At 38.5% G+C, this 144179-nt stretch overlaps 3 protein-coding genes across 3 annotated transcripts; 1 reads left to right on the top strand and 2 right to left on the bottom strand.

The window, feature by feature from the left end:
* Positions 1 to 80892: 80892 nt before the first annotated feature.
* Positions 80893 to 85040, bottom strand: atox1 (antioxidant 1 copper chaperone). The gene is made up of 4 exons (XM_058056196.2): positions 84887 to 85040; positions 84425 to 84500; positions 82684 to 82819; positions 80893 to 81349 (listed from the first exon to the last, which is right to left on the bottom strand). The coding sequence occupies exons 1-3, from the start codon at positions 84890 to 84892 to the stop codon at positions 82695 to 82697; spliced, it is 207 nt and encodes a 68-aa protein (XP_057912179.2). The 5' UTR covers positions 84893 to 85040; the 3' UTR covers positions 80893 to 81349; positions 82684 to 82694.
* Positions 85041 to 85258: 218 nt separating this feature from the next.
* On the top strand, positions 85259 to 123008 carry slc36a1 (solute carrier family 36 member 1). The gene is made up of 12 exons (XM_058056164.2): positions 85259 to 85827; positions 87828 to 87928; positions 90256 to 90370; positions 90445 to 90535; positions 92303 to 92391; positions 92473 to 92562; positions 92663 to 92747; positions 94018 to 94245; positions 99670 to 99768; positions 99902 to 100068; positions 101899 to 102068; positions 122298 to 123008. The coding sequence occupies exons 2-12, from the start codon at positions 87895 to 87897 to the stop codon at positions 122570 to 122572; spliced, it is 1443 nt and encodes a 480-aa protein (XP_057912147.2). The 5' UTR covers positions 85259 to 85827; positions 87828 to 87894; the 3' UTR covers positions 122573 to 123008.
* A 10977-nt stretch (positions 123009 to 133985) lies between these two features.
* Positions 133986 to 141450, bottom strand: mtnr1al (melatonin receptor type 1A like). The gene is made up of 2 exons (XM_058064613.2): positions 140867 to 141450; positions 133986 to 134987 (listed from the first exon to the last, which is right to left on the bottom strand). The coding sequence occupies exons 1-2, from the start codon at positions 141144 to 141146 to the stop codon at positions 134218 to 134220; spliced, it is 1050 nt and encodes a 349-aa protein (XP_057920596.2). The 5' UTR covers positions 141147 to 141450; the 3' UTR covers positions 133986 to 134217.
* Between the last annotated feature and the right edge of the window lie 2729 nt (positions 141451 to 144179).

Genomic DNA, 144179 nt, shown 5'->3' with positions numbered 1-144179 from the left:
CCTAATGGCTCTCACTGTGGTTTGCTGGAGTCCCAAAGCTTTAGAAATGGCTTTATTTATAACCTTCTCATCAGTAATAGATCTCAATTAATCTCATTTAAGTTGTGTTTTAAGTTGAATAATAAAAAAAAAAACTACATTATGTTTTCATTTGTGCTGCCTTTGATTAATATCGTCATTTGTTTAATGATCTGAAACATTTAAGTGTGACAAACATGAGGAATCGGGGAGCAGGCAAACACTTTTTCACACCAATATTTTCAAAATCTGCTCCTTTTTTTTCTTTTCTTTCTTAATTTTTTTATCCTTGCTCTTTTCCTTGCGGAGACGCATTTTTTTTTTTACTTTAAAAAATGTGGTTATAATTGGAGTCAATGGGACCAAATTGGTCCCAAGGGTGAGGAGTGTCTTTAGTCTAAAGTCTAAAAAGACTAAAGACTAAAGTCTATATTCTATAAACCTTTTTTAAGAGTCATAAAAGCCAAATGTGAACCCATGAGGGAAGCGGCTTGCCTCAATGTGCCGTGTCTTCAAGGCTTTAGTACACTTCAGTAAGTACACTGCACACCCTGTGTACCATATGTATATCCCACTTACGTAATGCACTCAAAAGACTAAGTGTAAGTACATAAGTGTGCATGTATGCATTACAAAGCGTACATGTGACTATGCACTCAAAAGACTCCGAGTACACAAGATGTGCACTCATGCACTCAAAACACTAAATATAAGTACATGAGTATGCATGCATGCATCAAAAAGCGTACATGTAACTATGCACTCAAAAGACCAAGTACACAAGATGTGCACTCATGCACTCAAAAGACTAATTGTAAGTACATGAGCCTGTATGTATACAAATCAAAGTGTACATGGAACTGTGCACTCAAAAGACCGAGTACACAAGATGTGCACTCATGCACTCAAAAGACTAAATATAAGTACATGAGTATGCATGCATGCATGCATCAAAAGGCGTACATGTAACTATGCACTCAAAAGGCCGAGTACACAAGATGTGCACTCATGCACTCAAAAGACTAAATATAAGTACATGAGTATGCATACATGCATCAAAAAGCGTACATGTAACTATGCACTCAAAAGACCCCGAGTACACAAGGTGTGCACTCATGCATTCAAAAGACTAAGTGTAAGTACATGAGTGTGCATGTTTGCATTAAAAAGCGTACATGTGACTATGCACTTCAAAGACCGAGTACACAAGATGTGCACTCATGCACTCAAAAGACTAAGTGTAACTATGCACTCAAAAGACCGAGTACACAAGATGTGCACTCATGCACTCAAAAGACTAAATATAAGTACATGAGTATGCATGCATGCATTCATCAAAAGGCGTACATGTAACTATGCACTCAAAAGGCCGAGTACACAAGATGTGCACTCATGCACTCAAAAGACTAAATATAAGTACATGAGTATGCATACATGCATCAAAAAGCGTACATGTAACTATGCACTCAAAAGACCCCGAGTACACAAGGTGTGCACTCATGCACTCAAAAGACTAAGTGTAAGTACATGAGTGTGCATGTTTGCATTAAAAAGCGTACATGTGACTATGCACTTCAAAGACCGAGTACACAAGATGTGCACTCATGCACTCAAAAGACTAAGTGTAACTATGCACTCAAAAGACCGAGTACACAAGATGTGCACTCATGCACTCAAAAGACTAAATATAAGTACATGAGTATGCATGCATGCATGCATCAAAAGGCATACATGTAACTATGCACTCAAAAGGCCGAGTACACAAGATGTGCACTCATGCACTCAAAAGACTAAATATAAGTACATGAGTATGCATACATGCATCAAAAAGCGTACATGTAACTATGCACTCAAAAGACCCCGAGTACACAAGGTGTGCACTCATGCACTCAAAAGACTAAGTGTAAGTACATGAGTGTGCATGTTTGCATTAAAAAGCGTACATGTGACTATGCACTTCAAAGACCGAGTACACAAGATGTGCACTCATGCACTCAAAAGACTAAGTGTAACTATGCACTCAAAAGACCGAGTACACAAGATGTGCACTCATGCACTCAAAAGACTAAATATAAGTACATGAGTATGCATGCGTGCATCAAAAAGCGTACATGTAACTATGCACTCAAAAGACCGAGTACACAAGATGTGCACTCGTGCACTCAAAAGACTAATTGTAAGTACATGAGTATGCATGCGTGCATCAAAAAGCGTACATGTAACTATGCACTCAAAAGACCGAGTACACAAGATGTGCACTCGTGCACTCAAAAGACTAATTGTAAGTACATGAGTGTGCATGTATTCATCAAAAAGCATACATGTAACTACGCACTCAAAAGACAAAGTGTAAGTACATGAGTATGCATGCATGCATCAAAAAGCGTACATGTAACTATGCACTCAAAAGACCGAGTACACAAGATGTGCACACATAAGACTAAGTAAGTATGCAGGTACAACATCCGGGTAGTGATAGTGTCCTGCAAATATTGTCACGATGCAAACAACAGCACCCCCCCCCTGCCCATATGCCCCCCCCCCACCCCCAACCAAACCAGAATTCCAAGTTCACGTGTGATGACACGGTCTCGTGAGAGAAGCTGTCAACGCCTTCAAAGTAGAAATGTTGTTGTTTTTTTCCCTTGCAGCCGCAGGGGGCACACTTGTCAAATACTGACACAGGCCTTGGGCGCTGGGTTCAAAGGTCACTGGGCTTCCAGTGGAATGACGGGCAGCTCCAATATCTGAGATGGTGACACTTGGCGTGCAGATATTGTTTATTGTTTATTGTTCCAGCATTCCATGTAAGCCTTTTAATATCATTTTAATATTATCAGGTACATATATCTGCGGTTTTATTTTTATTTTTTTTTTCATTTTTAATCCACTTTTAAAGCCAAAGTGTTAGCCTCTTAGCTCTTCAAATAATATCACATAAGTTTCACATAAGTTTTATCGTTTTTTTTTTTTTTTCCCCTTAATGCGACCTTACTGCAAGCGTGAAGTTTGAGAAAAAGCCGCAATCATCTGGCACGAGAAGAGTCAAACACTTTAAGATCCCGCTTGAAGAGCAACAAGTCGATGTATTTTGTTCCGCTTTCAGACGAGCGTCTCAGTGTCCCTAACGAGCCTTTAAATCCTCCTATGTAAATGATCACGCCGCGCCTCTGGCATCCCGCCGTGCCCGCCGAGCGACGGACCGAGCCGACATGGAAGGCGGATGCACACAACAAAAACGCGTGCATGCGGATATAGCTTTTATATTTATCACGTTCAACGTCGGATATGACAAGTGGCCTTTCATCGAAACCACGCTAACGTGAATACGCCTTTTTGTTGTGTATGCGCTAAAACGTCACCCTCGAAGTGTTATGACGGTGACGCTTGTTAGCAGATTGGTGATTGGTTAGCAGATTTGCTCCCGGGTGAAACTGAGAACTTGGACCAGTCCAGTAGATTCATCATAGTGGATTCTATTTAATTCATTCAATCCCAGCCATCCGTCAAAGTACGGAATCAAACATTTCTGAGGCAGGCAGATATAAACGACATCCCCCCAAAAGAAAGGTTAGACCCCTGCCTTTCATTAGAAAAAAACTGCTTGTTCCTACCTTTTTTTGTTCTTTAGTAATCAGCGGTTAAACATAGGTAAGTTTCAGGAAAATCAGGTACCAGCTAGAAAAGGGAAAAATAATAATAATAATAATTACAATAACAAATTTTATGCTTTTGTGACAAAACAAGACTATCCCAGCTGTTTTCGGGCGAGAGGCGGGGTACACCCTGGACTGGTGGCCCAGCCAATCACAGGGCACATATAGACAAACAACCATTCACACTCACATTCATACCTATGGACAATTTGGAGTTGCTAATTAACCTAGCATGTTTTTGGAATGTGGGAGGAAACCGGAGTACCCGGAGAAAACCCACGCATGCACAGGGAGAACATGCAAACTCCACACAGAGATGGCCGAGGGTGGGATTGAACTCGGGTCTCCTAGCTGTGAGGCCTGCGTGCTAACCACTCGACCGACGTGCAGCCCACTATGAACATTTCATGGTAAAAATAATAATAATAATAATAATAACAAACCTAGCATGTTTTTGGAATGTGGGAGGAAACCGGAGTACCCGGAGAAAACCCGCACATGCAAACTCCACACAGAGATGGCCGAGGGTGGAATTGAACTCGGGTTTCCTAGCTGTGAGCCCTGCGTGCTAACCACTCATCCACCGTGCAGACGATAAAATGAAATTAAAAGCACTAAATGAATACAGAACCACCATCCACCAGTAGGAGCCTGGACTTGTTTTTTCTAGGTTCTTGACTTTGAGATCTTGTTCAGAGGGACCGGTGTCTCCAGAGATGTGGACTTTGTATCAGTCCATCAGCGTGAAGATGCAGCAGAACCGAAAGGTAAAGCCCTCAACTGCATTCCTACCTCCATCTTCCCCGTAGAGATAGAACAAGGATGCTTCGGGATCACTCCGAAAGGAACTGGACAAAGTGTCCACGGGGGGAGATACGGTTTCTGTGCTGCCCCGGCAGAAGAAGACGCATGGATGGTTTACTAAAACATGCATGGATGAAAAGAAGCAAGACTACTTAGCGTGACCTGATTGCAAAACTCAATCAAGTCAAAGGTGAAGCTTCACTCCTTTCAAACCCCGACGTGATGTCAAACTGACGGAATCACAGGGATTTTGACTCTTCAGATCTCCGAAGAACTCCAATGTCCTGGAGGTGAAATATGCATCGTTGTGCTCGTTTGTAAAAGTCTCGGCTTCAAAGCCGAATCTGCTTGAACTCGCATGTTCTCCTCGGGGCAGCAGGAAACTGAAACACAACAGGCGTTGTGTTTTTCTGGTTGAGGGAAAACTTTCTTCTTTGGTTTTTTTTTTTTGGAGTCTCAGATCAGGAAGACAACACACATCATTTTTTTACGTTTACTGCAAAACCAAGTGGAGCTTCTGACCTTCAGAGTCGATTTTAGGCTCCTTTTGGGTGACATGGTCCTGAGGTGAACATACAGTAGAGTTCCTCCAGGTTCCTCTTGGAAGCCACTGATGCTCAACAAGTAGATTACAGCTATTCTGTTTCATCCGAACTTGGTCACGTACATCAAATTTGATAATTCTACAAATATTTTAAAAAAATTATTATTTTTTCATAATATTATAAATTATTAATTTTAATTAATTATTAATGAATTAAATATTATTATGTATTTTTTCTTCAACATTTAAACTCCATGCTAATTAAATTATATTATTTTTACTCAAACTATTAACAGTTTATCTCGGAGAATTGTGACATTTTGTCCTTGGAATTTGACTTTATTCTCTTAATATTTTGACTTTATTCTTGTAATATTAATATTAATATTTATTCTTAAATATTAACCGCAACCTAATTTCCCCAAAATGACAACTTTTGTTTCTCATAAAATTATGACTTAAAAAAATATAGAATATAGATATATTTAATCGCTATGCTTTTTTTTATTAGTATTAAATATATACTCTGAAAATTGCAACTTCTTTTTTTTCCAGAGTATTTTTTTTCCAATATTTCATATTGTGACTATTTTTCCATTTCTGCTGGGTCCCCCTCATGCTACCAAATTTTTTTTTTTTTTTATTTTAAAATTTTTTGTTAAATTATATTTTGTCCCCACAAAAACAACCCCTGTCCACAAACGTCCCCCGGGCCGCATGTTGGTCCTCACAATATTACAATGTCTTTAGTGTAAAATTGCAACTTTTTCCCATCAAACTTTTTGGTCTGAAATTGTAGACGTAATTCTTGTAAAATTCGTCCTGATTTTAAATTTTTTTGTTAAATTATATTTTGTCCCCAAAAAAAACAACCTCTGTCCACAAACGTCCCCCGGGCCGCACGTTGGTCCTCACAATATTACAATGTCAATGCAACTTTTTCTCATCAAACTTTTTGGTCTGAATTTGTAGACGTAATTCTTGTAAAATGAGTCTCGATTTTGAAAACTTTTAAAAAAAATTTTTTGTTAAATTATATTTTGTACCCAAAAAAACAACCTCTGTCCACAAACGTCCCCCGGGCCGCATGTTGGTCCTCACAATATTACAATGTCAATGCAACTTTTTCTCATCAAACTTTTTGGTCTGAATTTGTAGACATAATTCTTGTAAAATGAGTTCCGATTTTTGAATTTTTTTTGTATTATTTTTTGTTAAATGATATTTTCCCCCCCCCAAAAAAACCTCCGTCCATAAACATCCCCCGTGCCGCACATTGGACCCCCCTGATGTAATAGCCGGTGTGTGTAATGAAGTCCTTTCAGACTTGCTGTGTTTTCGGCGTCTTGTGTTGTTTTCCTGGCCTCTAATCAGGACAAGGAGCTCTTCCTCGGAGGCGTCATCGAACACGGAACTGTTTGTTCCGTCTCTAAATTTCAGCGACTTTTCCGTGCATGAATAGCGATCTTCTTCCCGTAACGCCACGCCTGCGTTTAAAGATGTCGCCCATGCTTGTCTTTGTGTTGCGCCGATAGCGCTTAGCAGCGTTGTTATGATTATGCTTATTACCTGGAATACTTTGAGCGAGGTCGAGGGGGTCGGGAACCCGCGTGCTTGTGTTTTTCTGGTATTTAAATACCAACATTGAGTGCGGCAGCGGTGAAAGGTTTCCATCCTTTCAGTCAACACGCAGCTAAAGTGCGTGTGAATAATTAGAAGATGAAGTGGCGTCTCTTTTCACGGCAAACACAAGCTGACTGAATTCCCTTCAATGGGTCATTATCAAAGTTCACTTTAAGGTCGCTCAGGCTTTAACGGCGCACAAAAGGATCCGCCGCTGATGTTCACGCTCTTTCAGACGCAACATTTCAATACTCAACAGCACTTTGCTTTTTGTGCAAAAGAACTTTTTTTTTTTCTTTTTTTTTTCTCCTCCCGGAGCCAAAGAGCATTTCTTAGCCTGTGGCCCTGAACAGCAAAGAAAGGGAAAGTGAGACGCTAACATCCAGCCTAGCTAAACATGCTCTACCTGCAAATGGGCAGCACGGGTTATTCCCTGATGCTATCGCTGGCAATCGCACTGATATCAGGCGGGTGTCCAATCACACTGATATCATGCAGGTGTTCGTGGATAAAGACAACCGATGATACTGATGTCCAATCACACTGCTATCACGCAGGCAACCAATGATACTGATGTCCAATCACACTGATATCATGCAGGTGTCCAGGGATTAGGGCAACTCATGATACAGGTGTCCACTCACACTGATATCAGGCAGGTGTCCATGGACAAAGGCAACCAATGATACTGATGTCCAATCACACTGATATCATGCAGGTGTCCGTGCATAAAGACAACCAATGATACTGATGTCCAATCACACTGATATCACGCAGGCAACCAATGATACTGATGTCCAATCACACTGATATCATGCAGGCAACCAATGATACTGATGTCCAATCACACTGATATCATGCAGGTGTCCATGGATAAAGACAACCAATGATACTGATGTCCAATCACACTGATATCACGCAGGCAACCAATGATACAGATGTTCCATCACATTGATATCATGCAGGCAACCAATGATACTGATGTCCAATCACACTGATATCATGCAGGCAACCAATGATACTGATGTCCAATCACACTGATATCATGCAGGTGTTTGTCGATAAAGACATCTAATGATACTGATGTCCAATCACACTGATATCATGCAGGTGTCCGGGGATGAGGGCAATTCATGATACGGGTGTCCACTCACACTGATATCATGCAGGTGTCCATGGATAAAGACAACCAATGATACTGATGTCCAATCACACTGATATCACGCAGACAACCAATGATACCGATGTCCAATCACACTGATATCATGCAGGCAACCAATGATACTGATGTCCAATCACACTGATATCATGCAGGTGTTTGTCGATAAAGACATTTAATGATACTGATGTCCAATCACACTGATATCATGCAGGTGTCCGGGTATGAGGGCAACTCATGATACGGGTGTCCACTCACACTGATATCATGCAGGTGTCCAGGGATGAGGGCAACTCATGATACAGGTGTCCACTCACACTGATATCAGGCAGGTGTCCATGGACAAAGGCAACCAATGATACTGATGTCCAATCACACTGATATCATGCAGGTGTCTAATCACACTGATATCATGCAGGTGTCCAGGCAACCAATGATACTGATGTCCAATCACAATGATATCACGCAGGTAACCAATGATACTGATGTCCAATCACACTGATATCACATAGGCAACCAATGATACTGATGTCCAATCACACTGATATCATGCAGGTGTCCAGGAATGAGGGCAACTCATGATACGGGTGTCAGCTCACACTGATATCATGCAGGTGTCCAATCACACTGATATCATGCAGGTGTCCAGGAATGAGAGCAACCCATGATACGGGTGTCCACTCACACTGATATCATGCAGGTGTCCAATCACACTGATATCATGCAGGTGTCCGGGGATGAGGGCAACTCATGATACGGGTGTCCACTCACACTGATATCATGCAGGTGTCCAGGCATAAAGGCAACTCATGATACGGGTGTCCAATCACACTGATATCATGCAGGTGTTCAATCACACTGATATTATGCAGGTGTCCAGGCATAAAAGCAACTCATGATACGGGTCTCCAATCACACTAATATCATGCAGGTGTCCAATAACACTGATATCATGCAGGTGTCCAGGGATGAAGACAACTCATGATACGGGTGTCCAATCACACTGATATCATGCAGGTGTCCAATCACACTGATATCATGCAGGTGTCCAATCACACTGATATCATGCAGGTATCCAGGGATGAAGGCAACTCATGATACGGGTGTCCACTCACACTGATATCATGCAGGTGTCCATGGATAAAGACAACCAATGATACTGATGTCCAATCACACTGATATCACGCAGGCAACCAATGATACAGATGTTCCATCACATTGATATCATGCAGGTGTCTAGGCATAAAGGTAACTCATGATACGGGTGTTCAATCACACTGATATCATGCAGGTGTCCAGAGATGAGGGCAACTCATGATACGGGTGTCCAATCACACTGATATCATGCAGGTACCAGGGATAAGGACAACCAATGATACTGATGTCCAATCCCACTGATATCATGCAGGTGTCATGTGCATTCCTCATCAATAACATTGAACTATGACAAAAACATATTTTCAAACGTGATTAAGTAATGTATATTTTTCTATTTTAAGCTAACTCTGCAGATGATTGACATTGTAGGATCACGTGATTTTCCACCGTAGCCGACAAGGAAAGGAGGAATTTCCATCGCTGGGAATACGACATAACAAATGCATATTCGTATGTTAATCACATGTTATTTGCATCTCATATTACCGCACACACACACACACACACACACACACACACACACACACACACACAGACACACACACACACACATCCTGGAGTGTCGTTAATAAGCTTTAAAATCCCCTCAGGTTTGGTTTCCGTGACCTTGCAGATCGTCTCGCTCCCTTGGAACCTCGCTCGTTTTCCATGTGTATGTTGTCTTTGGCTCCGCCCCCCTCATCTGCATACGGCGGCTGTTTAAAATAGAAACGGTTGCTGCGACATTGAGGGAAAGACGTAGCAAAGATGAGGGATGAGGGATGAGGGCATGTGAAGGGTTACATGGAAGTTGTTGGGAAGACCAGATGGACTTATTAGAGTTTTTTTTTTTTTCCGTGCGGGAATAATAGCGTTTAAAAATAGTCGACATTTGGCCTGCTGCTGCTTAATCGCCTCCTTTAAGCCCGCTCTTCTGGGAGGACGTTTTCCGCTGCGAAGTGCGTGAAGAACAAAAGAGATCCATGACGAGCGATCGGGGACCACCAGGAGCCTGCTGGGACCCTTCCCACCAGGCTCCCGCTTAGGAGGGAGGGAGTCATGGGAAGATGTTTTTTTTTTATTATTATTCCCATCACATGAGTCGAAAAAGGAGAGATTCCGTGGAAGTGGTCATCTGCTGAAGGGCAAGTTCTCAGAGGAAGACAATACAGCGTACTTCCTGTCACTTTGGGATATATTATTTCAAGTATATACTGAATGTAGTATATTCTTCTCCGGTCCGGAATTACATACACATTGTGGCAGGAAAACCGGAAAACCTTTCAGGACTCACGTCCAAACCTTCTCTGAACCTTCACCATCATTTAACACCAGAGTACTACAAGAATACTACATTTAACACCAGAATACTACATTCCTTTAACACCAGAATACTACAAGAATACTACATTTAACACCAGAATACTACATTCCTTTAACACCAGAATACTACAAGCATACTACATTTAACACGAGAATACTGCATTCCTTTAACACCAGAATACTACAAGAATACTACATTTAACACAAAAATACTACATTCCTTTAACACCAGATTACTACATTTAACACAAAAATACTACATTCTTTAACATAAGAATACTACATTTGACACGAGAATACTACATTTGTTTAACATGACAATACTACATTCCTTTAACACCAGAATACTACAAGAATACTACATTTAACACCAGAATACTACATTCCTTTAACACCAGAATACTACAAGCATACTACATTTAACACGAGAATACTGCATTCCTTTAACACCAGAATACTACAAGCATACTACATTTAACACGAGAATACTGCATTCCTTTAACACCAGAATACTACAAGCATACTACATTTAACACGAGAATACTACATTCCTTTAACACCAGAATACTACATTTAACATGAGAATACTATATTTGTTGAACACGAGAATACTACATTCCTTTAACACCAGAATACTACATTTAACATGAGAATACTATATTTGTTGAACACGAGAATACTACATTCCTTTAACACCAGAATACTACATTTAACACCAGAATACTACATTCCTTTAACACCAGAATACTACATTCCTTTAACACCAGAATACTACATTCCTTTAACACGAGAATACTACATTCCTTTAACACCAGAATACTACATTTAACACCAGAATACTACATTCCTTTAACACCAGAATACTACATTCCTTTAACACCAGAATACTACATTCCTTTAACATCAGAATACTACATTCCTTTAACACCAGAATACTACATTTAACACCAGAATACTACATTCCTTTAACACCAGAATACTACATTCCTTTAACACCAGAATACTACATTCCTTTAACATCAGAATACTACATTCCTTTAACACCAGAATACTACATTTAACACCAGAATACTACATTCCTTTAACACCAGAATACTACATTTAACACCAGAATACTACATTCCTTTAACACCAGAATACTACCTTCCTTTAACACCAGAATACTACATTTAACACCAGAATACTATGTTCCTTGAACACGAGAATACTACCTTCCTTTAACACCAGAATACTACATTTAACATGAGAATACTATATTTGTTGAACACGAGAATACTACATTCCTTTAACACCAGAATACTACATTTAACATGAGAATACTACATTCCTTTAACACCAGAATACTACATTTAACATGAGAATACTATATTTGTTGAACATGAGAATACTACATACCTTTAACACCAGAATACTACCTTCCTTGAACACCAGAATACTACATTTAACACCAGAATACTACATTTAACATGAGAATACTACGTTCCTTGAACACCATGAGTGTAGAAGGGGGGTGGGGGGGGGGGGGGTATTCCGAGGAAGTGGTCATCCGCTGAAGGCCAAGTTCTCAGAGGAAGGAGAAGAAGATGGCGTATTTTTCCGAAGGAATGTTTATGTGAGGAATATCAATGAGTTTTGTCCCGCGGGATGGCGCTCCAATTATTTCTTCCTGGGAAAACACTTGAGGAAAAACTGGGATGAAAGGAGATCAAAATTGTTCCCACTCATTCATCACGACGACGGATGAGGATGACGATGATCAGGAAGGGTCCTTGGACGGCATTCCCGACAAGGTCCCGACCTCCCACTCTGATTATTTTTATGCTAGGTTTTTTTCTCGATTTTTTTTTTTGTATTTTTTTATGTTTTTCCTTCTTGGATGTTTTTTATTATTATAGATATGAATATTTTTCCAATGCAGGTAGATTACTTAGGTGTTCCAAAAGGTGCCTGAATAAAAAGTCATTTTCCCATTCCAGTTTTAATGGAAACGTGCAAATGTGACTTATGCATCGCTAACGATCCCACATCATTTATCCGCCAGTACGACTAATTTCTTTCCATTAACTCGGCCGGGAAGAGAAATCTACGAGTCGGGGACCCGAGGCGGCGGTGGCGGCGGTACGGGGGGTGGCGGGGGGTGTGTGTGTGTGTGGGGGGGGGCGTATGGTTCATAAGAAATAACACGGTGAGCCCAAATGCTGCAATTAGCCTGTCCGTGTGCGTCTTCACTTCCACTCCATTTTTTCAGCGATGCGTTCAAGGACCGTGGGCCATCGGTGCTTCCGGAGAAAACAATACACCGTACTTCCTGTCAGTTTTGAATATAATATTTTTAGTATATATTAGAATGCGCTTTCATAATGTTTACACTCGGACATTGATTTTGGATTGGGGGGGGGGGGGCGGGACGTCACTATGCTCCGCCCACTTTTTTTCCACCATTTTGCTAGCTAACTCTTCTACTCTTTTGTACTCGGCCTACCTGAACACTGTGACATCACAATGTCCGGGATGTGTTGCCATGGGGACCCAAGCCGAATGGGGACAACGAAGGAGACCCCCTGTCTTGATCTTTATTATTATTATTATTATTATTATTATTATTATTATTATTATTATTATTATTATTATTATTATTATTATTATTATTATTATTATTATTCCCAATATTTACAGGTGACATACCCAGATTACAACCTTTTTTTGTCTAAATATTATGACTTTATTGCTTTATTATTTTCCATTATTTTAATTAATTATATATATAATTATTTTATTTAATTTTTATTTTTTATTAATTAATTATATAATAATATTATGAAGAATAAATATTATGAAGAATAAATTGAATGTCTTTCCATTCAATTTATTCTTCATAATAATAATAATAATAATAATAATAATAATAATAATAATTAATATTAGGAAGAATAGATATTATGAAGAATACATTGAATGGCTTTTCCAATCAATGTATTCTTCATAATATTATATAATAATAATAATAATAATAATAATAATAATAATAATAATAATAATAATAATAATAATAATAATAATAATAATAATAATAATAATTAATATTAGGAAGAATAGATATTATGAAGAATAAATTGAATGGCTTTTCTATTCAATTTATTCTTCATAATATTATTATATAATTAATAATAATAATAATAATAATAATAATAATAATAATAATAATAATAATAATAATAATAATAATAATAATAATAATAATAATAATAATAATAATAATAGGAAGAATAGATATTATGAAGAATACATTGAATGGCTTTTCCAATCAATTTATTCTTCATAATATTATTATTATATAACAAATTAATTATTAATATTATTACATAATATTTCAGATAATATAATATTCCGAACATGTTTTGTTTAGAGATTTTGTTCATATTTGAACTTTATTCTACAAAAAATGTTATTTTCCCTCATAATAATCACTCATATTTCCCCCGAATAATTAGTTAAATTATGACATGTTCTTAATATTTTGAGATCAATTTTTGTTTTTTTTTTTGTAGTTTTTTTGTAAATGCTATTTTTAGAACATGACCCAACCAATGGGAAAACAGCAGGTCTCCATTTATGGACGTTAGTTTGGTTTGTGTTGCTCTTCTAACGCCTTTCTCTGGTGAGGCCGATACCGATACCGATACCGATACCGATACCGATACCGATACCGATGCCAAGTTTGAGCGTTATCTATTGATGGTTTTGGTGTTTCGAGTTTTCGGTGCGGCGGCCAAACAGGCATCTCTACGGGTGAACCTAAGCTGCCATATTTACCCACAAAGCTTTGAGTTTAGCACGATAATAAAAAGCAATCTCAGCCCAAATGTCACAGGCGGCGAATCTAAGAGTTGTTTTTTTTTTCCCGCAGCAAAAAGAGGAAATGGTTGTCGCCGCTCAAAGTGAGCAGGAAGTGAGACGCGCCTCACCTTTAATGAAACTCTCTCCTGGTCTCGCCGCTTGAAAGCAACTCGGCCGAGTGAGCGCAGGTACAACATTTAAAGGGGCGCACGCATCATTTGTTTTGGCGGCGGCGCGTGAACGCCATCATCCCGGCCCATCAGCACGAGGTCAAAGTTCAACCCCGGAGCCGGGGATCCCGCGTCGATACGGTGGAGGTGACGCTAACGTGAGATGACGCGTTAGAGCCCGTGTTGTTGTTCTGGGGAGGGAATGTTTTGTCTGTGCTTCACCGACGCCTCGACCGACTGGAAAGTCGACTCCGCGGAACGCCGAACACCGCGCTTGTTCTTCCCTTCGACGGTCCTTCTCCTGGCCGGAATTACACACACATTGTGGCGGGAAAACCGGAAAACCGGAAAACCTTTCAGGGCTCACGTCCAAACCTTCTCTCAACCTTCGCCTTCATTTAACACAAGAATACTACGAGAATACTGCATTTAACACCAGAATACTACATTCCTTAACATAAGAATACTACATTCTTTAACATGAGAATACTACATTCCTTTAACGAAAATACTACATTTAACACAAGACTACTACATTCATTGAACACACAAATACTACATTCTTTTAACACCAGAATACTACATTCCTTAACATAAGAATACTACATTCCTTAACATAAGAATACTACATTCCTTTAACAGCAGAATACTACACTTCACACAAGAATACTCCATTTGTTTAACACCAGAATACTATGTTTGTCTAACATGAGAATACTACATTTGACACGATAATACTACATTTGTTTAACATGAGAATACTACATTCTACAATACTACAACACCAGAATACTACAAGAATACTACATTTAACACCAGAATACTCCATTCCTTTAACACCAGAATACTACATTTGTTTAACATGGCAATACTACGTTCCTTTGAAGAAAATACTACAATTAACACAAGACTACTACATTGATTGAACACGCAAATACTACATTCTTTTAACACGAGAATACTACATTTAACATGAGAATACTACATTTGTTTAACATGGCAATACTACGTTCCTTTGAAGAAAATACTACAATTAACACAAAACTACTACATTCATTGAACATGCGAATACTACATTTGTTTAACATGACAATACTACATTCCTTTAACAAAAGAATACTACCTTCCTTTCACACCAGAATACTACATTCCTTTAACACCAGAATACTACATTCCTTTAACACCAGAATACTACATTCCTTTAACACCAGAATACTACATCCCTTTAACACCAGAATACTACATTCCTTTAACAAAAGAATACTACATTCCTTTCACACAAGAATACTACATTCCTTTAACACCAGAATACTACATTCCTTTAACACCAGAATACTACATCCCTTTAACACCAGAATACTACATTCCTTTAACACCAGAATACTACATTCCTTTAACACCAGAATACTACATTCCTTTAACACCAGAATACTACATCCCTTTAACACCAGAATACTACATTCCTTTAACACCAGAATACTACATTCCTTTAACACCAGAATACTACATTCTTTTAACACGAGAATACTACATTCCTTTAACACAAGAATATTACATTCCTTTAACACAAGAATACTACATTCCTTTAACACCAGAATACTACATTCCTTTAACACCAGAATACTACATTCCTTTAACACCAGAATACTACATTCCTTTAACACAAGAATACTACATTCCTTTAACACCAGAATACTACATTCCTTTAACACCAGAATACTACATTCCTTTAACACCAGAATACTACATTCCTTTAACACCAGAATACTACATTCCTTTAACACCAGAATACTACATTCCTTTAACACCAGAATACTACAAGAATACTACATTTAACACCAGAATACAACTTTCCTTTAACACCAGAATACTACATCCCTTTAACACCAGAATACTACATTCCTTTAACACCAGAATACTACATTCCTTTAACATCAGAATACTACATTCCTTTAACACCAGAATGCTACATTCCTTTAACATCAGAATACTACATTCCTTTAACATCAGAATACTACATTCCTTTAACATCAGAATACTACATTCCTTTAACACCAGAATACTACATTCCTTTAACACCAGAATACTACATTCCTTTAACACCAGAATACTACATTCCTTTAACACCAGAATACTACATTCCTTTAACACCAGAATACTACATTCCTTTAACACCAGAATACTACAAGAATACTACATTTAACACCAGAATACTACATTCCTTTAACGCCAGATTACGACATTTAACACGATAATACTACATTCCTTTAACACCAGAATACTACAAGAATACTACATTTAACACCAGAATACTACATTCCTTTAACGCCAGATTACGACATTTAACACGATAATACTACATTTTTTTAACATACAAATACTACATTTGACATGAGAATACTACATTTGTTTAACATGACAATACTACATTCCTTCAACACCAGAATACTACATTCCTTTAACGCCAGATTACTACATTTAACACAATAATACTACATTCTTTAACATACAAATACTACATTTGACACAAGAATACTACATTTGTTTAACATGACAATACTACATTCCTTTGACAAAAATACTACAATCAACACAAGACTACTACATTGATTGAACACGCGAATACTACATTCTTTTAACACGCGAATACTACATTTGTTTAACACAAGAATACAACATTTAACAGAGAATACTACATTTAACATGAGAAAACTACATTCCTTTAACACCAGAATACTACATTTACTACATACTATACTATTGTAGTATAGGATCTGTTGGATCCCCGTCAGGTTGATTGATTGATTGATTGATTGATTGATTGATTGATTGATTGATTGGCCGAGGCAGCCAGTGTAAACAAGTACTTATCACAGCAGCAGTACACGTGTGTGTACTTGCAAAGTACGTGTCTCCTGTTATTTAGAAGGACAGTCACCAGCTGTCGCCACGCTTTTTTTTTTTTTTTTACTTCCTGTTCAGCGTGGGTGTCGCCGAGACGCCCGGCGGTTGATGATGAAAAGACGCAATCTCATCTCTTCCATCAGGGGGCGCCAAAGTGTTCGTTCTCCGAATGACTTTTATCTTTTCCATGTGAGCGACCGTAATGTGGAAATGGCACGAATACAAGAAGAAGACACGAGAAAACACTCCACGCCACCCCAACATGGCCGCACCTGGCGCTAACGTGTCAGCCTGACGGGGGCGGCGTGGAGGCTGACTGTGCCGCAAATACCAGCTGCCAATCATCCACCTTGTGACCTTTTCAGAGATTCCTCAGCCTCTCAGCCGACGGAGCAGAAGCTCACACGAGCGTACTTAAAAATTCGCAGGAGACGCCGATTTCTTTTACGACTCTTCCCGTACCTTTACATCGGGTCCTCGTAGGACCCCGGGTTCGACTCCGACATTTCTTTATAAGGACGTTTTCACGCAAGGATCTTGAAAGTACCTTATCAAGATAAAACATTAGCAATGCCTCACATCTGTGAATTCCCATGACATTTAACGCCTCATGCCGATGATGTCATTCTCTTATTTGGAGTGGAGGAGAATCGTACGAGAACACCTCTCCAAGGCACGGCACCGTTCCATGAACATGTACGCCAATGGCGATGACCGCCATGCGATCGCTACTCACTGGTTATTAATAATTGGTGTAATTTATGATATAAATATGAGTCTAATATTTGGGTTTTATTGGTCTTTAGCGCTTTAGCACACAAGCAAAAAAATGGGAAAATGAAAAAAAACAAAATGCTTTGTCAATTAAACATTAAATAAACGGCAAAAAAAAATTTTAAAAATTGGGTAAAATGAATACACTTCGCTTGGGATCACTTGGAAATTTTTTAGTTTTCCAAAGAATTTTTTTTTCTTTTCCAAAAAAAAATTTTTTTTTAAAAATATATTTTTATATAGTTTAAATAACATTTTTATCCATTTCCCAACCAATGAAAATGAATCAGATGCTTTTTAAAGAAGGATGTAAATTTTTGCATAGAGGCCTACTATCAACAACTGTCTAACTAACTACTCCCTTCAGAGAGCAGCACAAACTGGGTCTAACAAGGACAGAAAAACGCTGCACAACTCCGCAAGAAGACATATTTGAGAGTGTTTTCCAAAGAAAAACACATTTTCATGCATTTCACTAACATTTTTATACAAATGGCCGAGGGGGAATTGAACTTGTGTCTCCTAGCTGTGAGGCCTGCATGGTAACCACTCCACCACCGCGACAAAAAATAGTTTTCCAAAGAAAAAAAAAATCATGCATTTCACAAACAATTTTTTTTCCACTTCACAAACATTTTTATCCATTTCCCAAACAATGAAAACAAAGGAGATGATTTCCAAAGAAGGATGTACATTTTTGCTAATCCAAGTTTATCATTTCATAAGGCTAATAGATTATTAATAAACCTATTTAAAAATCTAAACTAAAACTAAAATCTCTTACCATGCTGTTGACTACTCCCTTCAGAGAGCAGCACAAACTGGGTCTAACAAGGACAGAAAAACGCTGCACAAATATCTGAGAGTGTGTAGTTTAAGACAAAGACGCCTCACAGGTCAACAACTTTGTCTTAGCATTGAGATTTCACACTTTGTTCAGTGGCCCTTGAACGCACCACAGTTGTGAGCCGTGATTGGCTGTACTGTGACCCCCATTCCATGTATTCATGGATCATCTTCTGCTATCATTCATTAGTGGTGAGCCTCAAAACTCTTCCATCAATCTGCTGAAAGTCTCAACGACAACTAAAATTAAAATCTCTTACCATGCTGTTAACTACTCCCTTCAGAGAGCGGCACAAACTGGGTCTAACAAGGACAGAAAAACGCTGCAGAAATATCTGAGAGTGTGTAGTTTAAGACAAAAGACGCCTCACAGGTCGTCACCTGGCAGCTGCACTAAATAGTAGCCTTTCATTTTTCCCGATGTGACCCCGGCTGGAAAAAAGTATTGACACCCTTGCTTTATATATATTTTTTTGCAGCTGCTGCATGAATTATTGATGCAGCACCGGCGAATGTTTCTGACGTTAGCGCCGTGCTAATTAGCACTTTTAATGGAAGCGTCGGCCGCACTCAAGTTGAGCGGAGACTCGGTGCAGTGCCGCCTTAACGCGTCCTGCAGAGTCCCGGGAATCACGAATGCTTCTTTGCTGCACATTTCATAAATTAACTCCTGCACTGTTTGACCTGTTTGAGTGTCTGGAGAGCAAAAATAAACGAGCTCCTCTGTGCTGGAACACCACTGCTGGTTCGACGCTGGGCGGTTAATTGCTGGAGTCAACTCGTTGATGGGAGTGGAAGGGTTCTCCAGGAGTCCTTCTTGGTGTTGGTTGGCGGGAGGTAGAGTCAGTGAACAGAAGCTTCTGGATCAGGGGTTCCGAAACTTTACCAACGCAGGGACCACTTGAAAATCTAAAAAATAATGTCCGCGGTCCACATCACATAGACGAAATGCTGCGTTCTCAGAGCACTTAACATATTATTATGATTATTATGGTTATTATGGTTATTATGATTATAATGATTATTGTGGTTATTATGATTATTATGATTATTGTGATTATTATGATTATTATGATGATTATTATAATGATGATTAGGATTATTATTATCATGATGATTATTGTTATTCTTATCATTTTTAAATATTATTTATTATTTATATTAATTTTATTTTATTTGTTATTTATATTATTTTGTTAACATGATAATATAATTAACACAATAATATTATTTATATTATTTCTGTGATTATTGTGATTATTGTGATTATTATGATTATGATTATTATGATTAATATCATGATTATCATGATTATTATTATGATGATGATTATTATTTATATTATTTTATTTTATTTATTATTTATATTATTTTGTTAACATGATAATATAATTAACATGATAATATTATTCATATTGTTGTGATTATTGTGATTATTATGATTATTATGATTATTATCATGATTATCATGATTATTTTATGATGATAAAGATTATCATGATTATTATGATGATTATGATGATGATGATTATTACTATTATTATTATTTGTAAATATTATTTGTTATCTATATTATTTTTTACTATATATAATAAAATAATAATAATTATTATATTATTGTACATTACATATTATTTATATTAGTATATTATTATAGTATATAGTATATATAGTATATATATAGTATAGTATTGTTATAGTATATTATTAATATTATTTATTATTATTTATATATTATTATATATTATTATAAAGATAAAAATATTCCTAAAATATTTTGACAGTTTAATAACACTCAATGGGTTATTACTTGGGCCTATCAATATTTTCTTAAATCGTGCAATAAATATTTTACAATAAAAATAATTTGACAAAAAATCAATCATATTTTTAATGACCTTTCATGGCCCACCTGCAGTACCACCACGGCCCACTATGGGCCCACGGCCCACACTTTGGGAATCACTGCTCTAGATCAGTTTAGTCCCGCTTTTGACGCTCTTATTTTCCCATTCACTTCCTGTTGTGTCTCAGTTCCTGTCCTCCTTTCTTCCACACGTTCCTGTCCCCGCATCTTGGGGTCACGACCATGTTGCCTGTTACAGTATATTTACCTGTTTTTTTATAATTTTTGCATAATAAACGTATGATCGCAGCAGGAATTATTAATGCACTCACGCTGGTATAGATGAAGGCGTTGCTGATTGACTGCGACGCCCATAAAAGGAGTGTAGCTCATTAGCATGCAGGTTCTTGAATAAAATATGTTAGTATTCGATGTGCGGCCCCGGAAAGACGCCCCCACGCTGCAAACGAACGGGCGTCCTATCACAGTCTAATTATACTTGAAACAAATATGAAATATACATCAAACTTCCTGTGGCTTTTTATGAAATACACTTGGAAGTAAATTATGAATCTGGAATATTAGGATAGGCTTTTTCCTTCACCTGCCGGCCCCCTGTTGAGTGTGTGTGAGGTTTCCACTGTGTTTTTGACCAGAAAAGTGCATTAGAAGCAAGTTGAGAAAAACTGTGAAAAAAACGACATATGTGCATTTTTTGTCAAAAATCACCGCTCTCAAACACTGGCATTTTCTGCCATTTTTAGGTTCTTCTGGGGCCCCTGTTTAGTGTGTGTGAGGTTTCCCGTGTTTTTTTTTTCCCCCAGAAAAGTGCATTACAAGTAAGCTGAAAAAAACGACAAAAAAAACGACATACTAACCCCTTAAGTTTTTTGTCAAAAATCACAGCCCTCAAACACTGGCATTTTCTGCCGTTTTTAGGTTCTTCTGGGGCCCCTGTTGAGTGTGTGTGAAGTTTCCCCCATTTTTTAACCAGAAAAGTACATTAGAAGCAAGTTGAAAAAAAAAACAACAAAAACCCCGACATACTAACCCCTAATGATTTTTGTCCAAAAATCACCGCCCTTGAACACTGGCATTTTCTGCCATTTTTAGGTTCTTCTGGGGCCCCTGTTTAGTGTATGTGTGAGTTTTCCCCTGTTTTTTTTCCCAGAAAAGTGCATTAGAAGCAAGCTGAAAAAAACGACAAAAAAACGACATACTAACCCCTTTACGTTTTTTGTCAAAAATCACCGCCCTCAAACACCGGCATTTTCTGCCGTTTTTGGGTGCTTCTGGGGGCCCTTGTTTAGTGTGTGTGAGGTTTACCTTGTTGTTTTGGCCAGAAAAGTGCATTAGAAGCAAGCTGAAAAAAACGACATACTAACCCCTTAGGTTTTTTGTCAAAAATCACCGCCCTCGAACACGGCATTTTCTGTCGTTTTTGGGTGCTTCTGGGGCCCTTGTTTAGTGTGTGTGAGGTTTACCTTCTTGTTTTGGCCAGAAAAGTGCATTAGAAGCAAGTTGAAAAAAAACAAAAAAAAAATTTTGTCCAAAAATCACCGCCCTCAAACGGTGTCATTTTCTGCCGTTTTTGGGTACTTCTGGAGCCCCTGTTTAATGCGTATGAGGTTTATCTTGTGCTACCTTTTCTTCTTTCGGGCGAGAGGCGGGGTACACCCTGGACTGGTGGCCAGCCAGCCAATCACAAGGCACATATAATAGACTAGACTAAATATCAGTTACCAGCTAGAAAAGGGAAAAATAATAAGAATAATCAGAATAACAAATTTTCTCCTTTTGCATATAAAATTCATTCATTCACTTTTTTACTGCTTATCCTCACAAGGGTTGCGGGGGTGCTGGAGCCTATCCCAGCTGTCTTCGGGACTGGTGGCCAGCCAGCCAATCACAGGGCACATATAGACAAACAACCATTCACACTCACATTCATTCATACCTATGGACAATTTGGAGTCGCTAATTAACCTAGCATGTTTTTTTTTTGGAATGTGGGAGGAAACCGGAGTACCCGGAGAAAACCCACACAACTCCACACAGAGATGGCCGAGGGTGGAATTGAACTCGGGTCTCCTCGCTGTGAGCCCTGTGCTTGATTGTAGAAAGCTGCGATAAATACCGTTGATGGAATTTTATATTAAAAATGCATTTTTCAGAAGTAGCATGTCAGGCTGTAGCCCCCCCCCCCCCAAATAACTAGCTACTCCCCCTAATTGTGTTGGTCTGCCTTCATTGTTCCAACATCAGCATCTGCTGCGTCCCGCCTCCATCATCAGCCTCAATGAAGGCATCAGGAAAGAAGCGCTGAACAGCACTTGAAGGTGCAAAGACAAACAGGAAGTGAGCGTGAGCGCAGCCCAAACAGCTGCTCGTCGGCGTCCTGCGCGATTATGATGACTTCCTCTTCCGAGGCCGCCGCCGCCACCGCCACCCCTGATTGGACCTTTTTATTCTCAGCAGGGAACGTGAAGAGGCCTTTGTGTGTGTATGTTCTGAAAAGCCTCTTCAGGCCTTATCAACGTTTTTTTTGTTCTTTGAATTCAGCGCACAAAAAAAAAAAAACCTCCTCTTGCTTTTCATTGTTCACAGATGCTGTTTGCTATTTTCCAGTCGGCCTTGAACCTCGGTGGCCCAACATACGACTGCACTGGTTGCCTTTTCATGTCGGGAAAACGCCAAGCATTTAACTCCACTGCACGAATACTTACTTCTACTTCTACTACAACATAATAAAATACTTCATTTTTTGCTTTATTCGTTGCACAGATATGTTTTTGACTACTATTAGGCTGAAATACCGAATACGCCGATCTAGAGATCCGATCCGGTGTATGCTGACCTGCAAAAACAAGGATGTGTTCAGCTTCCGGGAATTGTGTAATCATCTATTAGCCTTATAAAATGATGAAAAAAAAATTGTTCGCAAAATGCATGAAAATTAGTTTTTCTTTGGGAAAAAAAAAAGACATTTGTCTTAAACTACACACTCAAATATGCAGCGTTTTTGTGTCCTTGTTAGACCCAGTTTGTGCTGCTCTCTGAAGGGAGTAGTTAACAGCATGGTAAGAGATTTTAGTTTTAGTTTAGATTTTTAAATGGGTTTATTAATCATCTATTAGCCTTATAAAATGATGAAGTTGGATTAGCAGCCATACCAGGAGATTGATGCAGAGGACTGACAGTTGTTGATAGTAGGCCTCTATGCTAAAATGTACATCCTTCTTTGAAAATCATATCATTCATTTTCATTGTTTGGGAAATGGAAAAAAATGTTTGTAAAATGCATGAAAATGTGTTTTTCTTTGGAAAACACTCTCAGATATGCAGCGTTTTTCTGTCCTTGTTAGACCCAGTTTGTGCTTCTCTCTGAAGGGAGTAGTTAACGGCATGGTAAGAGATTTTAGTTTTAGTTTTAGTTCATCTATTAGGCTTATAAAATGATGAACTTGGATTAGCAGCCATACCAGGAGATTGATGCAGAGGACTGACAGTTGTTGATAGTAGGCCTCTATGCTAAAATGTACATCCTTCTTTCAAAATCATATCATTCATTTTCATTGTTTGGGAAATGGATAAAAATGTTTGGGAAATGGAAAAAAATGTTTGGGAAATGCATGAAAATATGTTTTTTCTTTAGAAAACACACTCTCAGATATTTGTGCAGCGTTTTTGTGTCCTTGTTAGACCCAGTTTGTGCTGCTCTCTGAAGGGAGTAGTTAACAGCATGGTAAGAGATTTTAGTTTTAGTTTAGTTTAGTTTAGTTTAGTTTAGTTTAGTTTAGTTTAGTTTAGTTTAGTTTAGTTTAGTTTAGTTTAGTTTAGTTTAGTTTTAGTTTTCTAATCATCTATTAGACTAGATGTTCCCCATAATATTGCCACTAAACTCACATTGTGATGTTATTATCGTAAAATTATGATTTTTTTAATGAGTTTCTTTCCATTGTGGTGTGCTATGGGCACATAAAAAAAAACAGCCCCAGGCCACCCTTTGGACACCCCTCATATGAAGTAGAAGTAGTCGAAGTCCCCTACCTGAGACTTGGTCCAGTTCAACAAGTGTCCAGGGCGTGTTTTCGTGTGTCAGCACCAGAAGGTCTTAGCCCCCAGAAGATCTGAGATCCATGGGGGGCGGACGGGGGCGGGGGGTGGTGGTGGGGGGGTTGATACTTTAATCTGAAAGGCCACAAATGTTATCATTAGAATTGGATAACGCACCGCAGACACTAGCATCAAGTATTAATAACCCATCCAGCTTCTAGTGACCCGCCTTCAGGTCCAATGTGTGTGTGTGTGTGTGTGTGTGTGTGCATGTGTGTGTGTGTGTGTGCGCGTGCGCTCTTATTGGCGTGTGTTTGTAATATTGCAGGTTGAAAAGCCCCGCAGGAGCAAAGGGAGAGGAAGATTGAAGAGAACGTTGATATTGTTGCTGCTGTTCTTCTGCACGTTATTGACATTTACGTTCATCCTCTCGGAGAAAAAAAAAAACAACAAAAAAAAAACTTAACGTCGTCTTCATGCGATTTGTAACGATTGTTTCAGATTGGGAGCTGACCTCATTTCTCCACATGAATATTTTACACTTTCAGGCAAAAGCTGTTCTTTGCTGCTTGGAGATTTGGACTAAAAGGCAAAACAAATACAATGAATGAAAGATGCGACGGCCTACTGAGGGGTTTTTTTATGTTTATTAGGAAGACATCCAACATGATGAAAAAAACTAAATATTTGCTCATTGAGCTGTATTAGAAATGTATTTTCTGTATGATTGTTTTTATTTTGTAGCTTTTCCTGAACTAAAATAGTTAGATTTTTCCATTTTCTGACCAAAGGCAAGAAGCTACAATGAGGACGCATTATTATTATTATTATTATTATTATTATTATTATTATTATTATTATTATTATTATTATTATTATTATTATTATTATTATTATTATTATTATTATTATATTATTGTGCAATATTTAATATTATTACAAAATATTTCTTATCATTATTATTATTTGTTATTATTATTTAATAATTTATTTATATATTTACTATATATTTAATATTATTACATAATATGTATTATTATTCATATTATTAAATAATTATTTATAAATAAAACGTATTATTAAATATTATTATTATTATTCAAATTATTATTATATCACTGTCGTCCTTCCATAGAGAGGAAAAGTCATACAGGAGTATGACTTTTATTATGATTATTAAATAATATTTATTATTATCATTATTATTATTATTATTATTGTTATCATTATTATTATATAATATTTAATATTATTATATAATTCATATTTTTAAAATATTATCTAATAATTTATTTATACATTTATTATATATTATTATTATTACATAGTATGTATTATTACTATTATTATTATATTATATTTAATATTACATAATATTTCTTCTTATTATTTAATAATTTATTTATATGTTTAATATTGTTACATGATATGTATTATTATTATTATTATTATTATTATTATTATTATTATATTGTTATTATTATTAACTAATTGTTTATATATAAAACGTATTGTTAAATATTATTATTATTAAAATTATTATTATATCGCTGCCGTCCTTCCATAGAGAGGAAAAGTTAGAGTTTTCCCCATCATCGCTGCGCATCCTGTCCGACTAACACGCATAATGCCGTCCTTGAATTATCAAAAATATTGTTAAAAGTCATCGGTATGACGGTCCAATAATTATTGTTCACCCCTAATATATACGGAGAAACGGCAACAATCTGGCAATTTTCCTGGCACTATCTCGTTGCTCCGCCCCCTAGCAGGAAATAGGAAGTGTTTTCTGAGAACACAACGTCAACCCTGGAAAGTCGCTGGCCCGTAAGTCAAAAAGTTTGGCAGCAAACTAGAACACGCTCACAATTAGATTTGGATGTTTTGCACAACCATCCGCCCCCCCGTCTCCGTCCCCGTCCCCGTCCCCCCACCCCACTTCCTGGCTGCAGGGGGACACTGATGAAAACTAATGCTCTAATTTTGTTGCTGTATTGCCACCTGACTATTAGATTGTAGCCTTTGTCCTGCACGGCAGCCAATGTGCTTGTTGCTAACGCAATTAGCCGCCGTGTGTGTTATTGCTTCATGTTCACACCCAGAGGACACTTTTAATAATAAGCTGAGGACGACGAGGCGGCGCACACTTTGTACCGCGCAGGAAAACAAACACGCCATCCAAGGAATCCACGTTTGTTCTCCACCCAAAACAGGCAATTGCCAATTTTTACTGCTTTTAATAATAAAAATGGAACCCATTTGTAACAACTTCAGCTGACGAGTTGGACCATTCTGATGAACTCCGAGCAACCTTTTTTTCTCCTTCGTTTCATGCGCTTTAAGACATGATTTTTTTTTTTTTTTTAATCTTTTCCCGGCGGTAAACCGCTGTGTTGATCCATTTTCAGTTCAAGACATGATGCGTCTTAAAGGAAAAGTACACTTTTGGGGGGATTTTTGCCTCAAGGTGGTTGCAATTCACCATTAAAAAAGGAGAGAAGAAAAAGAAGATAAATATTTATGGATTTGGGACGGCACTACATTGTAAAAAGTAGCACACTCAGGAACAAAGTACATGGTGTACAAAGTATACTGTTGCATTTACATTTTAAGTGTTGTTTTTAAAAAAAAAAATTGCTTAAAGTATATATTTTTAGGGGCCCACAGATGGCCCCCGGACGCACTTTGGACACTTTGTCTTTTGAGTGTTCAGACAAAGAAGTACACAGTCAGATGTACTCAAAAAGATCATGGTTTGCAGTAATGGGGAGGGAAGAGGAGAGACAAAGTTGAGTGGTTGCAATTCATCATAAAAAGGAGAGAAGAAAAAAAAAGTATTAGAAATATTAATGGATTTGGGACGGCACTACATTGTAAAAACTGGCACACTCAGGAACAAAGTACACGGTGTACAAAGTATATTTTTTTACCATAGAAAAGGTAACGCTTTTTTTTTTGGCGTTCCTTTCGGCGTTGCAATGTGAACTCAAAGGAAGTTCCGCTTTTCCTTGAATAATTATACTGTGTACACGGTGTACTTAGTTCCAGAGTGTGCCAATTTTTACAATGTAGTGCTGTCTCAAATCCATCACCACCTTCTCTCCTTTTTATGGCGAATTGCAACCACTCAACTTTGTCTCTCCCCATTACTGCAAATTGTGATTGTTTTGAGTACATCTGACTGTGTACTACTTCTTTGTCTGAACACTCAAAAGACAAAGTTTAAGTACAGAAGTGTGTCCGGTGTAAGCAGCCAAACCAAGGGTGTCCAAAGTGTGCCCGAGGGCCATCTGTGGGTCCTTAAAAATATACATATACTTTAAGCACATTTTTTTTACATTTAAAATGTACAGTAAGAACAGAGTAAGTATACTATGTACACCGTGTACTTAGTTCCTGAGTGTACCACTTTTGACAGTGTAGTGCTGTCCCAAATCCATCAATATTTCTAATACTTCTTCTCTCCTTTTTATGATGAATTGCAACCACTCAACTTTGTCTCTCCTTTTCCCTCCCCATTACTGCAAACCGTGATCTTTTTGAGTACATCTGACTGTGTACTTCTTTGTCTGAACACTCAAAAGACGAAGTGTGCAAAGTGCGCCCCGGGGGCCACCTGTGGGCCCCTAAAAATATATACTTTAAGCAATTTTTTTTTTAAAAACAACACTTAAAATGTAAATGCAACACTAAGAACAAAATAAGTATACTGTGTACACCGTGTACTTAGTTCCCGAGTGTGCCAATTTTGACAGTGTAGTGCTGTCCCAAATTCATCAATATTTAGCTTCTTTTTCTTCTCTCCTTTTTATGGTGAATTGCAACCACTCAACTCAACTCTTCCCATTACTGCAAACCGTGATCGTTTCGTAACATCGTAACATCAAAACATAAAAAAAAAAAGAATAAACACTCTGAAACTAAGTGCACAGTGTGCCAGGGAAAAATAAGCTGTGGCTCAAAAGGAATACTTCTATTAGTACACTTAAAGTTGTACTGTACTGTGCTTTTCGGGCAACACTAATGCCGAACGACAGCCTCTCAGGGATAACGTCATGCAAAGTAGTAAAAACCAATGAAAAGCAGGCTTAGTGGGTGTCATCACTCACAGCGCTTTGTCACTCGGCCGAGAGTCAAAGTGGTTCCTGTGGCCGTGCACCACTGTGGCGCCCTCGTGTTGCAGAGTCGTGACCCCGGCCTCGTGGCGCAGAGATCCTTCCGCCCGTTCTGTAATGAGACGTCTTATTAGCGCTCTGTCGTGTCCACCGGGGCGACCTCATGCCCCCCCACCCCCCCACCCCCCGGATGAGAGGCCTTTATAATGGCAAGGCAGCAGGTATGAGTTAGCAAAAAACACATTCAGCAACTACATTTCTATAGCAAGTAGTAGTACCTACACCAAGTACACATTGGTTGTGTATTGATACTGCCTTTCCAAAGATAGCTGTGTGCTACAAATGGCCCTCGGGCTGAACATTGGACACCTTTTTGCTGCATGAAGGGAACATGTCTTCCAGATCAATAACCCGCACGGGGGGGAACAACACGCATGACCTGAGAGCTCGGGAGCAGATGTGAATCTGACCTTTTGTCCACAATGTCGCCCCCCCCCCTCAACCGCCCCGACCCCCCCACTCAATCTCTCCGCTGCGCGTCTTTTTTTTGTGCTACATGAATGATATTTCCCCGACTGGCTAAGGCCTCGCAAAGAGCAAAATAATCACCGCCCTCGTGACTCCGGGCGGCGCTGAAAGCCGCGGCGTTATCGACTGATTTAAAGCAAATGTTTGGCCGGCCAGAAGGTCACGGCGCCGAGCTCGTTACTGGAAAGAGAGCAAAAAAAAAAAAAAAAGCAAACAAATGAAAGCTTGAAATAAAAGTTAGTAAGTTTTGTCGGGAGCGCAGTGCATCATATTGATCAGGTGTTTGCAGAAACAAAAGAGAGCTTTTTCTTCACTGATTCAGGATATTAAGAACCTCCAGTGAGGCGGCCGCAGGTGAGGCCAATATTTGCCGTGGCACGTCTCGCTGCGGCGGCCATGTTAATAATTCACCGCTGGAACCGGGCGGAGCGAGAACGCAATCAAAGAAGAAGCAAAGTCTTTATTCTGCACTTTCTTCACACGGCTGCAGGTGAGGCGTCACTGCGCCCGCCGCCTGTCAAATATTATGGTGGGGGGGCGAGGGGGGGGCGCATCAATGGACCAAACCAAGGACTTTATCTTATTACTACTAGTACACTCCACTCTACTCTATTCCACTCTACTCTATTCCATTCTACTCTACATTCTACTTTACACTCATCTATTTCACTCTTCACTCTACTCTATCCCACTCTACTCTATTCCACTCTACTCTACACTCTACTTTACTTGACTTTATTCCACTCTACTCTATCCCACTCTACTCTATTCCATTCTACTCTACACTCTACTTTACACTCATCTATTTCACTCTTCACTCTACTCTATCCCACTCTACTCTATTCCACTCTACTCTACACTCTACTTTACTTGACTTTATTCCACTCTACTCTATCCCACTCTACTCTATTCCATTCTACTCTACACTCTACTTTACACTCATCTATTTCACTCTTCACTCTACTCTATCCCACTCTACTCTATTCCATTCTACTCTACACTCTACTTTACACTCATCTATTTCACTCTTCACTGTACTCTATCCCACTCTACTCTATTCCACTCTACTCTACACTCTACTCTAGACTCTACTTTACTTGACTTTATTCCACTCTACTCTATTCCACTCTACACTCATCTATTTCACTCTTCAGTCTACTCTATTACACTCTACTTGACACTCTACTCTATAACACTCGACTTCCCTCTACTCCACACTCTACTCTACACTTTACTCTATTACACTCTACTCTATTACACTCTACTCTATACTCAAGTCTATTCCACTCTACATTCTACTCCACACTCTACTCTATTACACTCTACTCTCCACTCTACTCTATTACACTCTACTCTACACTCTACTCGATCCCACTCTACTCTATTTTCACTCTACACTCTACTCTATTAGGCTCTACTTGATTCCACTCTATTCTCCACTCTACTCCATTACACTCTCCTCTATTCCATTGTAGTCTATAGTCTACTCTACACTCTACTCTACACTCTAGTCTACCCCCTCTACTTCACACTCTATTTTATTTCACTCTACTCTACACTCTACTCAATTCCACTCTACACTACTCTAGTCCTCTCTACTCTATTCCAGTCTACTCTACTCCCCTCTTCTGCACACTCTATTCTACTCTAATACACTCTACTCTGTTTCACTCTACTCTACTCCACTCTACTCTACTCTAATACACTCTACTCTACTCTGTTTCACTCTACTCTACTCCCACTCTACTCTACACTCTACTCCCAATCAGTGCAGTATTGGTGTCCCTGACATCCTAAATCCTCTGAAACGTCTTCTTTTGAATCTTCGTCTTCTGATTCTTCTAATGAATCTTCTTCTTTTGAAATATGGATCTTCTTGTGAACCTTGTTGTCCTCCTAAACCCTCTGAAAGCTCTCCTTCTGAATCCTCCACAGGATTCTTCATGAAGAGCAGATTGTGATTTTGAAATATTACTTACTTCACGTAGCGTCCCGTGATAATATTTCAACTTCCTGTCTGGATGGTCGTCCAACGTGTCTCCACCCATGGCCTCCATCTTTACCAACAAGGCCAGCGTAGCACGGATCATCACATCGTGCCAAAAGTTTCCAGAGTCCAACTTTGTTGCTCCAATTAGCTGCTTTGTTACCGTCATTAGTGCAAGGCGACGTTGGCGACGTTGGCGATGGCGGCGGTTCTAAATGACGCCCCCAAAGCGTGTTCCAGAAGGAAAAAGAGCTGGTCCACCTACGGAGGACGAGAGCGTGAGGAAGTGAAGATGACAAAGAGATAATGAGACGGCTAAAAGCTTGATCTCCACAATAATTAGCTCCTTTTGGTGTGGTGGCGGCGCCGCTAATCAAAGGTTAGCCAAATAAACTTTGTTCAAAGATCTTTTCTCTCCAAACATTTCATACTCCAGCCACCGCCACAAAGAATCCAATTATTTGGCTTTTATCACTTCACGCTCTCCTGGTTTTTTTTTCTTCCGTAATTGCACTTTTACCTCCTGACACTTGGACTCAGTCACTCCGCCTGGAATATCAGGAACGCCGCCACCCCTTCTTGTCCCACGGCGAACAGCGGGGTCTACATTTAAAGCACAACATAATATCAATTATTATTATTATTATTATTATTTTTATTTTTTATTTTTTTACTAATAATACCTTTATAATAATTGTTATTATTATTATTAGTAGTAGTAGTAGTAGTAATTATTATTATTATTAAGGTACAGCCAGTCAAGCTGTACACTGACTACTTTCCATTTGATCAAAGTGCAAATAGAGAACTGTCTGAGGTACTGATAATGTATGCAATAATATAACCCTAACCCCAATAATAATAATAATAATAATAATAATAATAATAATAATAATAATAATAATAATAATAATAATAATAATAATAATAGATACTATGATATAATGATGATGATTATAATAATAATAATAATTATTATTATTATTATTATAAATAATAATAATAAATAGAAAACTGTTTGAGGTACTGATTATATATGCAATAATCATCATCATCATCATCATCATTAATTGATTACTTATGATTATTATTATTGTTATTATTGTTATTATTGTTATTATTATTAGTATAGTATTATAGTAGTAGTACTAGTAGTAGTAGTAGTACTAGTAGTAGTAGTGGTAGTAGTAGTAGTAGTAGTAGTAGTAGTAGTAGTAGTAGTAGTAGTAGTAGTAGTAGTAGTAGTAGTGGTGGTAGTAGTAGTAGTAGTAATTATTATTATTAAGGTACAGTCAGCCAAGCTGTACACTGACTACTTTCCATTTGATCAAAGTGCAAATAGAGAACTGTCTGAGGTGCTGATTATGTATGCAATAATAATAGTAATAATAATAATAATACATACTATTATTATGATTATGTATGCAATAATAATAGTAATAATAATAATAATACATACTATTATTATTGCATACATGATCAGCACCTCAGACAGTTCTCTATTTGCACTTTGATCAAATGGAAAGTAGTCAGTGTACAGCTTGGCTGACTGTACCTTAATAATAATAATTACTACTACTACTACTACTACTACTACTACTACTACTACTAATTATTATTATTAAGGTACAGTCAGCCAAGCTGTACACTGACTACTTTCCATTTGATCAAAGTGCAAATAGAGAACTGTCTGAGGTGCTGATTATGTATGCAATAATAATAGTAATAATAATAATAATACATACTATTATTATTGCATACATGATCAGTACCTCAGACAGTTCTCCATTTGCACTTTGCTTAAGTCAAAAGTAGTCAGTGTACAGCTGGACTGTACCTTTAAGTAAGGCGACGGGTTCATGTAGGGGTGTCCAATCCTGAAAGAGTTATAAGATGCGGGGGGAGGGGGGGGCACAATATTTTGGTGGTATATATCCATTTCAAAACCAAGCTTTGTGTTAGCATCAATATTTCAGCTTTCTTCCTTTTTCCTGAGGGGGGGGGGGGGCTTGTTGAACTCATTCACCACTGAAGACCTCCACTATATGTTTTTATAATCCCCATCCATGCATGCATGCAGCCAGCTCCGAGCTGTAAAAAAAAAAAAAAAAAAAAAGGGAGGGAGGGAGGAAAAACATTGGCGATGGACGCGGTTGCTGGCATCGCCACCCGAGAGCGAATCATCGCCACGTTGGATTTGCGTGGATGCCCCGCGGCCGTGAAGGCCTGCAAATATGAAAACAGCCGAGCTGAAATTTCACAAGCGAGGGCGAGAAGGAGCGGCTGTAAAGTGATTCTATTAAAAATCCATCTGACCGTTAATAAAAGTAATGATTTGATGACAGCCGGAGGCGCCGCCGCCTGCAACGCTTTTATTTTGACACTCAATGTGCTCGCATGTAAGACAACATTGAAAAACATCAAAAAAAAAAAAAAACAACAACAGCAGCTTCTCCCGTCTCTGACTTAATGAGATTTGGAAGGTGTTATTTGTTGCTGGGAGTGATGGCGGCGGCGGATAACGCCAGCGCCTCACGCCGAGGCGCGGGTCCGCCGCCGCAGGATATCAGCTCGCGTAAGTCTACGGACGCACGCCGCCGCCGCCAGATGTTTTCATTTGAGGACCAAACACAGCATGAAGACGAAGATGATGGAGGAGAGAGGAAATGGACTGCTCGCGTTCAACACCTGCTACCTTTTCAGGTGAGGATGGCGGCCGTGTAGCGGCGATGACATCATCAGGGCCTCGCTGGGCTTTTCTTCAACCGACAGGCAGGAACTTTTCCATTTTGTGGAGACAGGAAGTGATGTCGGGATAGCACGGGTGACGGCTAGTCCGTTATCATTATGATTATTATGGTACCATCATTAACAAGCTGACATAACGCTCCTGTACCATACAGGGGAGCAAATCAAGCGCTCCTTTTTTCTGCTTGTGAAGTTAACGGCCTGTCGTAACTTCAAGAGAAAGGACGGAGGACCAAACGCTGCTCGATGAGGGGGAACAAAACGTTGAGCACACAGAAAACCATATCAGCCACCTGAAAGTGGAATAGAGTAAAGTGTAGAGCGTAGAGTAGAGTGTAGACTAGACTTGAATAGAGTAGAGTGTAGAGTAGAGTGTATTAGAGTAGCGTGTAGAGTAGACTTAAATAGAGTAGAGTGGAATAGTAGAGTGTAGAGTATAGAGTAAATTGCATAGTAGAGTGTAGAGTGTAGAGTAGAGTAGAGTAGAGGGTAGAGTAGAGTGTAGAGTAGACTTAAATAGAGTAGAGTGGAATAGTAGAGTATAGAGTAAAGTGTAGAGTGCAGAGTAGAGTAGAGGGTAGAGTAAAGTGGAATAAAGTAGAGTGTAGACTAGAGCAGAATAGAGTAGAGTAGAGTAGAGTAGAGTGTAGAGTTGACTTAAATAGAGTAGAGTGGAATAGTAGAGTATAGAGCAAAGTGTAGAGTGCCGAGTAGAGTAGAGGGTAAAGTGGAATAAAGTAGAGTGTAGACTAGAGTGGAGTAGAGTAGAGGGTAGAGTAGAGTGTAGAGTAGACTTAAATAGAGTAGAGTGGAACAGTAGAGTATAGTGGAATAAAGTAGAGTGTAAACTAGAGTGGAATAGAGTAGAGTGTAGAGTAGACTTAAATAGAATAGAGTGGAATAGTAGAGTATAGAGTAAAGTGTAGAGTGCAGAGTGCAGAGTAGAGTAGAGTAAAGTGGAATAAAGTAGAGTGTAGACTACAGTGGAATAGAGTGTAGAGTAGAGTGTAATAGAGTAGAGTACAGTAGAGTAGAGGGTAGAGTACAGTGTAGTGTAGACTTAAATAGAGTAGAGTGCAATAGTAGAGTGTAGAGTATAGAGTATAGAGTAAAGTGTAGAGTAGAGGGTAGAGTAAAGTGAAATAAAGTAGAGTGTAGACGAGAGTGGAATAGAGTAGAGTAGAGTGTAGAGTAGAGTAGAGTGTAGAGTAGAGTAGAGTAGAGTAGAGGGTAGAGTAACGTGGAATAAAGTAGAGTGTAGACTAGAGTGGAATAGTAGAGTGTAGAGTAGAATGTAAGAGAGTGTAGAGTAGAATGAAATAGAATAGAGTGTAATAGAGAGTAATAGAGTAGCCCTGTCGTAACTTCAAGAGAAAGGACGGAGAACCAAACGTTGCGCGATGAGGGGGAACAAAACGTTAAGCACAAAAAAACCGTATCAGCCACCTGAAGCGCCGCGCCGTTTGAAGCAGAGGTCCGAAATTAAAAGCGAAAGAAAAAGAGGAAGCGTCGGTCTACTGAGGTGACGGCCAACCTTTCCCTGAAACTTCCTTGACGAGCGGCGCCCGATGCTTCAGCGAACGCGGCGGCGGCGGCGGCGGCGGCGCCTCCTCCGCCCCTTTGTGGCGTTTGTCAGCTAATGTAATGAACGGTGAATGGCGGCCTCGTTAGCGACATGAGACAAAACAAAAGGCAGCGAAGGTTCTCGTGTTTTTGCAGACGCTCGGCGAGACCTTGGACCAGACGCTGCCTCCACATCGCCGTCTGACGCTGAAGGTCCATTAGCTGGTTTGGATCAACAAAGCTAGGATGTTTTTTTTTTTATGTTGTTGAAGTTTCAACCTAACAAGTTAGCTTGATGGTACACGTGTATTTTTTTTTTTAGCGTAATTCTCCCGAGTCAGAGACTAACTAAAAATACCACAAGTTAGTTTGTTACTTTGAGAAGTCGATCACAGCGGGACGCCACTGCGCTCCAATTAAAACGAATACATGTCGTCTTCCAGCTGTGTCGCCACGGTCCAGCTGTGAGCTGTCACTCCAGCTGGGAATGCTGCGCTCACTGGCCACTTCATTAGGCACACCATAAATGGGAAGGTGACGACCACACGGGGGCTCTCACCACTCATTATCGGTAAGGGGATGGCGAGGGCCGTTTTTATTTATTTTTACGACTATAATGACATGTGGGATTACGGACTGAAAGTGAAAGAGCTCTAATTACACTACCGCTCCAAAGTTTGGGATGACTCGGGAATGTTTTTGTCCAGTCTGAGATATGGACTTTTTCTTGGCAGTCCTGCAATGAAGTCCAGCATCCTGAAGTGGCCGCTTCACTGTTGATACTGACACTGGTGTTTGACGGCTACTAGTGACGACCTGTGAGGCGTCTTTGTCTTAAAATACACACTCTCAGATATTTGTGCAGCGTTTTTCTGTCCTTGTTAGACCCAGTTTGTGCTACTCTCTGAAGGGAGTAATTAACAGTAATCTGACAAGGCACACCTTATCTCGTCGAGAGAAGCGAAGGTTTGTAGCGCTAGCAAAAAAGCTAAGGCTGTTTACTTCAGATCTAAAATATAACACGTACAACTACCGCTTAAAAGTTTGGGATCACTCGCAAATGTCTTTGTTTTCCAATTTTTTTCCACGCATTTCACAATTTCTTCCATTTCACAAACATGTTTATCCATTTCACAATTTAACTACTCCCTTCAGAGAGCAGCATAAACTGGGTCTAACAAGGACAGAAAAACGCTGCACAACTGTGCAAGAAGACAGTGTTTTCCAAAAAAAAAACACATTTTCATGCATTTCGCGAACAATTTTTTCCATTTCACAAACATTTTTATCCATTTCCCAAACAATGAAAATGAATGATATGATTTTCAAAGAAGGATGTACATTTTTGCATAGAGGCCTACTATCAACAACTGTCAGTCCTCTGCATCAATCTCCTGGTATGGCTGCTAATCCAAGTTCATCATTTTATAAGGCTAATAGATGATTAGAAAAGCCATCTAAGAATCTCTTACCATGCTGTTAACTTCTCCCTTTAGAGAGCAGCACAAACTGGGTCTAACAAGGACAGAAAAACGCTACACAACTCTGCAAGAAGACATATCTGAGAGTGTTTTCCAAAGAAAAACGCATTTTCATGCATTTTACAAACAATTTTTTCCATTTTCTAAACATTTTTATCCATTGAAACAATGAAAATGAATGAGATGATTTTCAAAGAAGGATGTACATTTTTGCATAGAGGCCTACTATCAACAACTGTCAGTCCTCTGCATCAATCTCCTGGTATGGCTGCTAATCCAAGTTCATCATTTTATAAGGCTAATAGATTATTAATAAACCCATTTAAAAATCTAAACTAAAACTAAAATCTCTTACCATGCTGTTAACTACTCCCTTCAGAGAGCAGCACAAACTGGGTCTAACAAGGACACAAAAACGATGCACAACTGTCCCGTCTGTTAAGACGTTATTTTTGACAGCCAACATACTATTTTACAAACCCTAAATATTACATTTTTTCATGTTGAAATGTCATCAACATGTATTAGAATACTAAAAAGTGACTTCTGTACCTTTTAAAAGAAAAGAGAAGATTTGTCTTATTCCCGCTTCTATTCCTGCTGATGATTGTGTTAAAAAAAGGAACTATTCTGATGATTCCGTCAGGAAATAAATTACAGTCATTGAATAATAAAAATATTCATGTTTCTTAGCAGACAGTAGCCGGCCGCCTTTCCTCCCACACAATTAACATGACGACTTTGAAATAGTAACCACGGTCTGATTTTCTTCCTTTTTTTCATTTTCGCTTATTCCTTTTTTTTTTTTTTTTTTTTACCCCCCTCTCTTTTCCGTCCGTGCCCACGTCTGATGTCAGCGGCCCATTTTCACGCGGCGATTGCGTCCGTCGGTGGCAGACGAACGGCCGGTCGTGTGAAATACAAGCCTGCTAATCACCGCCAGCGCAGAGCGAGGCCGCAGAGTTCACGCTGTCTTAATTAGTTTGCGCTATATGTGTAATTATTCCTGCATTTTTAAATTCACTTAAGGCGCCTGCTCGCGCCTCATTTTGGAGGAAGTGGTTCGAGGATGTCCTGCAGTTAGGAATCAATCCCACATTAGCCTCTCAAAGCCGTGCGTAATTACACCATTGTCTTCTTCGCCTTCTTGTTCCAGCCGGGAATGGATTTAAAAATGGAGATACGCTCGCCGAGTCTCTCAAACGTCACCGTTGAAGTTGGCGTCAAACTAGCGTCGTGACGGACAACTTTTGTCCAGAACGGTGGCTTCAAGAACCCACATGAGAGAACATGAAAACTCCACACAGAGATGCCAAAATCTTCCAGATCTCCTGGCTGTGTTGCTAACATGCTAACCAGGCCACACCCCTTTATGGGAAAGGGTTCCCCAGGGTCCTTTGGTTGTGGACAGTACCCAGACCACTTTACCAGTGACAGCCTAACCATAAATCCCCAACAAGAGAGTGAGGAAATTTCTATTAAAACTACCATATTTACACTACCGTTCCAAAGTTTGGGATGACTTGGGAATTTTTCTGGGATATGGCTTTTTCTTGGCAGTCCTGCCATGAAGTCCAGCATCCTGAAGTGGCCGCTTCACTGTTGATACTGACACTGGGGATTGACGGTTTGACGGTGACGACCTGTGAGGCGTCTTTTGTCTTAAACTACACACTCTCAGATATTTGTGCAGCGTTTTTCTGTCCTTGTTAGACCCCAGTTTGTGCCGCTCTCCGAAGGGAGTAGTTAACAGCATGGTAAGAGATTTTAGTTTTAGTTTTAGCTAATCTATTAGCCTTATAAAATGATGAAGTTGGATTAGCAGCCATACCAGGAGATTGATGCAGAGGACTGACAGTTGTTGATAGTAGGCCTCTATGCAAAAATGTACATCCTTCTTTCAAAATCATCTCATTCATTTTTTTTGTTTGGGAAATGGATAAAAATGTTTGTGAAATGGAAAAAATTGTTCGCGAAATGCATGAAAATGTGTTTTTTTTTGGAAAACACTGTCTTCTTGCACAGTTGTGCAGCGTTTTTCTGTCCTTGTTAGACCCAGTTTATGCTGCTCTCTGAAGGGAGTAGTTAAATTGTGAAATGGATAAACATGTTTGTGAAATGGAAGAAATTGTTTGTGAAATGCATGGAAAAAAATTGGAAAACAAAGAAATTTGCGATTTGATCCCAAACTTTTAAGCGGTAGTTGTACGTGTTATATTTTAGATCTGAAGTAAACAGCCTTAGCTTTTTTGCTAGCACTACAAACCTTCGCTTCTCTCGACGAGATAAGGTGTGCCTTGTCAGATTACTGTTAATTACTCCCTTCAGAGAGTAGCACAAACTGGGTCTAACAAGGACAGAAAAACACTGCACAAATATCTGAGAGTGTGTATTTTAAGACAAAGACGCCTCACAGGTCGTCACTAGTAGCCATCAAACCATTTCATTTTCATTGTTTGGGAAATAGAAAAAAAATGTTTGGGAAATGCATGAAAATGTGTTTTTCTTTGGAAAACACACTCTCAGATATTTATGCAGCGTTTTTGTGTCCTTGTTAGACCGAGTTTGTGCTGCTCTATGAAGGGAGTAGTGGAATTGGTGTTGCTTGTTTTCTAGGATGAAGATGTTTTGTATGAGCTCAGCTAAGCAAAGCTAAGAAGCTAAAAGTCTCGATGCCGGCCGATAATATTATGGTTGTTTTGTACTGTATAAATATAAAGAGTGGTTATTAATATCACGCTAGCAAAAAAAAAAAATCATCCCAGAAGGAATGGATGTTTTTTAGTCTTGTGCTCATGTGGGCTTCCCCACTGCATCTGATTTCAGGAGGATCGAGGAACTAAAATGAGAAAGTTTCCATGTGAGAGAAAGAGAACGGCATTCGGGATTCCATTCCTGAAGAGCCAAAGTTTTTTTTTGGAGCGGGATGTAGGACACAAACGCCGCATGACACTCCCACCGGCAAAGCAACCCTGCGGGCTTTGACTCACCACGTTCCCATGATGCTTTGCTGCAGGTAGCAAATGGAGGGAAGTGGGAGACTGGTGGGTTGGGGAAGGGGGTGGGGGGTGGGGGGGGTCCTCGGAGACCAGTTAAGGGCAGCCAAGCGACGCGATACCTCGGCCCATTAAAAGTTTCCCTCAGCTCGGAGCTGCTGATGCTGCTCTTCGCACACAACAACCACAACGATGAGGAGGCGGCGGCGGCGGCGCGCCTGATGGCCGCCTCCTTGATGGTCGCTGTGAGAGGCGAGAGGCGGCAAAAACAAAGCGGGGGCCACTGCGGTAACATTTTCACTTTCTGTATCATGGAATCCTAACCCAAATCCGAAACAACAACAAAAAAACGCCCTCCCCTAGAAATAAATTAGTTGAGCTCTAGCTGCCAATTTCTTGAGCTTTGGGACTCCAGCAAACCACAGTGAGAGCCATTATCCACAAATGGCGAAAACACCGAATGGTGGTGGACTTTCCCAGGAGTGGCCGGCCAACCAAAGTTGATCATTCTTTTACAACCAAGTACCCAAGCTAACCAAGAGTTGACCATACTTTTACAACCAAGTACCCAAGCTAACCAAGAGTGGATCATACTTTTACAACCGAGTATCCAAGCTAACCAAGAGCTGATCATACTTTTACAACCAAGCTAACCAAGAGTTGATCATACTTTTACAACCGAGTATCCAAGCTAACCAAGAGTTGATCATACTTTTACAACCAAGTATCCACGCTAACCAAGAGTTGATCATACTTTTACAACCAAGTATCCAAGTTAACCAAGAGTTGATCATACTTTTACAACCAAGTATCCAAGCTAACCGAGAGTCAATCATACTTTTACAACCGAGTATCCAAGCTAACCAAGAGTTGACCATACTTTTACAACCGAGTATCCAAGCTAACCAAGAGTTGATCATACTTTTACAACCGAGTATCCGAGCTAACCAAGAGTTGATCATACTTTTACAACCAAGTATCCAAGCTAACCAAGAGTTGATCATACTTTTACAACCGAGTATCCAAGCTAACCAAGAGTTGATCATACTTTTACAACCAAGTATCCAAGCTAACCAAGAGTCGATCATACTTTTACAACCGAGTATTCGAGCTAACCAAGAGTTGATCATACTTTTACAACCGAGTGTCCGAGCTAACCAAGAGTTGATCATACTTTTACAACCAAGTATCCAAGCTAACCAAGAGTCAATCATACTTTTACAACCGAGTATCCGAGCTAACCAAGAGTTGATCATACTTTTACAACCGAGTATCCAAGCTAACCAAGAGTTGATCATACTTTTACAACCAAGCTAACCAAGAGTTGATCATACTTTTACAACCAAGTATCCAAGCTAACCAAGAGTTGATCATACTTTTACAACCACGCTAACCAAAACTTGATCATACTTTTACAACCAAGTATCCACGCTAACCAAGAGTTGATCATACTTTTACAACCGAGTATCCAAGCTAACCAAGAGTTGATCATACTTTTACAACCAAGCTAACCAAGAGTTGATCATACTTTTACAACCAAGTATCCAAGCTAACCAAGAGTTGATCATACTTTTACAACCACGCTAACCAAAACTTGATCATACTTTTACAACCAAGTATCCACGCTAACCAAGAGTTGATCATACTTTTACAACCGAGTATCCAAGCTAACCAAGAGTTGATCATACTTTTACAACCAAGCTAACCAAGAGTTGATCATACTTTTACAACCAAGTATCCAAGCTAACCAAGAGTTGATCATACTTTTACAACCACGCTAACCAAAACTTGATCATACTTTTACAACCAAGTATCCACGCTAACCAAGAGTTGATCATACTTTTACAACCGAGTATCCAAGCTAACCAAGAGTTGATCATACTTTTACAACCAAGCTAACCAAGAGTTGATCATACTTTTACAACCAAGTATCCAAGCTAACCAAGAGTTGATCATACTTTTACAACCAAGTATCCAAGCGTCGATCATACTTTTACAACCGAGTATGCAAGCTAACCAAGAGTTGATCATACTTTTACAACCAAGTATCCAAGCTTTTTCCCGGAGCTTCTACATTTGGATCGTGCGGTTGTCTGAGTCGAGTTTGAGCTGGCACAAATCCTCCTTTGCGGGACAGCCCCCCCCCCCGTCGCCCCCCTCCCCCCTCACCCATCTTGGAGATGGAGTTAATGAAGGTGAAAGTCGTGCAGGAGAGGCGGTAAAGCCCGGGCTCATCCCGGAGGTGTGATCCGGTATTTACTCCCGGCTGGGCCGCACGGCGGGCCCCAGCGCTACCTTGCTAACGCCGGATTAGCCGCGGGGCCCCGTCAGCTCGCTTTCACCCAACGAGGAGGGGGGGAGGGGGGAGGAGGGGTGTCAGGTTTTCATGGTTTTTGAACTTCCTGCGCTTTTTTTTTTAAAGAACCCCATCGGTGGCAGGACCTCCTGCGGGGCTCCGAGGTTGCCTCCTCGTGTTTTCCTACGCTGGTGCGTCTTTTTCTGCCTCGACGTCACCGTGGAGGATTTCTTAGGAGGAAGATAATCGCCATCTTGGGCTTTAGCGGAGATGGACTGAGGAAGAGGATGGTGCTGTTGGCGGTTCACTTAATCCACTCGGCAGATTTGGCGGCACAAAAAGAAGACGACGTCGATGGAGACTTTGAGCTCCTCTGGTTTCCTTCCTTGCGTCCTTCCTTGCGTCCTTCCTTCCTTCCTTCCTTGCTTTTTCCAGTGTGCACATGTGAAGATCTTCACTCATGGAGACCAGAAGACGTTATTGAACGCTTGATCTTGAGTTGAAAAAGCTTTCAAAGTCACATGACTTCAAAATTCATCAATTTGTGTTGAATAACTCATAAATAAATACCGGAGAAGAAAATAAAACCATACAGTAAATCATTATACTTATATATAGTATAGTAATTTACACGTATAAAGTCAAAATATTAATAGAAAAAAGTTGTAATCTAATTTAAAAAATTGCAGTTTTACAAGATTAAGATTTGAATATTGTAGTACTGGGAGAAAAATACTCAAGATTTATCAATTTGTGTTGAATAACTCATAAATAAATACAGGCGACAAATACAAAATAAAACCATACAGTATATATCTATACTTATATAGAATAGAAATTTACAAGAATAAAGTCAAAATATTAATATAAAAAAGTTGTAATCTAATGAGAAAAAATTGCAGTTTTACAAGATTAAGATTGGGATATTGTAGTATTAGAGATAAATACAAAAAATTTTCAGGAAAATTACTTGGCAGAAAAAGTTGTCAAGTATAAAGTCAAAATATTAATCATAAAAAGTTGAAATCTAATGAAAAAAAATTGCAGTTTTACAAGATTAAGATTGCGATATTGTAGTATTGGGAGAAAAATACTCAAGATTCATCAATTTGTGTTGAATAACTCATAAATAAATACAAAAATAAACCATACAGTATATATCTATACTTATAAGGAATAGAAATTTACAAGAATAAAGTCAAAATATTAATATAAAAAAGTTGTAATCTAATAAGAAAAAATTGCAGTTTTACAAGATTAAGATTGCGATATTGTAGTATTGGGAGAAAAATACTAAGAAAATTGTGAAAATGACTTTGCAGAAAAAGTTGCCAAGAATAAAGTCAAAATATTAATAGAAAAATGTTGTAGTCTAATGAGAAAAAATTACAGTCTTACAAGAATAAGATTTGAATATTGTAGTACTGGGAGAAAAATACTCAAGATTCATCAATTTGTGTTGAATAACTCATAAATAAATACAGAAGACAAAAATAAAACCATACAGTAAATCATTATACTTATATAGTGTAGTAATTTACAAGTATAAAGTCAAAATATTAATATAAAAAAGTTGTAATCTCATGAGAAAAAATTGCAGTTTTACAAGATTAAGATTGGGATATTGTAGTATTAGAGATAAATACAAAAAATTTTCAGGAAAATTACTTGGCAGAAAAAGTTGTCAAGTATAAAGTCAAAATATTAATCATAAAAAGTTGAAATCTAATGAAAAAAAATTGCAGTTTTACAAGATTAAGATTGGGATATTGTAGTATTGGGAGAAAAATACTCAAGATTCATCAATTTGTGTTGAATAACTCATAAATAAATACAAAAATAAACCATACAGTATATATCTATACTTATAAGGAATAGAAATTTACAAGAATAAAGTCAAAATATTAATATAAAAAAGTTGTAATCTAATGAGAAAAAATTGCAGTTTTACAAGATTAAGATTGCGATATTGTAGTATTGGGAGAAAAATACTAAGAAAATTGTGAAAATGACTTTGCAGAAAAAGTTGCCAAGAATAAAGTCAAAATATTAATAGAAAAATGTTGTAGTCTAATGAGAAAAAATTACAGTCTTACAAGAATAAGATTTGAATATTGTAGTACTGGGAGAAAAATACTCAAGATTCATCAATTTGTGTTGAATAACTCATAAATAAATACAGAAGACAAAAATAAAACCATACAGTAAATCATTATACTTATATAGTGTAGTAATTTACAAGTATAAAGTCAAAATATTAATATAAAAAAGTTGTAATCTAATGAGAAAAAATTGCAGTTTTACAAGATTAAGATTGGGATATTGTAGTATTGGGAGAAAAATACTCACATACTTTTACATCACAAGCTCCTGATTGGTTAAAGCTTTTGCGGGCGTGTCCTTTGGCCACCAAGCATTCTTGAAACTGGGCGCATCTGATGTTGCCGTAGCGATAAAATACTTGCCGTGTGGTTGTGGCTCATTTAAAAGTTATTTCATCTCCACGGGGATGGTGACACATTTATGTGTGTGGTAGGTGGGGGGGGGGGGATGGGGGGGGGTGGACCTGGGGCGCCTGACAGCTGCATTAGGGCCTGCCAGGGCTGCTTCACGCCGCCTCGACTCCCCCCGGCATGCATCAGCGCCGAGAGGGGAGCCTGTAATGGAGGCGGCGTCTCTCAGAGGAGATGGAGGAGGTTTCATGCTGCTGCGCGTTGGAGCTCATTTCCATTCCGACGCGTTTTTTTTTTTTTTTTTTGAGGATGAAGGAAAAAGCGATGCTGTGGATTCAATGTCACGCTGTGGACACTAACAGTGATGATGGCGGAATAACATCCGGAATAAATTTTCCATATTTCCTTATGTAAAGTGTTGTGTGATGCTAACAATCCCAATGCTTTATTCTGCCGCTCTCCAAGGTCCTGAAATAAGTTCTATTCAAAGCTGAAGAAGCACATTTGCAGCAAAAGTGAACCGCTTTTTGTGAAGTCGCACATGAAAACAACACTCTGCGGTCGATTTGTGGGCAGCGAGCCACCTTTTTAACAACGCTAACCGGCAGAGATGCACTTGGGGGGGGGAATGATTGCTTTTCAGCAAAGAATGAAGGTAGCGGCGAGTGCATTTAATCTGCCCGTAAATCAAATAAGTTCAATTAGAGAGTGCTCATTTGAACGGCCCTCCGAGGGCGAGAGGCGGCGCTGAAGAAAACAAACAAGACGAGGAAAAGGCTGCGAGGTAATGCGTTACCTAGAAACAAAACACTGGTCTTTTCAGGTGCAGGTAAAACTGCCGTCAGAAAAAAGTTGGCCGAGAAACCTCAGGACCCAATCAGGAGGTCCCAGCGCTGAGACCAAAGCCCGAGGAGCTTTCTTCTTCTTCTTCCGTGCTTGGACCGGAGGGACCGGGGGCTGGGGTGCGGGGACCCAGCTGGCTAATTAAAGACGGCCAATTACAGCGTAGGCAGGTGGGAGCATCGCAAAACAACACATAGCGCGCGTCATAGTTTTTATATTGTAGTAGTACTTCAACTAAATCAGGGCTTCTCAAACCTGGCACCCATATTTTTAAATTATTTTATAATTTTATAATTTTATAATTTTATAATTTTATAATTTTATAATTTTATAATTTTATAATTTTATTATTTTATTATTTTATTATTTTACACTTTCTTTCAGCCACATTTTTTGTTATATTCTATGTAATCACAAACCAAACCTACTAAGACTACAAACTATCTAGTTTTTACCGGATGGGGCAGCCGGAATGTACACGAATCAAAGATGCTGATTTCAAACATGGAACTGGGTCTAACAAGGACAGAAAAACGCCGCACAAATATCTGAGAGTGTTTTCCAAAGAAAAACACATTTTCATGCATTTTGCGAACAATTTTTTTCCATTTCCCAAACATTTTTATCCATTTCCCAAACAATGAAAATGAAATTACTTTGCAGAAAAAGTTGTCAAGTATAAAGTCAAAATATTAATAGAAAAAAAGTTGTAATATAATGAGAAAAAATTGCAGTTTTACAAGATTAAGATTGGGATATTGTAGTATTGGGAGAAAAATATTCAAGATTAATCAATTTGTGTTGAATAACTCATAAATAAATAAGGGGACAAATGATGTATACAAAAATAAATCACACAGTATATCATTATACTTATAGAGTGTAGTAATTTACAAGAATAAAGTCAAAATATTAATATAAAAAAGTTGTAATCTAATGAAAAAAATAGCAGTTTTACAAGATTAAGATTGGAATATTGTAACTCGGTCTAACAAGGACAGAAAAACGCTGCACAAATATCTGAGAGTGTGTAGTTTACCTGGCAGCTGCACTAAATAGTAGCCGTCAAACACCAGTGTCAGTATCAACAGTGAAGCGGACACTTCAGGATGCTGGACTTCATGGCAGGACTGCCAAGAAAAAGTCCATATCTCAGATTGGACTAAAAAATTCCCAAATGATCCCAAACTTTTTAGCGGTAGTGTATACCAGTGAAATCACAACTGATGCTACTGATGGTAGCTTAGAAACAGCGAGCATTCTTGCAGATTGCTGTCACTCAAGCGTGGGTATTGTCACCCTTATCACCTGCAGTACACCAGGGATTTTTCCGATGGAAATGAAAACCCGAGGAATTTCACCGCAAGAGGGTAGTTTCCTGGATAAAATGGGAAGGTTGGGAGGAATTCTACCCCAGCGTCAGGCTGTTCCAGCTGGTCAGAGCGCGATTGCTTCCAGATGTTTGTTTTGTTGTAGCCCTGCTGGCTTTGTCAGTTTATTCCCCGTAGGGAATTAGCGAATAATAACTCGGAATTGCGAATGAATGTAATGACGATGTATTTTTGTTATTTCCAATAAGATATGCAAATTACTGTAGTCTTTATTTAGTGCTTTAGGTTTATGTTAAACAAACGGATAGAATTCCATTTTTGGTGGCGAGCAATGACAACATGTTTCCGTAAATAACGTGAGCGCCGCATGTGATGGAAAAAACACGCCTCCGCTGTAAAATGGCGTCGTATTTGTGATTAAACAATCACTTTGTCGTGAGAGAGACGGACGTCAAGCATCGGCGGCGCACAAGCTGATGTTATGGAGTTTATCATCCTGACTGCCTCACAAATTGAAATGGGTTATTTATTGGGTGTCACTCATGATACACACACACACACACACACACACACATATATATGGATGTTATTATTATTATTACTATTATCCTGCTGACGGATCGCCCAGGCCGCAAATCCTTGGCTGCCACCCATTTGTAATCCTCGGCGGCCGGCAGCCTGATGTTTATGATTTGCCAGCAGCAGGACGGATAATTTATGAGCATGAAAACATGTCATCTACCTGCAGGTTCTAAACAGGACGCGGGTCAGAGTCCTTATTACCGCTATCAAAGGCAAATTTGCCCAAGTGATTCTGCCATGCAAGTCCGAAGTAAAGGTACTGTTTGAGATTCATGAGCGGAATAGAAACACAGCAACAAGGGAGATGAGGAAGGAAGACATTTTCCCTTTCGAGACTATCTTAGTATGTCATGTAGCCACGCCCACCTGCTACATCGCTATAGTTCAACATAACAATATACAGAAACATACATATGTAAATACTTTACTGGGATCTACCCAGTACCCAGAAAAAATTATTCAGTTTGATTAATGTTCATGTTAAAGGTTAAATAACTGTTAATAGTTATACTCCCTATCCGTGTGGAAGTGGTAAGTTTTTGGCTATTTAAGTTGAAAGGAAACAACTTGGAGGCTACCGTTTTAGGTCGCTAGCTCTCTAGTTTGCGAGTTAGCATGTGTCTCAAGACAACCGCAGTGACTATAGTCGTGTTTTGTCATGTCTACAGGGCTCTAATAATGCTTTGTTCATTTTAATGTGGGAAAAAATAATTTGTCTACCCACCAACTATATGTGGTTTCTTAAGTTATTATTATTATTATTATTATTATTATTATTATTATTATTATTATTATTATTATTATTATTATTATTATTATTTATTACTGATTGATTTTCTTTATTTTAATTATTTTTCATCTTATTTTGTGCAGAAAAATAAAAATTAAGATATTTGAGAACAGTGGAATGTTTTGTCAGAGCTTTTCTTGTAGAAAATTGGAAAACAAAGTTTTAAAAAAAAATTGTTTTTAATAAATGCGGTTTTTTTTTGTTTTTTTTGTGGAAAACCTGATGCGGCCCAGTCTCACCCAGACCCGAGCTCCAGTGGCCCCCAAGTAAATTGAGTTTTAGACCCCTGGTCTACACCGTCTATTTGTATTTACTGGTGCTGTTAGCAAACAGCATGATTTTAGTTTTATTTATTTAGTTATTATTATATTTATTTATTACTGATTGATTGATTTTCTTTATTTATTTTTCATCTTATTTTGTGCAGACAAATAAAAATGAAGATATTTGAGAACAGTGGAATGTTTTATCAGAGCTTTTATTGTAGAAAATCGGAACCAAAGCACAGAAAAATTTGTATATTTTTCTGTTTTTAATAAATGCGTTTTTTTTTGTTTTTTTTTTGTTTTTTTGAAAACCTGATGCGGCCCAGACCCTAGCTCCAGTGGCCCCCAGGTAAATTGAGTTTGAGACCCCTGACCTAAGACAAGAGTCACCTGGGTACTCCGTTCTGGAGTATGTTAAGCCTAGTCCCAAATTCCCAATTGTCGTTACCGTGGAGTGTTTTGAGTACCGACAGAGTACTGTATTTTCATGTACTTTTACTAAGTATACTGTGCAAGTGCACTAATTGAGACACAGTGCTGGTCTGATATACGTACATAGGATACACATCATTTGATTGATGGGATTTTCGTCACGTTCCTGTCCGTGATGAAGGATTTATCCGGGGGACGGCGAGCAGGTTGGCGGCAGGATGCGGACCACTTGAACGTTTCATGCAAATGAGCGCCTGTTTTTATTCATGAGGGATCTGTGGTGGGGATGAATGAAATATGCATGCCTCCGTCGCCTGGCTCCAGATTGATACGATCCCGTTTTTTTTTTTTTTACGTGGTCTCTGCAACGCCTCACGAGCCACCAAAATCCGATCTGACACAAAGTGATACTAAGTGCCTGCGGTCCAATCACGATAAATCTTTTCTCCAAAGTCAACACTCAACAATAACACAAGAAAAAAAAATTGTATTTAAGTCGTCTATGAATACCGTACAACTTATTCAGACTTGGGCGAAAAACTTTTGCCACTTGGTGAAAAATTTTGTGAAAAAATGTTTTGCATTACAAGATTTGCATTACATCTTAAGATGGCTAAACTCATCACACAGCAACTTAACACTAAATGGAAATGGAAACGGAAACTAGATAGGAAATATACTACACAAGTAGTATATTTTCTGTATATTGTATATTGTTATACTCAACAATAACACAAGAAAAAAACTGTATTTAAGTCGTCTATGAATACCGTACAACTTATTCGGACTTGGGCGAAAAACTTTAGCCACAAAAATTTTGTGAAAAAATATCAAAATTTTGACATTTGGTATTATTTCCAGTGATGAGCCACTAGTTTTTTTTTTATTAATCTCATAAAGTGGTGTGGCTAATTTATGGCAAAATTATAATCAGAACTTCAGAACTACTACTAGTAATACTTAAGTACTATGCGATTCAGTGAGGAAATTGTACTTCAATCACTAGCTATCAGTGATCTTGGGACAACCTTGTCAAGGCATCGAAAATTGCAGCTGGTCAAGATTTGCATTACATCCTAAGATGGCTAAACTCATCACACAGCAACTTAACAGTACATGGAAATGGAAACTAGATAGGAAATATACTACACAAGTAGTATACTACACAGTGAACTCGGGACAACCTTGTCAAGGCATCGGAAATTGCAGCAGGTCAAAATTTGCATCATCTTACAAGAAGGCTAAACTCATCATACAGCAACTTAACACTCAAATGGTAGATAGAAAATATACTACACGAGTACCAATGCAAGCATTTTATTGGTGCCTGCCTCTAGTGGACAGAAGCAGCATTACAACACCATCCACCCATCGATAATATTTCAGTTTAAGGCGTCGAAAATGGCGGCTTTTTGCTCACGAAGGAAGAATATTATTATTATTATAATAAGGTTACAATTTTATCATTAGATTACAACTTTTTTCTTTTAATATTTTGACTTTATTCTTATAAAAATTACGGCTGATTGTTGCACGGTGGTTGAGTGGTTAGAGCGCAGGCCACACAGCTGGGAGACCCGGGTTCGATTCCACTCTCTGACATCTCTGTGTGGAGTTTGCATGTTCTCTCCGGATTTTCTCCGGGTACTCCGGTTTCCTCCCACATTCCAAAAACATGCTAGGTTAATTGGCGACTCCAAGTTGCACGGCGGTCGAGTGGTTAGCACACAGGCCACACAGCTAGGAGACCCGAGTTCGATTCGAGTTTGCATGTTATCCCCGTGCATGCTTGGGTTTTTTCCGGGTACTCCGGTTTCCTCCCACATTCCAAAAACATGCTAGGTTAATTAGCGACTCCAAATTGTCCATAGGTATGAATGTGAGTGTGAATGGTTGTTTGCCTATATGTGCCGTGTGATTGGCTGGCCACCAGTCCAGGGTGTACCCCGCTGAGATAGGCTCCAGCATACCCCGTGACCCTTGTGAGGATAACCGGTAGAAAATGAATGAATTAATAATTTTCAATATGTTATGGGCCGAAAAAAAACAGACGCAAACCACAAATGGCCCCCGGGGCTGCACTTTGGACACCTCTCGGTTCAGCAAAAAAATCCCAACAAACCAGAAGTTGGGTTCTTAGGAATAAAATTTTGAAGATGACGGAGTTATCGTAGCGTTGTCTTTACATTCATGAGTGCGACAAAACGTACCGCAATGTACGTGTGTACATGTCAAGGACATCACGGAACTTTTAGTAGCATGAAATATTACATCACAATATTGACGGCAATACAAAAGGACAAAAGAAAGCCCCGACATACAAAGAACGATGCTGTCTAATGAAATGGAGTTATGAACACGACGCAAGAAACGACACGGCAACACAAAGGAGACAATCTGGCATTGGAAGCTTCCTGTTTTTTTTTCCTCCACTGAGGAATAATAAAGCAGAACACGCTGAAGACTAATCATCAACGGGCGTCTTTCCCACCAACCATTCCTCCGCTCATGTTCTCGTCTTCCGCCACTTCATCTTTTTGTCAACGAACACAACGCGGCCCCCGAGGCGGCGCGCCTTGTTCTTTACTGCGCCCGCAGGAACGTCTCATGTTTGTTTTATGACCCGCCGCTCCGCATCGACTGGCCCCGGCCACCACCAGGTGAACATGGCTAATGATTCGCACGCGGGCTCGTCCATCGATTCCGACACGCGTCAGCAGACTGCGTCCGCTCGCCGTGTCATCAGTCACTGTGACACTCTCGCGGTCACCCCCCCCCCCCTTTGTTTTAATCGCCCCGCCGTGTGTCACCTTCAAGGAAGGTGACTTCATTACTCGTGTTTCGCTACTTAAATACGTTTTAAATACACTGGGAACTCGCTGAGCGACATTAATCCGGTCCAGAAGGTCCGACTCGAAACTAAACATACTCTAACCGATTTCCTGTTTCCTAGAAATCAAATTAATACATTTGGGACACATTTTATACTTTTAGGATGTACTGCTGCCCTGTGATTGGCTGGCCACCAGTCCAGGATGTACCCCGGCTCTCGCCCAAAGATAGCTGGGATAGGCTCCAGCACCCCCCCACCCCCCGTGACCCTCGTGAGGAAAAAGCAGTAGAAAATGAATGAATGAATGAACTATGTACTGCAAAAAATGTACTGCAAAAAAAGGCCAGTAAGGATAATTCATCATGCCGCCTACAGAGAACATACTAACTCCTTATTTCTAAAATAACAAAAAAATTAAAATTAAAATTAAAATTAAAATTAAAAGAAATAAAAAAACGTAAATTATATTAGGAAAGCAGGAAGTGAACAAATGTAACAGTGACTGGTTGTAAAAATTAAAATTAAAATTAAAATTAAAATTAAAATTAAAATTAAAATTAAAATTAAAATTAAAATTAAAATTAAAATTAAAATTAAAATTAAAATTAAAATTAATTAAAAAAACTTGAATTATATTAGGAAAGCAGGAAGTGAACAAATGTAACAGTTACTGGTTATTAAAATTAAAATTAAAATTAAAATTAAAATTAAAATTAAAATTAAAATTAAAATTAAAATTAAAATTAAAATTAAAATTAAAATTAAAATTAAAATTAAAATTAAAATTAAAATTAGCCAATTCAAGAAACAATACAAGCAGTTGATGTTTGCAAAATACAAGGATGAAGAGTCTTGATGTGCTATATATTATTATTAATTATTATTATTAATAATTATTATTATTGTTATTAATTGTTATTATTATTAATATACTACTATATTGACACTTACTATGATACCCATTATGTCATTGGATGTCATATCACCTTGTACTTTGGTAGGGGACAAAAAAATAAATTAAAAAAATAAAAATTTATAAAATAAAAAAAAATAATATGAATTTAAAAAAACCAAAAACCTTAAACAGCATCGTTCCTATCCCACCTTGCTTATGTCAACCACCGCTTATGTTGACATGAGCCAGTCTGAGGGTCATGGACTTGAATCTACATGGTCTAAAACTTTTTCCAGTCCACCAACAGAAGTTGGAAGGTGTCCTGATACTTCTGTCCATATACTACTACAGGGAGGTGTGTTCGTGCTTGGGTGTTTCGGGGGAGGAGGAAGGGGGGGCAATGTGACGTTTAATGTGGACCGTGAAGGCACCGCGCGCTAAGGTGACAGTATTTAATTGTCCGCGCCATCCCTCCCTCTCTGGTGGATGCCCAGCTGCAACGAGAAAACACGTAGCCGAGAGCCACATTTAATTAGTTTCCCCTCCTCTTCCTCCGTAAACCTGCCGCCATGCTCTGCTCCCCCCCCCCCCGCCCGCCCACCGCCCCCAAGCGGGAAGGTGCTGCTTGCTGCTTGTCAAGCTCGGAGGCCGCCGGTAGGATGCACCGCCATCCCGCGCTCTCCCCATTAATTAAACTCTCAGATGGAATATCTGGAGGGAATCTCAGCTTCGCCGCCAAACGTCCGTCCAGATGGTTGCCGATACGAAAGCCTCGGAGGACGCGCGCCACATTGCACACTTCTGTGGAGTTTGATCAACTTTTTACACTAATTGTGAGACTTTAAACTTGGTCTTTAAAAAATCCGAATGACTGCCTATGAATGGATTTAACTCCAGCATCACCGGAGCTCAACAATGGTGGACTCAGAAGTCTTCTGGTGCCCCCCTTCCGGTGAACAATCATTCACACCGAGAGTCGAACCCTGGATCTGTGAGGCCAGTCCACCAGGGAAGTCCAGACTATCCTCGTTCAGGTTTCTTCCAGCAGAGAGACATAGGGTTCTAATTTCATAGACCAGGCTCAGGCGCCAAGGGGTCAGGTGGGTAATAATAAGTTGGGTGGCACCCAACCCTAGACTCTCAGCAGGTTCTTCGGGATTTATTTCAGGTTTTCACTCATGTCAACAGAAAGTGCGATTTTTAGGGGGGCTTCAAACCCCCTAAAATGTTCTTAAGGCCCCCTAAATAATTTAATTTAATTTATTTATTTTAATAAATTTATATAATTTATTTTTAATTTTTATAGATTTTTATTTTTTTTTATTTGATTTAAAAATAACAATTTTACAAAAAAAAATCTCTGGCAAATTTTATATAATAGGGCAAAGGAGGCTAATAAGCAATCCGATAAGCAGATAATCAGAAAAAGAATAATAATGATAGCAACCCCCCAAATAATTACTTTTAATTTAATTACATTTTTTATAGATTTAAAAAAAATAAAAATTTTATATAACAGAGCAAAAGCAGGCTAATAAGCAAGCCAATAAGCAGGCTAATTCTAGCCTACAAATAATAATAATAATAAGAAGAAGAAGAAGAAAAATAATGATAGTAGTAACAATAGGCTAATTAATACTATAATAATAATTATTATATAATTGACCACTGTCCACTGGACAGAATGGTTGCAGAGTTTAAGCAGCAGTTTTGCAGTATAGATTGTGTGTACTTTACTTTACTTTACTTTAATTTAATTTAATGGTGGCCTAAAACAATTGAGTATGTCTATTAAATCTGTCCAAAAGTGGGAAAGTTATATCCCGGTTCTTCTTCCTTATTTGGATTTTTGGATTTTTTTGAATGTCGACTACATTCATAACCCCCCCCCCCCCCCCAGAACCTAGTGACAACCCTGACGAAGACTAAACATTCCTGCTGACACTCAAACAAATGGACAGCCGTCAAAGATTCACGTGGCGGCCGAGCCCTCACGCGTGGAGTCGCCGTGTCGCGATGACGACGGGGGGGGGGAGCTCATCAGGCAACGCGGAGGTTGAAGTGAAGACGCCGCAAACAGTCGCCATCTGACTCCCGGTGGCGTGGAAACAAAACATCCATCAGCTTCCACCGCCAGCCAGCTGTAAATCAGCATGTGGCGGGAACACATTTGTGCCGCCTGCGAGGGGGGGGGGAAGAGCCGAAACGTAATATACGAGCGGCGGGCCGCGTCGGAAAACGACTCCAAACTGTCAAATGAGCCGCATGAGCGGGAAGGAAGCGGGAATGAAAACAAACGACAAGGTAAATAAGACGAAAATATGAAAGCTGGGACTCATAGATCTTCAGCGCGTACTGAGGAGCCGCTCAGGTGCCACAGCCTGCGGGTGTCACGCATGACAAATGACCCGGCAGGGGGTGCGGGGGGGTGGGGGGTTTCACTGGGAAGTAAATAAATACATAGGATGCATAAGAAAAGAAGACTGAAAGGAAAAATCAAAAAAATAAAAGAAAAAGGGAAGGAAAAGACAGCATAAAGGCTTTGTCCTTTACTGAGCGTGAGATCAGAAGGTGAGAGTCGACTGTGTGGGACTGTGAGTCGACAGGAAATGGACAGGGAAGTGGAATAGGAAGGAGGAGACAAGTATAGTGGACATACAAGTGAATGAGCAGGGAAGGATGGAGGAAGGATGGACTCAGATCTTCAGCGCGTACTGAGGAGCCGCTCAGGTGCCACAGCCTGCAAGTGTCACACATGACAAATGACCTGCAGGGGGCGCGGGGGGGGTGGGGGTGGGGGGGTTCACCGGGAAGTAAATAAATACATAGGATGCATAAGAAAAGAAAAATGCAAGGAAAGATCGAAAAAATAAAAGAAAAAGTGAAGGAAAAGACAGCATAAAGGCTTTGTCTTTTACTAAGCGTGAGATCAGAAGGTGAGAGTCGACTGTGTGGGACTGTGAGTCGACAGGAAATGGACAGGGAAGTGGAATAGGAAGGAGGAGACAAGTGTACAAGGAGTGAAGGAAAAGACAATAAGCGGTGATACAAGGAGCTAGGAGATGAGAGAGGAAGGAAGTGAATCAGCAATCAAGACATCAAACGAAGGATGAAGGTTAGGCGAGGTTATCCAAGCACGGAAAGAAGAAGAAGAAGAAGAAGAAGAAGAGGGAAAAAAGCAAGACATAAAAAGTCGAAAAGGCAAAGTCAAGCTTTAACGTCGAGGTCAGCGTGAGGGCAGGAAGTGAGGATTAGCATCACCTCTCATTTGCATCAACGCCACTCAGCCCCTCCCACCGACTAATACCTCCTCATTTATTCCTCTGGTGGGGGGGCAGAGGTCGCCGACCGATAAGTCGCCTTGCTCAGGGGTCGGTCGGCGGAGAGGCGGCAAACACACAATGTGGTTTAAGCACGAGAATCTAATGAGCGGACAAACGCTATCATTCAGTCCGCTAGCTGCTCCGCTCAAAGGTCAACTTTGGACGTTCATAGACGAGCTTTTTGCTCACAATCACACAAACTTTATTGATTAGCATAAAATTGACAAAGGTTAATCCCGCCCCCCATTTTAAAGAGCGAGATGCGAGGCAAAGGTGACTCGCCTTGTACGTCCTCCTCATGCATCGACAAATTTCATTTTCATACTTTAATTTTTTCGTTCATTAGCAATTAGCAGCAGAACACGTTTAATTTCCCGACTTTTTTGTTATTTCAAGCAGAGCTTTCACTTTGACACAAATATTTTTTTTGCTTTTGAGGCAGCTGAAATATCCCAACAAGTATTAACGCTTAAGTTATTTGATTCCCCAATATATAATGAATGAATGAAAAAATAATAATAGTAATAATAACAATAACACAACACAATACAATACACTACAATATAATGCATTGTGACCAGTCCAGGGTGTACCCCACCTCTCGCCCCAAAACAGCTGGGATAGGCTCCAGCACCCCCGCGACACTTGTGAGGATAAGCGGTAGAAAATGAATGAATGAATGAAAAATAATAATAGTAATAATAACAATAATACACTACACTACAATATAATGCCCTGTGACCACTCCAGGGTGTACCCCACCTCTTGCCCGGAGACACCTGGGATAGGCTCCAGCACCCCGCGACCCTTGTGAGGATAAGCGGTAGAAAATGAATTAATGAAAAAATAATAATAGTAATAATAACAATAATACAACACAATACAATACACTACAATATAATTCCCTGTGACCAGTCTAGGGTGTACCCCACCTCTCGCCCCAAAACAGCTGGGATAGGCTCCAGCACCCCCACGACCCTCGTGAGGATAAGCGGTAGAAAATGAATGAATGAATGAAAAAATAATAATAGTAATAATAACAATAATACAATACAATACACTACAATATAATGCATTGTGACCAGTCCAGGGTGTACCCTGCCTCTCGCCCGGAGACAGCTGGGATATGCTCCAGCACCCCCGCGACCCTCGTGAGGATAAGCGGTAGAAAATGAATGAATGAAAAAATAATAGTAATAATAACAATAATACAATACACTACACTACAATATAATGCCCTTTGACCAGTCCAGGGTGTACCCCACCTCTCGCCCCAAGACAGCCGGGATAGGCTCCAGCACCCCCGTGACCCTCGTGAGGATAAGCGGTAGAAAATAAATGAATGAATGAAAAAATAATAATAGTAATAATAACAATAATACAATACAATACAAAGTTATATCCCGGTTCTTGTTCCTTACTTGGATTTTTTTGAATGTCTACTACATTCATTCATATCCTGTGCATCTCGCCCCCCCTGTCCTGAGAACCTAGTGGCTCAAGTATTTCATTGTGTAGCATCCTGGTAACGACGGCTACCCCGCTATAGACTATTTTTGTGGACACAACCGAAGCTGTTTTTCCATGGAATTTTCTTATCTTTCTGACACGAATCTCCATCCTCTCCCCACCGGTGTGTTGTGAAAATCCACGCCGGTCCACCTCCACCCCGCCAGCGTTTAACCCGCGGCTGTTCCAACTTAACCCCCATGAAAAGTTAAGTTTAACAAGCTGAGTCTGGGATTTGGAGCCTCATATTCTTTTTCTCCTTTTCTGCACATGGAGGTGGAATTACAAGTGAGACGCCGCTTCTCTTCTGGGCGCAGTTATGGATCTTATTCTCTCCTTGCAGCAGGACGGCAGATTATTAATCAGATTCATAAATAATAAAAGATGGCAGCAATGCCCCCCAGGCGCCGGGGGGGCCACAGCCTCATCCAGAGCGAGAGGAGAAATGATGGAGGATAAGTCAGAGAGAACAATATTAACACTAAGCCAGCTGGATTTATCCAAAGTGTGCCGACGGTCCACCTGTGCAGGCGTCTGCAAAAAAAAAAAAAAAAAAGAGCCGAGATGGTAAATCAGCTCAGGATTGACGCGGGAATTAGCATGAGGCTAATCTGGCTGTCTTTAGCCAGCTGAGACAAGAAGGTTTTTGTCATATTTTCTCAAAAAGTTCCGAGACGGGAGGCCTAAATTCTCCGCTTTCATGTGCTTTATTTTGCATAAATGTATTTTTACTCAGGCGGAACCATGCTAACCACCCCTGACCTGCTAGCTGACGCGCGCTTGAAGTCATTTTGGGAGTAATTTCTTTAATATTTGACACTTATAAAAGGAATAACACCTTTGCATGAAATATGATTACATTTAGAGGATTTTTAGGAAGGATTTAAGATGGAATGAAGAGTTAATGGACGGATAAAAACAAGGACAGAGGAAATCCTAAAACCTTTCTACCTGACCTCCTTCTGCCTTTCCTAACTTACTTCCTGCCTGGAGATTGCTAGCATCTGTTATGATGGTTCCTCATGTCATAAAGGTTTATAGTGCCCGATGATTACGACTATCATGTTATGGAGGATTCCAGTACCTGACAGCTCCGAGAGTCTTAAAGTACCCTGGTACCCAACGGTTCTTTGCATCGTAAAGGACTAGATGGTTAGTAGGGTCTTAATGGTTCAGAGAACCGGAGAGTTTCGTGTCTTTGTAGTATTCAGTGTCTAATGAACTTTTGCGCAACTTGGTTCCAAGTATTTTAAAGATTCCTAGTACTTAATGACTGGCCCGTAACGGTTCCTGATGATATCAAGGTTCCTCAGACCTTAAGGTAACCAGGGTCTTAAAGGGCCCTGGTACCCAATGGTTCTTTTTCATGTGTGAAGATGGAATGAAGAGTTAATGGACGGATAAAAACAAGGACGGGAATCCTAAAACCTTTTTTCCTGACCTCCTTCTACCTTCCCTAACTTACTTCCTGCCTGGAGATTGCTGGCATCTGTTATGATGGTTCCTCATGTCATAAAAGTTTATAGTGCCCGATGATTACGACTATCATGTTATGGAGGATTCCAGTACCTGACAGCTCCGAGAGTCTTAAAGTACCCTGGTACCCAACGGTTCTTTGCATCGTAAATAACTTCGGTGTCTTATGGTTCGGGTGAATTTGATGCTTTCTTGTACTTGAGGTTCCCGATGTCATGGTTCATCAAATCAGATGGTTAGCAGGGTCTTAATGGTTCTGAAAACCGGAGAGTTTCGTGTCTTTGTTCCTAGTACTCAATGATTGGCCCGTAACGGTTCCTGATATCAAGGTTCCTCAGACCTTAAGGTAACCAGGGTCTTAAAGGGCCCTGGTACCCAACGGTTCTTTGCATCATAAAGAACTTCGGTGTCTTATGGTTCGGGTGAACTTGATGGTTTCTTGTACTCTTGAGGTTCCTGATGTCACGGTTTCATCAAACCAGGGTCTTATTGGTTCCGAGAACCGGAGAGTTTTGTGTCTTTGGAGTATTCAGTGTCTAATGAACTTTTGTGCAACTTGGTTCCAAGTATTTTAAAGATTCTGAGTACTCAATGATTGGCCCGTAACTGTTCCTGATGATATCAAGGTTCCTCAGACCTGATGGTAACCAGGGTCTTAAAGGGCCCTGGTACCCAACGGTTCTTTGTATTGTAAAGGACTTTGGAGTCTTCTGGATTGGGTGAACTTGATGGTTTCTTGTACTCTTGAGGTTCCTGATGTCACGGTTCATCATATTCAGTGTCTAATGAATGAATCTTTTGTGCAACTGATGATATCAAGGTTCCGCAGACCTGATGGTAACCAGGGTCTTAAAGGTTCATGGTATCCAGTGGTTCTTTGTGTCATAAAGGATTTACTCAAAGTACCTGACGGTTCAGAGTGCTCTAAAAAGTTCCGGATCTTGAACGTCTTTGTGCCAAATGGTTCCAAATGTCTTAAGGATTCCTCATACTCAATGGTTCTTGATGGTTCCATGTCTCTTAAAGGTTCTTGGTGTCACTAATGTTCCTCAAACCTGATCTTGGTGGTTGATAGTGTCTTGCTTTGCTTTGTTTGTGCCAAACAGTTCTTGATAAAGGTGCCTTAAAGTGTTGTAGTCTTGAAGGTGAAAGGTCCCGATGGTTCTTGAAGTGTCTTCAAGATTCCTGGTTCTCAGTTCCCTTGAGCGTTCCCTTGATGGTTCCAAGTCAAATCCACAACTTCTGGTGCCCCGATGGCTCCTTTCCTTAACGATTCCTCTCTTTCAGGGAAACGAGTAACTTTTTAAAGCACAAACATCCTTCACAAGATCTTACGTTTCGGAAGGTTTCATCCTTCTTCAGTTGTCAAAGTTGAGCTTTTTTTTTGTTCTCGGTTTTCTTTGTCAAAGTTTGAAAAGACGTGATCATTAAAACACAGTCAGGAATCTCTTTGTTCACCTTTTTCCCATTCTTCATCCCGCTCGGTCCCGTCCCTTTTTCCCTACCGTTTGTTTAATTTCTTCTATAAGCACAGGAAGATTAATTGGGCCTTTCTTTCAACTTTTCTTGACTGCCATCCTCCGGACCGTTCATTGTCTCCCAGGAATGCCTCTCATCATCTTTTCATTAGCGCTACCTATGCCCTTATACATTATTCAGCCTCGGTCGGTCTCTGCGCACTTGCCTGTCGCCGGAGTGCATTCCACAAACTCATTAAAAAACTATTAAAGGCTGATGATTTTCCTGTGATAAAGCCGAGCCGAAGCTCCAGGTTTTGCTTTTCCAACTGATCTTGTGACGGGATCATGGCGCGTGTCAAGAGGAACATCTGCGTGGCGGCTTTTATTTAACCTTTAGAAGTGACGCTTTGGTTCCGGATGGATGTTAAAGCCGCGCGCTCGCAAAAACACACACGCTTGCACCCTGCGGGCTTCTGTTTGCTGGAAAAGCATCACTTCCTGTCCTCCAAACCGGCACAGTCGTTTGTGTTCCACTGACGGAATGTTCTTTGCTTTCTAGGAGCATCTTTTGCGCCAAGTGTCATATACTAGTACTGATTAATATACTGAGCTAGTGTTTAGAAACAAGTGTATCGATGACAACATATTACGTATTACCTTATTACCTTATTACCTTATTACCTCTGTTACAATAAGGACCCAAAGTTGGTGACCAGTTCCCTTCTGCATATTTTAGTACCAATACCAGGAATAAAATAAGGAAAGGCAAATGTTACAATTCTGACTTTTTCTTTGTTTTTAGATTGTGTTTTGGTGTTGAATCTAATACTTAAATTTTGGTAATGGTTTAATTTCATTTGAACATGCATCAGATTACAATTGAATGCATCCCATAATCAGTTCCCAGTTCCACATGTCCAAAAGGAGTAGGAAGAAGCAAAGCTTATTAAATCCTACCCCTCCATCTGGTACTTTTACAATCAGTAACTGTTACATTTGTTCACTTCCTGCTTTCTTAATATCATTATTTGGGTTTTTTTAATTAATTTTTTTCTTTTTATTTATTTATTTTTATTTTATTTGTTCACTTCCTGCTTTCCTAATATAATTTTAGTTTTTTAATTAAAATTAAAATTAAAAATTAAATTTAAAATATGCCTTTCAGCCCTATATGTCTCAGTTCTGGGCTGGACAGTCAGTTTTTAATTTTAATTTTAATTTTAATTTTAATTTTAATTTTAATTTTAATTTTAATTTTAATTTTAATTTTAATTTTAATTTTAATTTTAATTTTAATTTTAATTTTAATTAATATAGCACATGCTTGTAAAAGTGACATCCATTATTGTGTAGTTGCATCATCACCTCAATATTGAAAAAAAATGCAAAAAACGTACAGATACATCTTTGGAATCAAGCTTGAGGAACCTGAATCAAAACAAGGAATCAAACATTGCCCAACACTAATCACCTCAAATGACTCGGCGCTAACTATACTTCCTTTTTACTTCATTTCCGTGATACTAAATTCATAATAACTATTAATTTGAGCACCGAAGTAAGTCCCCGATATCGACGTGATGTTTTCGGTCTGGTTACTTTGTTCCTTTCGGCACGGACTTTCAGTAAGCATCTCTAAGTTTAATTGGATTTAAATATTCCTTTTTAAAGCGTCATTTTTCACCGACGCCGTTTCTGTGATTCGTGACGCCTCCTCTCTCCTTTGGAGACATATTGGAGCAGTTTTGTTTTTCCATATTTCCACAGCGGGTGTTGGAGGATTGTGGAGAAGGGTTCCTCAGGCTGCTTTGACATGTTAATTGATGCTTTTCAGGCTTTTTCCGCGCTGCCTCAGGGGAGCTGCCTCCTCCTCTCTGTGATTTGCTTTGGGAGTTGAACAGCTCCTCTGATCAGAGCACGATGAAGGCGAGGAGGAGGTGCCAGGAGAGCAGGAGGAGATCATCTGCACTGGAGGATAAAGACTCGGAGACGGTTGCTAGAAAGATTGTCCAAGCGGAGAAGCAGCCCTTTCCTTCTCTGTCACTACGGCAAAAGTTAAAGTAGGGAGTGGAGTTACAGGGAAAGTGGGAATTTTTCGGAATATGGAAAATTGTTGGTTTTCTGGTTGCGTTCACAGTTCATAAAATTTTTATTGGGAAGTTTGTTTCGGAAAATACATCTTTTTCTTGTGTCTTGGATGTCCTGAATGTGCTGATTTTGATGTTGGAATGATTTGAATTGGTCATCGTTATTAAGATCAATGGGTATTTCTGCTTGGAAAACATGGAATTTTGGGAAAAATATTATTTTGGGTAAAATAGATCCAGAATAAGAAGAACATTTTGATGTTGGAATGATTTGAATTGGTCAACAAAGGTGGAAGTAGCTATGCTATACACTACCGTCTTAAACTACACACTCTCAGATATTTGTGCAGCGTTTTTGTGTCCTTGTTAGACCCAGTTTGTGCTGTTCTCTGAAGGGAGTAGTTAACAGCATGGTAAGAGATTTTAGTTTTAGTTTAGAATTTTTTTTAATTCTCATTCATTTTCATTGTTTGTGAAATGGATAAAAATGTTTGGAAATTAAAAAAATTGATCGCAAAATGCATTAATTTTTTTTTCTTTGGAAAACAAAAAAAATTTGCAAGTGATCCCAAACTTTTGAGCAATTTTCGGGGGACTTTTTTCTCCTCATAATTTAACATTATTTTCTTAAAATTACAGCTTATTATGATAATAAGATTATTATTATTATTATTGTTTATTATTATTATTATTATTATTATTTATCATTATTATTTATTATTATTTATCATTATTATTATTTATCATTATTATGTATTATTTATATTATTATTATTGTTGTTGTTGTTATTATTATTATTATTATTATTATTATTATTATGGACAAATATTTTCTATGCTAATATTTCAACTTCGCTCTTGGAAAATGACTGCTGATTTTTTTTTGTGTTAAATTACATTTTTAGAATGCAAATGGACCCGAGGCCACACTTTGGACACCCGTGCAACAGTACAACACTACAATGGAAGTTGGTGGACGCTTGTTTCGCCACCCAAGGGAGATTAAATGATGACAATTTTCCAACTTTCAAAGCGGCTTTCCTGTTCCCGACTTCCTGAGATGCGTTTTATGTTTGCCTGTGAGGAATGTCGAATTTTTTCCGGCGTGGCCGTTGTTCTTCCGTGTGTTGTGTAGCGTTAAAAAGCCTCTTCCTCTCACTTAGCTTCATATTTTGTAAAGATGAAGGCGAGGGAAACTCATCTGGACGTTAAATCCCGCCCCGGTGGCGGCCGGGAAGAGGCGGAATAATCAGCGTGCGGCCGAGGTGTCACAACGGGACGATTACCTCGTCTGCGGGCTTTCAAAAGATAAGTGGATATCTGCGCGCTCATTTGGCCGTGCCGTCTGAACCGCGACCTTTCAGTAAGGTTGGCGAAGGGGGTGGGGCCTGGGGGGTCGGGACACCCACTCCCACCCACACACACACATCTTGAGAGAAGATCTTCCCACCATGGGAGATGACATTTTCAACATTTATCGTAAGGAAAGACAAACGCGGTCCTCATTCATATGGATCTGAGTGTAACCTTTCAAATCCAGATGATCTGACTGTAATCACCTCAGCAGGTGGGCCGATCCATCTAATCTGTCCAAATTAAATGAGATCCATCACAGATCTGCCTAATGGCCGCCGCAGATTGTGTGCAAAAATCTGCATTAATAATTCAGTGCAGGTTTTTATTATTCATGTGCGCTCGAGTGAGCGCTGAGGACGGAGCTGAAGCTGCCGCCGCTGACGCTCCTTCTTTAAAGGACCGGTGTGCACTTTCACAGGGTTTCTATCTCGTCAGAACAGCAGCAGACCATCGCACTACCACCACCATATTTTACTGTTCTTTTTTTTCACGCTAGATGTAACGGGACTCACACCTTCCAAAAAGTTCCAACTTTTGTCTTTCCATGGCAAGTCATTCAGGTCCTGAAGCAGCAGACCATCACACTACCACCACCATATTTTACTGTTCTTTTTTTTACGCTAGATGTAACGGGACTCACACCTTCCAAAAAGTTCCAACTTTTGTCTTTCCACAGCAAGTCTTTCAGGTCCTGAAGCAGCAGACCATCGCACTACCACCACCATATTTTACTGTTCTTTTTTTTTACGCTAGATGTAACGGGACTCACACCTTCCAAAAAGTTCCAACTTTTGTCTTTCCACGGTAAGTCTTTCAGGTCCTGAAGCAGCAGACCATCGCACTACCACCACCATATTTTACTGTTCTTTTTTTTTTACACCAGATGTAACGAGACTCACACCTTCCAAAAAGTTTCAACTTTTGTCTTTCAGGTCCTGAAGCAGCAGACCATCGCACTACCACCACATTTTACTGTCCTTTTTTTTACACCAGATGTAACGGGACTCATACCTTCCAAAAAGTTCCAACTTTCGTCTTTCCACAGCAAGTCTTTCAGGTCCTGAAACAGCAGACCATCGCACTACCACCACCATATTTTACCAAGTTCCAACTTTTGTCTTCCCACAGTGTGTGTCCTGTTAAATCTGGCGTAAAAAAAAGAACAGTAAAATATGGTGGTGGTAGTGCAATGGTCCTGGAGCAGCAGACCATCGCACCACCATATTTTACTGTTCTTTTTTTACGCCACATGTAACGGGACACACACCTTCCAAAAAGTTTCAACTTTTATCTTTCAGGTCCTGAAGCAGCAGACCATCGCACTACCACAACCATATTTTACTGTTCTTTTTTTTAAACGCCAGATGTGACGGGACTCACACCTTCCAAAAAGTTCCGACTTTTGTCTTTCCACGGCAAGTCTTTCAGGTCCTGAAGCAGCAGACCATCACACTACCACCATCATATTTTACTGTTCTTTTTTTAACGCCAAATGTAACGGGACACACACCTTCCAAAAAGTTTCAACTTTTGTCTTTCAGGTCCTGAAGCAGCAGACCATCGCACTACCACCACCATATTTTACTGTTCTTTTTTACGCCACATGTACCGGGACACACACCTTCCAAAAAGTTTCAACTTTTGTCTTTCAGGTCCTGAAGCAGCAGACCATCGCACTACCACCACCATCTTTTACTATTCTTTTTTATGCCAGATGTAACGGAACACACACCTTCCAAAAAGTTCCAACTTTTTTCTTGTCAGAGTTGAGACGGGCCTTAAAGTGGTTTTGGTCTTGGAACTCTGCTATGCAGGTCGTTTTTGTGTCTTTCTTACAGTGGGCTGATAAAACACTGACCTTAACTGAAGCAAGTGAGGCCTGGAGTTCTTTGGATGTTGTTGTGGGGTCTTTTGTGACCTCTTCAATGAGCCGTAGCTGTTGGTCGGCCGGCCACTCCTGGGAAGGTTCACCACGGTTCCATGTTTTCAACATTTCTGGATAACGGCTCTCACTGTGGTTTGCTGGAGTCCTGAAAAGTTACGTTAGAGTTAAGTTCTGTAGGCATGTAGGTTTGGATTTATTTTCTCACTTCATAAAACTTTGATATAAAACTGCAAGTTGTGTTGACTTAGTATCTGGGATGGCAGATATTACTCTACATGGGGGGGGCTAAACCTCCTTAAACGCTCGTCACGCCTCTAAATTACACCTGACACCTGAACTTTATGTTTTCATCGTCTTTTTTTTTCTAATGAACGGTCAAATATGGTGGTGGTAGTGCGTTGGTCTGCTGCTTCAGGACCTGAAAGACTCGCCATGGAAAGACAAAAGTTGGAACTTTTTGGAAGGTGTGAGTCCCGTTACATCTGGCGTTAAAAAAAAGAAAGGTAAAATATGGTGGTGGTAGTGCGATGGTCGGCTGCTTCAGGACCTGAAAGACTTGCCGTGGAACGACAAAAGTTGGAACTTTTTGGAATGTGTGAGTCCCGTTACATTTGGCGTAAAAAAAAACCAAAGGTAAAATATGGTGGTGGTAGTGCGATGGTCTGCTGCTTCAGGACCTGAAAGACTTGTGATTTTTGCAGAGTTCCAAAAAGTTCTAACTTTTGTCTTTCCACGGCAAGTCTTTCAGGTCCTGAAGCAGCAGACCATCGCACGACCACCACCATATTTTACTGTTCTTTTTTTTTTACGCCAGATGTAACGGGATTCACACCTTCCAAAAAGTTCCAACTTTTGTCTTTCCACGGCAAGTCATTCAGGTCCTGAAACAGCAGACCATAGCACTACCACCACCATATTTTAAAGTTCCTACTTTTGTTTTTCCACAGTGTGTGTCCCGTTAAATCTGGTGAGTGTGACTGGAGTGACTCCCGAGCGTCATGAATGCAACGTTGTAATTACTGCAAGATTTCATATTGTTTCATGTTAAATGATTTTTTTTTTGCAGAGTTCTCTAAGTGAAATTGACTTTAAAAAAAAAAAAAGCAAGTCACGACATGGCTGTGACTCACATATCAGGAAATCATTTGAAATGGAAAGGCTAATTGGTGTAGTTGGTATTATTGGAGAAAATAAGGCTTATTCACCGACTAAATCACACTAAATTGTCCCCTCTGGCAAGGACGTGGCATGCACATCCATACAAGGTTATTTATTCATTTATTTAGGATTTCTTGTTTGTGTGTCAGTCTGGATTATCCACGGCATGGAGGTAGTTATTCTTCCAAATCAATGAATGAACACAATGTACTGCAGTACTGTGTGTACACATCATTATATGGAAGAATTATTATAATTCCGGGCCGCACGTGGGTTTAGTGGTTAGCACACGCATCTTGGAAACCCGAGTTCAATCGCACCCTCGGCTATGTCTGTGTGGATTTTGCATGTTTTCCCCGTGCATGCGTGTTTTTTTTTTCCGGGGTACTCCGGTTTCCTACCACATTCCAAAAAAAAAACCATGCTAGGTTAATTAGCGACTCGAAATTGTCCATAGGTATGAATGTGAGTGTGAATGGTTGTTTGTCTATATGTGCCCTGTGATTGGCTGGCCACCAGTCCAGGGTGTAGCCCGCCTCTCGCCCAAAGTCCAGCACCCCCCAAACCCTTGTGAGGATAACGAAACGAAAGTAAATGAAACAAAACTAAATGAAACTAAAGTAAATGAAACAAAAGTAAACAAAACTAAAGTAAACAAAACAAAAGTAAACAAAACTAAAGTAAATGAAACAAAAGTAAATGAAACAAAAGTAAACAAAACTAAAGTAAACAAAACTAAAGTAAACAAAACTAAAGTAAACTAAAGTAAACAAAACTAAAGTAAACGAAACTAAAGTAAACTAAAGTAAACTAAACTAAAGTAAACTAAACAAAACTAAAGTAAACGAAACTAAAGTAAACTAAAGTAAAGTAAACTAAAGCAAAGTAAACTAAAGTAAACGAAACTAAAGTAAACAAAACTAAAGTAAACTAAACTAAACTAAAGTAAACGAAACAAAAGTAAACGAAACAAAAGTAAACGAAACTAAAGTAAATGAAACAAAAGTAAACGAAACTAAAGTAAACGAAACTAAAGTAAACGAAATTAAAGTAAACAAAACTAAAGTAAATGAAACAAATGTAAACAAAACTAAAGTAAACGAAACAAAAGTAAACGAAACTAAAGTAAACGAAACAAAAGTAAACAAAACTAAAGTAAACTAAAGTAAACAAAACAAAAGTAAACAAAACAAAAGTAAACAAAACTAAAGTAAACGAAACTAAAGTAAACTAAAGTAAACTAAAGTAAACTAAAGTAAACTAAAGTAAAGTAAACTAAAGTAAAGTAAACTAAAGTAAACGAAACAAAAGTAAAGTAAAGTAAAGTAAAGTAAAGTAAAGTAAAGTAAAGTAAAGTAAAGTAAAGTAAAGTAAAGTAAAGTAAAGTAAAGTAAAGTAAAGTAAACTAGGAAAGCAGGAAGTGAACAAATGTAACAGTTACTGATTGTAAAAGTACCAGATGGAGGGGTAGGATTCAATAAGCTTTGCTTCTTCCTACTCCTTTTGGACATGTGGAACTGTGAACTGATTATGGGATGCATTCAATTGTAATCTGATGCATGTTCAAATGAAATTAAACCATTACATCACCCCCGGCTGATCGGAGCATGTGCCCGAATACAGGACACCTTGTTGGGCCATATACTCTGGTATACTCTAGTAATGTCATGTTATTTAATTAGGGTAATTCAACAGGTACAGTTGGTCAAATAGTCATTTGTTCCAGTCCTCCTTGCATACAAAAATACACAAAAGGTATGTAAATGTGGTAAAATGGGTATTGCATATTGCCTGTAAATTCAGATTAGACGCGTGGAGACGCGTCGTGTGTACTCCCGTATCTCTCAAACGCCAGCTTGTCATGTAGGAACTTCTTACAGCGTTGTCGCCTTGATGAACTTCCTTGTAGTTATTAAAACCGTATCATCGCTCATTAATTGCTTTGTCAAAGGGACACGTGTTTTAATGCCTTGGTGGAGGTCTGAGCCCTTGTTGTAGCCGGAAGACAACACCTAAAATATGCTGTTACTTCACACTTGAATGCAACAGAAAAAAGAAGAAAAAAAAGATGCTGGTATAAACACTCGGATAACAGAAAAGAATCAAACTGAAGATCTTTGAAGAGAGGCCTGATTACTGATAGGAATGGAATATTTTACACTCGGTTTTAGACAAAGTAGACCTTGTACCCTCGTATTATGTCTACTATATTGGGGGGTAGGAGTGTAAAGGTGACTGTAGGGGTGCTATTTTATGCCTAGAGAGCTCTGATAATGTGACAAACTGTATTTATACTGTCATACGCAGGTTTTATAAGTCTAATCTGTTTATTTTCTTTTATTATGTCTGCTATATTGGGTAATAGGCGTGTAAAGGTGACTGTAGGGGTGCTATGTCATGCCTAGAGGGCTCTGATAATGTTACAAACTGTATTTAGAAGGTCATAGACAAGTATTCTATATCTAAACTGTTTATTTTCTTTTATTATGTCTACTATATTGGGTAATAGGAGTGTAAAGTTGACTATAGGGGTGCTATTTCATTTCTAGAGGGCTCTGATAATGTTACAAACTGTATTTATACCGTCATACGCAGGTTTTATAAGTCTAAACAGTTTATTTTCTTTTATTATGTCTACTATATTGGCAGATGGGAGTGTAAAGGTGACTGTAGGGGTGCTATGTCATGCCTAGAGGGCTCTGATAATGTTACAAACTGTATTTAGAAGGTTATAGACAGGTTTTATTTGTCTAAACTGTTTATTTTCTTTTATTATGTCTACTATATTGGGGGATGGGAGTGTACACCGTGTACACATACAGTACGGGTACTTTACTATAGGGAAACAAGGCGTAGCATGGATACTTTGTGTAATTTTGTATACAAAAGTGTAATAATATTCAGAATGTAACACATGACATGAAGTAGGGCTGTAGTAAAACTGGAAAGACTCCATGCATGATGACTTTAATAGAGCATAAAGTACAGCATGTTTTATGTGATCTAATATGATGTTTCCATTGATTTCTAGCAGTGTAATTACGTTCTTGCCAAGTCTTTCTTTTTTTTTTGTTTGAAGGAATGTTTGACTCCATCCTGCACGCCGCTTGTTTGCCTGGGAGAATACCAAGCATTATTACGTCCTCTTTAATCAGCACGGCTCGTGTTTGGCGATGACAGATGACGTCTCCGTGGAGAAACAAATGTTTCCCAGTCAACAATCCCCGTCAATAAGCGACATTTTCCCTGGCAGCCCCCCCCCCCCCCCAACCCCCCAACCCCCCCTTTTCGACATCAATCCAGGAACATTATAACGATGCTGCCTCCATGCGTCCGTTCCTTTCATCGGGGTTATGGTGACATCTTGCAGAGCGAGTCGGGATTTGAACGTTTTATCGGGCGACGTGTGGCTGCGAGGCTTCACTTAAGGTGAGAGGCTGCCGCCATGTTTATTTTTTTTTATTATGTCTACTATATTGGGAGATAGGAGTGTAAAGGTGACTGTAGGGGTGCTATTTCATGCCTAGAGGGCTCTGATAGTGTGACAAACTGTATTTATACTGTCATAGACAAGTTTTCTATGTCTAAACTGTTTATTTTCTTGTATTATGTCTACTATATTGGGGGATAGCAGTGTAAAGGTGACTGTAGGGTTGCTATTTCATTCCTAGAGGGCTCTGATAATGTTACAAACTGTATTTATACTGTCATAGACAGGTTTTATATGTTTAAACTGTTTATTTTCTTTTATTATTTGTACTATATTGGGTAATAGGAGTGTAAAGGTGACTGTAGGGGTGCTATTTCATGCCTAGAGGGCTCTAATAATGTTACAAACGGCATTTAGAAGGTCATAAATAAGTTTTCTATGTCTAAACTGTTTATTTTTTTAAATTAGGTCTACTATATTGTGTAATAGGAGTGTAAAGGTGACTGTAGGGGTGCTATTTCATGCCTAGAGGGCTCTAATAATGTTACAAACTGTATCTAATAGGTCATAGACATGTTTTCTATGTCTAAACTGTTTATTTTCTTTTATTATGTCTACTATATTGAGGGATGGCAGTGTAAAGGTGACTGTAGGGGTGCTATTTGACGTCTAGAGGGCTCTGATAATGTTACAAACTGTATCTAATAGGTCATAGACATGTTTTCTATGTCTAAACTGTTTATTTTCTTTTATTATGTCTACTATATTGAGGGATGGCAGTGTAAAGGTGACTGTAGGGGTGCTATTTGACGTCTAGAGGGCTCTGATAATGTTACAAACTGTATTTAGACTGTCATACACAGGTTTTCTATGTCTAAACTGTTTATTTTCTTTTATTATGTCTACTATATTGGGTAATAGGAGTGTAAAGGTGACTATAGGGGTGCTATTTCACGCCTAGAGGGCTCTGATAATGTTACAAACTGTATTTATACTGTCATAAACAAGTTTTATATGCCTAAATTGTTTATTTTATTTGAATATGTCTACTATATTGAGGGGTAGGAATGTACAGGTGACTGTAGGGGTGCTATTTCACGCTTAGAGGGCTCTGATAATGATACAAACTGTATTTATACTGTCATAGACAAGTTTTCTATGTCTAAACTGTTTATTTTCTTTTATTATGTCTACTATATTGAGGGATGGCAGTGTAGAGGTGACTGTAGGGGTGCTATTTGACGTCTAGAGGGCTCTGATAATGTTACAAACTGTATTTAGACTGTCATACACAGGTTTTATATGTCTAAACTGTTTATTTTCTTTTATTATGTCTACTATATTTGGGGGGTAGGAGTGTAAAGTTGACTATAGGTTCCGCCGCCGTGATTAAACAGAAAGCCTTAAAAGCTAAAAGTCAGCCATGTTAGCGCTAGCTCACTTCCACTGCCTCGTGGTTCTTAAATCCCACGGACGCCTTTTCAGATCGCATCGCCTTTGTCGCGTCGGGAAAGACAGTCCACCTGACTTGAGAGAGAAAAAGTTTTTAATAAGGCCTGACTTTGAGCGTTACGCCTCAAAAAAAAAAAAAAAAAAAAAGGAGAGAATGGAGATCAAACTCGGGGGCCATCTGATGTCCGCCCTTCTATTAGTCCAAGACACAACACAGGAAGTCATTTTCTTGTTATTAATTCACGCCAACAGGTCTAAGTACTTTGTACGCTTATTATTGTCGGTTCTGGTTCTGCGTGCTTGTTAGTTCAGTTGGAGTGACGGACAGGAAGTTGTGTGTGTGTTTATATGTGTGTGTGTTTATGTGTGTGTGTCACTTCTGATGGTCTTTCAGCATTTGTGTCATCATTAGTATCACAGCCGTGGTAAATATGCATCTTCCTCCAGCGTTTGGCTCGGGCCGCTCGCATACATTATGGATGTTCTCCTCCCAAGCCTCCTCATCCTCATCCTTCGCCATCCTTCGCCATCCTTCGCCATCTTTTATGACAATTGCATTTCGCTTTCCACCGCGATGCTTCACTGCCATCAAGCGGCTGCGTCTCAAACACCCCCCCCCCCCAATCCGGTCATGCACGCGGCGTGAATTAAGATGTCTGACGTATATCGTACACATTAAGGGTTAAAAGGTGGCTACCCGATGTTTGCAGAGAGCTAACAAGAGCTAATTAAGGAGAACATGAATGTTTTTTTTTTTTTTTACAGCAAACAACAAGCAAATGAACAGCAAACAGATGCACATGCCCAGCTCACGGATGCTAATTAGGACGACAAAAAAGGTTCATCTTGAGCTAAGGGAGACCATTTGTATCGTGGGTTCGATTCCCCCTCCCGCTCCCCGTCTCCACTGGAGTCCACATTCACACCCCGTCTCTTGCCCTATTGTGTCTTTTCTGTTTTTTACTGCCATTTCCCTGATTTTGTGGATTATTTCCGGATTAATTTTCCCAACATTAATCATTCAAAGACGTTGACGTGATAATAAAGTATGTAGTACTCTACAATACTCAATAGCAGTGCTCTTTTTATGTCTCTTATGGGTAATAGGAGTGTAAAAGTGACTGTAGGGGTGCTATTTTATGCCTAGAGGGCTCTGATAATGTTACAAACTGTATTTTTTTAGGTCTTAACATGTCTTAACTGTTTATTTTCTTTTATTATGTCTACTATATTGGGTAATAGGAGTGTAGAGGTGACTGTAGGGGTGCTATTTTATGCCTAGAGGGCTCTGATAATGTTACAAACTGTATTTTTTTAGGTCTTAACATGTCTTAACTGTTTATTTTCTTTTATTATGTCTACTGTATTGGGTAACAGGAGTGTAAAGGTGACTGTAGGGGTGCTATGTCATGCGAAGAGAGCTCTGATAATGTTGCAAACTGTATTTAGAAGGTGATACAAAAGTTGTTTATGTCTAAACTGTCTATTTTCTTTTATTATGTCTACTATATTGGGTAATAGGAGTGTAAAGGTGACTGTAGGGGTGCTATTTCATGCCTAGAGGGCTCTGATAATGTTACAAACTGTATTTAGAAGGTCATAAACAAGTTTTATATATTTAAATTGTTTATTTTATTTTATTACGTCTACTATATTGGGTAATAGGAGTGTAAAAGTGACTGTAGGGGTGCTATTTTATGCTTAGAGGGCTCTGATAATGTGACAAACTGTATTTATGTTGTCAAAGACAAGTTTTCTATATCTAAACTGTTTATTTTATTTTATTATGTCTACTGTATTGGGGGATATGAGTGTAAAGGTGACTGTAGGGGTGCTATTTCATGCTTAGAGGACTCTAGTAATGTTACAAACTGTATTTAGGAGGTCATGGACATGTTTTCTCTGTCTAAACTGTTTATTTTCTTTTATTTTGTCAATTATATTGGAGGATAGGAGTGTAAAGGTGACTGTAGGGGTGCTATTTCATGCCTAGAGGGCTCTGATAATGTGACAAACTGTATTTATACTGTCATAGACAAGTTTTCCATGTCTAAACTGTTTATTTTATTTTATTACGTCTACTATATTTGGGGATGGAGTGTAAAGGTGACTATAGGGGTGCTATTTCACACCTAGAGGGCTCTGATAATGTTACAAACTATATTTAGAAGTCATGGACATGTTTTCTATGTCTAAACTGATTTTTTACATTTTATTATGTCTACTATATTGGGTAATAGGAGTGTAAAGGTGACTGTAGGGGTGCTATTTCACTCCTAGAGGGCTCTGATAATGTTACAAACTGTATTTATACTGTCAGAGAGAAGTTTTCCATATCTAAACTGATTATTTTCTTTAATTATGTCAACTATATTGGGTAATAGGAGTGTAAAGGTGACTGTAGGGGTGCTATTTCATGCCTAGAGGGCTCCTCTTTACAGACAGTTTCATCCACGCTGCATTAGGTCACCTCCTGTCCCACCACTTGACCTCTGACCTCCTAATTCCTGGCATGACGACGATGAGACGTGTGCTGCTTCTGACAGATCATTATTAGAATATGATTTCAGGCTACTTCATTGAATGTTTTCTTTCCTTGCCCGCGGCGCCGCCGTAAACGTAAATCACAGCGTGGCGGAGCCCACAGCTCATATAAACGTCAGGATAGGCAGACGAGCTCATAAAGCTTTAATTTGATCTTCATTCATCCAGGGACATGGCGTGAATAAACGCTCACCTACTAAATCATCATTTTCTGCATTCTGTCAACACAGCTGAGAGGACACAAGAGACAGCCATCCATCAGGCTCTGATAAGCCCCGCCCCCCAGCTGCTCTTCACACGCAGCTCTGTTCCTGATTGGTCGCATCCTTGGGGCAACTAAGCCTCTGTCTTTGATTGGTTAATCAGGATGATTAAAAGCAATTTATTAGCATGTCATTAATGAAAATGGACGAGCGTTAAATAGCTTTTCACCTTGAAAATGATGTCCAATAGTTTCATAGCCGACTCAGAGTCCGACATTAATCCTTCATTTGTGTTTTTGTCTTCATTTTAACTCCTAAAGTCACGACTTTCACTTTTGAAAAGTAGAAATTGCGATCGTCCTTATTTGAAGAGGAACTTTGAACGTGTGAGCGGTTTGTCCTGGTGCTTTGCTGCCATCTGGCGGCACTTCAACGCAACTGCAAAAGGAGCCCAAGCGCACTTGCACCTAACGAAGCTCCAAAAGTAGCGTAAATCATCGGATAAACACAAGAAATGTACTGTAATTAATTTATACTCAAATAATTGCATTATTTAATCATTCAATATGTACATGTTCTACAACATTTCTTGCGCAATAGCACAAAATGGAGGTTTTTTTTTATATTTTGCTTGCTTTGCTATTATATTGTTAATATTTTTTGCCCTCGGTTTTCTCCGGGTACTCTGGTTTCCACCCAAATTCCAAAAACATGCTAGGTTAATTAGCGACTCTAAATTGTCCATAGGTATGAATGTGAGTGTGAATGGTTGTTTGTCTATATGTAAAAAGAAAAATAAAATTAAAAAAATAAAAAAATAAAAAAAACAACAAAAAAAATTAAACTATATTAGGAAAGCAGGAAGTGAACAAATGTAACAGTTACTGATTGTAAAAAATAAAATTAATTAAAAAAAACTTCAACTGTATTAGGAAAGCAGGAAGTGAACAAATGTAACAGTTACTGATTGTAAAAGTACCAGATGGAGGGGTAGGATTTAATAAGCTTTGCTTCTTCCTACTCCTTTTGGACATGTGGAATTGGGAACTGATTATGGGATGCATTCAATTGTAATCTGATGCATGTTCAAATGAAATTAAACCATTACCATTACCAATTATCATAGCATGTTTTTGGTATGTGAGAGGAAACCCGAGTACAAATAAAAATACATAAAAATAGTAGTAAAAATAAAAATAAAATAAAAAAATTGTAAAAATTAAAAAACAAAACAAAATAATACAAAAAACAAAAAAACAACAAAAAACCAACTATATTAGGAAAGCAGGATGTGAACAAATGTTTTTGGTATGTGGGAGGAAACCGGAGTACAAATAAAAACACATAAAAATAGTTGTAAACATAAAAATAAAATTTTTTTAAAAATAAAACAAAACCAAAAAAAAACAACCAAAAAAAACTTCAACTATGTTAGGAAAGCAGGAAGTGAACAAATGTTTTTGGTATGTGGGAGGAAACTGGAGTACAAATAAAAATAAATAAATATAGTAGTAAAAATATAAATAAAATTACAAAAATTGTTAAAATTAAAAAACAAAACAAAATAAAACAAAAAACAAAAAAACAACAACAAAAAACCTTCAACTATATTAGGAAAGCAGGAAGTGAACAAATGTTTTTGGTATGTGGGAGGAAACCAGAGTACAAATAAAACACATAAAAATAGTAGTAAAAATAAAAATAAAAAATTTTAAAAAATAAAACAAAACCAAAAAAAACAACTATGTTAGGAAAGCAGGAAGTGAACAAATGTTTTTTGGTATATGGGAGGAAACCGGAGTATAAATAAAACACATAAAAATAGTAGTAAAAATATAAATAAAATTAAAAAATTGTAAAAATTAAAAAACAAAAAATAAAACAAAAAACAACAACAAAAAACCTTCAACTATATTAGGAAAGCAGGAAGTGAACAAATGTTTTTGGTATGTGGGAGGAAACCGGAGTACAAATAAAAACACATAAAAATAGTAGTAAACATAAAAATAAAAAATTTAAAAAAATAAAACACAACCAAAAAAAAACTTCAACTATATTAGGAAAGCAGGAAGTGAACAAATGTAACAGTTACTGTTTGTAAAAGTGTGGGAGGAAACCGCAGTACAAATAAAAATAAATAAAAATAGTAGTAAAAATAAAATTTTAAAAATTAAAAAACAAAAACAACAACAACAAAAAAAAAGCAGGCAACATTTCTCCAAAAAAAAAGTAGTAGTCGAGACGGGTGTTGACATTCCCTGAAGGCCGAAGCAGAGTTCCAAACCCTGCATGTATAAATACGACCGTTTAAATGCTGTCCTTTCGGGTTTCTGAGGTCAGGACTTGTGTCTCTGCGTTGTTGCTGCAAGATGAGCTACGCCAAGATCCGAGATACGACAAAGTGTGTTTGTGCACCAAAGTGGCACAATTTAATTTGCGGCGGCGGCGGCGGCGATGCCCTAATGACGACCGGCGTCTCTGCTTTCCACGAGCAGGGAGGAAGTAGCGAATCAACCATTGTGGCGACATGCAAATACGCTGATCTCTTTAATACCAGCCGCTCCCAATTTGACAAGCAGAACAAATACCCCCGTAGCGGGAACTCGTAGCGGGGTCAGGAAGGAGCGGCGCCATTGGCCGAGGAAGAATTGGAAGAATTGGAAGAATCCTTGATCCTCTTTTCAACGCCGCCAGTCACACTGCACGTGTTTGCTTGCTGTTAAATTAGCCGTCTCAGCTTAAGCTAGAAAAGTTTGCCTTTTTAAAAAGTTGATCAAAATGCAAACACTCTAAAGGATGGAAGCTTTCATACTTTGGAAAGTTGATTTTTTTTTTTTAAGTAAAAGAAAGTAGCGCTCACCGGGTGTGCAGTTTTGTTTTAATTTTGCTTATCGTAGTTTTTTTTGCCACTTCCTGCAAAACTTTTCCTTACTTCTTCTATAAACAACAGTCGCTATGCTTACACAGTTGAAATCAGCTTCCACAAGCACATTGTCATCGGCTATTTAGCTTGGTAGCTACATTTTTAGCTTGGTAGCTACATTTTTCACTAGCATACATGCTAGTGAAAAATCAAAGGTTGTAACTTTGCCACTCTGATGTGGGTATGCTAACATTAATTCATTTTCTATCGCTTATCCTCACGAGGGTCGCGGGGGGGGGGGTGTTGTGCTGGAGCCTATCCCAGCTGTTTTTGGGCACATATATTACCGCTCAAAAGTTTGGGATCACTTGCAAATTTCTTTGTTTTCCAAAGAAAAACAAAATTTTCATGCATTTCACAAAAAATCTTTTCTATTTCACAAACATTTCAGAGCAGCACAAACTGGGTCTAACAAGGACAGAAAAACGCTGCACAACTGTGCAAGAAGACATATCTGAGAGTGTTTTCCAAAGAAAAACAAAATTTTCATGCATTTCACAAACAATTTTTTTCTATTTCACAAACATTTCAGAGCAGCACAAACTGGGTCTAACAAGGACAGAAAAACGCTGCGCAACTGTGCAAGAAGACATATCTGAGAGTGTTTTCTAAAGAAAAACACAATTTTCATGCATTTCACAAACAATTTTTTTCTATTTCACAAACATTTCAGAGCAGCACAAACTGGGTCTAACAAGGACAGAAAAACGCTGCACAACTGTGCAAGAAGACATATCTGAGAGTGTGTTTTCAAAAAAAAAAACCCACATTTTTATGCATTTCACAAAAAAATTCCATTTCACAAACATTTTTATCCTTTTCCCAAACAATGAAAACGAATGATATGATTTTGAAAGAAGGATGTACATTTTAGCATAGAGGCCTACTATCAACAACTGTCAGTCCTCTGCATCAATCTCCTGGTATGGCTGCTAATCCAAGTTCATCATTTTATAAGGCTAATAGATGAACTAAAACTAAAACTAAAATCTCTTACCATGCTGTTAACTACTCCCTTCAGAAAGCGGCACAAACTGGGTCTAACAAGGACACAAAAACGCTGCACAAATATCTGAGAGTGTGTAGTTTAAGACAACGACGCCTCACAGGTCGTCACCTGGCCTAGCCGTCAAACACCAGTGTCAGTACCAACAGTGAAGCGGCCACTTCAGGATGCTGGACTTCATGGCAGGACTGCCAAGAAAAAGCCATATCTCAGACCGGACAAAAACATTTCCAAGTCATCCCAAAACTTTGGAGCGGTAGTGTATAGACTCACATTCATACCTATGGACGAGGAGAACATGCAAACTCCACACAGAGATGGCCGAGAGTGGGATTGAACTCGGGTCTCCTAGCTGTGAGGCCTGTGTTTAGGACAAGTAAGTGGAAGTTGAACTTGAATTAGAAAAGTACAAGGTTTAGAATGTTTTGTCCTGGAGCTTTGCTGCCATCTGTCAGCTGACCCACGCAATTGCAAGAGAACACACAACAAATGGAGAGCTTAACTATTAACTATTCACTATTAAGTGAATCTGACTGTGATCATGTATGTCATGTACAGTCAATGACACGGACAGACGCAGGCAGGAGACGATCACACTGCCAACGTTTTGTACACTCAGGGATTATCAGAGAATAAACAGAGGTGGGACGGCGTCTGTGTCAATATGAACACTTTATGGGAAAACCACATTCTTTTGGGAAGTTGCCAATCATCAACCCTTATGGGAAACAAGAACTCTTCCAACCATGACACAGTGAGGGGGAACTAGGTTGGCTGTTCCTGCGACTTATACTCCAGAGCGACTTATATGTGAATTTATATACCGTATTTTCCGGAATATAAGTCATTATGCATTTTTGGCCTTGTGCGACTTATACTCCAGTGTGACTTATGTATGTTTTTTTCTACCTAATTATGCATTTTTGGCCTTGTGCAACTTATGTATCTTTTTTTTCAACCTAATTATGCATTTTTTGGCCTTGTGCGACTTATACTCCAGTGTGACTTATGTATGTTTTTTTTCTACCTAATTATGCATTTTTGGCCTTGTGCGACTTATACTCCAGTGTGACTTATGTATGTTTTTTTTCTACCTAATTGTGCATTTTTGGCCTTGTGCAACTTATACTCCAGTGTGACTTATGTATGTTTTTTTCTACCTAATTATGCATTTTTGGCCTTGTGCAACTTATGTATGTTTTTTTTCAACCTAATTATGCATTTTTGGCCTTGTGCGACTTATACTCCAGTGTGACTTATGTATGTTTTTTTTCTACCTAATTATGCATTTTTGGCCTTGTGCGACTTATACTCCAGTGCGACTTATGTATGTTTTTTTTCTACCTAATTATGCATTTTTGGCCTTGTGGGACTAATACTCCAGTGTGACTTATGTATGTTTTTTTTCTACCTAATTATGCATTTTTGGCCTTGTGCAACTTGTGTATGTTTTTTTTTTTCAACCTAATTATGCATTTTTTGGCGTTGTGCGACTTATACTCCAGTGCGACTTATGTATGTTTTTTTTCTACCTAATTATGCATTTTTGGCCTTGTGCGACTTATAGTCCAGAAAATAATATATTTTATATATATTAATATACCTTTGACTCTGTTTACTTGCTTTTATTCAACTCTATTTTTTCTGTAAAGAGTCTTTGAGTACTTTGAAAAGCACTATAAAAATAAAATTTATTATTATTATTATATTGACAGTTACTATGGTACCCATTATATGTCAGTGTATGGTTATATCACCTCGTGCTTGGGTATGTGACAAAAATAAATAAAGAAGAAAAAAATTATATTAAAAAAATAATTATATTAGGAAAGCAGGAAGTGAACAAATGTAACAGTTACTGATTGTAAAAATTTAAATGAATAAAAAAAAACTACTATATTAGGAAAGCAGGAAGTGAACAAATGTAGCAGTTACTGTTTGTAAAAGTACCAGATGGAGGGGTAGGATTTGATAAGCTTTGCTTCTTCCTACTCCTTTTTGGACATGTGGAACTGGGAACTGATTATGTGATGCATTCAATTGTAATCTGATGCATGTTCAAATGAAATAAAACCATTACCCCCTGAAAAAACACATTACTAGCGTATATTTGCATGTGAATGAAGAGTACATGTACACTTTAATGGAGAAGAAGCAACCAACCAACGGCGGTGCTCCACAATTGTTTTGTCAAATACACGTTCATGGTAATGTACAATCTTGAAGTAAAACGCAACAAATGTGTTCCATGTTGAGGCCGAACTGACTTTATTACTTCAAAAGTACTAGAAAAAGCTTACTCAGCTGAGTACTGTATGTTAGTGTTAGTAGAGTTTCATAGGCAAGCGACAAAAAAATGTTAAATGCCGAAAAAAAAGACTTTCAGAGGATGTGCGATGCTGTTAATTTGTCATCAGAGTGGAAGTGATTAAACATGATTTTCAGCATGTTTAGAGTTTTTTTTTTTTTTTTAAAGCTTTACCGCAGCATGCATGAAGTTGGGGTGACATTATAGAAGATGATGTTGGAGAAGAAAAAACGTTTTTTTACAGATGACACTGACATCTAAAATGACTTCTTGACATACTCTGCAGTAGTCCACATGCTCATAAAAGATTGCTAAATTGCCCCTTCAGCCATTCCAATGACGTCTAGGGGCTGTGTGGAGCACTCTTCATTTTGCACCACAAGTGTCCAAATCCTTGAGAGATAAAACACAGAAAATAAACCCCAGACACGTTGACAAAGTGCACAACTCCACGAAGCAGTTTCTCTTCTTAGACAAGTACACATCATAGACTTTAATACGCATCTGTATTATGAATGGATGTAATATTCAGGTATATTCCATGCAGGGGTGTCCAAAGTTTGGCTGTTTTTGAAAATTCAGGTAACCAAATGAGAAAATGTTGGAAAAAACAAATGGAAAAAAAAATGAAGTCAAAACATTAAAAGGAAAAAATATTACATTTTAAAAAGAAAAAAGGCATAATTTCAGTATTCCCCTATTTAGTATTTTTTGTTTACATAATTTAGAAGAATAACATTTTCTTTGAGAAGACGGACAGTGGAGACATGCACCAGTCCGCATGATGTCAACATCTCTGTTGACGGAACCCATACAGCATGTACAATGTATAATTGTACTTTACACTATACTTTTACAAATTAAGTAGAATACAGTAAATAAATTATAAAGGCAGAATATCCTCCCTATTCCTAAATCTTTGCAATTCATACGGAGAAGATAAAAATCACAAGAGCAGTACAATTATTATTAATTTACATGTTTAACACAAAAAATATATATTTCGTTTGCCCATTTATCATGTAAGCTTGTGCAAACTCTATATTCTTTATTGTTTGTTTACTTTATGCGCTTGTGAGCTTCCTCCAAGACTGCGCTAGAAATGTAAATACAATTAAGATCACGTGAACACAAGTAAACATAATGACTCCATCTTCCTTTTTATGGATGTAATATGAAGTGTTATGTCTTTACAATATTTACTAATAACTCAATTATTGCGTTTTGGACCGTTTTACACTGTTAACGTTGACATTTTTTTTTTTGCTGCACAGGGCGATGTCATGCAGCATACAAACGCAGACTAGTAGGCTACAGAACGCAGATTTAGACACAGCCAAATTTTCGGAGTTCATTTTTCAATATTTGGCCATCGCTGGAAAAACTTTAGACACCCCCGTTTTAATGCATCCCTTCACTTTTTAGTATTTTGCGATAAACTAACACAGCGGAGGCCCCCCCCAAGTCATGGCCTTAAGGTGGTACAACCTGGAGTGAAACCTATTTGGACTTGGATTTCAACCCAACCGTCATGCATGGCGTCATGTCAGACTTCAGCTCAGTTACCATTTAAAGCATTAACTCGAGTGTTGTGTTGTGTGTTTTTAAAATATGTGGTTGATTTTCCCAGGATGCAAAATACATTTTTTGTATGAAAAGATAGCAGCTACTATTGACATTCATTACACGGGAGTCATGACGACATCGAGTGCACAACAAGGCGTCACCTGGAGCAAGATCACTTGGTGCCGTTGTACTTGACCTCCTTTCCGCACTTCTTCAAAGTGTCCATTAGAAATTCTACGTCTTTGTCCGACTCGATCCAAACCAGCTGCTTCGGCAAGTCGATTTCAAACTTAACATCTGCGGCGATAAAGGAAAGAACACAACGTGAATCCATGATGTAGTTTTTTTTTTTTATCTGTTATATGTACTTAGTTGCACTAAATTAGGAATCAGACATGCGGGGAAAAATGACTGAGCTGACCTCTACCGACCCTAAACAAGAGTTGTCTCGGTTAATTGCACAAGCCAGGATGAGTAAATGCGGATTAATCAAGCCAGGTGAAACCAATCCCGGATCAGTGAGAGTACACGACTTCCTTAAATCGACCCCGCTATCAATCACAGAGGCACCGATTCACCATGGCAACGTGAGCGGCATACTTTGGAAGCGGAAATCCTCAGAGGCTTACGGGGATGCAAAAGTGATAAAAAAGGAATATATATATTAAAAAAAAAGAAAGGCATCACCGCCACAGTCAGAGAAACAATCTGCAATACTTTGTGCTAAAGTAGCGCACAAATACACACTCACCGCTCCGCTGACAGTCATAAATAAAATTTGAATAGTGAATCAATGTTATGTTTGTTGCAAATCTGGAACGGCGGCTCAACCCCTAGTTTTACCTGTATATGGGAAGTGTATCTTTAGATATATAGTATGTGTAAATTATGTAATAAATATTTAATGTCCAATAATTATTGCTTTCCATTTATGGCGACTCCGGTTTCCTCCCACATTCCAAAAACATGCTAGGTTAATTAGCGACTCCAAATTGTCCATAGGTATGAATGTGAGTGTGAATGGTTGTTTGTCTATATGTGCCCTGTGATTGGCTGGCTGGCCACCAGTCCAGGGTGTACCCCGCCTCTCGCCTAAAGATAGCCGGGATAGGCTCCAGCACCCGCCGCGACCCTCGTGAGGATAAGCAGTAGAAAGTGAATGAATGAATAAAAGTATAAGATAGCTAATTAAAACTATTGAAAAATGTCAAAAATATAAAATATATATATAAAATATATAATACAAAAATTAAATCAAAAAGTTCAGGTTAGCCAAGATTTTTTTTCCAAATAATTAAAAAAAAAATGTGCAAAAAGTGTATGCTAGTTATTGAAAATGTAATTAAGAACATTTAAAAAATCAAATTAAAATAAAAAATATGTATAAGATAGCTAATTAAAACTATTGAAAAATGTCAAAAAAAACGTTTAAACAACAAAAAATATATATAATACAAAAATGACAAAAATTAAATCAAAAAGTTCAGGTTATCCAAGATTTTTTTTCCAAATAATTAAAAAAAAGTGTAAAAAGTGTATGCTAGTTATTGAAAATGTCATTAAAAAAATAGAAAAAAAATAAAAAATATATATATATTTTTTTTAAAAGTCCAGCAAAACAGTCCAGTGTGTACCCTGGACAGCTGGGATAGGTTCCAGCACCCCCGCGACCTTATTGTGACTACTGATTGAGATAATTGATGATACTAAATAAATTGTGAACCTTAGCTTGGTTTAGCTTAGCTAACGCCACAGAATAAATCCTATGGCAATGTATATCAGAACATATGTCACTTTTGAGCCAGGATATAACCAAGATATCCCAGCTTAATCCCCTTTTCCAAGTTATGTACTTCCTGCTTTCTGATGCATTATGTGATGAAGAAGATGGCGACCTCTCACCTCCCAGCTTGTTGAGGACTCTGCTGACAGCTCCTGAACATCCTTCACACGTCATGGCCACAGCAAACTCGTGTTTCTGTGGAGTTAGTACAGTTAGTTCACTCACTGCAGGACGGTGCAAATAAAAAACTTCACTTTATCGACTGTGGCTGCTATCGATTACATGCTAACATTGTTACTGCGCTGCCATGATTCACAAACTACTTCCGGTGGAACAAACTTAGCTATTTGAAGCCATGCATTACTTTACTTTATTTTCTAATAAACACACCGTATCTCCGTGGGTGAATAAAGCGTATGAAAACATTAAGTCATGTTTATATAATAGCTCTAACACGCTATTGAATAACGGAAGCTAAATCCTTGCTAGCTTGCCCCAGTGTGTGCTAGCCGAGAGACGTGCTAATGCTAAATATGTCTCGTTATGGCGATATGTCATTTTGTCTTAAAAGAAGAACTCACGGTCATGTTTAGGATGATGTGGCGCAGCAGTCGGAGTGTCTCAACAAAGATGGACTTTCCCCACGGAGTGACTCGTAACTTGGGCAAACACGTCCCACTTCATTCCGGTTTTACTGTCATGTTACCTTTATTTGGGGAAAAACAGAACCTCCATTTCCGGTGCTATGCCGCACTTGCATTAAATGTTTATGTTAATTTTCTATATAAATAACCCACAGATATAGAAATATGTGTATTTATTCATTAAAAAAACTATTTGGTATTACTACTAAGTACCATAACTAATCATTACATTATTTTTTTCTGTTAATCTTTTCTGTTTCCGGTTCTTATATTAGGACATTTAAGCTAACTTGATGCTAGTAGTTTCGGTCAGTCTATTTATCAACAATTCAGTCACTGGAATCGCTGTTCTTATTTCAATAATTTGTGTTTTCCAAACAGTCAATAGTAAAAACAATTAAAAATGAACGGAAAGAAGCAGTCGTGCCGGAAAGAATGTTGTCATATTTATATGCCTATACTGTATCTATAAAAAAATAATATCTTATCTCGGGGCAATGACGTTTACGTCGTAAATTACGACTGTGGTTAGTTCAACTTCAGACGTGATTTTCCAGTAGTGAAGTCCGAACATGTGAAAATATAATACTACAAAAATTATGTCGCTAATTTGCCGTGATTTGAGAAAAAAAAACAAATTATAATCTATGCTATGACAACATTGCATTTCTTTCTTCCGGGTTCGTGTCACATGACATGGCGGCTGGCCCGCCCTCAGTGGAAGCTGAAGACTCCTCTTGATAGCTTGCTGTCTGTCTTGCTGCGATTTTATCCACCCACGACCACAACATGACAAAACTAGGTCTTTGTGGACGTTAGCCCTCCATCACGGAAGCACCAAGCGAGGCCAGGAGGCGAGAGAAGACGGCTTCTCCGAGGTAAATTCACCCCTGTTCGAGCTCCGTGTTGACGGACACAAAGATGGCTAACGTAGGCTATTTTTTTACATAGCTTGTCTGCACTTGCTCGACCAACATACAAGAATTACTTTTTTTTATTTTAAATGCATATAGTTATTTTTTGACGTGTTACTCACCACTACATCGTTTGCAAATGCTATTTTGCTTATATATATGGATCCCCTCCGGTTGTTTGCACGTCTATTCCGGGCCAATGGCAGCCACTGTACATGCTGTATTTATCTTTCTCACACAGCACAGGATTAATCTTTCTAATTGGAGACCATTGTCGGGAGTTCTTTGGCCAGATCCCAACCGGGATTCGCTTTCAGACCGCGTCAATGGAAATGCCACGCCTGGAATGGTTTAAAAATAATGAGATTAGTAGTTTTAGATGTTTCTGTGTGTGTTTATTCTGAGTGTGTGTTGCCAGCGGTTCACCATCGTCCGATGATGAGGAAACATTGGAAACAAACAAAGATGAAATTAAGTGTTTGTCTTCAGCAAACACTGCAAGCTGAAACGGATTCGTCTTGTCAAGTTGACATTATGTTAGCATATTTAAACACCGAACACGCAACAAGCCATGACAAACTCATTTATACATTATAGTTCACATGCCACACACATTTGATTTGGGGTGTGTTCATACTAGTCGGTTTGAATTGGAATACATCTTTATATATTCAACATGTCTGAAATGCAGGCAAAAAATAAAATAACACCCCTATAGTCACCTTAGAATTTTTTTAAATTTTTTTTATTTTTCATATCACTTATATATTTTTTTATATTTTGCACTCATATATATATATTTCTTTAATTTAATTTTAATGTTTTTATTTTTATTTTTTATTTTTTTAATAAAAAAAATGGAATACATCTATACAATTCCATATATTCAACATGTCTGAAATGCAGGCAAAAAATAAAATAACACCCCTATAGTCACCTTTGCACTTTTTACATTTTTTCATTTTTCATATCACTTATATTTTTTATTTTTTATATTTTGCACTCCTATATATTTTTTTTTATTTTTTTGTTTTTAATTTTTTAATTTTAATGTTTTTTATTTAATTTTTTAATTTTTAATTTTTTTTAAATTTGAATACATTTATACAATTCCATATATTCAACATGTCTGAAATGCAGGCAAAAAATTAAATAACACCCCTGTAGTCACCTTTGCACGTTTTACATTTTTTAATTTTTTATATCACTTATATTTTTATGTTTTTATATTTTGCACTCCTATATATATATATATATATATTAATTTACGTTTTTTAATTTTAATGTTTTTTATTTAATAATTTTTCATGCAAAATATAAAAAAACTCCTTTTTGCACTCCTATTCTTCATTGCTGCAGAGACTTTAGCAAAAAAGCTAACCAGCTAAGCACCACTTCCACACGGGTTGGGAGGAGAACTTTTTGTCACTCTACCATGCGGGACATCCCATTGCCGACTTCATGCAGTGTTAAAGTCATTTAAAGTAAGCTCAGGAGGTTCATTTAGGTATAACTCCAACTTAGACTCGCTTACATCACAGTCAAGGAACAGAATTCACACGTAAACCCAAGAACCACCGTTACCAGAGCGTGTGAACGCACCCTTAATGTAAAAAGGCGCTCCGTTGGCGTTTCGTCACTGTGAAAGTTGCTGACTTGCACGTCATAAAGGCACTTTGACCTGTTGAGGAAGTTGTTCACTGCTACTCTCTAGTCTTCTTGCTCATAGTAAGTATTCAGTAGCGGCCAGAAATGTTGAAAAACACTGGAAAGTTTGCTTGTAATTAATTAATTTAATTACTTTTTAAAACCATTATTATTATTAGAGCCCTCTAGACATGAAATAACACCCCTATAGTAGGGCTGGGTGATATGGACCAAGTGACTTTACATAAAAGTCCAAGTCAAATATGCATGCAAAGTCGAAATGACGTCTGTTTTGATCCACTGAATCTTTGTCACAGACGCCAATGTTGCACTCGCTGACCTCCTGCCTGTCACAGCAGTGAGTTTGGAAGACGGAACGCAGACATGATGTCCTCCAGTGATGACGTTCGAGGAGAAGGTATGAAGATTTATACTTTGTATGAAAAGTAGTAGGTTTTCAATGATGGAAGTGGGACAGTTGCATGGAAAGACCATGAAAATATGCACAATTCTGTGCATTCTAAAGATATAAAAACAGGTAAAAAGAGGCCGCTAAGAATACATGTAATGTGATGCCCCTATTTTATAATGTGACCAAGTTACAACAGTGTTATTATTGTTGTTATTACCGCACAATGAGGTTATGTAAAGAATCTTTAGAAAGATTATTAAAAAGTTTTTTTTGAATTTTTTTTGGAAATACAAAAAAAATTACACCAGCATGCTAATGTTAGCATAGTATTAGTATTAGTACACATTTGTATAAACACTTAACACTTACCATCATGTGCATGCTAGCATGCTTAAGCAGACACCGCTATCATGCAGTGTTAGTATGCTCATGTTAGCATGCTAATATTAGCTTAGTATTAGTACACATTTGTAGAAAGACTATGCTAACATGCTAGCATGCACATACTAGCATTTTTTGGCAATTTTCATGAATGTGAACTTAAGCAGACAACGCTATCATGCGGTGTTAGTACGTATACTCATGTTAGCATGGTAATATTAGCATTGTATTAGTACACATTTGTATAAACACCACTATCATGCGCATGCTAGCAATGCTAACACGCTAGCATGCGCATACTAGCATTTTTTTGTGAACTTAAGCAGACACTGCTATCATGCAGTGTTGGTATGCTCATGTTAGCATGCTAATATTAGCATAGTGTCAGTATTAGTGTTAGTATTTGCAAATGTATTAATATTTCTAGTAATTTGCTGTTTTATTGCAATTTTTTTTGCCTAAATCACAAAGTTTTTTTCTCTTGAAAGTCCCTTACATCCTTTCATTTTTCACAAACGCTAACATCCCTGTGTTGGCCGGGAAACGATGGCTGCTCAGAAGACGAGCAGTCATGTGACTATCACCACGGGTCGTCAGCATGTTGAGACCCGGCTGGCCCCTCAGTTTCACTTCTGCTGTTAAGTTGTCACACTATGAGTGCACATTTCCCCCGCCGGTGCCAAAATGTGCAGTCATCTCAGTATCTCATTTACACCATCACAGTGTCACTTCCTGTTGTGCTCCAGCGTGTGGTCAGACAGCGGCTGGTCCACAAACACATCTATTAGCCATACTGCTGCGCACAACTTCTACTTCTTTCTGCTTTTTTTTTTTTTTTTTACCTCCGCCAAGGACACTGCAAAGTGCAAACGCAGCGCAGATGTTATGGTAGCAATAATATAGCAATGCTAGCATGCGCGTACTAGCATTTGTTTGCAATTTTCATGAATGTGAACTTAAGCAGACACCGCTATCATGCAGTGTTGGTATACTCATGTTAGCATGCTAACGTTAGCATGCTAGAATTGCTAGCATGTAATGTTAGCATAGTAGTATTTTTATCAGTTTTTATTAGTATACATTTGTGTAAACACTTACCGCTATCATGTGCATGGTAGCAATGCTAGCATGTACTAGCATTTGTTTTTTGCAGTTTTGATGAGTGTGAACGTAAGAAGACACCGCTATCATGCGGTGTTAGCATGCTAATATTAGCATAGTATTAGTATTACTACACATTTGTATAAACACTTACCACTATCATGTGCATGCTAGCATGCGCATACTAGCATTTTTTGGCAATTTTCATGAACGTGGACTTAAGCAGACACTGCTGTCATGCGCTGTTAGTATGCTCATGTTAGCATGCTAATGTTAGCATGTTAGAATTGCTAGCATGCTAATATTAGCATAGTAGCATTTTGATCAGTTTTTATTAGTACACATTTGTATAAACACTTACCGCTATCATGTGCATGCTAGCAATGCTAGCATGTGCATACTAGCATTTTTTTAATTGTTATGAATGTGAACGTAAGCAGACACCGCTATCATGCAATGTTAGTATGCTCATGTTAGCATGCTAATATTAGCTTAGCATTAGTATTAGTACACATTTGTAGAAACACTATACTAACATGCTAGCATGCGCATACTAGCATTTTTTTGCAATTTTTATGAATGTCATCATGTGGTGTTAGTATGCTCATATTAGCATGCTAACATATACTAACATGTTTAGCATTTTCAAAGGTAGGTACTTGTACAAACACTTAGTGCTATTCTGCTGTGTGTTAGGATGCTAATATTAGCATGTTAGCATAGGTCATATAGGTCATTCAAACCCTTCCCTATGTTTTCATGGTCAAGGAATCAATATATATATATATATATATATATTAAATCATATGTATAATATCTCACAAGATCTGTCCTCTCTCTTCCCCTTTTAGGGTCTTTGTTCCCTGAGCAGAATCCATCTGAACTGGATGCTCTTTGCCCTTGCCCTCCCGGACCATCCAGACCACAACGTGACTACGAGAGGATAGGAACACGAACCGGAACCTCGTATGTGTCAGAAAATTGATTTCCTGTCGAGTAGTGTACAATTGTAATGTACAATTTATTCTGTATCTTTGCAGTTTTTGCCAGACCCTGATCCACCTGCTGAAGGGGAACATCGGTACCGGGCTGCTGGGTCTGCCCTTGGCTGTGAAGAATGCAGGACTTGTGGTGATTTATGGTTTTAATCGTCTCATTTATCAATTTATTAAGGTGATGGTCTCTGATGATAGAATTTAAAGGATGCGGTTGCCACGTTGAAGATTTATTTTAAACTACGTCATGTAGTTGGGCTGTTAACGGCGGGATCTGATTGATTTACTCAATTACATTAAGATTTTATAAAAAAATAATAAATAATAAGTGGATATTCTCATCATTCAGTAGCGTCACCTTTACTGCACAATACAATTTGCTGCCTTTAAGTCTTTTACCTTTCAATAAAATACAGTAAAAATGTTCTAATTTCAGACATATTTGCAAATAGTGATTAATTAGAAAAGCGATTAATCTGCTTAAATGTTGTGTGTGCCTTATAATGTGCACGGTGATTATAAAACAGCACCAGAAGCACCCAAAAACGGCCTAAAATGGCGGTGTTTGAGGGCGGTGATTTTTTATAAAAATCACAAGCGGTTAGTATGTTGTTTTTTTTTGGGGAGGGGGGGGGTAAACTTGCTTCTAATGCACTTTTCTAGTCAAAAACACAGTTGAAACCACACAAACACGCAACAGGGGACCCAGAAGCCAACCAAAAACGGCATAAAATGGCGGTTTTCGAGGGCGGTGATTTTTGACAAAAATCAGAAGGAGTTAGCGTGTCTTTTTTTTTTTTTTCCAACTTGCTTCTAATGCACTTTTCTAGTCAAAAACACATTGGAAACCACAAACACTCAATGGGAGCCTGATAAGCACCCAAAAACGGCAAAAAACGGCAGTGTTTGAGGGCGGTGATTTTTGACAAAAAACGTAAGGATGTCATTTTTTTTGTTTTTTTTTTTTATTTCCCAACTTGATTCTAATGCACTTTTCTGGTTAAAAAAACAGTGGAAACCACACAGACACCCAACAGGGGCCCCAAGAGCACCCAAAAACGGCATAAAATGGCAATGTTTGAGGGCGGTAATTTTTGAAAAATTTACAAAATTTTTTGTAAAATTGTCATGCAATCTGCTATTATTATTTCTTATTTTATATTTATATTTAAATATTTTAAAAATAATAATTACAATAAAATTAAAATAATAATTATTATTATATTATTATTATGTAAAATGTGCAAATATAACAATATTATATATAATTAATATAATAATTAGCATTAATATAATAATTATAATAATCATAATAGTTCTAATAATAATTATAATAATCTAATAGTAATCTAATAATAATAATTATTATTATGTGCTTGTGTCCCTTTTTTCAGGAGCACTTTGTAAACAACAGACCATGTCAAAAAACGAAAATTGATAAAACCATCAAAAGGTTGGCTCAGGCCATGATGCCAGGTTGTATTTTGAGTTTAAATGAAATACTTTGGAAAGATTGGGCGGGCCGTATTCAAACACTTGGCGGGCCGGATGTGGCCCCCGGGCCGTAGTTTGCCCACCCCTGGGTTAGTATGTCGTAGTTTTTTTTTTTTTTTTCCCCAACTTGCTATTAATGCACTTTTCTGGTCAAAAACACAGTGGAAACCATCAACAGGGGCCCCCAGAAGCACCCAAAAACGGCATAAAATGATGATTTTTGAATGTTGTTTTTATGATGCCATCTGCTATACGTAGTTGTAACGACAAGCCACACCCACAGTTATAAAAAAAATCAATTTAAAAATGAATCTATGGGAAAAGAGTGACGTTTATGATATGGTTTTTCATCTTATGAAACATATATGTTGTTTTAATGAAAAGTTTATCCTCCATGTGTCCAATGCAGCTGGGACCGGTCAGCCTGTTGTGCATGGGCGTCATCGCAGTGCATTGCATGAGGGTGCTGGTCGACTGCTCTCACCACCTCAGTGCAAAGTAAGCTCATCGCTTATGTTACTTGTACTTGTACTACTTTGCATCAGTAGCGTCAGTATTATGTACGTGGGTGTGTTGCAGGATGAACAGACAGTCTCTGACCTACGGGGAGGCGGTCCAGTACGGCATGGAAAACGTCTCGTGGCTCAGGAGACACTCGCAGTGGGGAAGGTATGAGTCTTTGAATTCCCGTTTTTCCGTATGCGTTCCAATTGTTTTGTTGGTTAAGCAATAGTGTGTGTGTGTGTGTGTGTGTGCTTCTCGCTTTTAGGCGGACCGTCAACTTGTTTCTTATCATCACCCAGTTGGGTTTCTGCTGCGTCTACTTTGTCTTTCTTAGCGACAATGTCAAGCAGGTACTCTACACACACACATACAGCAGAAGTCATTGTATACTATTTTTATATATTATACTATTATAGTATTTTTATCAGTAAGGTGACTGTGGTATTTGACCGTCAATTAGCTACTTGAACCTGAATTTCACAATCACAACAACTGAAAAGTTGAAAACTGAAAACATTTTTTAACCTACAAAGGCCCTCGGATTGAAAATATTGAAAATTATTGAATTGGAAAAAAGTAATTGACAGTTACTATGGTAACCATTATGTAATTGTATGGTCATATCACCTCATACTTTGGTACGTGACATAGAATAAAATAAAATAAAAAAACAAACAAACAAACAAAAAAAACCTTAAACTATATTAGGAAAGCAGGAAGTGAACAAATGTAACAGTTAATTAAAATTCAAATTAATTGAAAAAAAATTAAAATTATTTTTTTAAATAAATAAAAAAAATTGCATTATATTAGGAAAGCAGGAAGTCAACAAATGTAACAGTTACTGGTTGTAAAAATTAAAATAAAAAAAAATAAAAAAAAAATAATAAAAAAAACTTACATCATACTAGGAAAGCAGGAAGCAAACAACTAAGAAATATTTTGAATAAAAAAATTAAAATAAAAAAATAATAAAAAAAACTTTAATTATATTCGGAAAGCAGGAAGTGAACAAATGTAACAGTTACTGATTGTAAAAGTACCAGATGGAGGGGTAGGATTTAATAAGCTTTGCTTCTTCCTACTCCTTTTGGACATGCGGAACTGTGAACTGATTATGGGATGCATTCAATTGTAATCTGATGCATGTTCAAATGAAATTAAACCATTACCAAAATACACCATGTAGGTGACCCAGGTTATGTATGGAAAACCTGCAGTATCAATTGTGACCACTAGATGGCGACGCTTCTCCATTGTCAAGCTGCTTTCAGTGTTTAGACTGCCTTACCTTTGTTCTTTTCCATAGAGTGTAAGAGTGCTTGGTAATGACCAAATTAAGACTTTGCTGAGCTTAATGAGAAGAAATTATGTAAATTAATAGTTTTCTTGAAGCAGCTTCATCACATAATTGGAGAAAATATTTCACAAAATATTTCACAAACATACAGAGTGTGTATGTGGCCGTATCTTATGCTTACCCTGTACTTTTACCCTGTAATTATTATTTTTAAAATTATTTACATTTATTAAAAAAATTATATTTATATTTTATTTATATTATTTTATATTTTATAATTTTTTTATTATTATTATTATTTATTTTTTATTTTTTTTCAGGTGGTGGAAGCAGCCAACGGCACCACCTTCAGCTGTCAGATCAGCAACACCAACCAGACCGAGATCCTGGTCCCCAGCTTCGACTCCCGCCTCTACATGCTCTGTTTCCTGCCCGCATTCATCCTGCTGGTCTTCACCCCCAACCTGAAGTACCTGGCGCCCCTGTCGCTCATCGCTAACCTGGTCATGGCCGCCAGTCTGGTCCTCATCTACTTCTACTCCATCACGGTACGTTCCTCATGCAAGCACACTCGAGGTGACACAAGATCTCACAGTATTAAGATATTAGATATTAATATTATGTATATTATCCCCAGCATTATTTATTATTATTTGCTTTGCTCCCTGTTTGTATTTTTTTTTTTTTTTACGAAACGTGGTTGCAAAGCCCCGGCGAGAGAGACCAGGCAGACCACATTTCTGGAGCTAGACCTGCCAAGTGGAAAAGGGCTCAGAGATATTCCAGCAGACATTTGCATAAAAACCAACTTGTCCGCTTGTCACACTTTAGAAAAAAAAAGTGCTCGAGCTCAGGCGGTGAATAGCAAATAGTTTGATTGAATATTTGAATGGCTAAAAGGGAATTCTTCTTTTTTCAGACGGGATCTTTAAGTTAAAAAAAAAAAAAGAGCTTCATATTAGGGCACCAACCCTGTTGAAAAGACTTTTTTTCCCCTCATTTGATGACAACTATTTTCTTTTAATATTTAGACTTTAATCTAATAAAATTTCAGATGAGAAATTATGTTACTTTTCCTCATAATATTATTATTTTTTTCTTGTTAGAATTTTTTCTCTTAATGTTTTTACATGTTTCTTAGACAATTAGACAGTTGACCAATGCATTTTTTTCAACTTAAATTTTTTTTCTCAATGTTTTTACATGTTTCTTAGACAATTAGACAGTTGATCAATAAATATAAAAAAACTTAAAAAAAAATTATTGTTAGATTTTTTTTCTCCTAATGTTTTTACATGTTTCTTAGACAATTAGACAGTTGACCAATGCATTTTTTTTAAACTTAATTTTTTTTCTCAATGTTTTTATATGTTTCTTAGACAATTAGACAGTTGATCAATAAAAATAAAAAAAACTTTAAAAAATTTTCTTGTTAGATTTTTTTTCTCCTAATGTTTTTACACGTTTCTTAGACAATGAGACAGTTGACCAATAAGAAAAAATACGTAAATTTTTTTCTCAATGTTTTTACACGTTTCTTAGACAATTGAATAAAAAAATTAAAAAAAATAAAAAAGATTTTCTTGTTAGATTTTTTTTCTCTGAATGTTTTTACATGTTTCTTAGGCAAATATACAGTTGACCAATAAAAAAAAACGTATTTTTTTTTGTTAGTTGTTTTTTCTCTTAATGTTTTTACATGTTTCTTAGACAATTAGACACTTGACCAATAAAAAAAAATATTTTTTTTCTTTTTAGATTTTTTTTCTAAGTGATTTTACGTTTCTTAGACAAACAGTTGACCCATAAAAAAAACTTTAAAAAATTTTCTTGTTAGATTTTTTTCTTTTAATGTTCCTACATGTTTCTTAGACAATTAGAAAGTTGACCAAAATTTTTTCTTGTTGTTAGATGGTTTTTCTCTTAATGTTTTTACATGTCAGTTGACCAAAAAAAAATTTTTTTTTTTAAACTTGAAACTTTTTTCTTGTTGGATGTTTTTTTTCTTAATGTTTTTACATGTTTCTTACACAATTAGACACTTGACCAATAATTGTTTTTTTTTTAACTTACATTTTTTTCTCTTAATGTTTTTACATGTTTACATGACAGTTGACCAATGAAAAAAAAATAATAATTTTTTGTTAGATTTTTTTTCTCTTAATATTTTTACATGTTTCTTAGACAATTAGACAGTTGACCAATAAAAAAACGAAACGGCTGCATAGCTACAGCAGTAGTTCCCTTTCACTGGAAGTGCCGCTCTTAATACTTAATACTTGGTACGTATTACTATTGCATTGATGAGACTAGTTAAAATAAAATAAAAATAATGTATTCTAAAGTCCAGGGTGTACCCCTCCCCGACATCAAATCCCCATCTGCATACCATCAACCAGGCGTACTCAAGCATCCAGTCCTCCCATGCTGTCTCACTCATTTGAGGAGAATAATGTTCTTCAGTGAAGAAGTGATGTGCGTCATTATTGAGTTCGCTTTTAAACAGACACCCTTCTTTTTTTCTCCCCGTGTGCTGCGATTGTATTTAACCCCGCCGGTGATTGTGTTGTCGACGTGTTATGGATAACATTCCAGCTGGAAGTGACGGGGAGTGCAGATTACCTGCCTGCAAAGCGTTCCATCATTCAGCGTCTGCCCTTTTCCAGATATACACAAGCCAAGAAACAAAAAAAAAAAAGCAATTTCTTGCATCAGAGGCTGTACAAAGAGTCAGCACTTAGCCGTGTGAGCTGGCTTGTGGCTGAGGAATCACCTCAGCCATTATTACATATTGAATGGAATCTAATGAGCTGGCTCTAAAAGTCTCTTTAACGAGATAATATTCCTCATTGCCTAGTTTACCACAGGACCGCGATCTATTTGTGGTGGTGGGGTGCTATTGCATTTAATTTGCATGTGCATGTACACTACCGCTCACTCTCAGATATTTCTCTTCTTGCACAGTTGTGCAGCGTTTTTCTGTCCTTGTTAGACCCAGTTTGTGCTGCTCTCTGAAGGGAGTAGTTAACAGCATGGTAAGAGATTTTAGTTTTAGTTTAGATTTTTGAATGGCTTTTCTAATCATCTAGCCTAGATCCTTCTTTGAAAATCATCTGATTCATTTTCATTGGTTGTGAAAAGGATAAAAATGTTTGTGAAATGCATGAAAATGTGTTTTTCTTTGGAAAACAAACTGTCAGATATTTGTGCAGCGTTTTTCTGTCCTTGTTAGACCCAGTTTGTGCTGCTCTCTGAGAGAGATTTTAGTTTTAGTTTAGATTTTTAGATGGCTTTTCTAATAATCTATTAGCCTTATAAAATGATGAACTTGGATTAGCAGCCATACCAGGAGATTGATGCAGAGGACTGACAGTTGTTGATAGTAGGCCGCTATGCAAAAATGTACATCCTTCTTTGAAAATCATATTCATTTTCATTGTTTGGGAAATGGTTAAAAATGTTTGGGAAGTGGAAAATTTTTTTTTCGAAAAATGCATGAAAATGAAAATACTCTCAGATATTTGTGCAGCGTTTTTGTGTCCTTGTTAGACCCAGTTTGTGCCGCTGTCTGAAGGGAGTAGTTAACAGCATGGTAAGAGATTTTAGTTTTAGTTTAGATTTTTAAATGGGTTTATTAATAATCTATTAGCCTTATAAAATGATGAACTTTTTTTGAAAATCATCTCATTCATTTTCATTGTTTGGGAAATGGATAAAAAAAATTTGTGAAATATATAAAAAAAAATTATGAAGTGGATAAATTTTTTTTTGAAATGGATAACAATTTTTGTGAAATAGATAAAAAATTTGTAAAATGCATGAAAAAAAAATTCCTTGGAAAACTACAAAATTTGCAAGTGTAATTTCACAACAAAAATTAAAAAAGCAAAAATTTAAAATTCTGCAGTTATTTTACACAAACAACTTTGTAATATTATGATGGAAAAAAACACAATTTTTAATAGCGGCTGCACAGAATTGCAGCAAAATTGTTTGTGAAATGCATTAAAAAAAAATTTTCTTGGAAAACTAACAAATTTGCAAGTGATCCCAAACTTTTAAGCGGTAGTGTAATTGTAATGGACGCTTTAGGGGGGAGTATTAATACTGGGAGAGACAAACAGGAAGTATAAAAATATTTTTTCCCCTCATTAATCATAAAAATTATCATTTAAAAGCAGCACTTGTGTTGAGTTTTGTTGTCATTGAGTAAAATTAAAATTATTTTGACGATCTGAATGTTCTGAGAGCTGTTTCTAATATTTAGACCGTCTTACTTACTTACGTCCAAAGTATTAGAAACAGCTGCCGGTTGAGCGACTTTGCACTGCGTGTTTCTATAAAGCGATTTTAATAAGGTGATTTGGAGGGTCAGTAAATATTTAACATCCTCAGGAGGCAATTAGCTTCATAAGTGCTTGTTAAAGATGCTCTACTGAATAGCGCACCGTCCCACGGAAGCATCTGGACGTCCGGGTTGGAAAGCGCCTGCCATCTGTTTGGTAAATCCAACCGTTATGCTGTCCAGCTGCTGAATTTATGACCATAGCGCGGACAGTAAAGCCGATTTCGACCGTTTTCGTTAAGACGATGCCACTAAAATCAGGAATTGGATCATTTCGCAGACGTGGATGTATTGAGATGGGCATGCTTTGTTTTTCTCTTCTACCAACCAAAAGAGGCTGGATGACAAGGTTTGCATCAGCCTCAACACCCGGGCGTGTTGGTTCTATAGCAGAATGAATGGAATCAGTGAGGCCTGTCAATCATCCAGTCTTTTTTTTTTTTTTCCCCAGTGCCGAGATGCTACACGCTAGTTTTTGCCCTTTTTGTTTTTATTTTTGAAATATCTCGACATTCTTTTTAAATGTTTGAAAATTTTCATAATATTTTATAATATTTTATTCTGATAAGAATTAAAATTTTTACCAAGCTTTTTTTTTTTTATTCTTGGAATTATTCAACAATATGCTACTAAAGTGACTTTTTTTTTTTTTTTACTTTTTCCAACTATTTTTAACATTTTTAATCTCGTAATTTTGACTTTATATGCATAATATTTGGACTTTGCTTTCATAACATAACTTTTTCCGCAATCTAATTTTACAAAAAATTTAATTTGTTGTTTTTTTTTACTAAAATGTTATTTTTCTCCATAATATGACAAAATTTTTGTAAAAGTATGACCACATCTGTTTAGATTTTTTTTCTTAATATTTTTTATTTATTCTTGTAATAATTCAACTGTATGCTGCCCAAGTGACATTTTTTCTTTTAAAATTACAGCTGTTTTTTATTATTATTTTTCTCCCTAATATTACATAATTTTATTTATGTAATTGTGTAATGTCATTATTTATGTATAATTTCTAAGTAGGACCACATCTCTTTAGATTTTTTTTTCTTAATATTTTTTATTTATTCTTGTAATAATTCAACTGTATTCGACTAAAGTGACATTTTTTCTTTTAAAATTACAGCTGTTTTTTATTATTATTTTTCTCCCTTATATTACATAATTTTTGTAAAAGTATGACCACATCTCTTTAAATTTGTTTCTTAATATTTTTTATTTATTCTTGTAATAATTCAACTGTATTCTACTAAAGTGACTTTTTTTTTAAATTACAGCTGTTTATTATTATTATTTTTCTCCCTAATATTTCACTATTTTTGTAAAAGTATGACCACATCTATTTAGGTTGTTTTTCTGAATATTTTTTATTTATTCTTGTAATAATTCTACTGTATTTTACGATAGTGACATTTTTCTTTTAAAATTGCAGCTGTTTTTTATTATTATTTTTCTCCCTAATATTACATAATTTTTGTAAAAGTATGTCCACATCTCTTTTTTTTTTCTTAATATTTTGTATTTATTCTTGTAATAATTCATTTTATTTATTTTTTTATTCATTTCACTTTTGTGTTGCATCGGTTCACGTTTTTTGCGTCCCCCCCCCCCCCTCCAGCACATCAAATACCCCATCAACTTGCCCAGCGTGGGCCGGGCCAAAGACTACCCGCTCTTCTTTGGGACGGCCATCTTTGCCTTTGAAGGAATCGGAGTGGTACGTGACAATGCGGCTTTATTATTATTATTATTATTATTATTATTATTATTATTATTATTATTATTACGTTAATTGATGAAGTCATGGCAGCTTTGTTAGATCTCTTATCCCGCTGTTGTTCTTTTTCCAGGTTCTCCCGCTGGAGAACAAGATGCAGAGGCCTCAGAGTTTCCGCCTGGTTCTGTATTTGGGAATGGGAATCGTCACATTCCTGTACATCAGCCTCGGCACCATCGGATACATGTGCTTCGGCGCCGACATCGGCGGCAGCATCACGCTCAACCTGCCCAACTGCTGGTAAGATAACGTCCGTGTCCCGAGAATTACGAGTCCGTTCAAGGCACCGACCCGACTTTATCTGCCAAATTGGGAGGCGCAGCGATTTATGTCGGGTAGTATAGTTGGGGGTGTCACGAGATGAAAACGATATTACATAAAACGATGTCAATATTTCTTGTTTAGAGAAAAGCTATCTGGCAAGATTCAGTATCTAATCAGACTGTCAACTACTACAGTATGGTATCGCTACTGCGAATATGGAAGTAGTAGTGCCATAATTATAATAAAATAATTAAAATAATTAATTAATAAAAATTAATTCGAGAAATAAAATAAATGTAATAAATATTTTTTAATTATACAGAAAACAAAAATATGCAAAATAAATAAAAATTAAATGAAATAAATACAATAAAATAAGAATATCTCAACATTCTTCTTAAATGTTTAAAATTTTCATAGTATTTCATAATATTTTTATTCTGATAAGAATTAAAATTTTATTATTTTTTAATTTTTTTATTCTTGTAATAATTCAACAATATGCTACTAAAGTGCCTTTTTTTACTTTTTCCAACTATTTCAACATTTTTAATCCTGTAATTTTGACTTTATATGCATAATATTTGGACTTTGCGCTCATAACAAAAATTTTATTTTTGTCCATAATATTACATATTTTTTGTATGACCACATCTGTTTAGATTTTTTTTCTTAAAATTTTTATATATTATTATATATAATATATTTATTTTATATAAATTTATATTATATATATATTATATATTATCATATATTATTATTTTTATATATTATATAAAACTACAGTATGTCAACTACAGTATGGTATCGCTACTGCGAAGGGTAATGCACATAGTATGGAAGTAGTAGTACCATAATTAAAAGTACATAATATGAAAATAAATTAAAGAAATAAAATAAATGTAATAAATATATTTTTTTAATTATACACATAATACAGAAAACAAAAATATGTCAAATAAATAAAAAAATAAATTAAATAAATACAATAAAATAAGAATATCTTGACGTTCTTCTTAAATGTTTGAAAATGTTCATAGTATTTCATAATATTTTTCTTCTGATAAGAATTAAAATTTTATTCTTTTTTTTAATTCTTGTAATAATTAAACAATATGCTACCTATGTGACTTTTTTTTTTTACTTTTTCCAACATTTTTAATCTTGTAATTTTGACTTTATATGCATAATATTTGGACTTGGAGCTCATAACAAAAAATGTTATTTTTGTCCATAATATTACATATTTTTTGTAAAAGTATGACCACATCTGTTTAGATTTTTTTTCTTAATATTTGTAGACATTATTATATATAATATATTTATATTATTATATAAATTTTTAAGCTAATACTAAAATCTCTTAACATGCTGTTACCTACTCCTTGGGTCTAACAAGGACAGAAAAACGCTGCACAGCGGTCGTGTGGTTAGCGCACAGACCTCAGAACTAGGAGATCTGGGTTCAATCCCGCTTTCGGCCATCTCTGTGTGGAGTTTGCATGTTCTCCCCGTTTTCTCCGGGTACTCCGGTTTCCTCCCACATTCCAAAAACATGCTAGGTTAATTAGCGACTCCAAATTGTCCATAGGTATGAATGTGAGTGTGAATGGTTGTTTGTCTATATGTGCCCTGTGATTGGCTGGCTGGCCACCAGTCCAGTGTGTAATCCTATTTATCTATGCTAACAATTTAGCAACTCCAGCTAGTCATTCCTAGTGTGTAAATACAAGCGGAACGTTTTCACCTCTCCGAATGAAGCCCGCTAAGCTCCTCTGTCGTCTTCTTTTGTTTTACGTCATCCAGGACCTACCAGGGCGTCAAGCTGCTCTACTGCTTTGGCATCTTCATCACATTCGCCCTGCAGTTCTACGTTCCTGCTGAGATTCTCATCCCGCCGGCCGTGGCTCAGGTGTCCGAGAGGTGGGAGACGGCCGTGGACCTGCTGCTCCGCACCATCTTGGTCATATTCACATGTGAGTGTTGCTTTTCGCCCAGAACTTAAACTTTGGTTCGCACATTTAACATATAAAAGGCTAGTTCATGATAAATAAATAAATATCTGAACATGCATGAATACACGCATCCAACCATCCCATTCGTCAGCGGTGACGTTGCCTGGATGAGCGTGCAGGTGCTGGGGCACGTTGAGGTCAGTAGGTGGCAGGCTTCTCCTTGTTTGAAGCTCAGCACGCCTGCAGCCTCTTTGGGATTGGCCGTCCATGTTTTTTGTGCTCCTTCAGTCAATCAATCATTTATCATTCACCGTGTTCTGTGAAGAAGATGGCTTATGGCTGAATGGACCCTCATAAATTTCTGCATATGTTCTTTTCTTTTTTCTATAATATTTCAAAATTCATTCATTCATTTTCTACCGCTTATCCTCATGAGGGTCGTGAGGGGTGCTGGAGCCTATCCCAGCTGTCTTCGGGCGAGAGACATAATAACAACACAATAAATAAGACATGGAAGACATGTTTTTTTTTACCTTGTACATATGTTTGTTTTTACATTAGAGCTCTCTTGACATGTGATAACACCCCTATAGTCATCTTTAAACTCATATTACCTGAAATAGTAGACAGAACACAAGAAAATAAAACATAGAAAAATGTTTTTTTTAAACATTAGAGCTCTCCAGACATGTAGTAACACCCCTATAGTCATCTTTAAACTCATATTACCTAAACTAGTAGACATAATAAAAGAAAAGAACACATAGCAATCACGTTTATGACCTTCTAAACACACCCTTTAACAGAATTAGAGCCCTCTAGACATGAAATAGCACCCCTATAGTCACCTTTACACTCCTATTACCCAATATAGTTGACATAACACGAGAAAATAAGACGTTGAAAACATGTTTTTTTTACATTAGAGCTCTTTAGACATATAATAACACCCCTATAGTCATCTTTAAACTCATATTACCTAAAATAGTAGACATAATGAAAGAAAATAACACATAGCCATCCCGTTTATGACCTTTTAAACACACCCTTTAACAGAATTAGAGCCCTGTAGACATGAAATAACACCCCTATAGTCACCTTTACACTCCTATTACCCAATATAGTAGACACAACACAAGAAAATAAGACATCGAAAACATGTTTTTTTATACTTTGTACATATGCTTTTTTTAACATTAGAGCTCTCCAGACATGTAATAACACCCCTATAGTCATCTTTAAACTCATATTACCTAAAATAGTAGACATAATGAAAGAAAATAACACATAGCAATCCCGTTTATGACCTTTTAAACACACCCTTTAACAGAATTAGAGCCCTGTAGACATGAAATAACACCCCTATAGTCACCTTTACACTCCTATTACCCAATATAGTAGACATAACATGAGAAAATAAAACCTAGAAAACATGTTTTTTTTACTTTTTACATGTTTTTTAACATTAGAGCTCTCTAGACATATAATAACACCCCTATAGTCTTCTTTAAACTCATATTACCTAAAATAGTAGACCTAATAAAAGAAAATAACACATAGCAATCCCGTTTATGACCTTCTAAACACATCCTTTAACATTAGAGCTCTCTGGACATATAATAACACCCCTATAGTCATCTTTAAACTCCTATTACCCAATATCGTAGACATAACACGAGAAAATAAGACATAGAAAACACGGGAAAAACATGCAAAACTCCACATAGAGATGGCAGAGGGTGGAATTGAACCCGGGTCTCCTAGCTGTGAGGTCTGCGCACTAACCACTAGACCACCGTGCAGCCTTTTTCAAAGTTATGCCGCTAAAATGACACAATCATCATAGTACTATGACTTTTTCCTCATATATTTTGACTTTTTTTGTGTAAAATTACTGCTGATTTCTCAGTTTTTCCCGTTGCTGTTTTTTTTCGTTTTGTTGTTCAATATTTTTCGGATAAAGAAACAGCCGCAGGCCGCACTTTGGACACCCTGTACTTAAAAAAAAAAAAAAAAAATACTCGAACCACTCGATGCAGCCATGATACAATCTTACATGTTGCTTATCTTCATAACACATAATCAGTGTTTAAAAAGTGGCTAATTGTGTGCTAATAGCCTGAAACGTCTGATAAGAGATGAAGAGATTGCTTCTTTAAGTTCAGCCTCGTGTGTTGAAGTCGCTGATAAGCCCAACAAAGCCTCGGAGTTGTTTTTGATTTGGTTTTAAGGATGAGCTAAATAAAGGTCTGCTTGTGTACTAGAAGAAGTAATTGAGTTTGCAGCGGGCACACCGAAATCAATGGCACGCTGGCAAGTGGAAACTGCGGCCCACGTGCACCGTGGTTCCAGAAGACTTCACATGTGCTCTTATCAGGTCACAAATTTAACAGCACGTTGTTTTGTTTTTTTTCCACCGCTTTTTCAGCACTCTTGTCAAAGATACGATGCAGCAAACAAAACAAGTTCTGTTCCTAGAACGGTCATGAGAACACGAATCAGCAACAGTAGTTAGAAAGACGGGGCATGTGGGGTACACTTTTATAGTAGACCTAACACAAGAAAATATGACATCGAAAACATGTTTTTTTTACTTTGTACATATGTTTTTTAACATTAGAGCTCTCCAGACATGAAATAACACCCCTATAGTCATCTTAAAACTCATATTACCTAAAATAGTAGACATAATAAAAGAAAAAAACATGTTGTTTTACTTTGTACATATGTTTTTTTTAACATTAGAGCTTTCCAGACATGCAATAACACCCCTATAGTCATCTTTAAACTCATTAACTAATATAGTAGACATAATAAAAGAAAATAACACATAGCAATCCCGTTTATGACCTTCTAAACACACCCTTTAACAGTGTTAGAGCCCTCTAGACATGAAATAACACCCCTATAGTCACCTTGACACTCCTATTACCCAATATAGTAGACATAACACGAGAAAATAAGACAAAGAAAACATGTTTTTTTATACATTAGAGCTCTCTGGACATATAATAACACCCCTATAGTCACCTTTACACTCCTATTACCCAATATAGTAGACATAATATGAGAAAACATGTATTTTTTTACCTTGTACATGTGTTTTTTTAAACATTAGAGCTCTCCAGACATGAAGTAGCACCCCTATAGTCATCTTTAAACTCATATTATCCAATATAGTAGACAGAACACAAGAAAATAAGACATTGAAAACATGTTTTTTTTTACATTAGAGCTCTCTAGACATGTAATAACACCCCTATAGTCACCTTTAAACTCATATTACCCAATATAGTAGACATAACACAAGAAAATAAGACATTGAACACATGTTGTTTTTATACATTAGAGATCTCTGGACATGTAATAACACCCCTATAGTCATCTTGAAACTCATATTACCTAATATAGTAGACATAATATGAAAAAACATGTATTTTTTTTACCTTGTACATCTGTTTTTTTAACATTAGAGCTCTCCAGACATGAAATAGCACCCCTATGGTCATCTTTAAACTCATATTACCTAAAATGGTCGACATAATAAAAGAAAATAAGGCATAGAAAACATGTTTTTTTAAACATTAGAGCTCTCTAGACATATAATAACACCCCTATAGTCATCTTTAAACTCATATTACCTAAAATAGTAGACATAATAAAAGTAAATAACACATAGCAATCCCGTTTATGACCTTCAAAACGCACCCTTGAACAGTGTTAGAGCCCTCTAGACATGAAATAACACCCCTATAGTGACCTTTACACTCCTATTACCCAATATAGTAGACATAACACAAGAAAATAAAACATGGAAAACATGTTTTTTTCACTTTTTATGTTTTTTTTAACATTAGAGCTCTCTAGACATGTAATAACACCCCTATAGTCACCTTTAAACTCATATTACCCAATATAGTAGACATAATATGAGAAAACATGTATTTTTTTTACCTTGTATATATGTTTTTTTTAAACATTAGAGCTCTCCAGACATGAAATAACACCCCTATAGTCATCTTTAAACTCATATTACCTAAAATAGTAGACATTCATTCATTCATTCATTCATTTTCTACCGCTTTTTCCTCACAAGGGTCGCGGGGGTGCTGGAGCCTATCCCAGCTGTCTTTGGGCGAGAGACATAATAACAACACAATAAAATAAAACATGGAAAACATGTTTTTTTCACTTTTTATGTTTTTTTTTTTTACATTAGAGCTCTCTAGACATGTAATAACACCCCTATAGTCACCTTTAAACTCATATTACCCAATATAGTAGACATAATATGAGAAAACATGTATTTTTTTACCTTGTATATATGTTTTTTTTACATTAGAGCTCTCCAGACATGAAATAACACCCCTATAGTCATCTTTAAACTCATATTACCTCAAATAGTAGACATTCATTCATTCATTCATTTTCTACCGCTTTTTCCTCACAAGGGTCGCGGGGGTGCTGGAGCCTATCCCAGCTGTCTTTGGGCGAGATACATAATAACAACACAATAAAATAAAACATGGAAAACATGTTTTTTTCACTTTTTATGTTTTTTTTTACATTAGAGCTCTCTAGACATGTAATAACACCCCTATAGTCACCTTTAAACTCATTACCTAAAATAGTAGACATTCATTCATTCATTCATTCATTTTCTACCGCTTTTTCCTCACAAGGGTCGCGGGGGTGCTGGAGCCTATCCCAGCTGTCTTTGGGCGAGAGACATAATAACAACACAATAAAATAAAACATGGAAAACATGTTTTTTTCACTTTTTATGTTTTTTTTTTACATTAGAGCTCTCTAGACATGTAATAACACCCCTATAGTCACCTTTAAACTCATATTACCCAATATAGTAGACATAATATGAGAAAACCTGTATTTTTTTACCTAGTATATATGGTTTTTTTTACATTAGAGCTCTCCAGACATGAAATAACACCCCTATAGTCATCTTTAAACTCATATTACCTAAAATAGTAGACATAATAAAAGTAAATAACACATAGCAATCCCGTTTATGACCTTCTAAATACACCCTTTAACAGAATTAGAGCCCTCCAGACATGAAATAACACCCCTATAGTCATCTTTAAACTCATATTACCTAAAATAGTCGACATAATAAAAGTAAATAACACATAGCACTATATTTAGATTGTTTATTTACTGTTGATATTATTACGGACAGTAAATTCCAATATAAATCTACAGTCTTGTGATCGGGACGGGACACTTTTCACTTTCCTTTTCTTTGACACACGGCCACTATAGAGAGTTAGCCTCAAGCCTGGCATACCGGATGAAGGGGGGGGAAAAGTTCACAAAAAAGGGGGCCGTCCTTCCCCACTGGAGCGGCACACGACCGCTTCTCTATTTCTTGTTGTACATTGTTAATAATTAACGGTAGTGCGTCATAAGCATGAAATGCTTTTTATTTCCGTGGCACGCCGAGCACGCGTGCCGCCATTACAGCTGCAAATATATTCCTTCACTGGACATTTTTATGGCAGCTCTGATTAGATGCAATCAGCGCCTGCCTTGATTTACAAAGCATCTTCAAGCATTGTCCCGTCAAACGACGGAATGGAACGTTCCGGCATGTACGACCCACCGACCGACCGACCGACCGGCCGGCCGTCGCTTTTATAACGACCCTGCATAACCGCCTAAAAGTGAAGGCCGTGAAATTACTTTGGAAATAGCCGAGGGTTCGGTCGCTTGTGTTTGCTCTGGCGTGGAACCGCGCACACTCGGAACGCCGTCGCTTCATCTTTTTCTCGTGCCGAACACATACGACGACACCAAGCGTGCACGTTTTACGTCTATGCTAGCATGCGGTGTCGTAGCGGTGTACTATTTTTGCCGAGCAAGGACCTCACACTGGGGGAAAAAAATTTCATTAATATGTTTTTTTAATTTTCCAAATATTGCAAATTTATTCTCCAATAATCTCCTTAAATTTTCTTCTCACAATATTGTGACATTATTTGTAGTAATATTATAATATTATAACTTTTTTGGCCCCAACCTTATTTATTTTGATTTTATTTATTTTTTAATATTTTTTTATTTATACAAATAAAATTTATTATTATTTTAATTTTTTTCTTGTAATATTGCGACTTTTTTCTTTAATTTTTCAACTCTGTGCTACTTAAATGAATGCTCGTGAAATGATGACATTTTTCTCTTAATATTTTGACTTTATACTTCTAAGATGGCAGCTGTTTTTGTTTTTAATTTTATTTAATTTAATTTTATTTTTATCTTATTTATTTTATTTTTAATTTTCACACTTTCACACAACTTTTTGTAAATTTTCTTAATTTCGTAATTATGACTTAAGTACCATAATATTTATTTAATAAAATTTATTGTGGTAGCATAATAACAATGATAATTTTATTCCTTTTAAAAGAATGACACATTTGTTGTTTAATATGTCAGTTTCCTGCTACTAAAATTTCATTTTTTTTTTACTTATTTCTTATGAGATTCCAACATTTTATTCATAATATTTACATTTCCTACTCTTTAAAATTGCAGCTTTTTAAAAAAAAATTTTAGGACTTTATTTCCATAAATTTTGAATGTATTCTGGTAACATGATAGCTTTTTCTGTAATCTAATTTATTCCTTTTTTTGTGTTTTTTTTTAAGAATGACACCTTTGTTCCTTCATATTTAAACGTCTTAATTTAATAATAATTTTTTTTTTTTATTATTTTATATTTTATTATTTTTTATTATTATTTTATTTATTTATTTATTTAAATTATTTTTTTTCTGATTCTGTTGATGGTTTTTGCTACGGGCCAGTAAAACAGTAGCCGAGGGTCGTAAATGGACCCCGGGCCACACTTTGACCACCACTGCGGTATCTCGTTGCTGCTCCGTTTCCACCATTATGTCGGCTATATTGCTCTTCAGCCACATTGTCCTCTAATTTTAATGAAATAGAATTGTCACCATCATAAACGCTTTATTAACTATATAGTCAATAACTGCATTACTTAAGTCGTTCCATCATAGTATTTGCTCACCGAGAGTATTTTGCATGTTGCCATCAAGGGAAATGTTGCGAGCGAGCGAAGAAGGGGCAGCCTCCAGCTTCCTTCACCGCTGCTTGGGAAAAGTCCCAGCAGAGTTCCTGAGCCGTGGCACCACCAACCAGCCCCAGGATTTTCATTTCCTTCATTAGGCGTGATTGGAGCCTACAGAGGACTCGTGCAGATGATATTTGCCATGCGGCGCTGCTTTCTGCACATGCATGTTGATAAGCCAATAAAAAGGGAATACATTCATGCATGCGGGACTTCATGTCTGTGGGTCATTTTGCAGGCAGTCCCTGATTTGATTAGAGCGCAGCGTTAGCGTTATTGCATGGGGAATCGGCCCCTGCGAGAAGAAAGGCCTCGGGTTCCGTTGGGATCCAAGCGATGCTCGCATAACGGCAGCCGGGGGAACAGCAAAAGGACTCGTGTTGTTCCTGCGGTACGCCCCGTTTCTGTAGGAGAATCCAGTACCCAAATTCATTGCCTGCATAGAAAACGCCTCCGAGTTCCGAGTTCTTTGTTTTGATCAGGTAGCACTTCTTTGCTTTCCCGAGGGAGAGGCTTTTGTTTTTTAGCTTGTTTTCGCCGTCTTCTTCTTCTTCTTCTTCTTCTAATGCGGCGTAGCTTCACTTGTGCAGATGAACAGGTGCAATACTTTGAGTATTTTCCACTCAGGAACAAAAAAGGACACGAGGAAAGAAGGCAAAAAAAAAAAAAAAAAAAAAGCATCACACAGCCTCCATAAATCCAAAACCAATTTTCGGTTGTCTTTGCACGATGAGTTACCGTGTTTATTTTTGTTGTCTGAACATAGACGTAGCATGGTAGTGATTAATCTCTAAAATTGTATGTAATATTTTTACCTCCACGCAGAAATTTTTACTTAGTGGATTTTGTGGAAGTATTGGCCGTGGAAGAGCCCCTGTATATAAATACACAGTATATTACAGTAATATGTTGTTTATGGCGGTTAATTGGTGCCAGACCCAACCGCAATATGTGACTTTCCGTGAAGTAGGAGTCCTGATTTATGAATATTTTTTTTTAATATTTGGAGCACAAAACTCATTTTTGACCTTTTACATATAGTTTTTAACATTAGAGACCTCTAGACATGAAATAACACCCCTATAGTCACCTTTACACTCCTATCACCCAATATAGTAGACATAACACGAAAAAACATGTATTTTTTTACCTTCTACATATGTTTTTTTTTACATTAGAGCTCTCTAGACATGTAATAGCACCCCTATAGTCATCTTTAAACTCATATTACCTAAAATAGTAGACACAATAAAAGAAAATAACATAGCAATCCCGTTTATGACCTTTTAAACACACCCTTTAACAGTGTTAGAGCCCTCTAAACATGAAATAACACCCCTATAGTCACCTTTATACTCCTATTACCCAATATAGTAGACATAACACGAGAAAATAAGACAAAGAAAACGTGTTTTTTTTTAAACATTAGAGCTCTCTAGACATGTAATAACACCCCTATATTCACCTTTACACTCCTATTACCCAATATAGTAGACATAACACGAAAAAGTAAGACATGGGAACATGTTTTTTTAACATTAGAGCTCTCCAGACATGTAATAACACCCCTATAGTCATCTTTAAACTCATATTACCTAAAATAGTAGACATAATAAAATAAAATAATACACATTTATAAAGAAAAACATTTGAGGTGTATTTACTGGTGCGTGTCCTTTCTGCTGTTAGCCAACAGCATGATTTTAGTTTTATTTAGGTTCAAGGACAATCTATTATCATGAAACCATCTTTTTAGTGTGACCATTTCTTCATTGACCTTTCTAATGATTTCGTATGTACTCCCTCCGTTTGTAAGAAAAAACATTTGAAGTGTATTTACTGGTGGGTGTCCTTTCTGCTGTTAGCAGACAGCATGATTTTAATTTTATTTAGGTTCAAGGACAATCTATTATCACGAAACCATCTTTTTAGTGTGACGTATGTACTCCCTCCGTTTATCAAGAAAAACATTTGAGGTGTATTTACTGGTGGGTGTCCTTTCTGCTGTTAGCAAACAGCATGATTTTAGTTTTATTTAGGTTCAAGGACAATCTATTATTATGAAACCATCTTTTTAGTACTCCCTCCGTTTATCAAGAAAAACATTTGAGGTGTATTTACTTGTGCGTGTCCTTTCTGCTGTTAGCAGACAGCATGATTTTAGTTTTATTTAGGTTCAAGGACAATCTATTATCACGAAACCATCTTTTTAGTGTGACGTATGTACTCCCTCCGTTTATCAAGAAAAACATTTGAGGTGTATTTACTGGTGCGTGTCCTTTCTGCTGTTAGCAAACAGCATGATTTTAGTTTTATTTAGGTTCAAGGACAATCTATTATCATGAAACCATCTTTTTAGACCATTTCTTCTTTGACCTTTCTAATGATTTCGTCTGTACTTCCTCCGTTTTTGAAAACATTTGAAACATAATGTCCGCACTATAAACGAAAAAAAATTTGGGACATTTAATGACAGTTTTATATTTCGAGACTGTTCTTTGACACCCCCCTCTGTTCACAAATCAACCGTGGACGCTTTGCAGCCTGATCCTGCACCGTGTGACAACAAGATTGAGCATATTTTTTTTATGTTATTGCAAAATTGAATATACGTAATACCGTGCTGTCCTCTTTTTGACAGTTCATTGTCACGACTCTGACAAAAGTGGCAGATGGATAAGTTGAATGAAAAATGAAACGTCCCTCTTTTGGACAGTAAAGCTTATTTCACTCATGTTTTATCTGCATTTTTCTGAATTATTAAATCCATTATTCATAAACTGGGATTTTTAAACATACGTTAAAAACAACAAAGACAAATAAACAAAATATCATCCAGGACATGTCACAAATTTACTGCAGTTATGGTGCAGAAAAAGTATTTTTATATTCTATGATGGATGGCTCTTATGCGTAGACAGATTAGCGTGACGTAAAGGACGCTCATTTCCCCACTCGTTTTCAGTGTGGATATGAAGTGTCCTCCAGTGGCGTCTCCTCGGCATATTACCGGAGCTTTGTCCTCATCTTCTGTGTATTTTTTTATTTATTTATTTTTCCCTGAATGTGCTTGTTTTGTGACATAGAACATAGCTAATCATATCTATACGCTTTTGGTGTTTGATGAGTGTTAGGCTGTCGCAGGCCGAACAAAAGAGTAAAAGGGCTTTGGAAAATATCACTTTTTTTTTCCCCTCACGGTGGGAAAATTCCCAGCGATGACACTTTGGGACATCGGTGTCCTTCACAAGGATACTTTGACTGTAATGATGAGGGACAGGGAATCACGACATGCTAGACAAATTGTATTTAAATGACAACCGTGCTTGTCACATAAAGTTTTTTTTTTTTTTAAAGATGTTCATTTAATTAATCTTACCACTTGTCTATGTCTATTTCCCATCAATAAAGACAAAAAGGAGTGATAGCTGAGAGCGCAAAACGAAGCAATTCAGGAAAATTAAGCATTTCTTAGGTTAATATAAAATAGAAAACATATTACTACACTACCGCTACACACTCTTAGATATTTGTGCAGCGTTTTTGTGTCCTTGTTAGACCCGTTTTTTGCTGCTCTTTGAAGGGAGTAGTTAACAGCATGGTAAGAGATTTTAGTTTTAGTTTAGATTTTTCGATGGCTTTTCTAATCATCTAATTAGCCTTATAAAATGATGAACTTGGATTAGCAGCCATACCAGGAGATTGATGCAGAGGACTGACAGTTGTTGATAGTAGGCCTCTATGCTAAAATGTACATCCTTCTTTGAAAATCATATCATTCATTTTCATTGTTTGGGAAATGGATAAAAATGTTTGTGAAATGGGAAAAAATTGTTTGTGAAATGGGAAAAAATGTGTTTTTCTTTGGAAAACACTCAGATAGTTGTGCAGTGTTTTTCTGTCCTTGTTAGACCCAGTTTGAAAATTTCATCTGATTCATTTTCATTGTTTGGGAAATGGAAAACAATGTTTGTAAAATGCATGAAAATGTGTTTTTCTTTGGAAAACACACTCTCAGATATTTGTGCAGCGTTTTTGTGTCCTTGTTAGACCCAGTTTGTGCTGCTCTCTGAAGGGAGTAGTTAACAGCATGGTAAGAGATTTTTGTTTTTGTTTTAGTTCATCAATTAGCCTTATAAAATGATGAACTTGGATTAGCAGCCATACCAGGAGATTGATGCAGAGGACTGACAGTTGTTGATAGTAGGCCTCTATGCAAAAATGTACATCCTTCTTTCAAAATCATCTCATTAATTTTAATTTTTTTGTGAAATGGAAAAAAATTGTTTGTGAAATGCATGAAAATGTGTCTTTCTTTGGAAAACACTCAGATATTTGTCTTCTTGCAGAGTTGTGCAGCGTTTTTCTGTCCTTGTTAGACCCAGTTTGTGCTGCTCTCTGAACGGTGTAGTTAACAGCATGGTAAGAGATTTCAGTTTAGATTTTTAGATGTTTTCTTCTAATAATCTATTTGTGAAATGGAAAAAAATTGGTTATGAAATGCATGAAAATTAGTTTTTCTTTCCCAAACTTTTTAGCGGTAGTGTATATAGGTAATATATTCTTCTTGTTGTGGGAACAAGAATGGGAACGCATCTAGGACTTTCTTCCGTCAGACCGTTAAAATTAACGATAGTCAGGTTTTGTCTTGAACGTAAACACAGTGTTTTATAATTTTATAATAATTCACTCGTATTGTGTTAAAAATTGGCAATCAGTGGACATCACTCATATCAATCTTCATTTGTTTCTTTTTAGCATCCAAGCTGCCATCATGCGGTCTGATTTTTTTCTCCAAGAGCATGATTGCTTTCAAAGAACATGTCATATTTAGTCCAATTTCTGTCAAGTGTCCATGAATAACCAAATTCTCACCAAAAAGCCAACATTGACGCTTTCAGTGGCAGCCAGCAATTTTCTGACATTTTTGATATTTTTCCCATCCACTGAATGCCTCCTCTACATTCCCGGCAGATGACAGGCCTCCTAAAAAGCTTTTGTGATAACCTTTTTTTTTTTTTTTTTTAAATAAAAATACTTCATAGCTTGATTGACACTCAATATTCTGAGCTGTCAATTATATAGTCTTGTGTATATGAAAGCCTCCTTTTGCTTCCGACCTTCCAAACAAACACTCAAGCATTGGCAGAATGATAAAATTCCCATTTTCTTCCCGTGCCACCGTAGCGTATGTGAAACCCTCAAATTGATACTGGAGTGAATTGAACGCTGCTTCAATTCCACTCGGGTGTAATTAGATGTGTGGTGACACCAGCGTCTGGTGGAGATGTATTTCGTATCCTTGTTAGACAGCAACAATGGTTTTACGACACAACAGGAAGAATGGAGTCTCTGGTGTGAAACGTGACATTCCCATTTCGGTTTTCCGTTATTGGCTTTCACATAATCCGCGTATGTGATACTATTGCTCGGAACTTGGGACATTTGTGGACTTCCACTCCTCGTTCGGCGTGGAGCTGAGTGAAAGAGGCTGATGTTCATTCATTCATGCTGGAGCCTATCCCAGCTGTCTTCGGGCGAGAGGCGGGGCACACCCTGGACTGGTGGCCAGCCAATCACAGGGCACATATAGACAAACAACCATTCACACTCACATTCATACCTATGGACAATTTGGAGTCGCTAATTAACCTAGCATGCATGTTGTTGGAATTTTACTTTATTTTAGTTTTATTGTGTGCGAGATTCATTGTTGTACGCCCCCCCCCATTTATGCTCACAAGAGTCATAGGTATGCTGGAGCCTATCCCAGCTGTCTTCAGGCGAGAGGCGGGGTACACCCTGGACTGGCCGCAAGCCAGCCAATCACAGGGCACATATAGACAAACAACCATTCACACTCACATTCATACCTATGGACAATTTGGAGTGGCTAATTAACCTAGCATGTTTTTGGAATGTGGGAGGAAACTGGAAAACCCGGAGAAAACCAGGTGACTAAAAGTACGACTTATATACTCCGGAGCGACTTATAGTCCAGAAAATACAGTTTTCCTGACATTAGCCACGTATACATGAACCCAAATATTCCGATTGCATTCGGTTTATTTGCCAAAACGGAAAGAATGTAACCTTTGTATACACCTCATTCCCAAAGAAAAGTGCCGATCCGAATTAATATATACCGTATTTTCCGGACTCTTTTTTTCATAGGTTGGCTGTTCCTGCGACTTATACTCCGGAGCGACTTATAATCCAGAAAATACCGTGAAAAGTGCCAATCCGAATTAACATGTAACCAGATTCCCGGATTTGTTTTTGATCCGAACTAAATTTCAAGACCGGACAAAGAAAAAAACGTCAATACGGAGTTATTCCAACAAGTGGAAGAAAAACTCAAGGAAGTCGGTATCACATGATGTTGATATTTACGTTTTACTGCGAATGCCCCATTGACTATTCTGTTGGATTATATCGACGCATGTAGACAAGATATCGGAATATTCCTTTCCGTGTATACTATTGTTTTCGGAAAGGTCATTCAAAAAGAGGAAAAACTCATGTCAAGGTCGCTATTGTGTGTATGAATAATTCCGTTTCCTGTCTAATCTGATGCGAAGTTTTCCATCTTTTTCCCGGAATCTTGATTACCCGCTCTGTTGACTGCATTCCGTTTTACCCGAAGCGGGGTGTCAATTATTTCAAAATCCTTGTTTGAAAAGAGATTTATATGGATTTATTCATGAAAACAGACTAAACAAGTCGCCAAACATCTTTATGATCCTCCTGCTCACAGCCATATACAATTTGGAGCAATCATAAGCCACAATTGTAGTGTTTGCGTCGCGAGGTAAACATTCCCCGTGTTCTTGACATGCTGCTCTTTTTTTTTGCATCCGCGTGTTTTCTTGCCCGTGCTCATTACAAACATGGCATGTAAAATGTTGGCAGCTGTTCAAGGCCAGATAGCAGTTATTAGCTGCGTTGTATGCTCCCATCTGCACGCGCTGCTAAAAAAAAAAAAAAAAAAAAAACAGCATACGAGCGAGCGGCTATGTTGTCGCTTTTTTTACTCAACATGTAATTTGAGCTTTTGGTCTCCTCTGGTGGGCGCTTGTGTATTCCAATTTGGTGTATTTATATTGATTAGAGTGTAATAATGTGTTCACATACCCACGGTACTTGTCTTTTTCCAATGACAATATTCCTGCTTTGGATCCCCCATCTTGTATAAACAACAATCATATTTCTGAAGTCTTAGGAGTCACTTTGGTAGATCTTATTCCTATTTTATGTTTATTTACATACACTACCTTTCAAAAGTTTGGGATGACTTGGAATTTTTTTTTTTGTCCGGTCTGAGATACGGATTTTTCTTGGCAGTCCTGCCATGAAGTCCAGCATCCTGAAGTGGCCGCTTCACTGTTGATACTGACACTGGTGTTTGACGGCTACTATTTAGTGCAGCTGCCAGGGGACGACCTTTTAAACTACACACTCTCAGATATTTGTGCAGCATTTTTCTGTCCTTGTTAGACCCAGTTTGTGCAGGCAGGATGAGGTTAGCGGGGAAGGGGCTATGAGACATATGGGGTACATACAACTCATTAAAAATGCAGTACAGGACGTGGTTTACCACTCTCCAGGGACGTATTCAGTCATGTGGGGGGGCCCTCTGCATCCTTGTACTGCACTGACAAAGTCTTATTGTCACCTCAACACAAGGTGACAACCCTTCAACAACCATTTCAAATACTCATGTGTATCATCCACGAAGATCATATTTAGGAAAAAAAAATATATAAAGACCTTAGAGATATGCATCGTTTTTGTGTCCTTGTTAGACCCAGCTTGTGCTGCTCTCTGAAGGGAGTAGTTAACAGCATGGTAAGAGATTTTAGTTTTAGTTTTAGATTTTTTGATGGCTTTTCTAATCATCTATTAGCCTTATGAAATGATGAACTTGGATTAGCAGCCATACCAGGAGATTGATGCAGAGGACTGACAGTTGTTGATAGTAGGCCTCTATGCAAAAATGTACATCCTTCTTTGAAAATCATCTCATTCGTTTTTATTGTTTGGGAAATGGAAAAAATTGTTTGTGAAATGGGAAAAAAATTGTTTGTGAAATGCATGAAAATGTGTTTTTCTTTGGAAAACACCGTCTTCTTGCACAGTTGTGCAGCGTTTTTCTGTCCTTGTTAGACCCAGTTTGTGCCGCTCTCTGAAGGGAGTAGTTAACAGCATGGTAAGAGATTTTAGTTTTAGTTTTAGTTCATCTATTAGCCTTATAAAATGATGAACTTGGATTAGCAGCCATACCAGGAGATTGATGCAGAGGACTGACAGTTGTTGATAGTAGGCCTCTATGCAAAAATGTACATCCTTCTTTGAAAATCATCTCATTCATTTTCATTGTTTGGGAAATGGATAAAAATGTTTGGGAAATGGAAATTTTTTTTTGTAAAATGCATGAAAATGTGTTTTTCTTTGGAAAACACTCTCAGATATGCAGCGTTTTTCTGTCCTTGTTAGACCCAGTTTGTGCTGCTCTCTAAGGGAGTAGTTAACAGCATGGTAAGAGATTTTAGTTTTAGTTTTAGTTCATCTATTAGCCTTATAAAATGATGAACTTGGATTAGCAGCCATACCAGGAGATTGATGCAGAGGACTGACAGTTGTTGATAGTAGGCCTCTATGCAAAAATGTACATCCTTCTTTCAAAATCATCTCATTCTGTTGCATTGTTTGGGAAATGGATAAAAATGTTTAGGAAATGGATAAAAATGTTTGGGAAATGGAATTTTTTTTTTGTAAAATGCATGAAAATGTGTTTTTCTTTGGAAAACACTCTCAGATATGCAGCGTTTTTCTGTCCTTGTTAGACCCAGTTTGTGCCGCTCTCTGAAGGGAGTAGTTAACAGCATGGTAAGAGATTTTAGTTTTAGTTTTAGTTCATCTATTAGCCTTATAAAATGATGAACTTGGATTAGCAGCCATACCAGGAGATTGATGCAGAGGACTGACAGTTGTTGATAGTAGGCCTCTATGCAAAAATGTACATCCTTCTTTGAAAATCATCTCATTCTGTTTCATTGTTTGGGAAATGGATAAAAATGTTTGGGAAATGGATAAAAATGTTTGGGAAATTTTTTTTGTAAAATGCATGAAAATGTGTTTTTCTTTGGAAAACACTCTCAGATATGCAGCGTTTTTCTGTCCTTGTTAGACCCAGTTTGTGCTGCTCTCTGAAGGGAGTAGTTAACAGCATGGTAAGAGATTTTAATTTAATTTTAATTGTTTGTGAAATTAAAAAAAATGTTTCTGAAATCCATGAAAATTTGGGGGGGGGGGGTTGAAAAATTCGCAAGTGATCCCAAACTTTTGAGCGGTAGCGTACGAAAGAGACCCGTTTCCAAAACTATAAAAAAAAAAAACATGTAAATCCAGCTTTTAATTGTTCTTCTCCCAACGTATCCTCGGTTGGGTAATCACGTTTCATGCGAGCAATCATCGCAGCAAGAAAGTGGTTCTAACAACCCCTGACAGTATGACAAGACAAGTGGAAATAAACTTGAAGGATTCAAATCGGAAGCCTCACGATGCGCTCAGAGCTTTTTCCCCGAGTGTTGAGGCAATCACTACGTGACAAAAAAAAAAACTTTCACTCGCTCTGAGAAGCGGCGCCTTCGTTGCCTGAAAGGGATTGAATGAAATGAAATAAGCAAACATCTCAGTGCAAATTGATTCTGCTCCGTGAACAAACTGGTTGAATTAATCCTCACATTTACCCGCGGGGAGAAAGTTGTAATGACTTGCGCTTGTTATCGTGGAGCTTTGCCCTTTTCAAACAACCGTCGGACACGATGAATTGAACGGCGGCGTTACCGTCTTGTTGCCGCTCACCTTACACTTTTTTTTTTTTTTTTTTTTTGATTGCATGTTAATAAATATAATTTCTTTCAAGCGAGGCGTACGCGTGTGGAGCTGAGCTGGTCCTGTCAGGTTTTGAAGTGGATTCCGTGTTGGATGCTGAAAGTCTCTGGAAAAAATATGAATCATAATTTTCTTGCTTAGAATTGATACAGCGAGTCGGGTAATTAAACATAGATACATGTTCAATGCCGTGAAATCACTGTTTTTATTATGATTAGATTCCTTATTGTCTTGTTCTGACACTATTGACGACCTGTAAGGTGTCTTTGTCTTAAACTACACACTCTCAGATATTTAATGTTGTTAAAGGTTAAATAACTGTTAATAGTTATCCTCCCTATCCGTGTGGAAGTGGTAAGTTTTTGGCTATTTAAGTTGAAAGGAAATAACTTGAAGGCTACCGTTTAGGTCGCTAGCTCTCTAGTTTGCGAGTTAGCATGTGTCTCAAGACCCTGTAAGTTGCGCAATATGTTGTAAATTTAAAAAAAAAAGAGTATAAATGTGACTATAGTCGTGTTTTGTGTCATCTCATTCATTGTCATTGTTTGGGAAATGGAAAAAATTGTTTGTGAAATGCATGAAAATTTGTTTTTCTTTGGAAAACACTCTCAGATATGTCTTTTTGCACAGTTGTGCAGCGTTTTTCTGTCCTTGTTAGACCCAGTTTGTGCTGCTCTGTGAAGGGAGTAGTTAACAGCATGGTAAGAGATTTTAGTTTTAGTTGTCGGTGAGACTTTCAGAGTTTTGAAGCTCAACATGTTGATAGCAGAAGATGATCCGTGAATACGTGGAAAAGGGGGTCACGGTACAGCCAATCACGGCTCACGACTGCGGTTCAAGGGCCACTGAACAAAGTGTGAAATCTCAATGCTAAGACAAAGTTGTTGACCTGTGAAGGCGTCTTTGTCTTAAACTACACACTCTCAGATATTTGTGCAGCGTTTTTGTGTCCTTGTTAGACCCAGTTTGTGCTGCTCTTTTTAGTTTAGATTTTTAGATGGCTTTTCTAATAATCTATTAGCCTTATAAAATGATGAACTTGGATTAGCAGCCATACCAGGAGTTTGATGCAGAGGACTGACAGTTGTTGATAGTAGGCCTCTATGCAAAAATGTACATCCTTCTTTGAAAATCATCTTTCATTTTCATAGTTTGTGAAATGGATAAAAAATTTTGGGAAATTGAAAAAATTGTTTGTAAAATGCATGACTTTTTTTTTCTTTGGAAAACACACTCTCAGATATTTGTGCAGCGTTTTTATGTCCTTGTTAGACCCAGTTTGTGTTGCTCTCTGAAGGGATAAATATTATGGAGGAGGATTGAATATTTTGTCGATGTTTGCTGCTGTGCTGCAGCTAATATAAGAAAGAGCTAACACCCCAACGCATTTAACTTTCCTTTCCACAAACCAGTTTCTTCCACTTGCTGCTGTGTTGGCTTCATGCTGAGTGTGTGTGCACCCCAGGCTAAATAGCATTAGCATATGTAGACGTTGGCTGGGCATCCATAGGGAAGGAGGAATTTGGCCCGTTCCTAATGAGATAGCATCTGCTGTGAGGCCGGTCAGCCCACCCCGGGTGCGCCCCGATGAAAGCCGACTCCTGAGTGGTGACCAAGCGACCACCTGGGAGGCGGAGAAGACTAAAAACCTCCTCAACAATCTTTTATTGAAGAAGATCCCTGCAGATTTTTTTTTTATCTGTGGAGGAAATTGACACTACCTGGCTCATGCATTTCACAAATATTTTTATCCAAATGGACAAAAGTGGAATTGAACTCGGGTCTCCTAGCTGTGAGACCAGCGTGCTAACCACTTGAACGCCGTGCAGTCACTACTAAAAAATGTGTTGGAATTTTTTTTTTTTTCCATCATAACATTAGAAAGTTGTCCTTGTAAAATAACTGCAGAATTTTCAATTTTTGCTTTTTTTATTTTTATGTTGTGAAATTACCTTAAAGCTCAAAAGTTTGGGATCACTTGAAAATTTCTTAATTTTCCAAAGAAAAAAAAAATCATGCATTTCACAAATTTTTTTTTCCATTTCACAAACATTTTTATCCATTTCCCAATGAAAATGAATGAAATGATTTTTGAAAAAAGGATGTACATTTTTGAACAAAAATATTCCCAAGTTTTGGAACGGGTAGTGTACATATTTTAATAATTGTCTTCTTGTTATGGATATGTCGCTTTCTTGGATTTGCTGTGACTTCATGGTTGCATGCGTTTGAATCTGGTTCCAATCTAAATCTCTTACCATGCTGTTAACTACTCTCTTCAGAGAGCAGCACAAACTGGGTCTAACAAGGACACAAAAACGCTGCGCAAATATCTGAGAGTGTGTAGTTTAAGTCAAACGTTCCTCCACGTTCCAAAACATTTAGCAGTAGAGATCGAAATCGTCAACATAAAAGCTAATAAAGTCATTTTTTCCATAACATAGCGTGGCCATTAGCGTGTTCTTCTTCTCCAGCATCCTGCGGGGCATGTCTTTGCTAGCATGAAGATGGCAGCAAATTGTCGAGTTTTTCTCTTTGTTTTATGTGGATCAAAGTTGTTGCACGGCCAAATTAGTGTGCGTGTGCTGTTCTCCTGCAGCCGTTTGAAGACGCTTGATGATCCTCGCCTGGGCCTGCCCCCGGGGGTGGTATGGGGGGGGGGGGCGCGGGCCGGCCTTTTTAGCTGCACTAGTGTGGTTTTTCGACTTGAAAGCTCAGCGCTCTGCTTATAGGTAGGCCCCGCCCCCCCCTCTATCTTCTAAACCCCCCCGCCCCCCCGGCCCCCGCTCCCCACGAGCTCTTTCCACAGCCCGTGCCCGCCCTCCTTTGATGGCTTGGAAAGCTTTAAACGTAGTTTTGAAGAGCCAAGCCTTTGACGGCAGAAAGTGACAGGTTTTACTTGGAGTGCGCACTCGTCACTTGAAAGTCGACCTTGGCGTTGGCCCGGAGGTTAATTTGACACGCCATTGATTATGTTCAAAGGCTCTTTTGTCAGCCTCCGGTAATGGCCGTCACTCGTACGCGCTGAATAAGAACACACAAACTTGTCTCGTCTCCTCAATGCGCGGAAGACGCTAATAGACCGAGACAGCTCGTTTGTATGCGTAAATATCACACACACACACAAGCGATGGCGATGGCGATGATGGCGAGTACGGTACCCGGGAAGTTTTATTGAAATTTAGACAAATTATTCGACTGATTTGATGATTGCGTTATTTTTATGTGTCCTCAACCAGGCGCTCTAGCTATCCTGATCCCGGAATTGGACCTTGTGATCTCACTGGTGGGCTCGGTCAGCAGCAGCTTCCTGGCGCTGATCTTCCCGCCAATTCTACAGATCCTGGTTCTACACACCGAGGGACTTTCGCCGCCGGTTCTGGCTAAGAACTTCATGATCAGCCTGGTGGGTCTGGTGGGCTTCCTGGCGGGTACTTATATCGCCGTGGAACAGATCATTACTCGCAATGCCATCAAACGTGACGAAACGCTTGCCGCTTTGGCGTTGGGGTGAGGACGCTTTTCGTGAACGCCGCCGTCACTTTCTTTTTTTGGCGCCGTTGACGTTTTTTTTTTTTTATTGTTGGGTGTTGCCGTTGTGTGTTTATTTGTCAGGTAGGCGGTCGATTCCGTGTACCGTGTACTCTTGGTGGCGTCTTTTCAGAGTCCGACTACCTCAACAGCTCATCGTTATTTGCGTCTTTGGAGTTTTTAACCCTCGGCCCAAAATATCCTTATGAATATTTCATTTGCACTTTGATTTCATGCCTTATGCAGTAAAAAAAAAAAAAAAAAAAAAAAAAAACGTGATGGATTTTTACTTATTGTAACGCGAGCCTGCGTTTTAGCTAGCTAGCTAACATTCTGTGGCTGTCTCTCAGTTGTCTCCGAAGTGCATAAGTGTTCACACTGACCAGTACTTTACAGTTCAGTGCACTGTTGCAAATATTCCAAATGGTGATGCGCACTTACCACCCGAAATAGTTAGCATCATGGCTACGCAGCAGAATGGGAGGGTGGGGGGGGGGGGGGGGGAACTCCAGTGGTTGCAATTCACTGTTAAAAAGGAGCAAAAGAGAAGTAAGTGTGCAAGTGTTTGGGACAGCACTACACTGTCAACTTTCACGCACTCAGGAAGTAAGTACACTGTGTTCATTGCTCATTGAAGTGTACTAGTGGTGGACATTTTTTTTTTAACTATCTCAGTTATACACTTGTGTGCGTTCACTTAGTCTCTTGAGTGCATGGGTGTGCACATGCATACTTACACTTTGGAGTGCACTTTGAATGCATAAGTGTTTTTTTGTGTACTTACACTTAGAATGGGGAATGACGTTTCCGCCCTCGCGCACTTGCACTGTCTTTTGAGTACATAAGTGCGCACTTGCATACTTAAACTTTGTGTCTTGAGTGCATGGGTGTACACTTGCACACTTACACTTTGGAGTGCACTTTGAGTGCATAAGTGTTCTCTTGTGTACATACACTTAGAATGGGGGAATGACATTTCCGCCCTCGTGCACTTGCACTGTCTTTTGAGTACATAAGTGCGCACTTGTGTAATTTGTCTCTTGAGTGCATGGGTGTGCACTTGCACACTTACACTTTTGAGTGCACTTTGAGTGCAGAAGTGCTGTTTTTTTGAGTACATAAGTGCACACTTGCGCTTCACTCTTTGATTTCACAAGTGCGCACTTGTGTACTTTCTCTCTTGAGTGCATGGGTGTGCACTTGCTCACTTCCAATTTTGAGTGCATAAGTGTTCTCTTCTGTACTTACACTCAGAATGGGGAATGACGTTTTCGCCCTTGCGCACTTGCGCTGTCTTTTGAGTACTTAAGTGCACACTTGCGCTTCACTTTTTGATTTCACAAGTGCACACTCGCGTACACGTTCTCTCTTGAGTGCATGGGTGTGCACTTGCACACTTACACTTTTGAGTGCATAAGTGTTCTCTTCTGTACTTACACTTAGAATAGGGAATGACTTCGCCCTTGCGCTGTCATAAGTACATAAGTGCGCACTTGCGTCCTTGTGCTTTGCTTTTGGACTTCACAAGTGCGCACTTGCGTACTTACACTTTGTCTCTTAAGTGCACGGTTGTGCACTTGCATACTTACTGTCTTTTGAGTGCATATCTTTGCTCTTGGGTATTTACACTTCTTCTTTTATTGCATAGGTGTGCACTTACCTACTTACATTTGATCCTTTTGAGTGCATAAGTCTACACTTGCCTACTTCCACTTTGTGTATTGAGTGCATAAGTGCATTCACACTGAGAAGTAAGGCAAAATGCAGTATACTGTCAGTACCTGGATGTTCTACTCAAAACGCTTCAGTGTGCAGTGATGGACACTTACTACCCTCAAGAGTCGCCATCTTGGCTACGTAGCGGAACAAGAGGGACTAATTAAAGTGGTTGCAAAAAGGAGACAAGAAGCGGATAAATATTGCGATAGTCGTTTCTAGTAAGTGTACATTAACAGCAATGAATATCGGACAGTACACTATGAAGATTTGTGCCTTCAGGAAGATTATACACAGTGTACACAGTACACTTACGGAAGGGTACTGAGGGGAAGTATTGCGCGTGTGAGAGGCAGCCACAGCTTTTGTGTCACCTAAGCTGGATTCTAAGCAGGGCCCAGTTTGAAACAAATGGAAGTTTTCACAGACGGATAATGTTTTGGTAAAGTAAATGTTCGGATTTATGAAATATTTTAATTGTTAATAATCGAAAAAGTTGACGTGAGCATCTTGTAAGAACATGTCCATCCATCCTACATTAGCCGGTTTAGCTAGTCGTGAAAAGTAAGCGACATTAAGAAGCACTTTAGCAAACGTTCACGTCTTCCAGATGTTCAAAGTCCCTGAGCTCAAACGTTCGGTTTTGTTTGTTCGAATGAAAAATGTCAATAAAGTTGAAGTCATCTTAAACGTACGCTCATTTTTCGCTTTTCCCGATATGAACGACTGTCAAGAAGTAAGCACACCCAGCAATTTAAACTACTCACTTTTTCTATGAAAATTATTGTTTATTTTTCATTTAATGGGAATATTCTCATTTTTTATGTTTGACTGATTCTTTACTTTTTTTTACCATTAACCATATCATTAACTGTTCTGTACTCTGTGTGTATGCTAGCTCCACCCACCGACACGGAGAAACTGTATGACTGACAAAAAGGGCTCACTCTGTTCATGCCATTGTTCTATGGAACAAATGCGCCAATTAAAAATAATCTATTTTGGTTTATTATTTATTCCCCTAAACACATTTTTACTGTAAAAATGTTTTTAAAGAGTCCAACATGAAGTTTGAGTAGAAATATTCCATCAAGTGTTTCCATTCCAGATCGGTGTGCACTCATTTCCTGCTTGGAATAATAAAAAAAAAAAACCACTGAAGACAAAAAGCATCCGAGTCTTTCCTAAATATTCCCACTTCAATAATCCCCAACGTTCCGTGTTCATTTCTTCATTTAGTCAACTTCTTTGTTGGATTCCGCACATCAGCAACCCCTGACCTCCCCAAGACTCGGAAGTGTCCTATCTCCAAAACCCCATTTTCACTGGAATAATAATAATAATCATCATCATAATAATCATAATAATGTCCGTGGACCTCCCCCAACACTCGGAAGTGTCCTATCTCAAAAACCCCATTTTCACTGGAATAATAATAATCATCATCATCACAATAATCATAATAATAATCATAATAATGTCCGTGGACCTCCCCAACACTCCAAAGTGTCCTATCTCCAAAATCCCATTTTCACTGGAATAATAATAATAATCATCATCCTAATAATCATAATAGTCATAATAATGTCCGTGGACCTCCCCAACACTCGGAAGTGTCCTATCTCCAAAACCCCATTTTCACTGGAATAATAATAATCATCATCATCATAATAATCATAATAATGTCCGTGGACCTCCCCAACACTCCGAAGTGTCCTATCTCAAAAACCCCATTTTCACTGGAATAATAATAATCATCATCATCATCATCACAATAATCATAATAATAATCATAATAATGTCCGTGGACCTCCCCAACACTCTGAAGTGTCCTATCTCCAAAACCCCATTTTCACTGGAATAATAATAATAATCATCATCATAATAATCATAATAATAATCATAATAACGTCCGTGACACTCACTTGTGTCACACGAGTGTAAAAGCGGCATCTGGAATGATCTGGATTCAATTTGTCCCTGAAAGGACCCCCTTGAGGTGGTAAATGGCGACAATTTGAGGAAGCTCACGGCGCACCTTAACAAGTCGCCTCGTTGAGAGAAATGATCGCCGGAGCGCCTCAGACACGACCTTCTTCTACGTGGACGCCTGCACGCCGCCTTTTCGTGCGCCATTTTTATTTGATTTTATTTACTCTTTTTTTCAGTTTTAGTCCTACTTGAGTCGTCTACAGGAAGGACGGACAGATGAACTCGGCAGTGCAGAACCCTGTTGGGCCTTGGTGGAGGTCCCTTAGACGTCCTTTAGATCCAACTGAGGAACCGATGAGTAGAGTAGTTACTGAGGAACTAAGGTACATACATTTAGAGTAGTCACTGAGGAACTAAGCCGCATATATTTATAGTAGTTACTGAGGAACAAAGGTCCATACATTTAGAGTAGTTACCGAGGAACTTTGCCACATACTTTTAGAGTAGTTACTGAGGAACCAACAACTAGAGCAGTTACTGGGGAACTTAGCCACATACATTTAGAGTAGTTACTGAGGAACTAAGCTGCATATATTTATAGTAGTTACTGAGGAACCAATGTGTAGAGTAGTTACTGAGGAACCAAGCCACATACATTTAGAGTAGTTACTGTGGAACTAAACCACATATATTTAGTTACTGAGGAACTTAGCCGCATACTTTTAGAGTAGTTACTGAGGAACAACGACTACAGCAGTTACTGGGGAACTAAACCACATACATTTAGAGTAGTTACCGAGGAACTTAGCCACATATATTTATAGTAGTTACTGAGGAACCAACAACTAGAGTAGTTACTGGGGAACTAAGCTACATACATTTTGAGTCGTTACTGAGGAACTAAGCTGCATATATTTATAGTAGTTACTGAGGAACCAATGAGTAGAGTAATTACTAAGGAACCAAGCCACATACATTTAGAGTAGTTACTGAGGAACCAACAACTACAGTAGTTACTGGGGAACTAAACCACATACATTTAGAGTAGTTACTGAGGAACTAACAACTACATAGAGTAGTTACTGAGGAACCAACAACTACATAGAGTAGTTACTGGGGAACTGAGCCACATACATTTTGAGTAGTTACTGAGGAACTAAGCTGCATATATTTATAGTAGTTACTGAGGAACCAATGAGTAGAGTAGTTACTAAGGAACCAAGCCACATACATTTAGAGTAGTTACTGAGGAACCAACAACTACAGTAGTTACTGGGGAACTAAACCACATATATTTATAGTAGTTACTGAGGAACCAACAACTACATAGAGTAGTTACTGGGGAACTGAGCCACATACATTTTGAGTAGTTACTGAGGAACTAAGCTGCATATATTTATAGTAGTTACTGAGGAACCAATGAGTAGAGTAGTTACTGAGGAACCAACCCACATACAATTAGAGTAGTTACTGGGGAACTAAGTGACATACATTTAGAGTAGTTACTGAGGAACTTAGCCACATACTTTTAGAGTAGTTACTGAGGAACTAAGGCACACCCATTTAGAGTGATTACTGAGGAACTAATGAAGAAGAAATGAGTAGTGTTTAGGGTTGGGTAGGTTCATTCCTCATTAACTACTGTAATTGTGTGTACCCTTTTAGTATAGTATAGTAAACATTTGCACTAAGTACACTAAGTCCAACTAAGTACACTAAGTCCAACTAAGTGTCCAGTATACTTAAGTGTACCGAGGCAAGTGTTCCTTTTAAGACACGGCCTTGTCGGCCATTTTCTTCTCGGCGACTCCCTAATTGGCTAAATGAGGAGCAGCCTTCACTCGGACTCGAACACAAACACGACTCGTGTCTTCCCAGAGAACGGCCGCCTTCACGACGTCACGTAATGGCGCTCCACTTTTCAACCAAAGAAAGCCTCGAGGACACGTTGTTGATGTTTAATGACCATAATGTCCTGGCGGCGGAACAACATAACCTTCCTTTCAATCTCCTCTCTGCCTTTTCAACTTCCTGTCCTGGAAGGAAATGGGTCATTACTCACGACTCCGTTTGCAAGGCGAGACGGACTTTGTCCTCATGCTATTGTCTGCCTAATGGGGGGGGCGGGGGGGGAGTATGGGGGGGGGGTCTAAGCTATGATTGTGGTTCGGAACATTCAGCAGATCGTACAGTTGTTACCTTCCGGGAACAAAATGCTAAATGCTAAACCTAAAACTGCCAAGTGGGAATCGGGGACGCTTGTGTTTTCCGAGCCCCCCCCCCCCCTGTACCTAATAAAGCGTCCAATAAAAGAAAAGCACTTTTTCTCGATTTGTTGTCACAGTGAACTCTCTTTATTAGCTTGTGCTCAATTAGCTTCTTTTAGCGTGGCATCATCATGACAAAACATTCAGGAAGGAACATTCTCCACGGCGATGTGCAAACGGGTCATGTGACAGCCAACATTCAGCTTGACGGCGCTCCTCCGACGGAGGATGACGGATGCAAGGCAAACAAATTCCAATCACACCAGGCCACGCCCCCCCCCCCCCCAGTCTTCTTTTCTCACAGTTTGAGGCTCTTCAGGAACATGAGGTCATTTGAAGGTGACAACACAAAGCAAAGTGCAAAAGTCGTCGGATCATTTTGAAATGAAAAGACATAATTAGCAGCGATCGTGCTCGTTAAACATAAAGATCGTAACAATGCAAGTCGACCAATCAGGAGGCAGGTTTCTACCCACCAGCCACAAAATTGTTCTTATTTTTTTTTAATGTTGCTAATTTTTTTTGGAAATAAATTTCCCTCACTTCCAGAAAATGTGCCTAATTTTCTGAAACATGCTCCAAAAAAATTTGCTTTGTTTTCAAGAAATTGTTCAGAAAAATTCCCAATTTTTTTTTTCAAAAGTTTGCAATTTCTTTGTTAAATTTCCTTTTTTGTTCAGAAGGTTGAAGTAACTAATTTTTTCCAAAATAACTTTAAACTTTAAATAAATTTTTCTGAAAATATTCCTACTTTTGTGGACAATTTTCTGATTTTTTTTTAATTCCTAATTTTCCAGAAAATTTGCTTGAATATTTTCTAGAAAATTTCCCTCTTTAAAAAGAAATTTTCGTAATTTTCCAGAAAATGTTCGTAATTTTCCAGAAAATTTGCCTAATTTTCCAGAAAATGTTCGTAATTTTCCAGAAAATTTGCCTAATTTTCTTGAATATTTTCTAGAAAATTTTCATAATTTTCCAGAAATTTGCACTCATTTTCTGAGCATTTCCTTCATAATTTTTTAAATTGCCACATTTTTCAGAAAATTGGCCTAAAAAAAAAAATTGCCTAAATTTCATCATTTTGAGGGGGAAATTTTTCATATTGTAGAGAAAATTACCTCACTTTTTGGAATATTTTGCAGAAATTTTTCCTCTTTGTTTTCCCAAATTTCCCTCATTTTCTGAATATTTCCTTTATTTTTTTCTTGGGGGCTGGATTCACTCATTTCCCCCAAAAAAGTGACTAATTTGGGGGGGGAAATTCCAAAATTTTTCAGAGCATTTTCTGGAACAGGAGCAAATATTAAGAAAACGATGCACATTTTCCTGAAAATTAGGCACATTTTCTGTAAAATGGGCCCCATTTTGGCGGTGGCGTTGATAATAGCGTGAGGACGTCCTTGGCGGAAAGAGGTGGGCGGGGCTTTGTACAAAAGGGTGTGAACACATCGTCCTTTCAGCACGTGGTCATCGTCCAAACAAAAAAATCAAAAAAAATTCAGCACTCGATAGAATCGTCCAGCTTTTGACATGAAAAGTACTTTTTAAAAAGCTTGCATTTTTATGACTTCCTGTCGATACAAACTACTTCCTGTTTGAGAACCGATTTCTTATTCCTCGCAGTCACACTTTTGTTGAGGCTTTTGTTTTTCCTGAAGTGAATTTCTTTTTTATATTTGGTTTTCTTCAAAACCACCCCCGGTCCCCGGCCCCCGGACCCCCGCCCCCGAATTTGGATTACTCACATGGAAATAAGTTACTGTTACGTACCCATCAACCCATCCAAAATAAACCGATTTGTTGAGTCGGTTCACATGGAAGGGTTGTCAACATAAAGGGGACCAACTTAAAGGGGGGCATCCACCCACGCCAAAATGTCCCACAAAGAAAGACACGAAGACAAAGAAGCAACTTCATGGTACGGAACAGTGATGCGGTCGCCATGTTTCTCGTGGAACGTGTGTGTGTAGTCATGGGAGCCAATTAGAGACCTGCCAGTAGTCGAAGGTGCCGACCCCCGTCCCACTAGAGTCCCGGTCTCCCAGGGTGGTCATGGGGGGGCGGCACTAATACTTTGTATGATTGACAGCTTGCACCGGTCTTGTGTCATAATTGACTCGTGACATCCCGAGCGCCCGCTGGGGGTGTCGCGTGTCGCTCTGCAACCCCCCCCCCCCACAAAGATGTCTTTGGGGTTCTCTGAGGACGAAGAGCTCTTCAAGCGCCGCTCCCTCGGAGACGTGGTCGGTCGGAACGCTTTGCACGGAATGACATTGAGCCGCAAGGACAAGACTCAAGGATTGAAGTTTTGCAAAAGAGACCAAGCGGCAGCTCGGAATGCTAATGTTGATTCTCCGATGAGAAAAGAAGACGTTTGATGACGCTTTGGGAAGCTGGAGAAGAGTTGGACTAATCGATGGACGACGATGCCTTCAAAGATCGGGTCCACTTTTAAGATGCTTTTTTTTTCCCAAACTTCTAACCTGAGAAGCGGTTTGGAAGTCCTACGGCCCCCAAATGGCCCTCATTTACGGCAAAATTCCCTCATGGTGCAAAGAATGTCCTCATTTTTCCCAAATATTTTTTTTTATAAGCCCCCAAATTTCCAGAAAAAAATTCTCATTTTCTAGAAAAGTTCCAAAAGTTTTTTCACTACCCAGAAAATGCTCATCATTTTTTTTTCTAAAATTCTGGAAAATTCGCCTTATTTTTGGGAATATTCTCTTATTTTCTTGAAAACTTTCCAAATTGTGCAAAAAAAAAATCTGAATATTTTGTCATTTTTTTAGTCACCTGCTTCGTTTTTGGTGCAGTTACCTAATTACGCATTTGCCCTCATTTTATCCAAATATTTTTTTAATTCCCAAAATTTCCAGAAAAAAATTATAATTTTCTAGAAAAGTTCCAAAACTTTTGTCATTACCCAAAAAATGCTCAGTTATTTTTTCCAAAATTCTGGAAAATTTGCCTTATTTTGGTGAATATTCCCTTATTTTCCTGAAAACTTTCAAAATTGTGCAAAAAAAATTCTGAATATTTTGTCATTTTTTTGTCACCTGCCCCCCCCCCAAAAAAAAAAAAGATTTCCAGAAAATGAGAGCATTTTCTAGATTTTTTTTCTGATTGCCGGGGGGAGGGCAAAAAAAATTACAACATTTTCTAGATTTTTTTCTGATTTCCGAGGGGGGGGTCCCTAATTGTTCATTATTCCGATGATGTCCCTCGCTTTCCAGAAGTTTCGTATTATTTTTCAATTTCCATAAAATGAGAACATTTTCTAGTAAAAAATTTGAAAATTTTCTAGATTTTTTTTTCTGATTGCCGTGGGGGGGGGTTCCCTAATTGTTCCGATAATGTCCCTCACTTTCCAGAAGATTTATTTGGGCATGGAAATTTTCCCTCATTTTCTCCTTCTCTTTTTAAAAATTCAATCATTGTTAAAAAAAAAATTCTGAAAATTAATTTCATTCTGGAGGACCAGAAGAACCATCCGGACCTAAGCGAGACCTTCTTTGGGGGTTTCAGCGGGACTACCAAAAGTCAGTGCATGCATCCCATCCCACCAGGGGGGCGTTTTGAAGCAGAACCAGAACAAAAGTTCCTTCCCGGCAAGTTTGAAAGCCATCAAACCAAAAGAGGAGGAAGACGACGGCAAAAAGAACGGCGGAGGTGATGACCTCAAACACAACACGAGATATTTGGAGCCCTTTAAGATGAAGGACACGACACCGATCAATAAACACCACATGGACAAAAGTATTGGGCCAGCTAGGTCTTTGTACTTTGGGGAGGGGGGGGTGAATGGATGTCAGTCGGACTGTTTTTTGGGTTGCCTTACAAGACGATTCATCAGCTCATGACCAAGGACTAGATAGGACAGCTCTACTTTAACGGGATTGTGGGTGATCCAGTATCCAGATCCGGCTCGGAGATCTGGTCAGGATGCCTCAGGGAAGACCTAGGACAAGTTGGAGAGACTATGTCTCACAACTGGCCTGGGAACACCTCAGGATCTGCCGAAAGGATCTGGATGAAGTAGCCAGGCAGACTCTGGACTTCCCTGTTTAGGTTGCTGCTTTGGCGAGCCACCCAGGAGGAAGTGCCAGTTGGAAAAATGTCCGATCCTATCCAGTCCTATCTAGTCACTGACTGATTGGATGAGAGGACAAAACCAGTCCGGGTGGGATCCATTCAACACCCTGAGGTGTGTGGAGAACTTTTTACAGGATGTGGGTGCTTGTCTCCGGGAATTCTGTAGAACTTTTTTTTTAATTCCCCAAATTTCCAGAAAAAAATTCTCGTTTTCTAGAAAAGTTCCAAATGTTTTCTCACTCACCCAGAAAATGGTCATCGTTTTCTTTTTCCAAAATTCTGGAAAATTAGCCTTATTTTGGGGAATATTCCCATATTTTCCTGAAAATTTTCAAATTTGTGCAAAATAAATTCTGAATATTTTGTCATTTTTTTAGTCACCTGCCTCGTTTTTGGTGCAGTTACCTAATTACACATTTGCCCTCATTTTACCCAAATATTTTTTTTAAATTCCCCAAATTTCCAGAAAAATTCTAGTTTTCTAGAAAAGTTCCAAATGTTTTCTCATTACCCTGAAAATGCTCATCGTTTTTTTTTCCAAAATTCTGCAAAATTAGCCTTATTTTGGGGAATATTCCCTTATTTTCCTGAAAAAATTCAAATTTGTGCAAAATAAATTCTGAATATTTTGTCATTTTTTTTGTCACCTGCCCCCCCCCCCAAAAAAAATCTTATTTTTTATTTCCAGAAAATTGGAGCATTTTCTAGATTTTTTTTTCTGATTCCGGGGGGGCAAAAAAAATTACAACATTTTCTAGATTTTTTTTCTGATTGCAGCTGCCCCCCCCCAAAGAAAATCTTATTACTTTATTTTTTAATTTCCAGAAAATTTGAAAATTTTTTAGTAAAAAATTACAACATTTTTAAGATTTTTTTTTCTGATTGCCGGGGGGGGCAAAAAAAATTACAACATTTTCTAGATTTTTTCTGATTGCAGCTGCCCCCCCCACAAAGAAAGTCTTATTACTTTATTTTTTAATTTCCAGAAAATGTGAATTTTTTTTGTAAAAAATTGCAACATTTTCTAGATTTTTTTCTGATTTCCGAGGAGAGGCAATGATGACATCGTTTATGACGTCGATATAAACGGAACTATTTTTCTTGGAAAACTGATCTATTTTTCTTAGAAACGTACACGTGTTTCTCTCGGGTACGCTTTTTGTTTCGCCGATTTTCGTTTTGAAGTCCGTCTCGTCCAAAAATAAATTCCTAAACTCATTCTGGGCGGAACACGAGGTTGGCCGGATTAGTGTCGACTGAAATGGGTTCCACGGTATTAGACTTTTAGGTTCTCGAACGGTCGTTTGTACCGACTTCCCAGTCTCCATGAATGCAGCACGAGAGAGCTAAGAAGAAGCTGTTTTCTTCTCATGCAAACAAAGAATGCTGAGAAATAAAAAGCACCAGAATGTTCCGTCCATTTTTGTAAACATCTTCGACGGAACCATCGGTAAAGCGATGAATAGAAGCGTCGTGCGAATAAAGTTTCTTCAGCTTCCCTGAAGGCAAACGTCTCAAGTCGTTAGCAGTCGCCCTCAACTCCAACGGAGACATTTTTGTCCTCGTTAGCATCCGATAAGTGTTCTTCGCTCGTTAGCTCGTTAGCGTTAGCGTCCGCCCCTCAGCAGTGGAACTTGAAAATGATGAGAACGATGCGCTTGTACTCCTTCCTGAAGTTGTGGTTCAGGACGCCGTAGACGACGGCGTTGAGGCAGCTGTTGAAGTAGGCCATGAAGTAGCTGGCGGTGAAGAGCCACTCGGGAATCGAACGGCCCAGCCGCGAGTCCATCGCCACCGCCAGGCCGATGAGGTTGAGCGGTGCCCAGCACACGGCGAAGAGAACAAAAACCACAAACATGGTCAGGAAGTTGCGGAGGTCGTGCGGCTTGATCTTGGGCCGCGAGTCGGGCTTGACGCGCCGCCTCACCTGGATGACCAGGATCCAGATACGCAGGTAGCAGTAGGTGACGATGGCGATGGGGAGGATGAAGTGCACCACCACCACGGCGATGGTGTAGAGCGAGCTGACCGATTGGGCGAAAGTGCACGAGTAGACGCGCGGGTCGTACTGCAGCGACTCCACGAACCAGTTGGGCACGATGGCGAGGATGGTGAGCGCCCACACCAGCGCCACGTAGCACACGGTGTTGGCGCTGGAGAACAGCTTGTCGTACTTGAGGCTGTGGCAGATGTAGCAGTAGCGGTTGATGGCGATGCCCGTGATGTTGAAGATGGAGCCGATGACGCTCAGGCCCATCAGGAAGCCGCTGATCTGGCAATGGATGTAGCCGGCGATCCAGCCGTCGTGGAAGATGGCCGTCAGCACCAGCGGGTACGGGTAGATGGCCACCAGCAGGTCGGCCAGGGCCAGGCTCACCACAAAGGCGTTTCCTGTGGAGACGAGGGGGGGGGGGTCAGAAGATGCAGACGTCACCGTGGTTCACTCGATGGCCCAGACCATGAAACACAAACATCTACAACAGTGGTGTGCAAAGTGTGGCCCCGGGGGGTCATTTTTGACTTGTAAATCAGAGGTTGGGTCACGGCGCAGAGTCCCGACTCGCCTCTTCCAGTCCACTTAGTCCAGCTCCTCCCGGTGGATCTCGAGGTGTTCCCAGGCCGGTTGAGACCCAACGTGTTCTGGGTCTTCCTCGAGGGCTCCTACCGGCGCCCCCAAACGCCTTCCCAGGAAGGCAGACAAGGCGTCCAAGGTCCAAGACCAGCCACCTCATCTCGGCGACGTGATGAGGTTTATTTCCCCAAATATTTTTTTTAATTTCCAAAATTTCCAGAAAAAAATTCAAATTTTCTAGAAAAGTTCCAAAAGTTTTCTCATTACCCAGAAAATGCTTATCGTTTTTTTTCAAAAAAATCTGGAAAATTTGCCTTATTTTGGGGAATATTCTCTTATTTTCTTGAAAACTTTACAAATTGTGCAACAAAAAAAAATCTGAATATTTTGCCATTTTTTAGTCACCTGCCTAATTACACATTTGCCCTAATTTTCTCTGAATATTTTTTTTAATTCCCAAAATTTCCAGAAAAAAATTCTCATTTTCTAGAAAAGTTCCACAAGTTTTGTCATTACCCAGAAAATGCTTATCGTTTTTTTTTTTCCAAAATGCTGGAAAATTAGCCTTATTTTTTCGGAATATTCTCTTATTTTCTTGAAAACTTGCCAAATTGTGCAAAAAAATATTTCTGAATATTTTGTCATTTTTTTAGTCAACTGCCTAATTACACATTTGCCCTAATTTTCCCTGAATATTTTTTTAATTCCCAAAATTCTCATTTTCTAGAAAAGTTCCAAAAGTTTTGTCATTACCCAAACAATACTCATCATTTTTTTCCAAAATTCTGGAAATTTAGCCTTATTTTGGGGAATATTCCCTTATATTTTCCTGAAAACTTTCCAAATTGTGCAAAAAAAATAATGATAATATTTTGTAATTTTTTTAGTCACCTGCCTCGTTTTTGGTGCAGTTACCTAATTACACATTTGCCCTCATTTTCCCAAAATATTTTTTTAATTCCCAAAATTTCCAGAATAAATTCTCATTTTCTCGAAAAGTTTTCTCATTACCCAGAAAATACTCAAAATTTGTTTCCAAAATTCTGGAAAATAAGCATTATTTTAGGGAATATTCCCTTATTTTCCTGAAAACTTTCCAAATTGTGCAAAGAAAAAAATTCTAATTTTCTAGAAAAGTTCCAAAAGTTTTCTCATTACCCAGAAAATGCCCATCATTTTTTTTCCCAAAATTCTGGATAATTAGCGGGACTCGTAATTCTGACTTTATTCTCATATTTTATTTTATTTATTATTTTATTTATTTCAATTTATGCTACTATAATGAGGTTTTTTTATTCATGATATTTTTGTAAAAAAAAAATTCTCGTTGGATTAGAACATTTTTCAAGTAATATTTTGACTTTATTCTAGTAATGATATTAAGTTTTCTGTTTTTGACTGCTACTGTGATGCTGCCACCCAGCATGTCTTGCGGCACCTTTCCAGACTAGAACTTGTCCCAGTACTTCACACATGTGGTCTGTTTTTAAAGTAGGAGCAACACAGATGAAGTATTGGCCAATGGAAAAAGTAGCTGCTCCGTTACGGGAAATTAGCCGGGGTAAATCACGGCGCCGTGGCAGCCCGGCGGAGCATCGACATCATTCCCCCGACGCGCCGTAGCGGGACGAAAAGGTCGCGCGGGCCATCGAGAGAAAAAAAAAAAAACAAAAACAGCCAGTGACCCTATGTCACGTTTGCACGCCTCAGCGCTCGTCTGTTCTCGACGCCGTGTTTACTCTACGCCGACGCATTAGAACACTCCAATGGAACCGAGGGCCCCCACCCGCCGCCCCCATCCGCCGCCCCCACCACATGTGACAAAACCAGCTCAGATCGTAGACTGGGAAAAAGCAGTCAAAAGTCAAAAGATGCTAACCGTTTTTGGGGGGGGGGGGTTCCAAATGTTTCAACTTTCTTCTTAAATAATATTTGTAAATTTTATTTTTGTAATATTTTTACCTTATTCACATAATATTTTGGCTTTATTCTGGTAAAATTATTACTTTTTCCGCAACCTAATTTTTTTAAAAGTTACAACTTCATTTGTAAATAAAGTTTTTTCTTGAATATTTTTGTTAAATATCTTCATGCCATGGTGTACTGGACTGGGTGCCCAAAGACAGCTGGGATAGGCTCCAGCATTCCTTTTAATTTAATTTAATTTAATTTAATTTAATTTAATTTAATTTAATTTAATTTAATTTAATTTAATTTAATTTAATTTAATTTAATTTAATTTAATTTAATTTAATTTAATTTAATTTAATTTAATTTAATTTTTACTTTAGTTTAATTTTTAGTTTAGTTTAATTTTTAGTTTAATTTAGTTTAATTTAATTTTTAGTTTAGTTTAATTTTTCTCAGAAAATATTGGTCAATTTCTTTTTGTAATATTTTAACTTATAGATATTGAACATATTGACTTTATTTCTATTACATTAGAATTTTATCCCTAAAAAAAACCTTTAAACAAAACTTTATTTAGTTTTGTTTGTTGTTGTGATCTGGATCTTTAACCAAAACACAAGTTGTTTTGGTTAGCAACAATGTGTTTTAGGATTATAACGGTCCGTGTATTCCCGTTGGGGAACATTTGGGCGTACCCACTTCCCGCCCCATTAAACAGGAAGTGGAAATTCCTCGAGAAACCTGATGGATCTTCGTCCCAAAAGTTGCATTCCCAAAGCGTCCGTCGGGCGGGCGGGGCGGGAGCGGGGGGGGGGGTGACTTACATGTCACATCTAATCTGCAGAAGCAGCAGATGTTTCCGGAACGCCGGTTAAAAAGGACCGAGGCATCCCTGCGGTGCGGTTGTCCCCATCGGGCGGGAATGTCGGCGTTGGTTCCTCCTCATTCCCGCTCCGTCACACCTCTTTCCACGCGGGCGCACTTCTGCCTTTCCTGAGGACGAAGCGGACCAACGCGTTCACGTGGGAACAATGCCGCCTCATTTGCATACAATGGACCTGCAGGCGGTCCCATCCGTCACCTTTGCAGATGTTCCCGGGAAGATAAATCCCCAGAGGTGAGCTGGGAAGAGATGGATGGACCGCACAGCGAGCTGACAATGACGGCGTTGGGATGGACAGGAAATTGGAAAAAAAAAGTGGAGGTGAGACGGGACAGAGACGGATCCACGTAGGAACGCTGACAGGAGGAGCGCTGGGAAATGAATCACATGAATCGTCCGGGAAAGGATCCGGAGGAATTGATGGGAACGTCGGCAGATGAATTGAGATGAGAGCGAAGGAGACAGGATAAAAGGTTCGGGAGGCGGCAGGAGCCAACTACGGTGCTCCACCATGTGTCCACTTCTCATCATCTTCCCACTCGGGAATGCTGACAACGTTCCTGAGGATTGATGGAAAAGCGGCAGGGAATGACTCATCCTCACGCCGGCCGCTGGAACGGGCGCACGCGTACGCATCGATTCCCCCGGCACGCTAATTTGTCAGCGCCGCCGAGCGCGGACAGGAAGTGATGTCGTCCTGATGAAGACAATTAACTCGCTCACTTCCCAACTAAAGACGTCAACATTTCCGCATTTACTCCTCGATCATTCCACTACGTTCAAAACACAACTTTATTCCACCTCACAAACCAACAGAGACGTCAAAGAACTTCATGAAGACCACGTCGATGATGAACGTGACAAACCACCACGCTGCCAAACACCAACACACTAAGTACACAGTACGCAGTCTACACAGTACACTTAAGTACACTTCATGTACTTAAGTGTGCTGACCCGAGCAATCTATGTCTGCTGGGATAGACTCCAGCTTCCATGCTGATGCTCCTGCACGAGTGGTGAAAATTAATGGATGGATGGACGGATACATGGATGGATGGATGGATAGATGGATGGATGAATGAAAGGATGGACGGATGGATGGATGGATGCATGGATGCATGGATGGATGACACATGGACAGATACATGGACAGATGGATGGACGGATAGATGGATGGATGGACGAACTGATGCATGGATGATGGATAGATAGATGGATACATGGATGGATGGATGGATGCATGGATGGATGGATGCATGGATGGATGGATGGATGGATGGAAGGATACATGGTTGAACGGATGGATGCATAGATGGATGGATGGATGGATGGACGAAAGGATGGACGGATGCATGGATGCATGGATGGATGGAAGGATGGACGGATGGAAGGATGGACGGATGGATGGATGCATGGATGGACGGATGCATGGATGGATGGATGGATGGAAGGATGGATGGATGGAAGGATGGATGGATGGATAGATGGATGGATGGAAGGATACATGGTTGAACGGATGGATGCATAGATGGATGGATGGATGGATGGAAGGATGGATGGATGGAAGGATGGATGGATGGATAGATGGATGGATGGAAGGATACATGGTTGAACGGATGGATGCATAGATGGATGGATGGATGGATGGACGAAAGGATGGACGGATACATGGATGCATGGATGGATGGAAGGATGGATGGATGGAAGGATGGACGGATGGATGGATGGATGCATGGATGGATGGATGCATGGATGGATAGATGGATGGATGGATGATGGTTGGACGGATGGACGGATGCATGGATGGATGGATGGATGGATGGATGGATGGATGAATGGATGGACAAAAGGATGGACGGATGCATAGATGGATGGATGGAAGGATGGACGGATGGATGGATGGATGGATGGATGAATGGATGGACAAAAGGATGGACGGATGCATAGATGGATGGATGGAAGGATGGACGGATGGATGGATGCATAGATGGATGGATGGATGGAAGGATGGATGGATGGATGGAAGGATGGACAGATGGATAGATGGATGGATGGATGATGGACGGATGGATGCATGGATGGATAGATGGATGGATACATGGTCAGATACATGGACGGATGGATGGATGGATAGATGGATACATGGATGGATGGATGGATGGATGGATGGATAGATGGATACATGGATGGATGGACGGATGGACGGACAGACAGATGGATGGATGCATGGATGGATAGATGGATGGATACATGGTCAGATACATGGACGGATGGATGGACACATGGACGGACAGACAGATGGATGGATGCATGGATGGATGGATGGACGGACAGATGTATAGATGGATACATGGATAGAAAGATGGGTCAATGAATGAATGAATGAATGTTTGTCCAGCTGCGTGATGGAATGAACACATGCATGAATGATAGAACAATCATATGAATGAATATATGAATGGACAGATCATGACTGAGCAGATAAATGAATGAACGGCTCAAGGTATGAACGAATCAATGAACGAATCACCGGAGTCTAGATTCTACTCACAAGTATCCAGATGTTGACAAACCTTGCCTTCGTTTTCTTTCTCTAAAGTTCAAGAGATGACTATCATGTTCTTTCCTGTCCAGGACGACCCAGGAACCTCGTGGTGGATCTCAGAAGGAACGTAGTAGACTTTATTGTTGTCCTCCTGGAGTACTTTATTGTGGTGTTTATCACTGAAGCTTCTAGAAGATTATTCATTACCATTGACCCGGACCTAAAACCCTCCGTTTAGAGTGAGGCTAAAGACCAGTTATGGAATATTATGTAGTAGTAGTAGTAGTAGTAGTAGTAGTAGTAGTAGTAGTAGTAGTAGTAGTAATAGTAGTAGTAGTAGTAGTAGTAGTTGTCACCTGTTTTCCTGAGTTTCCTGTTCCTGAAGACGGACAAGATGACGAGCAGGTTTCCCACCACGTCCACCACGATGGTGGTGATGAGCACGCCGGCCAGCAGCGTCACCGCCCACGGGAAGGACTCGTGCTGCGGGCCGGGCGCCCCCTCCTCTCCCGCCGGCGTGGAGTTGCGCGGACCCAGGGTGGCCCCCAGCGCGGGCTGCGGCTCCTCCAGGGGCATCAGTTGCGGGAGGTGCCGAGCGTCGGCGAGTCTCATGGGGTCGCCGGGTCCACGCGGCATCTTCACGCGCCTTTCGCTCGCCGCTGCCGGGACATGGTGGCGGGGCGCGGGAGTCACGGGTTCGAGTCCCCGGCTGTCACATCGCTGACTCCCGCCTCGGAGTAAAAAGACTTTGGCGGGAGGGTTCCGTTAGCATTTCGCGCTCTGGTATTCCCGCCACACGTGCGCTTGAAGAGTCAGAGGCGCCTTTTTAGCTTCCTGTCTTCTCTCTCTCCCTCTCTCTCTCTCTCGCGCGCGGGCGCGTGCGAGCTCGAGCTTTCTCCTCCCGCCTCCGGTGCGTGTGCATGTGCGCGCGCAGCCTCCTCACTTTATCTCTCCTCCATTGTTCTTGTTGTTTGACCCCGCATCTCCATCACCTGTTCATTGACGCGCCTCCTCCTCCTCCTCCTCCTCCTCCTCGTCCACGCGCCTGGGCGTTCATGCGCGCGCATTGACTTTTTCGGACGCCCCCTTCCAGGTAGTTAACAAAACATGTCGGCTCGATGGCCACTAGAGGCGCCATCGAGCCAACGGCTTCCATTCACTTCAAGTTTGGACATGGAAAGTCATTTTTGGAATGGTTTTAATACAAATACATAACTTAGATTCACGAGCCTTTAAAATGATATTTAATGGTATTATTGGACAATGTGTTACATCAACTCAAGGCCTTTACGCTAAAATGTAAAAAAAAAAAACAACATTTGTATTGAACAATTTCAAATTGAGGGCTATTTTTATTTATTTATTTGTAATCTACTCTTTATTGTATTTGGCTGGACTGGATAGATGGATGAATGAATGAATGAATGAGTGGATGAGTGGATGAGTGGATGGATGGATGAATTAATGTCCAGATGGATGAATGAATGCATAGATGGATGGATGAATGAGTGGAATGATGGATGAATGAATGAATGAGTAGATAGATGAGTGCATGAATGAATAAGTGGATAGATGGATGAATGAATGCACAGATGGATGAATGAATGAGTGGATAGATGGATGAATGAATGTCTAGCTGGATGAATGAATTAATTAATTAATTAATGGATAGATGGGTGGATGAATGAATGGACTGATGAATGAGTGGATAGATGGATGAATGAATGTATGAATTAATGAGTGGATAGATGGATGGATGAATGAATGAGTGGGTAGATGAATGAATGAATGAATGATAGATGGATGATGGATGATGGATGATGGATGAATGAATGAATAAGTGGACAGATGGGTGGATGGATGAATGGACTAATGAATGAGTGGATAGATGGATGAATGAGTGTCTAGCTGGATGAATGAGTGAATGAATGGATAGATTGAAGAATGAATGAATGAATGAATGAATGAGTGGATAGATGAGTGGATTGATGAATGGACGAATGAATGAGTGGATAGATGGATGAATGAATGTCTAGCTGGATGAATGAATGAATGGCTAGTTTGATGAATGAATAAATGAATGAGTGGATAGATGAGTGGATGGATGAGTGGACGAATGAATGAGTGGATAGATGGATGAATGAATGTCTAGCTGGATGAATGAATGAATAAATTAATGGATAGATGGATGAATGAATGAGTAGATGAATGAATGAATGGATAGATGGGTGGATGGATGGATGAATGGACGAATGAATGAGTGGATAGATGGATGAATGAATGGATAGATGGATGAATGAATGAATGGATAGATGGGTGGATGGATGAATGGACGAATGAATGAGTGGATAGATGGATGGATGAATGTCTAATGGATGAATAAGTGGATAGATGGACGGATGAATGTTTGGTCTATGGTGGTGTGTCCAAAATGAGATATTATTATTATTATTATTATTATTATTATTATTATTATTATTATTATTATTATATTTCCATGCTATCAAAGCGTTAACGTTCCTAGAAATGCAGCAATACTCCAGGATGCTCCATGAACAGTATTTGCTTTGCCAGCCATCCATGTACTTTATACTACATATACCACATATACCACATATGCTGTTAGCTGGCTAGCGTTAGCGCCAGTTAGCATTAGCGCCAGTCCTAAGAACCCACGTGAGATTGGACGCGTCATGTGACGCGTTTCAATCCCTGTGTCAAATGTACAGCAGCATTTTTTTTATATTTCCCAGAAATCTGCTGCTTGTATCGTTTGGAAATAGTTTTTTCCTCACCTTTGACCTCTGCCGGTGTCCTCTGGGCTCATTAATCCCCCCCCCCATACCCCCCCCCCCATGGAAGAATGATGTGGTGCATTGTGCTCTCGCTCTTGTATGAAAGCACGCTGGAGGCTGCGTTTTCACTGCACACGTTTCCACCAATCGTTTTATCTGTGTGTGTGTGTGTGCATGTGTGTGTGTGTGTGTGATAGTGTAAAAAGATAGTGTGCGCATATTTGCATATTCATGAGGCTTCATTAAAAGCAGCCAACATTCATGAGGCATACGCAGCTGATAAAACGCCAGCCACGTCAAGTCAATCATTTCATTCATAACAAAAAAATGAAGTATAAGTGTGTACTGTGTGTACATTGGGTACTCAGCATACCGATATAAGTATTCATTTAAGTATATTTTTTGCTTTTTTTTTTTTTTTTTACAACCGGACGCTTTATCCCGACACTAGCCACTCCGGGACTCGACCCCGATGTCATGAAAGGCGCCAGCGTCCGTGATTCCAAGTCTTGCTTCCTGGAAATGACATCAGGAATGTGATGGCGTTATCCTGCGGTGCTGCAATTTTGTGTTGATGATGTGTGTGTGTGTGTGTGTGTGTGTGTGTGTGTGTGTCAAAGGTGAACATGTTTGTGTGAATAATATTTGATGAGACATCAAACAGCTTCCATTATTTCAGCACCTCAGGTGTTGTCCTCATTATCCATTTAGAAAGGCCAGCATGCTGTGGGTGTGTGTGTACGTGTGTGTGTGTACGTGTGTGTGTGTACGTGTTTTGAGTTATAGAGAACTGCAAGCAGTCCTGAGGTTTGAACTGTAGTAGAAACTTGTACTACATCCTCTATATATCTATATATGCATATGTATACCTGTA

This window comes from Doryrhamphus excisus, linkage group LG23, assembly GCF_037039965.1.
Source record: "Doryrhamphus excisus strain RoL-2023G ecotype Guam linkage group LG23, RoL_Dexc_Guam_v1.1, whole genome shotgun sequence".
Taxonomy (NCBI): domain Eukaryota; kingdom Metazoa; phylum Chordata; class Actinopteri; order Syngnathiformes; family Syngnathidae; genus Doryrhamphus; species Doryrhamphus excisus.
This window is presented reverse-complemented; position numbering and strand designations above follow the sequence as displayed.

Bases quoted from the DNA above. Each gene is read 5' to 3' on its own strand.
- atox1 (XM_058056196.2), bottom strand. The intron at 82,820-84,424 runs GTGAGAGGTCGC...TTATCGCCGCAG, and splicing joins AGTCCTCAACAAGCTGGGAG to ATGTTAAGTTTGAAATCGAC.
- slc36a1 (XM_058056164.2), top strand. From the start codon at position 87,895: ATGATGTCCTCCAGTGATGACGTTCGAGGAGAAG. The intron at 94,246-99,669 runs GTACGTTCCTCA...CCCCCCCTCCAG, and splicing joins TCTACTTCTACTCCATCACG to CACATCAAATACCCCATCAA. The intron at 100,069-101,898 runs GTAAGATAACGT...TACGTCATCCAG, and splicing joins CTCAACCTGCCCAACTGCTG to GACCTACCAGGGCGTCAAGC.
- mtnr1al (XM_058064613.2), bottom strand. From the start codon at position 141,146: ATGCCGCGTGGACCCGGCGACCCCATGAGACTCGCCGACGCTCGGCAC. The intron at 134,988-140,866 runs GTGACAACTACT...TCGTCTCCACAG, and splicing joins CAGGAAACTCAGGAAAACAG to GAAACGCCTTTGTGGTGAGC.